Raw genomic sequence first — 140,069 nt, 5'->3', positions numbered from 1 at the left:
GTGGTGCACTCTCTCGCTGGCCTAGGAGCCTTTTGTGATGCTAGAGCCCGCATTCATCTGCCAGCCTGGCTGGTCTGTTCAGCACCTGCTTTCTCTTGTATGTGAGGAAAGAACACTCCAAAACCACCTGTAGTGTTCCTTGTTTCTAAGCAACTGAGCCATGTAAGGTGTGTAACTTTCTGTTCTGGGTAAGGCACATTCTGGGAAATCTGGGACAGTACTATGCTGGTGACTATTATTGCTCTGGCTGCATATTTTCTAGGGCAAGTGCTCTCAGTAGCTGACTTCCAGTCACAATTGCTACCATATTCCTGTTGTTTCTGGGCTTTCACTTAACATGATGGTCTTGTTTTGTCTGAAATGGAGTAGGAATAATTACTATTTCCATGAAACTATTCCCAAGGGGTCTTGCTAGACCAAGTCTTTCCAACCTGTGATCTCTCAGCTCTAAAGTAACTTAATGCCCCATATATAGATTCCACATAAAAAAAAAACTTATCTGGAAGAGTGTGGAGGAAAGATGGGATGGATCCACCTTGCTTTCTGGTGTCTCTTCACTTAAATCCTAGCTGCTTCCCCATTGCAGCTTGCTATTTTGGTTGGGGGATCATTCTGCTTTGTCTCTTGATGAGTGGGTTTCCATGGGCTTGGCTTGGCAAGGCACCTGACCTTTCCATGAAGGAAAGGTTAGCTGCAAGTTGGGTTTGGAACTGAGTGAATGGCTCGAGCTCAAGGAAGCTGTGCCTGAGCAGGGACTTGGTTTAAGGTCTCCAAAGTAGGACTGAAACATGGACTGCTCAGTCATGATTCTCACTGTGCTAGTGTGATTGGGTGATGTGTCTGATGGCCTTGGTTTCCTACCTTTCCAGTTCTTATTGTAGTATGCTCAATGCCTTGCAAAATTGAGCTGGGCAAATGTCCTGGCTTAGCAGAACAAGGGAAAACTGAAAACTCAGTTACTAAAGTAGTTACTAAATGAGGCTCTGGGTATAAAGAGCTGCTGATAGGGACTTTCTTGAAGACAAGCCTTGTTCCCACAGTACTGCTAAAATCATCCTTTTTCTGAAGATACCAGGTGTTTGGTTAGGAACTAATTTGCTCTGGGGTCCCTGTTATGAAGGGAAAGGTTCAGAGTACCTATGATATAAACTGTTCCTTGACTTTAGAGGCTTCTAGGATGTGGTGGGGCTTTTCATACCTGCAGTCAAGTGGAAGTGATCTGAAGCCAAGTTTATGAAAGGTGTTTTAGAGTGGAATAAGGGTAAGGTTCTCCTCTTCTAGCACTGCAGAGAATCAGTGGTGCATGCATGAAAGATGACAGTACCTTCGATCAAAAGATTAAGCAGTTGAAAGCATGAGAGAGTGGATGAAATAATGGATTCTATGACCTGGCTAAGTTTTTGTTTTGTTTTTGCTCTGGTCCCTTAATACTAAACTTAAGTTTCCTGAGTGGCAGCTCTTCTTCCACCAGCATTGCTTGGTGTAGCACAGGCTGCTGGGAATGGTTGTGCTAGCTGTACTTGCAAAAGATCTCCTTTCCTACTGACAGCATGGCTGAGTATAGCTGTAACACTGTTCACATGCATTGGCCTTAAGCTGCAAGCAGAAGGGCAAAGAGTTTAGTTGGGGGTAGGGAGGAAGGAAGGCATTGCAGTTGCACTTGCAACCGGTAACTCCCTAGATGTGACAGCATGGTACTAATTGGCTGCATCTGTCCTGGTGTTTGGTCTGACTTTGCGTTAGCATTAGCAATGCAGGAGGCGGGAACAGCAGTGCTCCAACAGTCATGTAAATTGTGTTACTCTTGGAATATTTTCAAGTTCAACACTTTACTGCTTGTAGGTACTTGGGAGGGCATTGCTGAGAAGGGCTTTTGACCTCTATCTTGTTCTTTGATGGGAACTCTGCTGCTAGTGCCTAGGTCAGGACAGGAGATAGCCCTGTGCAGAGAGGGTGCCTGTCTGTCTGCTGGTGGAGAAACCATCAGTGTATCTTGAGCACCAACCTCATCTGACAAGTTCTTGGCCTTGCTCCTTTCCCACTTCTGAGAGGGAACATTACTGATGGGGTCTTTTGATCCCTTCTGGCTTTGTGCTAATCTGACCTTCTGTGTGTTACAGGGCATTTGGCTTCATTCAGCTGCTTCTGTTTGAGCCTGACAAAGATCTTCCAGAGGTCCATCCTGACTTGATATCAAGACTCTGAGAGGCAAAGACCCCACTTCTCTGGCTAGCTCTAGGGATTAATACCTCTTAGAGGTATTTGCCATTGCAATCTGCCTCAAAACTGTGGCTGCTGCTTCTTGTCTTTGTCATTGTGCTGGAGAATGCTTACCTTTGCCACAAGGAAACACCAGATAGTTGATCACTGTGGAAATAAATCTTTTTCTAGAAAGTCAATGGATTGGATTCATTCTTTATTTCTTAGGAAATGATCTCATCCTGTTGTGTGAAGGAGTGGACCATGTGAGCACTTAGGCTTCTAGAAAGGAGTCTGCCTCATGTTCAGTCTACTTCTGGTCTCAAATGGTATCTGCATAAGTGTCAGTGAAGACTAGTAGCATGTTAAATATCTACCATCTTCACTTTAGGATCCTGTTCTTCATCCTGAAGGGCATGAGGAATAGAACACACCTGCTTCTCAGTCCATCCTAGAAATACAGACCTTGCTTCATTGATGGTTTATTGATGTCTTAGATGGGGAGGAAAGGGGCACCACCCACAGCTGAGGGCTGAAGAGCCATTGCAGGGGTTCCAATGAGTAATTAAACTCATCACCTCCCCCTGCCCCTAGGATGAGGACCACAGGAGTGGGTGGGGGTTGAGACAACAGCTCTGGCTGTTCTGTGTCTCAGCAGGAGCAATTGCTATCCTCTGCTCAGCTGGAGGCTGTGCCCAGTGAAGCAGTGTAGAGCTTTCCTAGTGAGCCCAGCAGCACTACATACACAGCTAGACTTCCAGCCCCTGCTGACATCCCTGCCTGCCTGCCAGGGGAAGAGCTGGCCTGAGTTTCTGATCACATAACTGCTACTTGGGTGCAGGAGAAGGGCTACCCTGACCCTCTCAGTTCATGACACTAATGACAGTCCATTGAGGCTGGCTCCTCTAGTGGCCAGGGTTTGTACTTTGCTACATTGCTCTGTGTGTGAGGAAAGCCATTTGCATTTCACTGATCTAATATTGGTGTAGCCTCAGCTGGAGTGGGAGATGCTTTTTCTAGACTTGGGTGGGATTTGCAGAGACCTCATGCTCCATCTAAATCCACTTTAAGCAAAAGGAGGTTATTTGACACAGGGTTTAGTGCACACACAGCTACATACATTGCATAGACTATAACTTGGAAAATACCTGCTTTAAGAGGCTTTTAATAGAGAATGAACAAAGAGGCCCAGAGCCATAAATGCTTAGGTCTCTAACTCTGAAGGAAGAGAAACTTTGGAGGCAACTTCCCTGATTCTTCTGACTTGGTTGTGAAGTTTGGTGAGAGCATCTGAATTAAGAAGTCTCATGCACCTTCTGTGTAGGTAATAAACAAAGGAGAAAGGGAGCATGCTGCTCCTGGGGCACCAGACTCAGCCCACTTCTACAGGAAGGACTGGGTGTGCTGACACACCTGGGGAAGCTGCTGTTGGGAGGAACTGCTGGACTGGAGATCCCAGTTTGTGCTTTGATGTGTGAGGGCATACATCAAGAACCCTAGAGCCACATTTGCATAAACTCCAGCTGAACATACTTGTGTTTGAAAGAACTATATTAACATATGCCACTAGATGGCCCCAGGAAGAAGCTTGTTCAAGCTGAGGCCCAAGTGATGCCAGGAGAGAGGAGCCTCCAAGCAGGCACCTGGTTTGCCTCTGCTGCAGAGCTGTCAGTGCCAGCTGGGTTGGTGGCTCCTGTGATCTCCTGGCTTTGGGGAAGGACTGAAGATAGTGCAGCCCAATTGCTGAAATGGAAGTGGTGGGAAAGAACAAGGGGAACACTGAGGGCTCCAGCACAGCCTTAACTTTCATAGCACCTTTGGATTTTCTTGTATGACTGGAGTGTGCTACAGGGCTCTGGAGAGCATGCAGGTGTGGTGCCTTACCAGATGAATGGTGTGAGCTGCCTGTGCTAGTGCACTACCCTATCTGAGCACCCATCTGTGAATGGGGTGGCTGCCTAGTGAATATGGACACATGTAGTCTGCTGTGTAGTCTGTGTAGAGGCTGTATCCAAGTGCCAGGATCCTCAACAGGTTGGAGAATTAGCTGAGTTTTCTTGGAGTCTTGGCTAATCCACAAGCAGTGCCTACATCCAAAAACAACTGGCAGCTGTTCCTGGGATGATGTTATGGCCATTGATATGTGCAGCCTTGTGATGGGCAAGCCCTGGTGCCTGTTGGCCTGAATGATGGGACCTGGGCTTGGGGCTGCTGCACAGGGGAGTGTTTTCTGGTTGGGATGCGGAATCAAGTACCCACTGCTGTGACTTCCTTCTGTTTAAAGGGATCTGGACAAAGCTGAAGGCAAGAAAGAAACCAAGCAGTGGCTGCACAGACCCAAGGTGGCAATAATGTCTGAGGAGATCAGAGCTATTGGCACCCAAGCTGACCTTTTGTGTACTGTGAGCTGTAGCCCAGTGCTCAGCAAGATGTCTTTTCCTTCTCCCTGTATGTGCTGTGCAGTGTGGGCTTAGGGGACCCTTAGAGGCTGATGGTCCACCTTGCAGGGGGACACTGCATATCTTGTGTCCTGGTTATAGTTATGCCTGTTGCTTCAGTTAAAAGTAGGATCCAAACTAGATATTTAGTTCCCAGTTTAACTCTATGCCATCTGGAGGGAAAAGTCATAGCTGCGCCTGTTTCTAATGGTGCAAATGGGCCCATCTGGGGGTTTGGATAGGAGCATAGAGCCCACAATGCGCTTTAGCGTCATGCTTCAAACCTCAGTCCAGGAACTGGGAAGGATGTGAAGCTGTGGATGGTTACAGCTGGACAGTGCTTCTCCCTGGGGTGCTGATGAGCTCCTGAGGAGGCTTTAGTGAATGGAGCTTCACTGATGGCTAAGAGATGGGAAAAATCACTAACCTGGGGAAGTGTAAAATGGTGAATGGGTCATCCCATGGAGCGCAGTGGTGAGCCTGGCCTGGTGGTCCTTTAAGAGGAGCTGGCTGCTGCATAAACCAATTAGGAGGTGAAGCATAGGCAGAGTGTGAGTTGTCTCCCGTTGTCACAAAGTCAGACTTCTGGGATGTGCTGATGCAGAAGTCTGTGCTAAAATGAGATCTCTGAGGCTTTGCAGTGCTGCAGGCAGGTATGAATACCATCCAGCTCAGAGAGTCTGGCCAGGCTGGGGGAGGTTTTGGGCAGACTCCCCTTGGGGCTGCTGAGGCTTCATCCACTGACTCAGACTTTCCTGTGGGCAGGGGAAGTACCTGTTCTCTGGCAGACGGGGAAGCTAAGTCCTGTTCTCTCTGATATGGACTTCTGTGCCTGAGGCACACAGCTCTGTTGTTCCAAGTCAAGTTTCATTCCTGAGGCTAAATGGAATTAATCCAAGGGTGGTTCCTCTGGTCTATTTTCTAGGTTTCCTCCCCTGTTTGGGATTAATAACACCAAGGGGTGTCAGCGTTAATTACTCATCAGGTTTTAAGGTGCTATGAAAACAGATTGTGCAACTTATTGTAATAGTCACCAAGATGTTGCTGCCTCATTTCTCCTAGAGGAGTGACCAATGTCAAAAGACAAGTCCATTGAATCGCTTTGCTTTTTGAAGGAGAGAGAAGCTGAGGCACTCAAAAGATGTTGAGCACTATCATCCCCAGTGATGCCAGCAGAAAATGATGGCGCACAGAGGGGAATAACTGCACCCCTAGTTTTATATATGAGTTAGTCAAAGGGAAAGGATGACGTCTTTTCCACGAGACCCCTTACTCAATAAAACATCAAACCTGCCTTCAGATGAAAACCTCAGGGCAAGCTACTGTTTTATATGTGGCCATTGGCTGTCTGTGGTAAAATCCCATGATAGAGCCCAGGCCTTTGAGGTGAGAAATATAGCTTTCCTCCTATGAAATTCATCCCTTTGCTTGAGTTGGTCTGACAGCTTCGTCAGTCTGGGGTAGCTCATCTAGATTTTAGTCACAGGGCAAATATCCCTTTTCCCATCTTGATACAACCAGTGGGCTGAAGTAATGCCAGTTAGAAAGAGAGGCCCTGGATAATCATAGATATGTTTGGTAAAACATGGCTCAGAAGGGGAAGGGTGAGCTGTACGTCCGCTTGAGATGCCTTGTCCTTTCTACAGGGATCCAGGAGATTCTCCCTAAAAAGCTTCATCTTGCCCTCCCCCCCATCATCAGTTCAGAGTTTTTCTCCCTAGCACAATTTCCAGAGAGCATCCTGAAAAACCTGCTTGCTGAATAAGCTTCCTCTATAATAGAAACTGAAAACTGATATTTAGCTGTTCTGAACTGAGGAATTCACTGAACCTGCAATGTGCTGGATTTTGCCTTTTTTTTTTTTTTTTTTTTTTTTGGTCAGTGAGGTTTAGTTCAATTTGAACCATAGCAAGTAGCTGCTGGTCCAATCTGTTCTTGCTGTTGTTCTGTTGACATGAAGGGAAATGTCTGCCTGACACCTGCTGAAGATCTCAGCCAGGATTTTTAACTGTGGGAGGAAGAATTTCTGGAAGGTGAAATGCAGAATAGAGCAGCAACAATTCCCAAGTGTTCAGAGCCAAGTTAAACCTGTTTTGTGGGGTGCAGGTCCTGGTTGGTACAGCACTTCAATGTTTGCTCCAACCACTCTTTTTGTGGGAGCAGGCAAGCGAACCTACCAACGCATCGCTGTGAGGATTTTACCTGCAGACTTCGTTAGCCTGATTGCTGTTGAGTTTATTAGGTGGCAGTGGTGGTAGGCTTGGATCCCTTGTGATCTAGTCGCTAAGGGGGATGTGTGCTTTGAATTTACACAACTAATTGCATGGTATGTCTTGAGGCTTTGGGTCTCTTGAACTTCAGGCCTTTTAGCAATATGGGGAATCGAGGAGTGTTGTGGCATGTGTGCTGGATGCAGGAGGGGAAGTGGGTATTCAGCGAGCCCTTTCGGACTGAGAATAACATAGATGTCTGTGCCTAGAGGAAACTGGGATGCTGTTTTGTTGCCTCAAATGGCTCCTTTTGGCCTTATGGTCTATGTCATTCCCACCCTATAGTACCAGAATGACAGCTACGGGCTCCAGCATCCAAGTCACTGCAGCCATGTTCACAGGAGTCCTTTGAAATATTGCCATCAGGGGATCTCTTGATAGGGCAGAAAAAATAAAATGACCTGTCACGCAGCAGGGTCTTTCGGCACAGCTACGTCTGTCTGTGCGGATGGGGCTGGTGCTTCTCGTTTGGCTCCCTGGGCGGGGGAGAGGAACGCTACGTACTGCCCAGCGTGGCTGTGCTGTGCCTGGGCTGGAACAAGGAATGCTGATCTCTGCCAGCTGTATTTCTGGTGCAGTGTGGTTACCTAGGCAGAGCTGTTCTCGGAGAACCGGGTAGCATTGGCTCTGCTGCTTCTGAAATAGCTCTGGGAGAAAAAGCTGCTCCCTTCCCATCCTGTTCTTGACTGGGGGTAACTTTACCTGGAGGGATCCTAACTGACAGGTCCCACCCATCTCTTTTCAGACTGCTCAGGGTGGGATGGAAACCCCATGCAATCCCATGTGTCCCTGGGCTCCCAAACCAAAGCTTGAGGTCAGAGCAGGGGAGGAATGGGTCTTGCTCTCCCCTTCTCCCCTTAAATGGGAGTAGAAGGCTGGTCCATGGGCTGGTTGTAAATCAGTATGCATGAGCAAGGCAATTTTCTGTGAGTGAAACCTGCCCTAACCAAGCCCTGGGGGAGGGAGGAGAACTGCAAGTGTCAAGGTGAGACAGAAGAGCAACAGAACGAGATTTAATTTCCTTCCCAATAATTTTCTCAAGCTGTGTAAACTTTCCTTATTTAAAATAAATACTCCCTGAAAACACATTCTGTGTCAGTGGCCCTGTGAAAACACCCCCAGTCACAACCCGTGCCTGTCCTTTGCTTGCAGCCTCAGCCCAAAGCCAGCGGTTTTACATTTTGCTCTATTAACTTGAGCTGTAAATTTCCTTGTGCAAAGTCTCCCAGGCTATGGAATGAATTTAAGTAAACAGGGCGTACAATAATAGACTTGTGTTAGGGCAGGTTTTTTGAGTGGCCTGTAATTCTTAGAGTAAGTTCTTCTAAATCTCTCCCTGTTATGATGGGGAACGTGTGAGCCTGTCCAGAAAGAGGAAGACGTTATAGAAAAGACCTCATTGGTAGCTATCTCTAGTGTCCTCTCAGAGCCAAAAAAAGATGATCCAGTGTTTGATAAGCAAAGAATTCAGGTGAAACAATTTCTTGCCTGGTGTTTCATCATGTTTGATTTGAGACTTCAAAGTTTTAGCTCGGTGCCAGAATTCGTGTGAGATAATTTTAAGGACCCTGAGTGTTCCCCTTGTCCTGGAAAACACTGAATATGGGCTTTAAAACCAGTTTTCAGAAGGGGTTGCAAGTTCTGTTCTTGAGAAGGCATCCAGGGTTGCTTGTTGCTTTAGAGACTATTGGGTTAGTTGCTTCTCATAATTATTCTCTGGGGAAAAAAAAAAACATGGCTGAGGAGTTTCTCCTATATAAAGGTGCTGGAAAACATTATTCTATTTCAGATGTGGGTGTCATTGCTTTGAGACTCCTGAAATTCTGCCTGCTCTGCATACAGAGGTGCTACATGTTTTCTGCTTTATGTCATTAAGGAAGCTGAAGGGGTTCTGGGGATGTTGAGCTGTTCAGTCTCCCTGCTGAGCCAGGAAAGCATCTCTACTAAGAATGCAACCTATTTATCTCAGATCATTTTCCAATCTTTAGCTAAAGACAGGCTTAAGATATACATGATCTAGAAGGCTGTGGGTGAAGAAAGACTGATACCACTTCACAAGCCAGGCAGTTTTTCTACCTGATGTTTCTACAGTGGATTGCTATCCTCCTCATGAACTTGCAGTCAAAATGCAGATATTTTGCACATCTGGTTGGCATCTTCTTGTAAAGGGTGCTTGGTCATTAGACAGAGTGGAAAAGAACTTTTTGCTTAATAGACAGCCCTTTCCTGAAAGAGAGTTGTAAGCAATACCTTGGCATAGAAGTCCTCAAATTGGGGTTTCTTTAGACTCCCTTGGGTTTGACTATGTTGTCTGGTTATCTAACCTTTCACCAGCTGCCTCTTGTAAAACTGCAGGCAAAGTGGTTCTGACTTCTGCTAAGCTGCAGGAAAAAAGCAAGAAAACATCTTAAGGCCCTGATCCAGAACTCACTAAAACCAATGGAAAACCTCTGAGAGTCCAGGGGATGTTGAATTGCTTCCAAACTGCAGAGAGCACTAGAGAGAGGCTGAGCTCAGCTTGTGTTAGATCTAGAAGCCAAGGGAAATTCTCAGCTCCTGGGAGTGGGGGGAAAAAAAGTCTTGTCAGAGTCTGCTTTGGTGCTGTACAGAGCGATTGCCCCAAAATGGTGGAATTTGGGATTTAGGGGGTGGAAGGAGGGCAAAGCCTAGTGTATTCGAAATGCTTGAGCATTTTATGAACTTGATGGTTATTCTTGATCTTTTGATATATCCTTTATTAGACAAAAGGAGAGTGAAAACCTTACACTGGCTGGTGCTTTGTGACTCCTGCTACTGACTTGGCTTTTGTTACAATACATCTATTGTTCCTCTGAAAAAGGTGTGTGGACCCAAAACTCCACCTTCCCCCCAGGAGGAGTATGATATTGCATCAGGGCTTAACTCTGGCGTTTTTGCAATAGCCAGCCCTTATATAGGTAGCCCCAAAGATACTGAGGAAGATTCTAATGGGGCTGAGTGGTCCTGGACCTGCAGATCTAATCACCAGTATAAGAACAAATCTGTCCATCTGAATGCAAAGTCTTTTAGATAAAATGAAGTGTTTGGTTTGGCATTTGGAGGCAGGGAGATGCCACAGATGGAAAACTGCCAGTTGGCCAATTATCAGCTACTGAATCATAATGTAAAAGTGTAGCATGAGCCTCTGTTTTTTCCCTTCCTGACAAACTTTACAACTTTATGCTTTTATTTTTTCAACCTCTCTGAGAGCAGGAGGGAATTCACATGGTTTTAGGCAAATCATGACTGACTCAGCCTAAGCCCAAGGGTAGAGTGGAGCAGGCTCGATGGATTAAGTGTCCTGGAACAACTGGATACACAGCTCTTTCTTGTTTTCTGGCTGTGAGGATTGTCCTTTTGATCAGACTGTCTTTCCTACTGCTTTCCAGGTTGTAAATCCAGATTAGTCGTGGCAGGGTGGCAAAGAATTAATGGAGTAAGAGGTTAAGCCTGGGAGCGTGAGCAGGGGAGCGAATACATCCTGGTGGCCAGGCAGAGAAGTGAGGACAGCTTACCTGAGGCCACCTGACTATGAGTTTATTGGCCTTTGAAAGGATAGGTAGCCTATGACCCTTGTGACAATCCATGTGGCTGTGTAATCTGACCTTAAATGTGTCTCCAACTGTCTGTATTAGTTACAGCTCTTCTTGCTTGACTACATCTGACTTTCAATGTCCTGAGTCTCGATATAAGACTCAGACTTGTATCCTGTAAGCAGGGGAGGGAAGGGGTGGTTTAGTCATTTGACAACTCATGTACATTTGACCTTCACTGCTTCCTGGCTGTGCTGCCTCGGTCATCCTTACCCTCAGGATCCCCTTGATAACTGGTGTTTCTGAGGGCCTCAGTCAGCTGTTGCTCTGCTCTTGCTGGGTGCTAATGGTCCCTACTGTATGCTGGCTTGCTTGCTTCTCTGGTCGTACAGCTGTCCAGGGAGCAGGGAGGCAACTGGGGTGTTTTATAGGCCTCTCCGAAACTGAAAGAGGAACCATTGCCAAGTGACTTGTCAGGTCTTCAGTGACTACGGGGAAGTAGGTGCCAACCTTAGCAGGAGAAGGCAAAGGCTTAAGACGCAAGGGACAAAGTATCCTATTTCCCAGTCAGCTGTGCCGAGGGAGTGTTGAGTGGCAAGCATGAAGGGCAGTGGTGTGCACAGGAATACTGCACCCCTTTGCCTGCCCTTGTTTATTTGTCACATTGAAAGCACTAGCTGCCACACTTGCATGTCTGACTGCTGAGCCAGTTAGGGTTTTATTTATGTTTTCCCCCAACAGTGGCTTCAAATACAACTGCTGGTAAAAAGTGATCCATGTCCACAGGTGATGCAATTGCAAAGGACGTGCTGGCCATGCACTAATGTTGGTTGCCTATTGCATGCCCAGGTCTGCTCTCTGAAAATACTATTTTAAAACTGTACATTAAAATAATAAACTTGCAACAGTTGGGCAGAATCCTGAACCTGGGTAGTTTGCTTCTTGATGCTATGTGAATTTACAGGTTTATTTACAATGACCTGACTTGCCTGGTTAATGTGGCTTATGATGAACACAGCTTCTTCTTGGTGCATGGCTTTTGACATCAGTAGTATTACACCAGGGGTGAAATTGGCCTTCCCTATATTGCTGCTGGTTGCAAGAATTTATCATCCACCTGTGCTCTGATTTACGTGAGTGTAAATCCCAAGCAACTCCATTAACATCAATAAAGCTGCTTGAATAGATCTCTATCTGAATTGTGTGCTGAAGACTTCTCATGTTGCTGCTAGCTATGCAGGTGCAGGGATGTGGCTGGGTTCAGCTGGGAAACATGATGCCATCCAAGTGTGTGTCCAGCATGCAAATACAGAAAATGCTGAGCTGGAGCCGCAGTGCTCATTTATAGGGATGCTATCAAACTTAAGAGGAGCTCTTTCTTTGCCATTTTAAAACAATTGAGGAGGCAGGAATTTCTGAAGGGCTCTCCCTGGTCACTAGGAGGGGAGCAGAACATCCTGGTCCTTCATGGAAGAAGGAAATAGAGGGAGGAAGATGGGTTGGTCCCAGAACATTTCCAAGGGATGTCAGAGTCAGGGATAAAAAAGTGTTTTCCTTATTCCTCATGTACCTCCTCCACCTTCACTGTTCCTACACCTTAAATAACTGTGTGAAGAGAAAGAACAGTAGTTCACTTTTCAGAAAATGTTTAGCATGTGTGTGTTTTCTGTGGCAGAAACTGTGGAAACAAGAAACAGGGACAAATGCTAAGGACATGGGGCGGAGCTGTGCCATCCTGCACTGTCATATATTTCAAGGAACAGAGAAATCAGTCGTTCTGGTTCAAGAGCAGATGAAAAATCACCTGGAAAAAAGACTTGCAGGAAGACAGGGTAATTTACCCCCTGCATAAAGTCATCTCCCAATGTATCTGAGCTGATGGCTATAAACCCAAAGCATTCAGGACTGATGGCTCTTCTGAACCAATTGTAATATTACTAGACACTGTCACCGGTAACACTTAGCTATACAGATTCTGTGCCTCGCTAACCTCTTTGTGACAACGATTTCTTGTCAGAGAGATTTTGGGATCTTTGGGTCTCTTGGCAATTTCAGAGATTTAAGGTACAAAGCAGTATTGATTGTGATTTTGCAGTGCAGAATGCAGCTCTACCAGCTATAATGGAATTACTCCTGACTTATATTAACAGAAACAGAAGGAATGGAAATGTAATTTTAAAGATTAGTGAATGCACTGGTTCATTTTTTGGAAGCATATGTTCATATTCTGGGGGCTTGGTTAATGTTTGGTATGTGCAGGGGAGAAGGAAAGAGAATCTTTGGCTCACTTACTGCTTTTTCTGCAGGAGAATAAGGTAGTTGGCTTCTTGTCCTGTAGGAAACTAATATTGTCTTTGGCTTGAACAAGATGTGTGCTTTCAGGTTATAACCTTCGAAGGCTGCAGTTCTTTAACGTTAAGAGGTGTCGGAATACTTCATTTTGGATCTGATACTCATCAAACTCCTGGGGCCCCTGGAGCAACTAGTGCAGTGGTTGTAGTAGTTCAGGTGCCTTGTGCTTATTTTTCATGAACAGGATTCCCACCTGGTCTGCATCTCCAGTGGCAGACCATAGCTGTAGGTCTCCCTCGGGTATTCTGGCTGTTTTTTCTGCAGGCTAATGCAAACTATCACAGGAAATGGAAAGTGGGCAGGAGTCTGGCGTACAGAGGGAAATGGAAGGCCTGACTAGAAACTTGCCTGTATCTATATTTGGTGTGGTAGTTTGGTGCTAAAGCCTTTTGTCTTGATGTTCTTGATTTGAGGAGAACATGTTGCAGATATCTTTCCTTTGGGATAGAGGGTAGATGGGCTTTTGTAGGAATGCCACCTTCAAGGTGGCATGAAGCAGGGGACCATTAAAATGAAGAATTCCTTTCTGGCCTTAGTACTCTTGTAGAATACACAGGTATTCTAAAAATAGCCTCCTTGTATTGACTGAAACAGGATGCCCCAGGCATTCGACTCTGTGCAGCTCCCCTCCTTCTTTCCCTGCTTTTGAAGTTGAATGCTTATGGATGTTTTTTAGCTTATCGTAAACCCATCACAAATGGCAGTACTCCACTATTCCAGGGCTGAGGGTTTTCTTTCTCAGCCTCCACCCATGCATGTACCTCTCAGGAAGAGATCACGTGAATTCCTCTGCCTGTCTCAGAGATGATTGTCACTTCTCCATACCTTAAAGCTCATGCTTAGCATTTATTTCACTGAGAAAATTTCCCACTTTCTTAAGGGCCTCAGACACTGGCTATGCCCTTGATCTCACTGGCTCCTTCCTTGTGACAGACTAGTTCTTGAGGCCTTTGGTCTCTCCACTAAACCCTTAAGCTTGTCCTAGGGGGCTGGATTGGCTTGTGACGACAATGATATTTATAGAAGTCTTGGTTTAAGTGTGTCTCTCTCCCAGAGATCACAGGGAGAAGAGATCTTGCTGTTGATACTTGCTGAGATTTAAACAGTTGTTCCACCACCACCATCAGCAGCTGTAGCTGCAGGTATCCCATGCTGAGCTCACTGTCTGTGAGACTGCTGTGAAGCAAGTCATGGGACAGATGTTGCTGTGAAATAACCCGACAAGAGGAAAGGGTGCTTAGGAAATGCAGCTCAGTCCACATTGTCGGCCCACAAGGAAGGGCTTGATGCAGAACCTAGCTGACACTATGGGTTGGGCAGTGATCTAGCTGGTGTCGCCACCAAGGAAATGTAGGTAGAATATTTGGCTGACTTGACTTCAACAGGTCTGTGCTGAAGTGTCTGGGTTGGATGTGCATGTAAGCTCTGAAAAAGCTCAAGCCACAGACTGCTGGAGGCTGGGAGAATGCACTGGGAAAGGTGTGTGGGCCCCAGTATACTCTCTCCAGGTGTGTGCCAATGTTGGAGGTAGGATGCTTGTCTAGATGGACCTCGGGTCTGACTGTTATACCTGGGCTTAGGGGAGCTGTTTCCTAGGCTATGTTTCAAGGAAGGGAACTGGCTTCTGCATAGGTGTGCACTTCAAAGTAGATTACAGCCAAGGTCTGCAGAGCTGTGGAGCCTATCACCTGGCTATGTATCCTGCTCCACAGGTGGAAGTTGAGTGGAAGCTGAGGCATGTGGTCTGACCACAAGCTGGAATGCGTTGTTGAAAAGGTTACACTCTCCCTAGTGTTTATCCACAAATCACAAGCTGGTGCCCAAGCAGAGTTCTTGGTCGTGTCTGAGCCAATACTCATTTGGAGAGTGAGCAGACAAAGAAAAGCACCCCCCGTAGACAGCAGGATCATGGCTTTGCATACTTCTAGAGCAAATTTTGCTGAACAAGCCACATGGATAATGGGTCACTTTCTCCCTGCCAAACACATTTCGCCTTAGCATAGATTAACTCTTTCATAGCTGCTGGATAGAAAGGGATGTATTGCCCTGGAGAGGTGAACTGGGTTTCCCCATAATTGACACCCTGATCCAAGACCCAAAGCATGGCAGCCTCAAGTCTCCAGGCTCTGTGCACACAAATGTAAGGAAGAGGGGATCTCCTTTGAATCCCCACTGCGCTTCCTAGTGTGCTTCTGCCGTGGGAACCTTTGAGGGAGAGAGATGGGCAGGAGAGAAGTGTAGTAGTACAAGGTGGCCTTCAGTGTGCTAACATATTACTAAAAGGTGCTTTGTGTCTCCTTGAGCCCTGGTGAATGCTCTTGGATTTGAGAGATGGATTAATTCAAATGACACTTGCATTTGATTTCCACTCAGTGAAAAAGGAAGAGCACTGCAGGGAGAAAGCTATTTACTTTAGGAAGAAATCTGTAAGGTTTCTTCAGAAACCTTACAGAGAAAGGAGTAGAGTAGAACAGGCAGGGAAAGGGTGAAGGTAGAGCTAGCGTGCAGGGTGTGACCTTTATGGAACAACAGCATTTCAGTCAGGTATCTTGCAGGGTCTGTGCATCCTTCCAGTGTCACAGCAGTGCAGGCTTGCAATGTCCCACAGATGTGTGGGATAACACCTCAGCAGTGGTGGATATGCTGGGGGCATAGACCCAAGTCTAGCCTAATTTCACTCTGCAAGCCCTTCTCTCTGCTTTTCCCAGTGGAGCAGAATCATGCTGAGATACGCAAGTGGTGACCCAGTCTGGGTCTGGAAACCATGCTACTACCCTGCATATGGGGCTGGGGCACCATGTAACTTGGGCACTGAAGAAAAGTGGTTTGCTAAAGCAAGTGCATAGCTTTGTGACCATCTGTGTTGCTTCAGGTGAGTATTTGTGGATTGCACGGGCTTAGATGGCTGTGCCAGACCCTGTTACTGTGTAAGTGTGCCTGCTGTTGCTGTAGAGATGGGTGTCTTTATCTTCACCTGAATTATGAATGCTGGAGCTCAATTTTCTCATCAGTTGAGAGACTGGTCTGTGGAGAAAGCAAATCTTGAAATCAGTGAAAGCAGTCTCTTGGCATTTAAATTGTCTAAAAATCAGCTGTAATCTCTGGAATGAGTTGAGGCAGCAGTGGAGAATCTGTCCCCTCCCCAGCTCTCTTGTCACGGGGAAGGAACTAAATTTAAACTGACCCATGAGTTGTCATTTCTCTCTTTCTGCTGCTGTTCTAGAGCATGGATAGTGAGATGGTGACTTAGAATAGCGCCTTACACCCTGAAGGAGCCCTCAGTCGGGTGATGTCCATGGCATAAGACTCCTTCAGTGCCCAGGGGAACAGCGAGGATTCTGACTTTTCATGAGTGCCATTTATGTACTTGCTCTTAACAATGAGACAAAACTCACAAATCTTCATGCTCGGCAACAGTTTGTCTTTCTAAGAACATTGCTCTCTAGGTCAGGCTCATAGATAACATCAGTGTCTATAGTTACGGGAAGAATGTATTTGGTGGATAGCATATGGCTAACAAGACAGATGAATAATAGCAATCCATGTAGACAGAGGTAATTAAAGTGACAGCCACACTGATGCATAGCTAAGTAAATAGATGGGACAATTTACTAATGAAATGAGTATAAATGGATATATGGATGTGCAAGATGGGAAAAATGTCAAAAATATGAATTTGGCATATTCCCAAAAGGCGCTCTAAGGACTGCTGTGCATGCCATGAAATAATGGTTAGTCAAAGGAGGCTTCATGTGCTAAATCATAAGGCTGTTACAGATTGCAAAGATCTTTTTCCTGTGGCTAGCTGAAGGCTTGATCTGTAAATGGGGTAAGGGAACTTTGCTTTGGGGAAAGATATTGCAGAATCTGAGGTGGTTCTACCTGAAGAAAGGAGTTTTTGCACTGGAGCTGTGCTGCTGATGTTTAAATAATGCTTGAATGGGGAGTCAACAGGGCATCTTCTGGTAGCAGTTTCATAGATGTAAATTCAGTCAGGGCAGATTCTGCATTTGGTTCCCTCTGGGTGGGCTCTAGAGCAGCTCTTTTGAAGAGAAGGGGAAATTCCCCACCTCCCTGAGCAGACAGAGAGTCAGAACCAGCTGCCTCGTCCCACTGTTGTGCTGGTGACTGTGGGCCAAAGAGTGAAGTACCTTCAAGACAAAGACATGTGTAAGCACTTTGCAGAAAAAACCTATGAAATGGGTCTCCTGTGTTTTGTTCCTACACAGCCTTAGTCACAGTGCTGGGTTCAGGGGGAGTTTGGGACTGTTAAAACTGGCCTAAAGTTGAAGTGGGAGGAGGCGGAGTGAGGACATCCGAACGGCCCAGTGATTCTGCTCCCTCTAAGTCCTATAAATGGATTGACGATGGAGGTGGAAGGATAGTCCTAAAGGTGGTGTAACCAGCTATTTAAGGGTGAGAATCTGATGTGCATCAGCCTTTCCAGACCCAGAGTAAGCTTAAAGGCTTAAAACTAGGTAAGCTTAAAACTGCTTTGCCTTTGAGGCCAGTGCAAGAATGGTTTAAGCTCACTGTTCCTGGTCAAATGAGAGTTTATTTTAGATCTTGGGTTATATGTAGCTTGTCTGATGACTAGCTTTCCTGCCTGGCGTTTTCTTCTTTAATCTATATGCAGAGAGATGTGAGGCCTTCTTGGATTTCTGATTTTTTTGGAAATGTCAGTCATCTTTGGAGCAGAATTTGAATGTCCAGCTCATGATCCTGCTAGTCAGCCCCAGAACTCTGTCACTCAGCAAAAGGCTTTTCAAACGCACATGTCAATCCTTTAGTGTATGTTTATCTTGTTCAAGCAATCTGATGCTATATCAATAGTTATCCCTGCCTTTGCAGCCTCTTATGCCCTACGTATGTGGCCAACCGATTGCACCTAGAGCAATTGTGCATATCCAGCCTTTTTAGGACAAAACCAGGAAAAAGCAGGATTGTGCCATTTTAAGTGGTGCTTGGGGTGATTTCTATGGCATAATGGAATAGACACACACTGCTATCTGCTAAGTAGCACTTAAACTTCATGTACTCAGGGTGGGGAAAAATGATCCTTTAATATTAGGTAATGCTCCTTTTCCAGAAATAGCTTATGGTGCATGTTTGGATGGTACACATTAGTCTTCATTAAACTCCTGTCCTGGAAATCGGTGAACAGAGGTGCAGAGAGGAGGTACTGAGAGTGGGAGGAGAAGGGGCAGCGTGTAACTCGGAGGCACAGCAGCACGCGTACCCTGTTCCTTTGCGCACTTCAGAGCGCGTTAAAAGCAGTGCCTGCTGGAACTGAACTGCAGCTTTATGAAGGGGTGAGACGGAGGAGGCAGGAGAAGTAGGCAATGTAACTTCCCCCGAGGCAGCATTTCTGCTTAGAGGCCTCTTTGTTTTGGTGTTCTCTTCCCTCCTCAAGAGATTGATTAATTTACAAAGGCGGTGAAGCTTTTGAAGACTGTAGTGCTACAAGCCACGTGTCACTCTGTCCTGCAGGAAAGGCAGATAAAACGAATAGCGTGGCAAATTGTTCTGAGGACGGAGACCTGCCTCGCAGTCTGCGTGGTCATCTGCATTTCCAGAAAGGGAAATGGGAACAGGTGTAAAGCACCCTCTGTTCCACGCAGCAGCAGAGCTTTCAAACAACTGCTTTTCCTCCATGTGGAGCTGGGTTGTATCGTATGGCACAGCAGGGTTGCTTTGGGTCCGTAGGTAGAGGGTCCGTAGTGCTATGTGACTGCATTCCCAGGTGCGTCCGTGTTGAGCCTTGGTCATGATGGTGTGTCTCTCAGCTATCCTAGGATCTCAGTTGTCAGATGACCATTAAATACTACAACTCAGAGTGAAGAATGAAGCAAGGGAGTCTCTTTCATGTTTCTCTGAGGAGGGAGTTATTGTCTCGATTACACACTGCTTCCACTGAGAAGAAATTGGGTATGGTGACTTCCCTAGGTCAGGAGCTCCTCTAGCCTCTGCTTAACCACTGCTCTGGAGAGTTTAGCCTGTCTTGGGTGTCTTCATTTAGATCGCAGCGCTCATCTGAGGTCTTGTACACATGGACAAATATTTAGAAGCATTTGTCTCCATCAGTTTTGCTTTATTTTAGTTCTTCCCTGGACCAGGATCTAGGTGTTCAACATGCCAGACAGGCTGAGTTCAGAGGTAAATATAATGTCAAGTTTTTTGGTTTCTTAAGGATTTTCCAATATAACTTTCACGCCAAAGAGTTGACCAAGCCCAGTTCTGTGTGCCTTGAAATATGTACCTCCCACATAGTATTTCTGCTATTGGTCAGTTAAAATAGTGTAGAGTGAACTTTTCCTGTTTTATGGTTCAAAGATGAAAACAAGTGGATCCTATACCTTGTTCTTCTCTAGAATATGCGACATCATTTGTCCTAAAGTGGCAGTCAGACTAAAGTTTTAGCAGGATTTTTCAACCCAGACCTTCTATTGCTAAAACTGAAAGACTGAATATAAGTGGTTAGAATGGTAGAAGACTCAAAACTTTTCCTACAGTAGCTGGATCTCCTGTGGGCCATATACTGCATTAGTGAACAATAATGCAATAGGATTTGCTTCCTTCCTCTTGGTGTCTTTCCCAAGATTCTGTTAATGCTGGAGTACAGAGTAAAATACATGATTGGAGGTAAGCATAAATAAGTATATATATAACGTATATACACACACACACACACACACACATATATGTATATATATATGTGCCAAAAGTAATACAAGGCTTGCTAACTGTCTGGGCATGGAATTTAGGAGTCCAATCCTTATGTAAGATGCAATGCAAGAAACCACTCAAATTACAAAACAGGCTGGCATGCACATGCTGCTTCACTAACTTAGCCAAAGTCTGCCTGCTGAATTGGCACAGGCTGCTTTGTTTTAGAGTACAGGCGGTAACAGCAGTGAATCTGTGGTTCTTATTCAAACTGTCCAAAAAGCACAGTTAAATCAAGATGCAAATTTTATCCTCAGTGGCTTGTTGTGCCCTGCGATGGATCTGATGCAAACAGTCTGTCCTGACCTTTTGCTCTTATTATTTTATCTTCCTGGTGCTGCTGAAGAGAGGAGTCTTTCTGTGCCAGGCATAGTAAAAACATGACCTATGCCCCAAATTTTATTGCTTTCATGTCAGAGCACAGTTAGTGTTTGCAGAGTTCTGATGCCCAAATAAATTAATGCTGGGTATTAAACTACTGTCAGCTGTGCTCTGCAATGAGAATGAAGTTGCTTATCCCTCTCTCCTTTTACACATGCTTATTTAGGTGCAATATGTTCCTGTAAAGAGAGGGGAACTCTCCTAGCATAAGACACCTCTGTAGAGGTCAAATTATACAGTGTGTAGTATTTCACCTCTGTGTCACACTGTGATCCTTTAGAACATTTTATTTCTAAAAGTCATGCCCTTACCTGAACTAAACGTGTTCCACGGCGATGTATTTTGTCTGTGTTTTGGGGCATGTTGCCTTCCCCAGAGAGCTCCCAATCCTGTTCGGTGGCGCATAGCTTGCCTGCTGTGGCAGACACTTGTCCCTAAGAGGCATTGCAGGGCCATAAATGATAATCCTTCCTTGGTGACATGCTGGGTTTTCCCATCGTGTGAGAAGCAGAGGAAGGGCTGAGATGTGGCTTGGGGAAAAAAGCAGCTGGGAGCGATGCAGAGGCTGGGGCTGGTGCCTGCAACCGAGCCGCTGTGCAATGGGTGCTGAGCTGGCAGATGGGGGGGGGGGTGGTGGAATGGGCTGCCTTGAGGATCCTTGCCAAAGTATCCCTGGGCTGTCCCAGGCACTGGGAAGAACCACTGGCTTTGGCTGGCTACAGCTGCACAGGCTTGTGCTGATCTGTAGTGGAATGGCCCAATCAGCCTGTCGGCTGCAGGTGCTGGGAGACTTGGTCAGTGTGAACAGAATGCTGTGCTCCGAGGAAAAGGGACTCTGAGGAAAGGCCTCAAATGTGCTTAAATTCTCTTTAGGGCTGTTAAGGTATATTGAAGGCTTTTTGCAAAAAACAGGGTTCAGGCGATATCCCGGCCTTTTTCCAGGCTGGTATAAACCCTTTCATGCCCAGATTGTGTTTCAGGTTGGAGGGAACGCTTTCTCGGGAGACTGCCGGGTTAAAATAGCAGCAGCAGTGCTGGCCCTGCAGCTCCCCTGGGAGGTGCCTGTGCGAGCTGTGGGTGGGTCCCCCGTCCCCCCCCCCCGTCCCCCCCCCCCCCCCCCCCCCGGCGCAGGAGGAACAACTGTTCCTGTGGTGACAGCTTCTAACTGTTTTATTGACTGAAATAGGGATGGGTTACTGCTGTGGAATTGCCAAGGCTTAGCAGAAGTCAAAAGTTTTATCTTCTGTTTAGCAAAAGAACTTGTGAACCTGTAATCTAAAACTCTTTTTGAAGCTGGTATTGTTGTAAAATGCAGAAAGCCCAGAAACGTGTATCCTTATGAGGCTACTTATATCGTGCTCTGTCGACCTTGAGATTCCTTCCTTGCTGGGGAGGGTGCGATGGTGTGAGATGATGTGGTGGCTTTGCAGTACTCCCCGCTGCTTTAGTGCTCTCCCGGGGGAGAAAAGGAATTTAGCTTGTTGTGTCCCATCCATCTCCAGCTGTTGAAATATACTCTTCTAGGTGATAAGAAAACATTGTTAAGACTTGAGGCCTCACTCTTTTTGCCAGGTATATCATGTCCATTTATCTTCCACAAAGCATTTCTGAGATTAATCTCCCAATGCATCTCTATAATGCCCATCAGGCCTTGCAAAACACCAGGTGTCTATAGGTTCAGTATTAGATGATGGAAAATACAGGAGTGCTCTGCACCTGAGTGGCTTCTAGAAACATGTACTTTTAGCAGTGGGGCTCATTGCTCCTGTTTTGCAAATAAGTCATTAATCATAAAGTAAGAGCTTTGCCTATAGGTAGCACTCATTTGGAAACTCCTCTGAACTCCAGCCTCGTTTATGTGGTGCTCTTGGTTCTTTTAATATTGCTGGCACAAAAATCTGCCTGGAAAGCAAACAAGCATTGATAAAGCACCCAAAATATGGGCACTGGTCACAGCTTCAGCCTATTTAGTTATGTGCTGGAACAAAAAGTGAAGAAATCTCTGTGCCATGACTCAACTGGTCATACTGCTCTGAAGAGGTATGGGTAAGATACAGCTAGGGAGCTGGGGACAGGTCCCATTTTCTAGGAACTATGCAAACAGTTTGAAGAACTTAGCAGATGGTACAGCTTACAACAAGATGGTGAAACTGAAGATCCTTTTGGCATTATGGGGAGCCCGAGCATTAAACTGTGTAGCTGTTAAGGAGCCTGTAGCATTGAACTTCTATCCCGCTGCGTTAGAAGATTAAAATCACATTTGAGGTCACAACAGCACCAACTCCTAGTTAATACACCATGTCCTCATGTTAGGTAATGGTCTGACCATGGGAGGAAGTAAAGCTCCTCCAGCCAGCTCACCTGTGCCAGTGCGCTGGTGGGAAGCAGTGATTCTCACTTTGCCTGAGTTTCCTCATATGTAGAGCACTTACAGCTCATTTAGAGGAATCAGGAGATATAATTAGTGTTTATGAAACACTTGGGGATTGTGTAAAACAATAAAAAATAGGAGTGGGTGCCAGAATGCTGACAATATTTGCACAATATCTGAAGGCTGCCTGAGTTGGACTTTATTGCAAGGAAATATGTGCGGATGCCAGGACTTAAGCAACTGTTAAATGTATCCTTCTGGCTCATCAGTGCCACACAAATCCTGTGAGAACACTCAATCCTCTGCGCTTAAAAATAATGTTCTTTCTGGTTCCAATCCAAAGCTTTCTGAAGTGGATGACCACTTCTTGTTGGCACTGCTGAGCTTCTGGGCTGGTTTTTGAGTGTTTGGCAAACACCTGCTTGTCTGGAAGAGGGATGACTGATTCCCAGGGAAGCAAAAATATCTGAAGATTTCAAAACCAGTTCAAGTTCACAGGCCTTTTCTCGCCTTTTTATCAACCTTCTGCTCTTCACTTTTCCCCCTTTTCCTTCTGGCATGCTTTACTTTTTTTTTAAGAAAGCAAAATCTTTAGGAGAAATGAGTACTGTAGTGTGTGGTGTAGTGGGAGTTTAAAGTCTCTGCTAAAACAAACTTTGAATGGCTTGCATTCAGCATGAAGACTTTTCCCCCCTTTAGATTGCACCTTTGATTATCTAGGTGACAGCTCCCTCCAAAGAATTTAAAGTGTGAATGGCAAAGGCTATTACTGCTCTTATTCAAAAGGTGAGATTAAAAGATACTCCAGGCCACAAACAAAATATGGGGGAGCTAATTCCTTCACATCAGGATCAGTCCTTGCATTCAACAATCCCACAGTATGATGGGGCACTTGCTGCCCCATAACCTTCAGTGCTAAACAGCGAAGACTGAGCTTGCCTTTGAGCCATTTACAGCACACTGGGGGAGGTGGGGAAGATCTCGGGCTCTTTGCAGGACACTTTCTGACTTCATTGCCAGCTGAGCCTCCTATTTTTTTAGACCTTTCTCCTGGCTTTCTGTGAGGACCAAAAGGCCCTTGCAACTGATAATTTTCTTTCTAGAAGACTCCCCCCCCCCCCCCCCCCAGCAGGGGCCTGTATTGCAGGACCACTTCTGCCTTTGGGAAGCTCTTCCTCCACGAAGAGTGGAATAAGGTGTTTTAGGATCCTCAGGGGAAACACAGCCAGGATGGACACATACCACTTGTTTCTTGTGCTTACACTGCCCAGAATTTCATCTTTTTTCACACTATTTCAGTGCTGGGAATTTGCTGCTGTGATCTGATACTTCGTTCTCTGCTTCATGTATTAATGGGTGGTTTATCAGTGACTCTCACTTCTTCCAGGGCAACTTCCATATGTATATTGGCAATCATCTAATGAAGCATGATCTGTGCCTATTAATAGTATTTACAGGGCCAAGAAATATCCTTTTCAGTCCTAGCACACCCCTGTGCAATTACTGGCAGGTCAACAGTAGAACATATGTCTTTCAAAAAAAATTCCCCAAGTGAAAGACAAGAGGTCTCTGCGCTCCTGAAAGTTAGACTTTCTGAGGCTTGTCAAAGGCCACAGGCTAAGTCAGGAAGGAAGAAAAGGGCTGGTGCTTGCAAATTCCTCTGGTCTTTGAGCTCATTCATGTGATTTAAGTGTAAGAATATGGTTTGGTTTAGCTAGAAGAGGGAGATTTATGACTTTTGTAGGAGATAGGCTATGCAGACAGATCTGAAAACCCTTTTGAATTTCAAACAAACATGTCGAACATAGCATGTTTTATTATCTTTTAATTGAATGGTGTCCTATGTCTCCCATTGACTGCAGGTGAATGCTTGGAATACTCGGTCTATTTTCAAGCTTTTGGGTTATGCTGATCGTGAGGGTAAATCATAAGGGACTTGCAATGAAACAAATTCATTCCTTCTCTACTTTTTGTAATACTCCTTAAGAATGAGGAAGCTCTCCCTTCCTGGAATTTCTAATGCCTTTAGATGTTTGATCAGATCCCATGCAAGACCAAGTGGTATGTTTTGGCTCTGCATTAGGTTTTGCTTTTCTTAAAGTTATTAGAAAAGCAAAATCAGGCAAGAAGTGGATTTCCTCACATACTGCTTATTGCTGAAACCCAAGTCCAGGTTTCCATTTTTAGTGAAAACAGAACTCATGTCTGTTTTCAAAAAAAAAAAAAAAAAAAAAAAAGAAGCTGGAGTAAGGCACCTCTTCCCGCTCTACAGTGTGGGTGAAAAGGTAAAGAACTTGAGAGAGGTGAGGCTTTAACATCATTTTTGATCAAATCCATTATTTATTTTCTTCATCTAGCTTAATGAAAATATCCTCAAAAGGGCTGCAGCCAGGCATAGATCCTCTGGGGAATTCAGAGCCCTCTGCTTCTTCCTGAAAGTTGGAGCTTCTGTAGGCAGGAATCTGTGAGGAATTGCAGCTGGGCATGTAATGGCAATGCAGGCTGGCAGGGGAAACTGGTAGACAGGGTTTAAATGGACTTGAACATTCTTGCACCCGTAGTTGGATCAGACTGTTAAAACCAAATGAGCCTTGAGCAGCAGCCAAAGCCTATTTCTAATATTGCACAGGGAAAGAAGCAAGGTTTAAGCAGAGCAGACTGAAGAACACTTATTGTTATATACAACAAGATCTGACATTGAAGAGGTGTTGGCTTAGCATCTGTCTCCTTTATCTTCTCTGGAAGCTCACTAACTTTAGTGGAAACAAGGGGCAGAGCAAGCTGGGTAACTCTGTCAAACCCCATAAAGCTCAGTGTGGCTGCAGCTCCATGCTGGAAATCAGATATTTGGGAATCTCACAGAAGGGAATTTGATTTGGGTTGCCCATGTACTGGATGAAGCTTTTAACCACTAGCTTTTAACTATGGTTCCAGTAACTACATTGTGTGGAAAGCTTAGCTCATGGGTATATGCTGGGATTTCAGGCCAGATCTTTTGGAGCACAGTCGTGCTCCTCTACCTGGTAGTTGGCTCTTGAATGGGTCTGAGCTGCCCATATGGAAGCTGCTCTGCTTCTGAAAATACCCTTGGAAGTATCTTCAGACGCATCACGGGGTGTATTGTGAGTTTGTGGCAGCTGAGCAGAATTTCTTTTGGATCACAGTGTTGGGCATGACTTGACTATTGAGATTTTAGCCCAAATCTCTTCCCAAATTGTGGGTAAAGCACTTCTTGTCTCAGTAAAACTCAGTGAAAAATCTGATTGCATGCCATTGGACTCCAGCTTAGTGTCATCAACTGAATCCACGTGTTTCCATGTCATGAACTGCTCCAAGGGCTTTGCTGGGTAGGGTTTCTGGGATGAGCAGTCAAATGCTAGGTTACCATACTGTAGATTAGACAACAGTTTTTCTCACTATTTCCACTCTTCCCCTCCCCATCCCTCTTTCCCCTGGGAAAAAAAAAAAAAAAAAGAAACATAATCCAATGGCTTTATAGCAGAAAATACATCATCCAAAATACCAAATGCAACTTTTTGCAGCTCATTCACTGAATGTAATGTTTTTCTTGCAAGGAGGGTGATGTAAATGGACACATGGCAGTTCTCTTTGCTTAGAAATGGCTTTAAGTCTGAGTTATTTGAAAAATCAAAATAGGGGATCTGAGCTGGTCCTTCCTGGAGCCGAGAGGAAAGGCCAGCCTTGGCCCTTCACACTTCTCTGTCAGAATTGATGTCTCGGAGTTTCTGGACTCCAGAATGCACCATGCAATTTGACAGTTATCGATTCCTCCAAGAGTTTGTAGCAAAGTTTTCAGGCTTTAAGGTGGCCATCTATGTTTGGCTTATCAAAAATCCCTTTCAATTTCAATTGGCTGAAGCTTTTATTTGATGTCTTAAAAGATGAGCATCTAGAACTGCTATCAAACAGGTTGCTGTCTTCCATTTTGCTAGGATAATTGTTTCAGCAATACCTATAGAGCTTTAAATCCTTTTAATCATACTTCACGTTCGCTGTATTTAACACACCAATAGCTAACCCTCACTGTATCTGCAATGAAAAGGATCTCCTCACCTATAACATGTTCATTATTATTTATTAGGCTAATGTCAGGAGTGTATTGGTATTTTAGAGATGCTACAAAAGCTCTCTCCCTGCAGGTCATGTTCTGATCTCCTGATTCGTATTAAGGAGCTTTTTGTTCCACTGAAATAAAAGGCTTAATTGCAAAAGAAGTTCTGCTTGGTGAGATTAGCAATTTTCTGTTCTGTGTTTGGAGCTGAGCTGAAAGCTCTTTCTTAAACAAAGATCACTTCAGGAGCTGGGTTCAAGAGCTGGGTTGGACAGAACTGAAGGAAGCTGGTAGTCTGGGCTAGTTACTAGTTTTCAGATACATGCCTAGACTGTTCTCTGGTTATTAAGATGGGGCAGAGGTAATGATACTAATGATACTATAAGTTGACTATTGCTATAATCTTGTGATAAGAGTAATGAGGTACCATGTGACTTTCTAGGTGGTTTGAGCAAAGTCAGAGCAATTCTTTTAGGGTTGCTTCCAAACAGCCACTGCAAAGATCTGAGTGGGGCTGCAGTTCAGCTTTGCCCCTGTGAGTCCCAAGCTGGGGGGGCTGAGGGGTCTCTTCCCTAATTTAGAGCAGCTGAGCTGTGAAAATGTAAACTGTGGGGGAGTGAGCTGGAGAAAAGAAGTGGTGAGGCTCTCTGTAATGCCAGTGATCAAAACTGGCTTCCAGTCAGGATACAGGTGAGGGGGAGCGCATCTCTGCCTGGAGAGGAGGAAGAGTTACCTCAGGTGGATGCGTGCTGTTCCCCATCTCTGAGTAGGTGCAGTCCTGTTAGTGATAATCTTTCATCACAGTTGGTAGCTTTATTTTTTTCTGATGGCTCAGCAAATGCTTCTGTGAGACTACAGTCCCACACTGAAGATCACTGGTACCCCCAGGGTGAGGCCAGAGGTTGTGCTCGAGCTATTGCAGCAACTGGCGTGGAGGCCTGGAGCAGGTGCTGTACTCTCTAAGCAAACATGGGGCATGATCTCAAAGATATATATGACTGCTTACTTGGAGACTTCCCCTGCTTGCAGTTTGTTAATTGATTCTCTGTTCCTTTCTGAAATGAAGAGCACTACATCAGGAAAGCAGTTGGCTCTGCCACTTGACCCAGAGGAATATTTCCATTAAGTCGCGGTAGCTTACTGCATATCTGTGTCCCTGGAGACCCGGAGGATCGCCTGCTTCCTTTGTCGGAGCCCATGATCCAGAGAACAAAGAGCTGCTTTGCTGAAACAAATGCAAGTAGCTGAACCAGGTGTGCATTGCTCTGTGCTGTACTTTGTCTCTATGTAGGAAGGAGGTTAACACAGAATGGGCTCTAGCCTGAAGAATTGTACCCGCACTGAGACATGAAGCAAAGATGCTAACATTGAGTGGGCTGAAATATGTTGATTTCCCTCTTGTTTGAGGTCATGGAAGTGAATTGGATTTCACAGGGCATGAATCAGCCCAGACACTGGCTTGTAGGAGCCAATAATGGCAAAGAGACACTTTCTGTTACGCGACTTTATTGGTAACTCTTCTTGCCTCTCTCAAGACTCCACACTGCCAGGGGAAATTCTAGATGCTCCCTGTTTATACCTGTTTTATTTAAGTGTTTCCTTTTGTTTTGAGCATCCTCTTTGAAGCTTGAAATGAAAATAGCTTGGATTTCTGCCTCTTAGCTTATTTTGAATAGGCGTGGTTGGGGAAAGATGTCCAAGATTGTAATCAATGGGCCAGACATCTCTATCTGGGAGGCTGCAGGACATGGGAACATGTCATGAGCAATGCTGCTGTGGGCAAGAGGAGGGGTGGATGTGACTTCCTTGGCATCCTCTGGTAAAGCTGCTCTTTGTCAGAGGTTTTGTTAGACAAAGCTGGAAATGGTAAATGTCAGCTTAGTTCAGATCACAGCTCAGGTCCTAGATGTTGCTCAGTTCTGATGAGTCTGTGTCTGCTTTCACTTGATGTGTGGCTCCCAGACCAGTGAGTGCATCCCGAGACCTGTGCTATGCATGGGTCAGAGGGAGAAGAAGAAATTGTGCTGCGGGGCCACAGTGTCACGCTGTCAACGTGGTATATTCAACCAGCTCCGAGGCTGTAGTGGACAACAGGAAGCTCTTACCCTTTAACAAGGAACTTGCAGAGCCTTAATAGGTGAATTTGCTCATGTGACTTTCTTTATTGGCAGCGCCTCAAAGAATTTTAATACCGGTTGTATGCTAGCCATCCTTTTAAAGGAAGTGTGTCCTGGTTGTATCTTTGCCATGCAGCCAGGCGATCTGCTGGCTTTCCAGGGTGGTGCATGTCTCAAGGGCTGTGATATTGGGGGTGTTACCTACAGTCCCAGCTCCAGGAGTCAGGAGAATCCCTGTTCTCCTTAAGGACTCTAAGCCTATGAATCACAGCATGGGGTGGGGACAACAGAGGAATATAGAAAAGCTGATAATTAAAGGCTGGGATGTTCAAAGAAGCCTCAAATAGCTGGGTATGTGCAGTGCACTGGTACTTGAAGCCCTTGGGCTATATTTGTGGGCACGCAGATTTCCTCTTTCACAGATGCCTTTTATTAGTAGAAACGGCCTTTTGTCACTAGGAGGTATTCATCCTGCAGGGAGTGCAATAGCCACAGAGGAGAACTGCCTCCACCAGCACGCAGCCTATGCTTGTAGTATAGACTGCAGTCAGGACAGTCGTATGGGCAAGAAGCCAAGTGGGTGGTGATATCGTGGAAGCAAGGTCTGAAGAGAGGCTGGGAGCAGGTCTGTTCTCAGTGCCCTTGCTAAAGGCCCGCCCCCCCCCCCCCCCCCAAATGTCCCAGTTTGGAACTCTTGTGTCACAGGACTTGAATTCCAAGCTTATGGCATCTGCTTTTCATCTCTCCCCTGCTCACCTGGGAAGTGTCTGCTGGCTGACTAGATGGAAGGTCTGTGGGTGAGTTCAGTGTGCCTGGGTGCCTGCCTGAGGCTCTGGGCTGGCTGGAAGGAAGGGTCTGGTCTGTTCCAGCATGGAGTGGAGAGAGAGGAAAACATTCCCTGTTCATGCCAGGAGCAAGTCTGGCAGATGGCTGTGAGCTGTCAGAGCTGCCACCTCCATGAGGTTCCTCAGGAGTGCCTGGGAAGGCCACAGAGCTCATTTGTTCCCAGTAACCCTCAACTCAGAGCTGACAACAAAGCTAAAGGATACCTCTCCTCCTCCTCTGGCTGGCCCCTTCTCCTGACACTCTTCACCAAGCTGCTTTGCAGCAGGACTTTGCAAACAGCAGTGCTAGAGTGGTCTTTGGCTTGCCACTGGCATACTAAAACGTTGTGTGAGATTCTGCTTGAGACACTTCCTGTGCTCAAGAGCTCGATCTGTATTCACCTTCTGCCCATGGATGCAGTGGGGATTTGTCTGAGGTCACGTAGCTGGTTTAATGGCAGAGGAGTCCCATCCTGGGCCTCCTGCCCCCCAGCCAGCCTCTGAGCAAGGGGACAGCATTCCTGCCAGGAGCTGGGAAACTGAGCTGCAAATAAGGGATCTCTTACTCCTCCTGCCCCTAGAGTTGCACTCAGTGGGCAAGGGCTTAAAGCAATGCCCTGGAGCATGTCCTCTCCTCCCTGCCTGCTTTCCACAGCTGGAACAGGCCCATTGAATGTGGCAGTTCCAGTGATGAGCAGGGCTGTCCAAACCTGGGCTGTTCCTGTGAAGCAAGGTTTCCCTGGGCACGTCCTCCTCTTCTTCTCCAACCTCTACCTAGTCAGAACTTGGGAACAAAGCACGTTTTCTGACATTTCCAGCCCTCTGCCTTGCACATGAACAAGCTTGCAGGAACCCATGTTCCTGGCAAGAGCTGAGAACTGGGTGGGACAGTGAGAACAGGCAGGAGACAGAGTGAAATCCATCCACAGAAAGAAACTTTCACTCTATCCTTTGCCCCAGGTGGGGATTCAGATCCAAGGAGCACATCCTTCATCAAAGTTTGGAAGAAATGCATAAAACTGGGAAATTTGAAAAGCAGTGAGAGTGTAGCCTCAGGCTCAGTTCTGTGCATAGGTGCTGTATAACTTGCATTACAGGTCTGCCTCTGCAAATTGTTCTCACTCCTGCTCCTCCTCACGTAAACTTACTGCTGGCTCATGCTGGAGAAGGTTCTTCTCCCACTCACATTACCCAGAAGCAAATGTGTGCTTGGATCTTGGACTTGCACCAAACTCCTGACCTGTCTGAAACATAAAGAGCCTGAATTTTTTCCACATTTTGGCTGTGACTCCTGCCCTGTCTTGTGCTCAGGTCGGATGGATCAAAGCTGATATGATCCAACTCCATCTATCGGCAGCTACAAATAACCAATTTCAGGCTAAATGTGGAGGATTTTTGGGATGCTGAGGTGTCACCAGGTAAAGAACTAGCTGACTGTGCACCTCAATGGAGATAGTTGCAGTTATTTCCATCTTTATTCTTGCTTTAGCTGGGGAGGGGCGAGGGTAAAAGGGGAGAGACAAAGAGACTAATTTTTTCCTGCCCTCAAAATAGTCAAACACAAGATATTCACTCCTTCCTCCAGCCTTGCTGGGTCAGAGTGTGAGATGAAGATGGGTGCAAATCCAAGTTTGGTTTATCCCTCACTGAGAGTCCGTTGCATTCAGGAGGAAGAGCAGGCTGCTTATGTCCCTAATGTTGGATCCAAAGCAAAGATGACCTCTTCTCCTTCCATGCTGGATTATAATTTCAGCTGCCGTCTCCTCACATGCTGGGGAAGATCCGAAGACATGCTCCAATCGGTAGTGAATAACTGATTGTAACCAGCAGCTCTGGGCCAGTAGCTGAGAATAATGACCTATAAGACCAGTAGAGAAGGCACTGTGCAAACCTGAGGGATATGGAATTTGCAAGAGCAAAAGGTGGTACAGCAGCACGGAGTCAAAATCTCCCTGGCCCTTATTAGATCAGCCAGGAATGAGGGTAACCGAAAGCAACCGGGATTTATTTCACTCTGCTGAGTGTCCTTAGTGAAAATAAGAGTGGCCCCTAACCAGATGGAGAGCAAGGCAGCTTTGCCTGGGGTGACTCCCTGTTTCTTCCCCACATTCCCACAACTTTGGCGTTAATGTGGTGGAGGGCAGAAGGGGTAAGAACAAATGACTTTGCCTCTTCTCCCAGTAAATCCCACCTGTCCAGAAGCAGCTCAAACTCCTTGGCTGACAGTGTGTAGTGGAAATCCTCCAAACCTCCTCCTCATTTGCATCCTCCCCTGCAAATGAAAAAATCATTTTAAATAAAAAAAGCCTTTCTTTCCCTGAGTGTGGGAGGGGGAGAGAGGTGAAAGGAGGTCACAGAAAACACCACTCTTTCAAAAAAAAAAAAAAAAAAAAAAAAAAAAAAAGTCCATACTGAAATCACTCAAAACGGAGTCCTGTTCCAATATAGAAATCCCACGACCATCCTTAATTTTGTCTCATCCTCTAAACAGAGGACATTGCAGGCTCTTTGCATAACTGTTTGTTCTATATTTCTCATGGGAAACCTAACAGATGACTAACCCTTCTAGCAAGGCTGGGAGGAACGTAACTGTGAATGCTCTGGTTAAGATGAAATTACATCAGTTGTACAGATAGTTGAAATTGTACCAGAGAGGGCATCCATCTCTCCCTGTGCATGTTTCTCTGGTGTTTCTAAATGTATTAGAGTGGATGATTTTGAGTTATCATGAAAACAAAGATATGTAGAAATTTAACACTTGAAGTTGTAGAGAGAAGTCTTGATTTGTGTATGCATGAAAAATCCATATCCAGGAGAGATTGTGCAGGATAGATTTTCTGTATGCTAACTCCTTCCTGCAAAGGCAGGGGTGTGTCTGATCTCCTAAGTGTAAATCTCAAGTCATGCACCAACAACAATGCAATTAGGTTTAGATTTAATCGCAGTGCTCTTCACGTTTAGTCTGGAGTTGCTCTGCCATGACTCTGGGGGAACCAAGATCTTCAGCCAGTGAAAGGGATCATTTAGAGTTCACTAGGGACCACATGCTGTTGATGCTATTGGAATTACACAGGTATTCAAAGGGAGGATATCTTTTCAGTCCTGTCTGCTGTGGAAATAGAGCAAGCCTTCACAATAAGCAAGAACAGGCAAGATTATGCATAGCACGACAAGCACTTTGTTGCTACTGTCCCTGGGAAAAAGGCCAAGTACCGGTAGGTCAGTACACAAGATGGTTAAAACTGAGCAACCCAAACACAGGTCACTACCTGAGAGTGGTAAAATGGTGTGAAGGGCTTTTGGGGATTTTAGGAAAGTATCCTTCCACACAGGAAGCAGGTCATCGGAGTCCTGCTGCCATTTTCCTGTCCAGGGCAAACAACTCTTTTTCTAATTGTGTGTTGTTTCATCTTATTGCATGTGCAAGTTGTGCTCTTAAGCTATCAGATCTGGCAGGCCTGCAGGGAGGCTTTCAGCACTGGCTCCCATCCCATGCCTTGCCCTTCAGCCAAGGCAGCACCCTTGCCTGGTCCCAGCATCTCTCGTGATACTGATCTGCTGGCACCCCACCCCTTCCCGGAGAGATGGTGACATGCTGTACGCGGAGGGAAAGGGGGATGATGCTCTGCACTGCTCCGTGCATGCAAAGGTGCACTGCCAGCCTGCAGCCTCACTCCGCCTCTCCTTGACGGGGATGTGATGCTCGAGACATGATCCCTGTTGTGACCAGCTCCAGCAGTATCTGATGAGCCTGAATGGCCACAGCCCGGGCTGACATCCCTGAAGAGGACAGCTTGTTTTGCCAGCGGTGGAGCTGGAAGGCTGGGGAGGGCCATGTGTGTGTCAGATGTGTGGGGCGAGATGGGAGTATGGCTGTTCAGGAAGGGATTGACACTAAGAGGTTTGGCTCCTAGATGGCTTTGGCAGGAAGCAGGTGGAAAAGCACTTTCTTCCATGTGGTGTGTAATAAGATGATGAAACTCACTGCAACAGGAGATGGTGAAGACCCAAACTGCAGGCTTGAAAAGAGATTGTGCATGCTCAGAGAGGAGAAATAGTGCTAATAAGCTCAATGGCCTAGGCACAGCCCTGTCTTGAGGTCCTAAAACAATAGACACTGTAGGTGCTGCCAATATCCTCGGGAAAACTCACTCTGTGTGACCTTCTGGCTACACTTTCTCCCCCAGCTGCAATTTGTGACCATTACTGGCAATGGGACCATGGTCTAGATGGTCTTTTAGAACAGTTAGGATGGCAGTTCTTGTGCTGTGTTAAAGTAGATTTAATTCATCCTGATGAGAAGTGGCCTGATTTTGGAGAGGTTGGGCATCTAGCTCCGCAGCCCCCCAGTCCTGGCGTCTCTTCCCAGGACCTCTGTGGAGCTGCCAGGTAATGTGGGGCCGCTTGGTTTTCTTTCGCCCCTTTGCTGCTCTGCCGCTCTTGCTGTACCTGGTACAACACGAAGCGCGGTGGGGGCCCCGCCCCCGGGGCGTATCGTAGGACCGGCTGGTGGCATTCAAGGGGCGAAGAAATCCCCTCCATCCCGCAAGCCTGCGGTGCAACGTGTCTTCTCTGGTCACTGCGACGGGGACCGCGCAGGGAGGGCCGGGCTGCAGGCGGTGGCGCCGGCCACGCGAGGGCAGTGGAAGGATGCGGATTTCGGCAGCGGGATGCTGCTCCCCGGCTGCAGCCTGCCCAAAGCCGCCAAGCGCTCCTTAGAGCAGGAAAAGATGGTTTGGGGGTTCCTTTCTTTCACAGGCTTGCTGTGCTTTGCTTGTTTTCCTTCAGTACATCACAAAGTCCTATTAAAATGCAGCAGAACAGGTCTTCAGGGGAGCAATAGTGGCTTTCTGCAGCCTGAGCAGTAGATATGAGAGCTTTAATTAAGGCAAAAGCTATACATAGCACACAGATTCAGAAGGGTCACTTTATCCTCTCCAGCTGCAGGATTTAGATGCATTCTGTTCTGCTTCTGAGGCTTCAGCTTCCATTTGGTTTCTCTTGAAATTTTTTCAAGCAATGAATTTGTGGTTTCTTGGACCAAATTGGTGATGGGGAGAGTTTTTCCCAAGAAGCTGCTGTTTTGCCTACAGAGAGAATGTATTATGGGAACAGGTCCTAATTCAACTAAGCTTCAGAGGAAATGCAGGAACTGTTTGAAATGTTTATTTTCCCCTTTCATTTAGACATTGTTTTCATTCTGACTCAATTTTGTTCTGACTTTTAGACTACACATTTAAGTTCAGTCTTGGAACATTTCAGAATTTCCATTCTGGAAGATATTTCAAGATTTTGACTTTTATTTTTCCCTTCAACCTGAAATCAGGAGGAAATGAAATCAACAGCCTGGCATCTTCTTTGGACACCAATTCCTATTTTCTGGTCTGTTCCTAACACTGGCTTTCTGATTTTGCAGTGCACTGAGCTGAGGTGATTTTGCTGTGCTGGAACCTGCTCCCAAGCAGTCTCCTGGCATTTAGTGCTGTGAGAAGGCTGAGGCAGGAGCTCCCAGATGTAGGGCCGAGTCTGCATTGAACGCTGATCCGTGGTTTCTGCCTGAGATTCACTGATGGGAAGTCTCTCAGGAATTACGATATTTGCGCTTATTTTTTTTCTTACAAAAAGCTGGTGAACTGGGGATGGAGTGGAGGATGTTACCCAGAGTTTGCAAGAACAGATGCAATGTTTTTGACCTCTGTGGGAAGTGCATTGAGAGCTGCACTGAAGTGGGGAATTCTCCAAGCCAGTGTACTGCCAGCAAAATAGATGTTTAGACCTTGCTAAAATGCAAAAGCCAGCATTGTGGTCCTAAAAGCCGGCATGGTCCCCAGCAGTTCTCCTCCTTCCCCTGCTGATGGCAGTGCTCTGACTCCTAACCCTGCTGCTTACGGCTGGAGAGATGGACTCTTCAGTCCACGTTCAGTCCAGCAGATAAATGACCTGAAAGCACCTGGGGATTCAGATATGGCCCAGTGTAAACCTTTAAAGGGCAGAAACTGCCCACATGATTATTTTAAAACTAGTGGTTTTCCATAAGCACCTGAGGCTGAGATCTGGGAGGTGCGTGAGCAGAGCTGAGCCTTCTGCAGTGCAGAACTGCTGTTTGTAACCCTGTGCTCACAGGCTCTTCCCTTCCTCGCTTCTCTGCAGTCAGTAAGGGCTTGGTCTTTGTATACAAATGGGTGAAGCTCTGCTGAGCTGGCTGGAGCAAACTTGGGATCTGGCCCAGGCTTTTCCCTTAATGATCTTGATCCTCAGCTGTTTCAGGTCAAACCTGCCCAAGACTAGCAAGTCACAGGAGAGCACTATGTCCTAAAGGAGAGGAAATTCTTGTAGTACATACTCATGTCTTTGTAGTGTGACTTGGGGAGGAAAGGAGAGAATGCTGCAGGAGAGAGAAATGACTTGACTTTATTGATTGTCTCAACCATTTGTCTTTAAATAACTGAAACCAGTTTACACAAATTAAAAAAAAATGGCATGGAGCTTCAAGAGAGGGTTCTTCAAGTTATTCAGCTTGCATAAAATGCAAAGGACAGGTACACTGTGAAAAAGATTTTTTTTCCCCAAAGTCTTGAATTTTCCTTTCCCAATTTGCTTAGGGTGATTTCTCTGTCTTTTTGATATAGCCATTTTCCAAATATTGTGACACTAAAGCAACCCTCCTTCCAATGAATTAACAGAAAAATGGGAGCCTCACTTTCAAAATAGTTTTCTTTTGGTGAACCTTGATGATTTAATACTAGTAAAGGATTTTTTTTTCTGTTGTCAAAACTTGAAGCTTTCTGTAAAGCAGCAAACAAGCAAATGGAAAAACTTAGTGCTGTGAGGTTTCAATCAAAACCTGCACCCCTTCAAAATCACAGGAGCTCTAGAGGCCATGAGAAAGAGGAAGGGCAAATCATCTGCCTTGGGTTTAAGCTGGTGGCTGGAATTGTTCAAAGAGCATGTGTGTGGGAATGTTTCTACTAGTAAATGAAGATATTCACTCATCAAAGAGAGAACCTGCTAAATGTGTGTTGCATAAAGGGGGAAATTGCAGGCATTCTTGGGGAAATCACAGCTTTGAGACTGCAGAATCAAGCCCATGTAGGGGGGAAATACTTTTAGGCCATCATGGGAGTCTCTCCAATGCATGAAAACAGGCTTGAATGAGTAATCAGTGCAATAGCAAGTCTCTAATGTTCCTGCACAAGGGGCTAAGGATGTGTTTTGTACTCCTTATGGACTGGGAATTTCTTCTCAGCACAGTATTCCAGTTGTACTGATAACAAAAACTTTGTCTGGCCATCAATTATTTATCTAGAGCCCCTAACACTTCTGGGAGGCTACATGTATGAGAAGAAGCAGTGTTTCAGCTGCTAATTGGATGGTCTAGTTTTGCTCTCTTGCGGGCTCAGGTGAACTTTCCATTGACCCTAAAACTGGTTTCCGTTGTCTCAAGGCTGGAACGGAACCCAGCGTGCTCAGGGCACGTGGGTTTGACCAGCCTCTGTGGCATGCACTCTGCAGGGTCGATCAGCTGTGGATGATCCTAGTCTTTTCAGGGGAAACTGGGGAAAAAGGGATGGAGGCAGATCCTAGTTCCACTGAAATTAGTGGCATTGCCTCCTGGTTCCCATGGGATCACCGAGGTTAATACTTTGGTGCAGTTACAGTTTTCTCCTTCCCATAATTCTTTTGATTCCCCCCTTTGTGAAAAGGAGGAGGTCTCCATAAAAGAGCAGTGTTGTGCAGCTCTTGTCTTTTGCAGTCTCTGCTTCAGGCCTTTGAGTCTGTGTTGTTCCCTCAGCCACCTGCACCATCCTGACACTCAGTTAAGGGTGGGTATTGACCTATCCTCCCTCTTGGAAATGGCAGTGTGCAGAAACTGAGATAGGACTTAAAATAGTCTCACTTTGCACACAAGACACCTAAAAGCCAGCCTGTCATGTACAGATGCAGCGATGCTGGAGATGGGCTTGTAGGGCTGGGAGCAGATCAGGGCTGTATGTTGTTGTGGTGCCGTAGAGTTGCCCTCTGTAGCCCTACAGCTATTTTATCACTGAAGTTTTCCTTCAGAAAACAAGAAAGGAAACCTTCCAGGTGGATTGCAGGACAGATAGATACAGGTTTTTGTGTGCATGCAGTGGTAGCAAAAGTGCTTGTTCCTCTATGCAGGACGTATGTGACACCCTATTGCACTAAGACAGCTGTATGTCCACTTGCACTGAACATTTTTCCCAACTTGGTGAACTAATGGAACTGAAACAGTGACAGCTGTCAGGCAAGTCTTAACATAGATCTGATCCATGTCCTCTGCCTCCCCTGTGGCCTCCCAGCTCTAATAGGGTTCCTTTTTTTAAAGTCTTTGGTGCTTGAGGGTTGCCTGGCCAGCCAAAAATCCAAGTGTCTAGAACTAGAGAGCAGCTTGCTAACGTGTTTCAGAGTAGATGAATAGAGTCCCTCTTTGCCTGTTCATTGCAAAAATATTCCCCTGCCTTCCTCGCCTTCATCTGTCCAGTAGCCCTAAGTGGCTTTCCAAATGTGTTTATCTGAAATTCTTTACATTTTTACCCTGTGTCCCATGCATGGGAAGCGGCTGGGCTCTCGGATGCACTGCACTGAAATCAGTGCTTAATGTACATCTGGTTGCTGGCCTGTTCCGGAGTTATCTGGAGGAGACGATCCTGTTGAAGGAAGAAGAGTACAGAAATCAGCCCAATGCCCTCAGTGAAAATGCAGGTGATAAATGTACCCCCATGATTACATTCCTCTTTTGTGTGTCTTGGCCTCACTAACTAATCCTTCCTAGGAAGAAGTTTAAGGAAGCAGGGAGCTGTAAATTACTGCTAGCCTCTTGGCTTAATTGGCTTGTGTGAGCTGGCTGGGAGGCCAGGTTAGGAATATACAAAATGTCTCTGTGTAAAAGAAGTCATTATCAGCAGGAGACGCAATGAAATCTGGGGTGTCAACCAGTTCGTGTCTTGTGGTTGGATCCTCTAGTGTCTAAGAAGGTGCAAACTCCATCTGAAGCATTTCCTGCCATTGAGGCATTCTTGATATTTCTCGCTCCCCTGTGGATTCTCCAGTGTCTAATAATAATACTAATAGGCTGCAATGTGAGCTCAACAATTTCTTTCAGTGTGGGCATTAATAGGTCTCTGGATACAGGAGAAGGCCCTATTTTCATAAAACTTATAGGAACTGAGACCTCTCCACCAATTTGGTTTGGAATTGGCCAACAAATCCAAAAGTTATTGGAGGCAGGGGCGATAAGTATGTTTGTTTATATTTTTTATATATATATCCCACGTGCAGACTGATTGCATGAACCTCATTTCTTAAGAGACCAAGCTTAAACCTCATGTTTGCCTCTCTATAGTAATATACTTGGTCATCAGTTATTACAGGTGGGTAAATAAAAGGAGATTTCCCCTTCTCCCCACTCCTCAGTTTTCCCACATTGTGTTCCCAGAAGGGTTGGGGCCTTCCCCAGAGATCAATTCGTGCTGTTCTCAGGGGGGTTTGCCTTGTCAAAGGATGCTGGCGTGTAGGTGCACATGTTGTGCTGGTATTATTTGCAGTGCAGTGAGAGTGAAACACATGATATAAAGAGAGAGTTTGCTCTGAACTTTCACAAATATAGTTTAGATTTGTCTGCTTTCTTTTGGAACTGTTAAAGGCATCTTATAACCCTGAGGAACAAAATACTGAAGCAATGCAAAATAGGAGTAACTGACATGAGAATTTTGAATATATTTAGTCCAGGAGGCCACTTTTATTGGTTTGGAAAGGATTATTCTTTTGGGGACTTTTTTTGGTGACATCTAAAAAAAAAGCTAGCAACCCTATTTCAGAATTTGAATCAATGAGTCAATATGCCTTCAATGCTCAATCAGTATGTGTGTGCACGCAAATTATCCCTTCACACATGCAACATTATGTATATGTTTTCCTCTCCCAGCATTCCAGCCTGCTTGGGTTGACCTTGTCTCTCTCAGTGATTTAGGTTTTAGAGAAGGAATGGGTAAGGATTTGCTTTGACATTTAAAGGCAATCCAGGTAATTGATAGCACTGGCAGCGTCCATCTCTCCCCCCATATATCTGCACAACAGTATCTATTTTTGACGTAGCTGACACGCCATTTCCTTTGGCAGCCCAAGGGCGGCTCATCTTTAAATTAAACTCGTCTCCGACCCTTCCAATCTGTGAGCTATACGGAGGCAGACACTGGTGGGGTATATCATCTGGAGACTGTGCAGGCATATTTGAGCAGGGTGATGTATTATCAAAAGGGCTCTGCGTTACTGCTAGCTGGAACCAAAACAAGCTCTAAAGTATTAACTAATGACATGGGAAGTCCCTTAGGTATCTAATCACCTTTAATGTTCAGATTTAGAAGACAACTTTAAAGGAAGAGAAAGAGATTAGCGGGTCAGGTCAGAGCACCCTTCCCCCCCCCCCCCCAATACAATTGGCTTTTTTAAAGTCCAAACCAGATTCATATTTCACCTCATCAGTAAATACACCATCAAAAACTGGGCCTTAGAGCTTGGATCTTGCAGCAAAACTTTGGTCAGGTTTGGAGGGGTTTGAATCTTTGGCTCATATCTGAACCAGCAGCAGGTTTCGGGGTCTGGAAGCCACGCTTTGCAAGGGTTTTGAGTTGAAGTTTGGTTCTGTCTAGCTATGGAAATAGGAATCCCCTGCAAAACTTCAGTTGCAGGTCTCAAAGTTTTCATGTACGTAGCCTGCCCAGTCTGAAATCTGTCGTGTTAATCCCTGCAGTATGTTTGCCCTGTGCCACTGTTCCCTACCTGTACAGAGGTGCTAAAGGACATGGTCGTGTCATAGGAAGTCTGCGTGGGGGGAAGGAAATACTGATTTTGCCTCCCAAGACTCAGGCCAGCGTGTGGCTTTCGGAACACTGGGTCTGTGGACTGGAGGGGGAAAAAAAAAGACTAAGAAAAGCAAAGCTGTTGCCAGTAAACTCAGTTTTCGGCACTGATGTGGACCCAGTTGTATTCTTTTGACCCTACAAAGTGGAGGGCAAAGGCTTCCAACCCCACACTTTACCCAGCAGACCAGTTCCTGCTTCTAACGCCAGTCTCTCTCCCAGCTTTGGAGGGGAGAGGGATTAGGTTTCAATTTCCACTTGGGGATGTTGCTGCTGTTAATATACCTCAGGAGAATGTCTGTGCACGAGGCCCAGGGAAGAGATCCCAGGGCTGCTACGCTGCACTGGCACACCGTCCTGGGGAAATACCAACTTAGTCAAGGAAAAGCAGCGTCCTGGCAGAGCTACGCAGCCCGTCCCTTGGACTTGGGTCCAGCTCAGGGATACTTACCCCAGTTGCACCAGGTTGTGGGTAATAAACCCAAACCCTGCAGGTTCGGTGTTGTGATCAGGGGGAACCTGCTGACAGAGGTGGTGTCGGGTTAGGCTGTCTGGGTGTGAGCATCGTGTCTAACGGGGCTGGGAGTGACCTTGAGAGGCTGCCGTGTTCAGCTTGCAGCTCCAGAGTGCTAAAACATACTGACCTGAAATATGTAGACTCCCCCCTGAACCCTGAAATGTCAAGAACCTGCAGCTTCTCTGCCCTCACTGGAGTGAGGGACCTTCACAGGTTGGTTCCAGTTTACTTAGTTACTCAACCTTGATTTCCAGGGAAACCAAACAAATTTTGACATCCCCAATTGCACTGAATTTTGCTGCAGTGTGGGCCTTCATGTTCTTCTGAGACCTTCTGGCAATTCTAGGAGAGACCTTAGCAGTAGCCACACACCTCAGCAGGTTTGGGTGTAAACATAAAACTTACAAGAATTAAAATGCCTTCAAAGCCTGAATTCCACTGATTTCTTTTTCTTCCAATAGAACTTCAGCAGCTAAGTCATGGACATGTTTTTTCAATTCTTGCTTTTTCAAGGGTGTCCTGTAATAGTGAATTCCCCAGTGTTCCTGGGAAATCGGTGAAACCTGGAGATGCTTAGCATCTAAGTCAGGTAGTCATAGGCCCCAAACAAAAAAAATTCTGGGTTAACATAAAATATCTGTTTTCTATCCCTTCTCCTCACTCTCTTCCCCCCTACCTCTAAAAACTGCTTAGGAATAAACCTGGTATCGTTGTCATGTCCTCGTATCCATTTCTGGTTTTCAGCCAACCTGTTCTTACCTAGTTTAATTTGTTAGTTATTTCTTGAGGACATAGTGAAAGTTAGGGTAATATTTCATGCCCCTGAAACGCAGAAGTTAAAGTAATATGGGAGCTGAGCCTCAGGCAAGAAGACAGCATGATGGAGAAAAAGAATACTGAAGCCCTTTACTATTTGTTTAAAACCAGAAATCCACAAAACTTCCCAACAAAATAAAACTCTGGAAATGTGTCCAAGGGTATGCATGCATTCTGAGACACTGATGACATCATAAGCCACTTGAGCTCCATTCTCATCTCATTTGTTATGATGTCACCTCTCCAGACAGATTTATAACTTTATAATTCATGGTTCCTAATCATTTATTCTTATTAGATAAATACACGCACTGGGGACTTTGACGTCACGATAAACTGCGCGAGTGAAGCCTGAGTGCTTTTGAATTGCGTCGCTGTGCTGAGTTAGTGTGCAGGCAGGAGGTTGGCAGCTTTCCCCACCTTTGCATGATTGCTCGCATTGATGCCAGCGGGTTGCTGCCCAAAACAAGAAACGGGAAGCACTCATGTTTACTTCTTCCTTTTGTCTCACTTCTACAGCATCAGTACTTTGGCAGTGGCATTACAGTGAGGGTCCTCCAGCGCTAAACGTAGTTTGTCCACCTGGAGGGCCTTTTCCAAGGAGTTACCAAAGTGCTTTTTAGAGCAGGAATCAAGCTTGGGAGCAGAGTGCCAGTCCCTTAGAGGAAAATGTCTACCAGCAACTCGCGTGGGCTAACAGCGGGAGATCGGAAGAAGGTGGTCTATGGTGGTCAGGACACAGCACCAGCCTGCTTAGAGCGATGTGCACCCAAGCTAGGAACAGACAGATGGGCAATAGTGTGTCCCACTGCCATCTGCCTCAGGGCTTGCCCAGTGTCTTGTGCCCATCTGTGTCCAAACCGAGGCTAAGAAAAAGGACATGTTATCCTTCCGATCTATCAGGTGGATACCTTAAATCACTTAAGCTTAAATGGGTAAGAATAGGTGGAAACTTCTGTATAGACATGGGTCAAAAAAATAACTGTTTTGGCAGGATCCCAGGGGGATTATGTGGGAGATAGCAGCATGGAAATTGGGTAGACATGCTGGGTCACTGACACTGAGCTGATCCATCTCCAGCTTGTGCTCCTTGTCCCTCTCTTGAGAGAGGAGGAGATGAACTAAGCCACTGAAAGCTAGTTGGCACGGCTGCTGCCTTCACGCTCGGCTGGAGCTCAGCCTACTTTCATGTTTCACTTTTGATTATTAAAGTCCAAATTGTAATGGGAGATGATTAGAGCAGCAGGAAGTGGACAGTGCCCACCTATGTGAAAGGCAGCCTAGAGCTCCATCAGTAAACCATGTGGGCAGCGGATCAGAGTGCCTTGCTGCCAGGGTTGCGGGCAGAGAGCCTCTATGGAGAAGGGAGGAACAGGCAGACGCCAAGTCTGTAGATGCTCTGAGGAAGGACTCTGGAAGGCAGTTTTTGAGCTACCCTTGCCAGTGACTCACTGGTGGTTGCTCTTCTTTGAGCATGATACTGTTTTGAAGTCTTGGAGCATAACCTAGGCAATGACGTGGTTCCAGCTCTGCCTTTGCCTTGGTGATAAGAGTCTAGAGAATACAAGGCTTTCTGGTGCGAAATTGTCAAATATTCTTGGGGTCTACTATTACTGGGGACATGTCTAGGAAGGATTTGTCTCCTGCTGCAGAAGTCAGCAGTGTGGGGAAAAACTGGCAGCTCCACCAGCTAGGGCTCTGAATGATGCTAAGTTAGCGTTAGTCCTTGAGCTCTTATTATAGGACCATAAAGCTCGTGTATTGCAAGCCGTTAGCCCAGCCCCAGGGATGTCAGCATTAGTCTCCTGAGAGCACTGTGAAAACCACACTGGTAATGGTACAACTATTCTCAGTGTTTGAAGAAGCACAAATATTTTCTGCCTCTTCATGCCAAAAACAACAAGGGCTTTTGAAGGCTATTTTCTACTGCCACCTCCCTGCTCTAGCTTAAGGCTTTGGCTCCTAAATAAGGCCTCCCTGCAGTATTACTGTGGTTCCTATCGCTCTCCTTTTTCTCTTTCATATCTGTTAACAAGCAGGATCCACCCAGAGCAGTGATTTGGGGGGTAACCAGTGCATTTTGCTTCTGTCATGTGTCTGGGCATGTATGCTCTGCTGAGCAATGCTGAAGAAGGGGGTGACAAGTGACCATTTGTTCTGCCTTGGTATATCTGCCTAGAGGCTTTAGACACTGAATGGAGGCATGTAAATCTCTTAGGCTCTCTGTACGATCAGTGCCAAGAGAGGAATATTCGTCAGGGAGCCATTTATCCCATCTCTTCCTTCCACTGGTGCTGGTGGAGGCCTGGCTCCTGTTCCGGTTGCCGGCAATTGGGTGGGATGGATTGAGGACAGGCTCTGTCTGGCTCTAGAGGATCCGGCACAAATATCCGGGTCCCCAGGCGATGCCTCAGCGTGCATGCAATGGCGAGTTCATGCTACAAACTTGGCACATCCACTTAGATGGATGAGACCCTGTGAGAATGCTGTAAGGTTCAGATAAAATCTGCAGTTCTCAGGGCAGGGTCTTTGTGCAATGGTGTTGAGGGTAAATGGAGTTTACCCACTTGGAACGTGAGCGACACACTGTTTATCCATTTCTCATCTACGCTATGCAATGGAAATAATTTCTTTTAATGTCCCATCTTGACGTCGGGAGAGAGGATGGTGTCACCCCCATCATGGATTCAAAAGCAGGTGCGTGCGGGTCACAGACGCGTTGCCATTCCCGTGGCATCAGACGGGCTCTGGACTTGTCAAGAAGATGGGGAAGGGGGCTCCCTTTTCACCCCGAATCTCTACAAGGGCACAGCTAAGGAGAGGTTTGAAAAGCACTGAGTTATGTTGTTGTGCACTGTGGAGAGAGCACACTCACTCGTGTTCTCTCTCTGCTGGCATCTTCTCTCATAATCATTCATCCTCTCTATAAACAGATTTCCTAGTAATGGTTTTCATTTTCTTTGAAGTGTCCCATTCATTCTGCTGCTCTGCCCATTCATGTGCTTGAGGTTCCTTGAAAGGAAGACAGACACAAACATCCAAAGTGCTTGAAATATGCTGGCAGCATGGGGGGAGGGCATGGACAGAGGCCCGTACCTTTTAAAATTTATCTATTTGGGGATACTTTCATCCTTGTTTCTTTTAACTGCACCTGAACAATTCTCATCTTTATTTCCATGATAGAGATCCTAATTTACTATGGCTTTTAAATTCACTCCCCTTCTCCTCCCAGATCTGCTCCTGATGCTTTAAACTATTATTAAATTGAAAGCATGTTCTGGAGGCCTATTTAATCCAGCCCCAAAGTTAAGCAGGTGCTGAAGTGCTTTGCTGATGGGGTGTGCTCCTGAATTGGAGCCTTAGAGACTGAAACCTGACTGACAGCTGGAGCTCTGCAACTGGGCTCATGTGACTATGAAGGAATATTTGGCTGTAAAAAATTAGGAATTATATCTATTCCCTGCAAGGGCAGGGAATTATAAGGAAAGGCTGGTTTTCTTTTTAGGGCCAACATAAGCCCTAATTGATGGCGAGTTTGTGTGCCATACGCTATAATGTTTCACCTGCGTCAGAATCCCTTTACACTTCAGGGTGCCTGGAAGCCTATCTAATTGCCCCAGTTCAAGGTCGAATCAGTGCAAATTCTTTTCTGCTTTGTCCTGATGTCCTTTGTCAGACTTCTGTGGCTCTATGGTCTCTGAATCTCATAGTGATTCTTCATATGAGCAATTTTCAGCAATCTCCATCCACTGCCCCAGTTGAGGGACCTTGCTCTCACCCCCGAGAGTGGTGCAAAACAAACCCATTTCACTTCAGGGTGATGGCTTGCGACTGTGTGCGCTTACGTCCTCATGGACTTGTGCAGGTGGAAGTGGAGACCTTGCAATTCTGATTAAAATTGGTTAGAAAGGTGCAGACTTCTCAAGGGACAACGTTTGGGCTTACAGGAGAAATTAGACCTCAGTCCATCTCACGTAGTGTTCTTTTGTGTGCGTGTTTATTGGTTAGCAGCCTGTCCTGCTTCCCTAGGTGACATGGCTTCTTTTGCTCTTGGGTAGCAACCCTGTGAGCATTTGCAAAAGCAAGTGCCCAAAGCAAGTTCTCAGCTGTCTTTTTTTCTCTTGACTTTTGGAATTTCAGTCCACATGTTCAAGATTACACACAGCATTTTGGACTGTATTTGTGGCCAGCTTTAGGGCCTGATTTTTCTTTAATTGTACAGTTATGGGCTGCGAGCTTGGTGTATGGGAGTGAGAATGAGTTTGCTGTTTCTCCACCAGATTTTTGCATTGGGTTGGTTTTTATGAGGACATGTTTGGCTTTGATTTCAGATTTATATGTTGTTCTGTTCTATCAGGCTCTATATAAATGGAAAACTGTGATTCTAACATTATGCCTAGTAACAATAATAATGAAGAACTGGAGGTTCATATTCATATGAACTGCAAGCCCCAATTCTCTTTCAACAGATGGTCTCTTCGTGGCTGCAGACCCGAGAGGACCCTCCATTTCAGGGGGTGGAAGGTTTGCGCCCTGCTGTATTGAGAGGTGGGGTTTGGACCCGATTTGGGTGAGGAACAGAATCAGGGGAAGGAGGGAGGAACAAGCCAGCCCCTAGCATACCACAAATGTGTTTTATATTGTAATATTAAATATTGGCTTATTCTGTGTTTTCTGTTAAAACAAGTCATAAAAGCACTACTTAAAGGGGACTCCATTCCTATATTTTATATATACCCACAGAGAACATGTGGAGCACAGATAATAGTGACCAACCTTCCCCCACCGCTTTGCTCCTTCTCCCGCCACGGACCCATTCATCTCCGTGATCTAATAAGAAAAAGAACAGAGCTGGTGTTAACACAGGAGCGGTGGTTAATCTATTTGGAAATGGATTTTCAGACCAGGCTTTTTTCTTTCTTTTTTTTTCTCTCTGAGAGGGGAAAGGGAAGGATGCTACCCAACTTTTTGGGGACAGGGCCCTAGCTCCAGCCTTGGTGCGAGGTACCAGCTGCCCTGTGCGGAGGGGAGGGAAGGGCTGGGAGCGGAGGAGGCCTCTGATGGATCCCCCTGCGAGCGGCCGGGTCTCGCTCCCCCTCGCCCAGCTGGTGAAGGTGCTCGGCGGAGAGAGGGAGGGTGTTGGGCGTGGGGTGGGATGTAACTGATAGCAGGGAAGAGCTGTCACAATAGCAGGATAGGAAACTGGCTATCCGGGACAGACCTAGCTTTAAAAGCCCCTAATCTGCCAGTCCATGTATTAAAGGGCTGATTTGAGGGGAGGACAAGGGGGGAGGGGGGGTTAAAGAGGAGGCCTGACTCCTGTTAGCTCCTGCTAATGAGGCAGTTGAGTAGCATTTAAAAGGGCTCCTGGCCTGGCATGAAATCTCACAAAGGAACCTCCTTATTTTAATGCACGCCACTGACTTTGCTTTACAAACACTTTTATAGCGGCCAGACACTTACAAATCGACCTTCAGTGATTCTTGAGTTAATACGAAGTCTTGGGGAACATTAATGCGCTATTAAAAAGCAAGTCGCTCAATAGATCTTTCCAGCCTCACAAACGCGCTCAGAGCTCTCGCGTACTCAACTCCGGGTATAAAAATGTAAAGTCGTTTAAGGCTGTTAATGGGGGGAGGGAGCCGATCCTGCATTCCTCGCCTGAGTCTCTCATTTAGGCTATTAACCTCTTGCTTGTGGGGTGTTTTGTTTTGTTTTTTCTTGTCTCAGTAAAGAGCAACGGATTTTTGCTTCAAGCGAACTTATTTGAAGCTTGAAGAAGGGCTTGTGTGTCGGGAAGTTTCTCCCCCTCCCAATGTCAGTTGGTCTAATAAAAAACCTCTCACCTCTCCCCACAGTCCTTGCCCCTCTAATTACCGAATAACGCGGGGAAAGAGTTTTAGGGCTCCCATCCTCGCGTCCGAGAAATTAGAGGAAATGGTATCAGCACGAGCTGGTCCTCTGCGAATGCGGGAGGGGGGAAGTCAGCTCTGCAAACAGTTTGGAAAATAAACCCCCCTCCAAAAAAAAAAAAAAAAAAAATCCGTGCATCAGAAGGGAAACGGTGTAAATTGACAAGTGGGATTAATGAAGGATGTGGAGAGTAAAGTAAATCGGCGCGGAATAACTCAACGGGACAGGAAGCGTGTGTGTGTGCATGTATAGACATACTTTTGTAGCGTGTGTATGTATATAATGTTTATAGCTTGCACCGGGTCTGTGGGGGGGAGAGGTGCTGGAGCCTGCGTCGGGGGAGCTGTCCCACGGAAAGGGAATGGGCCGGGGAACCAGGAGAAGAAAATAGACTGGAAAAAGGAATGCTGTGATGAGGATGGGCCACGGCCGAGCCGGCCCGGGGGGACGGTGCTGGGGGGGAGGCAGGCAGGGAGCCCCGCTTTCCCCTCGCTCCCGCGGCGGCTTCCCGGCGCACTCCCACCCTCGGCGTTTCTAACGATTAAATCTCGTTTCTCGTACATCTGCTCTCGGGCTTTTCCCCGTCTCGATGTCTCTTCCGCTGGGATAAACCGCGGCCCGCGCAGTAACCCGCGGTTGCTGCCGGAGGAGCCGGCGGGGGGAGCGGGCGGCGGCCCCGGGCTGCCCCGCTCCGGGCCCTGCGGCCGGGCGATGCGCGCCCGAAATCCCCAGCGCCTGGGGGGGAAATGGCGCAAAGCAGCCCGCTCGCACGGCCCAGATATCTCCTCTTCGCGCTGGGGCTCCGGTACGGCCGGGCTGGGGCAGGCAGGGTGGCCCCGCGGCCGGAGCCCGGCGCTCCTCTTTTGTCTCCTTTTCCTCCCGTTTTCCCACCGCGTTGCCCCGCGTCCCGGGCTCTCGCCTTTCCCCGGGCACCTCGGGGAACAAAGGAACGATTTAAAGTCGGCTCGGGGGGGACAAACCGCCCTCCGGCCCCGTCCTAATGACGGCTTTCATTGCCGTTGTGTTTGTGCAGCGCCTGCCGCGCCGATGCGCCCAGCGCCCGACCGCGGAGGCTCCGCGCCAGAGCGCCTGGCAGGGGCGGCCGCGAGGAGACAGGCAAATAAACAATGCTCTGCTTTATCTCCTCGCTTGCCTCTCTCCAGCTAAAACTTTTCCTGGGGCGGGGGGGGGGGGGGGGCTGGAACACACGAACAGCTGCTTAAAATCTAATATAGACAAATGGACATCTTGTATAACACTAAGTTCTGGTGGGCAACTCATTTATTCTGAAGCACTATTGCGAATAGTTTGGCAACGGTCTTCCTCCCTCCTGTACCTGGGAAGTAACCGCGGACTTCGCTGGGCAGAATTTGGGTCGGGTTTTGGGACGGAGAAGCCGCTCTGCCCATGAATACTCCCCAATCCCGGGTTGCCCTTGGTTCTCCTGCCCTGCGCAGCCAGCTCAGAGCCGGGGCTGCTCCCCGCCGTGCGTCGGCGGAAGGGGGAAACTGAGGAGAACACCAAAAAATTAGGCGTCGAGGAAAACCGTGCGAATAAAAGATGTAGCTAGTATTTGGGCAATTTAAGGCTGCTAAAAGCGACCTTAGAGGCTTTAACACTTGCAGTGGAAAGCAATTTTTGAAATACAAGGCTCTTGGGCTTTCCGCCTCCGCCCCAGGCTTGTATGTGTGTGCGTGTTAATATTAAACCAAAGAGAATAGCACGGCGGTATTTTTAGTTTCTAACCCTCTCCACGGAATTGGAGGCCGCCGTGGGGAGCTCTGCCGGGGCCCCGGTGCTCCCGCCTCCCCGGGTCCGTCGCGCCGCCGGGACGGGCTCGCACGGGCGAGGCGCTCCGCTGCCTGCTCGTTTGCGGACGGCGAATAAACGAGGCTCTGAATTTGTATAGCAGAGCCAACAGCACCTGGGCTAAGAGAAAACCTGTGTCCGCCCAACCTCGAGGAGAGCGCGGTCCCTTCTAGACGACAGGATTAAAGCATGTTGGAGTTCAGGGGGGAAAACAGCCAAACTCTAGCCCGAAAATAAAGACGTTACTTGTGGACGTGTGCGCCTGGGTGCTGTCACCCACCGGTGGTCCCTGTGCCTCTCTCCTGCTCTCCTCTCAAGGCAGAGAGGTTTGTTTCGGCTTTTCCGAGCAGGCAGCGCGGCCGTCCCCGGCCACGACTTCCCCTGCGCCCTTTGCGCTTTGTGCCCACCCTGGGCGAGACCCGCTTTGGGACTGGACAGGAGCCGGCACAGGAAAAAGGGAAAAGCTGCAATTGTTGGAGAGCTCATAGGGATACCAGCTTGCTCCACTTGAGCTGTTAGCCTCTCCTCTTCCGTTCCGCATTTATTTGTGGGAACGGAAATCCTATAGTTTGCTTTAAAATACAATTTAATTCGTTATGTGTACATATTTTTTCTGCCTCGTACCGAGGCGATCTGGCGAATTACAAGATAGGAAACAGCCCAGTACCCAGGATAAAGTTCTCCGTCTGCTCGGGGGTTTGTTTATCGTTTTCTGTTCCGCAGAAATCGCTTTCTCGGAGTCTTGCTGCGGCGGCAGCGAGCGCCTTGCAAACACCCCTCTGAGTTTTACCGCTCGGGAAAGGATGCGATCCGGGGAGTTCAAATGCAGTGGTTTTAGGCCGGTGTGCTTTATTATTGTTGTTGTTGTTTTTGCTGGCGTTTTGCAAAAACAGATTTGCCCCAGTTAGGAGGCAAGAACACGCAGCGTGATTAGAAAGCGCGGTCTTGGAGCGAGGGGAAAGCACGGCGGCGATCTCCGGGGAAGGTCTGGCGGTGTTAAGCCGCCGTTCCGCCCGATTGCAGGCGGCTGTGAAAATACCCTCAGTGAGACGGGCAGGGAAAGGGGCGAGAATAAAACCGCAGCCGATCTGCAGGAAAGCAAAGGGGGAATTAAGGGCCGCATGTGCCCGCCTGGCTGCCGCCGGGGACCGGGGCCGCGCAGCTCCGCGGGGCAGCGGGAGCGCAGCGTCCGCGACCGCGGGCGGGTCGGGCTTCGCCGCGTTTGCTCGAGATCCTTCCCGAAAAACTTAAACGCATCGTCGATCTCCCCGAAACGCGGAAAGCCCTGCCCCGGCGGTGGACACCATCCGCGGCGGGGGTGGCCGCGCCGCGCCGCGCTCCCTCGCCCCCGCGGGCAGCTGGAGCCTCCCCTGGGCCCCTCCGCGCCCGCGGAGCCCCGCGGCCGCCGGCGCCCGGCAGTGCGGCCGGGGCAGCGGGGCGGGCGGTGGCTTTCGGCGCTCCGAGGCAGGGAATAGAAATGTCTATGTTGAACCCGGCGGCTCTGCGCGGCCGGCGGAGGAGCCGGCTCGCCGCTCTCGCTTTAGGTACCGATTTAAGGCAGCTTTAAGCCCCCCCTTAGGCGAAGCCGCGCCCGTCAGCCCTCAGTTGCAGCTCCGCTGATATCCCGGGCTCGGAGCGCTCCTGGCCGGCGGCGCGGCGGGGGCAGAGGCGGCGGGCAGCGGGGCTCGCTTGCAGCCCGCGGAGGCCAACGCGCGTTCGTTACGCGACCTTAGCCGCGCCGGCCCCCCTGCGCGCCCCGCCGCCCGCCCTCCGCGGCGCTGGGACCGCACCAAGGCCGAGGTGCCAACGCGTTCGTGGAGGCCAAGGCGGCGGCGCGGCGCGGAGCCCCTCCGCGGGCGGCGGGACCTCCCGGGTGCGGTGGCGGCGCGGGGAAGGCGGCGGGGCGCGGAGCGGGGCGCGGGCGGCCGGGCCGGGCCGGGCCGGGCTCCCTGGCCCGCATCGCCAGCGGTGCCGTAGGAAACGCCTTGGGTTTCTTCACGGGCTCGTTTTCGCGCGGAAGGATTTTACTGCGTGCGTAAAGGATTTTGAAAAGCAGCGGTAAATATTTTCTCTGCTGGCAAGTTATTTATTGGCACGAAGAGAGGATTTTTTTTTCCCTCTTTATAAAGCTACATGTGGTGACCATATAGGATGAGAAATAACGTGGCCTTTCTGGTTTTGAAGAACTGCTAATGTCATTAAAGGTCTTCCTAACACGCCAGCTAGGAGTTCAAAAAGCCTCGCCTTTTATCCTGGACGTATATTTGGTTGTTTATAAAGTGCAGACTTCCTTATGCTCCAAGTGCATCAGAAGGATTTCGTAACTCTGTCGAAGGATCTGTTTTCAACTATATTCTTCTTTGGCAATTGGGCTGTTTAACTAGTGTCTTTCACACTTCTTTTCTGGCTGCTATTTTTATAGGTTCAACCACGAAAGAGGTTCCCGCACACAGAAGCAAACAAAGAATTTTCCCCTCCGCTTTGTATTACAGAAAATATCTGTGCCGGCCACTAATTGTCCATTAGTGCTAATAAGTGGCTAAAACAATATTAAAAGATAACCCGAGCAACCTGTCGTCTTTATTTTAATTTGACTTACTGAAGTCAGGAAGGTTTTGACGAAGACCTGACTAGACGTGTCTATGGAATCTGTGTACTAAACTTTTGGACTGTTGATTTTGAGGGTCACTTATCTAAGCTAAGTTCAAAGTGTCACCTGCTTTAATCCCCTTTCTGTCATGCTCGGAGAGACTCCACACAGCACACTCCGTTTCTCAGAGCGCCTGGAAAAAACTCTGTCTCGATTTTTTCTCCCCTCACATATAAACTAGAAATTTCTCCCCTCGATTCTAGCGACTCTTAGGAAAAACTCATTTGAATTCGATCATTAATATTTTCTGGGCATGCTCTTTTAGTGTGCTATTTGTAATATATTAGGATGAATTATATGTTTTTTAAAAGAAGAAGAAAAAAGGGAGAAAGAAAAATAAAAAAGAGAAAAAGGAGGCCTTTTCTATTAAGTAGAAACAAGAGGTTCAAATATAGAATGTATGAATTTGAAATCTAGTGTTTTCCTCTCTTAGATGCTGATGTCCTTAAAAAAAATTCACTTTACTGCTTCTGCAATTCAAATCCTTACGTAGAAACGTAAATTATCCATGGGGGTATTATTTTTAATTAAAATTCTCTTTCCTGAAGGGGTTGTTTTTAACTTCTCTTTGGTTTTCCAGAAGATTTTTCTTTTTCCTTTGATTTAACATTTTCATTAATTGGAGTATGCTTACAAGTCGTGTCTTGTAAGCAGAGAGGGTTGGTGTTTTTGAAACTTTGACAAAAAACAGTCCACTTGTTTTGTTTTGGGTGAATGGTTTTGGTGAAAATGCATAGTTCTGAAACAACTCAGAGGGAGTGGAAAGACTTGGAGCTCTTCAAACATGTCAATGAACACCGTTTAAAAAAAAAGCTCCCATGTTTTTTCGATGAGCTCTTGAATCTAGAGCTACATGCTCAGACTTTCAAGGGGCAAACCTAAATTTATGCATCTCCAGCCATATTTAGGACTCTAAATATAAATGGTGTCATTCACAAAAGCGCTGAACCCTCACAAATCTTGGTGAAGACAAGAAGGACCGCTCTTGTTCATCACCACAAAAATCGAGTCCCTTTTCTCTCACTGCCCAAATATGACTTCGGGAGCTTGGACTAACTGTTGAGTCCAGCTGCCTTTATCGTTTCCTCTTACAGAAGACCTGGAGAAGCAGGAAAGGTACTTCTGTGTTCAGTGAAATAAAGGGCTTGAAGCACTTGGTGAACTTCAAACGATTTGTGGGCAGTAAGGCTAACACACCTGCTTTATGTTCTGTGTGTAGATGGTCTGAAAGGAACCACCTTGGCCCTTCAGCCCTTTTCCCTGCCTTCGCAGGCAATCTTGTAACAGGCCCCGGACGGGTTCCCAGAACGTCTGTTCCGTAGCCACAAAATGCCTGTAGATGATGGCCTGGGATGGACATTGAGGGGCTGGTGGAGAGCACAACTGTCTGAGATGCAGCGGAGTACCCGAGGGTGAGAGCTGGGCACCTCGAGGGCTCAAGTCATTGCTGTATCTCGGGCTCGTCCATTTTGAACACACTCAGGTTTTTGTATTTTGGCTTGGTCTTTTGTCTTGGTGTTTTGTCTTTCAAAATTCTCCCTTCTTGTGATTTCAGGCTAAAGAGGCCAGAAAACTGCATGGAAATGAAATTTCTGTTAAAAATGGGAAAAGGTGTGAAAACTCACCTTCTTTCTTTATGCCCACTGGGATATTCTTTTGGTAGAGGAAAGAGGGATTTTTCTGTTAGTTGGAGCTGACAAATATCGATGTGACACGTGCCGTGATTTCTCATGGGCAATTCTAGGTTTTGTTGGGTTCTCTAGGACTACTGGGGTCCCAGTGCAACAGCTGAAGCTCCCCTGGCCTGTCTAGGTTCCTCTCTTTTCAGGTGGTTGATGTCACCTTTTTGATTGCCAAATTTCAGGTGGTGGATGCGTGTCCTGTGTCACACCCTCTAAAGAAGGTGAATAGGAATTGAGAGCACAGACAAAAGTGCTGGGGCAGGTACATCTGCGCAGATGTCCTAGTGGTTTAATTGACTACTAGTATTTTTTTTCCCCTGTAAGTAATTTCTGAATCAATCATTCTGCTATCAGCTAGCTCTAGAGATGGATGAGTAACACTAGCGAGATAAAAGAGTTGGGACTCCCTTCCCGTGATTTAGCTGCTTTTTGTTAACAGTGCTCTGAGTGCCGTTATTTCCCATAAAAGACATCTGGAAAACCATCAGCGTGTGGTGGAGAAAGTGGCTATTCTCTGCTTTGTACTCCCCTTTGATCCAATGTGGAGCACAATTCACTGCCTTTTGAGATCAATAGCTTCCATTCTGGAGCATTTTTCATTCTTGTATGCCCTGGGTGACTTGAACTACTTTTTTATAAAATATGAATGTGAACATTTTTTTGTCAAATGGGTTTATTTATAAATTTGCAACAGTGACATCAATGCCAGGAAGAGAACAGCATGGACCAGCTGTATGCTCCCTCTGAGTACAACCGACCGAATTGTTCTGCTGATTTTGTTTAGCTTTACCTTTGTAATACCACACAATTAAAGGTTCACAAAGTATGTGTGACCATGGTTGTGCTGATCAACCTGAAGGGGAATCAAAGCAGAGACCTCCAGACCCAGAAAGCATCAACTGCTCTAATTTGAGCTTAAGCTGCCTGTCTGGAGTAGTGATGAGATCAAAGCCCCTTTAGACTGGGCACAAAAAGATTCTTTGGGAGACTGGAATGAGAAGGTTTTTGTATGCACAAGGATGTAATAGAAATGCTAAACTCTGATTTGGTCACTTTGACTGAGAGTAGCCAGCCCGTGATTCATGGGCTGCATACAGCTCTCCAGTACTCCAGATGTGGCTCCTGTGCAGGACTTTGTCACACAGCTGACGGGAGGCAATGATGGGCTAAGGCTACCACCGGTAAGCCTGGTACGTCACTGCAGGAAGGGTTAGGGCTGATGGGGGTGGTGTTCTGTTGGGACCCGGTCTCACATTCAGCACAGCCTTGTTCAAGGGTGGATCCCTGGGATCTCATTCATTATGTCCCTCCAGTGAACTGCTCCCAGAGCCTTCCCCATTCCTGTGCTTTGATTCCTCTGTAGGGAGATGTTTGGATGGGTGAGAAAGACTGTACTGTGCCTTTCCTTATGTAAGTAGCTCTTGGATATATGAGAAGGCCTGACAGTACTGAGCAGGAACTCAAGTTAGTTGACTCAAATTCCAAGTTGACCTAAGATATATAAGTTCAGCGACTGGCTCAGTCATTGAGTTGATTGTCTGCTCGATATCTTTTCTCTCCAGCACTCAATTCTGTATTGTTCAACCTGGAAGGTTCTACTAATACGAACAGGATCAGGCACAAGTCTATGAAAAGCAAGGGGAGGCCATTATTTCACAGGAACTGAAAGTTGGACCCTAAATCTTCAGAAGAAAGCAGTGCCTAGAAACCAGCTGTCTAATATATCCACTGTGTTAAACTTGCAGCAGGGAAGGGAAAATGAAAATGTGTTTTGCAGTATAGTATTGCTTTGTGCCTCTAAAAAGGCTTCTAATTTTATGTTTTAAAGGCAAACATTACAGCTAATTGAAGAGCAGAGAAGAAAAATGGATCTCCTTTTCTAAGTGCCAATAAGACTGGGTTCTGGGCCAGTGGTTCTGTGAGAGGTCTCCATTTACTACCTGTCCTAAACCTCAGGTATTTTAGAAGGAAAATGCCTGCCATATATTAAAGAGAAAAGTCATTAAATGGATGTTAAAAAAAAAAAAAAAGACGACAGAGAAAACCCATATGACTGAATTTATGGCTTGCTTAAGAAGCGCAAGTTAGCACTGAGAAAACATGAATGAGAACAAGGGGGCATCCATGCAATGGAAAAGGCATTTACCACTCATTGCCTTCCCAGCGGTGACCTCAGAAGAGGTCCCCCAAGCTGGCAAAGCCACTGTCCCATCACTGCAATCCAGACCCTCCTCCTGCCTTTCACCCCAGACCCCCCTTGCTTGAATGGAAAAGCCCTTCTCCACCTCACCGGGAGTTGGGTTAGGCCCTGTGCCCAGAGTGTCGCTCAATTTTTATTGCTACGGTGAATGCGCCCATTTGCCTCTGGAGGAAATGGGGCTGAGCTTGAGCAGTCCTGAGCCAGCAGGAAATACAAGGCTTTGTGGGCATCCATGCAGGAGCCAAGTTAAATGTGCAAGAGGCAAAGTGAATGCTCTCAGGGAGAGCAGATTCAGAGCAGGGCTCAGGTTTGGGTAGGAGGATGCAGGAAGAAGGGAATGTGGAATTTTAGCCAGGGCCTTGATGGTAGGAGAGTTGTTCAAAGCGTTTGGCATAGCACCAGCAATCAGGCTGGCAACCTGTCTCAGGGCTGCAGGTAATTTATGAGATCTGTCAGCAAGAAGAGAGTTGTCCTATTCATCCAGGCTTGTGTTGTCCCAGAAGTATGGGAAGAACTAGGAGCAAGGGGGTTCCCTCTAACACAATGAGTGAAAATTAGAGATGGGCAAGCAGCAGGCAGAGACTGTGGGTTTGGCATTGCTGTGAGCTCCTGTTGAACTTCAGACTTTTCTTTCAGACATCCAGGAGCTTTCTGGGATCCCCCAGATGGTCTCAGTGAGGCTGGTGAAGTAGGAACAATCTCCTTCTCTCACTACTGCCCTTATCCCAGGCTCTTGGAAACACTGATTTCTTTTCAAATGTTTTGAACAGAAGAAAAGAGCTAGAAATCACATCTCAGAGGGCATCTGTTCTTAGCCCTTCTCGTTCCTGTCTCTTGTTTCAGCAACGAGGCGTTGCGGGCCCTGGGACCAGCCTCATAGACAGGCTGGACCATGACATGGGGTGGCAACTCTTCCCAGTTTTGCATGCAGTCTTATAGGGACCCACATACTTGGTCTTATGGAAGATGCTGTGTGGTGCTGTTGCTCCTTGCCAACTTCTGTCCACTGTCCTATGTCCCAGTATACAAATCATCACAGTATTTAGGTGCTTTTTTTGGGGGGAGAGAGAAATTAGAAAATACCTGTGTGGAACAGTGACTCCCGTTCCATACTATGGGTAGCAACAGTTTAATGAAATTTATTTTGTTTTGTTTTTCCTGTTTTTGCTTTCTTCTTTTTGGCCGCAGAGTGAATAGGTTCAGCTGCCTGTTCCAGTGTAGAATTAACCCTGCAAGGGGACAGCAGAAGAACCGGGTTTTGTGTCAGATAGCTACTGAACTGATTCTCTGCGTGACTGCCTTATTGCTGGGCCCCACGTGGTCCTGTTCCTCTCTGTGCCTTTAGACCGGCTGTGCATGACCAAGCCAAGTGAGGCTGCTTCCAACACATTCTTTAACTGGGTTGCCAAAGGCCTATGGAGGGGAAAGTGAGAGACCTGCTCAGCGAGAATCCTGCTGTAAACCTGCATGGATAAGCAAATGGCTTGGGAGAAAGAAGATCTGTTCTCAGCTCAGCTACTAATATGCCATGTGGCCTTGGGCACCTCACCCAATCTTTCTGTGCCTGTTTTGCCCCCATCCTTCTGCCTTGTGAATGTCTGAGAGGGCAGGACTGGCCTCTCCCATGTGTAGGATGCTTCACACGGTGGTGCCCTGTCGTGGTGTGGCCTCTGGACTCTATCACAGCCCTACTACTATTAATAATCCAGAGGATTAGAAAGATAAGCCAGTTGCAGCAAGACTCAGGCTTGTCAGTGCTGTCCACTGACTTGTGGTATCTTATAGGTGGGGGAACTGTTTCTGTCTGTTTATTTACAGTCTATAACTTTGAAAATGGTCTAATAGCTGCTCAGGTTTTATTTCTTTGCAAACCCCTCGGCGTAGGAGACATCTGTGCTGACAGAATTATCTTTTTCTTTTTTTCCCTTCCTTACAATGGTGCCTTTAACAAGAGCTGTTTTTTAATTGGTAGCTCCGATGTATCCCTTCCCCTCAGCTTGGGGGAGATGTCTGACAAGTTGTATATAAGTAATATAGGGGCAGACTGAATACATGTATTTCATCTGCAAAGCATGGCATGTCAGATATTTAATCTATATTTCATGTTGCTGAAGCACAATATTTTATTTATACACCGGCAAAGCACAATAAAACCTGGCCCTTTTCCACGTGCTTGGCTCCAATGCGTGATTTCAGCTCAGGGTGGGGGTCACTCGGCAGCTCAGGTGCTCTGGTCCTGCTGGATGCGCCAGCCTGCCCTCGGGTCCCGTGTGCTCCAGCGGGGCTCGGTTCTGGCCACGCAGGCAGGTCCTCTCCCCTGCTCGGCAGGCCCCGGGGTCTGACTCCGCGTGTCGGTCCCGGGCAGGTTTGGCCACATAGGTGGGCTGTAGGACTCCCTGGGGTCACGGCAAGGTGAAAGTTGTTTATTCCATGGAAGAGGATCTAATCGAAGCAATTCGGAGCCGGTCGGAGCTGGGAGCGTGTGCTTCTGCAGCGCAGAGCGTGCTGGTGTGGCATGGGGCTTGCTGGAAAGGTGGAAGCTGGCGGGAGGGAGAGCCGGCTGCTGGCTGCCCTCCCTCTAGGGGCACCCTTCCTTGTTTGATGAAAATCCTATGTGGATTTTGCCCCCTGCTCTATACAAGAGTTTTATTTCATATATCAGGTCATGATCTCCCTCTTGCAGATGGGGAAAATGAGGCACACAGAAGTGAAGGATAGAGACAAGATTTTTGAGGGCCGACCCTGCTGCTCCGTCTGCTAGGCTGAGTGGTCCGTGTCGTTGTGCATCAGTGTAGCATGCAAAGGCAAGTGGTGCTCAGGGCTGATGCTTGCACAGCTCCTGCCATGCAGGCACAGCTCCTCATGGGAGGCCTGCGTGTCCCAAGGATGTTTAGGGAATTAAGTCAAGTAGAGAGCTGCTGTCCTTGAGAAAGGAGGATTTATGGGATCATCCAGTTCCTTCCAGCTACTGGATCTGACTTAGCCCTACCCAGCTGCCAAACTGTAACTGAAACACACATATCTCTTTCTTTTCTCTCTCCTGCTGTTTTATTTCAGCACAAGGGGGACTTAACAGAGACGCTGTGTGGGGGGTGGAAGGGATGAGGTTTATGTACGTGACAGAAATTACCTGTGAGTGACATGGCCAGAGTGGGCTTGAGGCTTTTCAGTGCTGCAGGACAAGCTAAACGAGCCAACCAAGCCAGAGAGGCTGGGGCAAGGCCGCTTGTGGAAAAAGTGGGGAGAAGTAGTTGGGAAAGAGTCTACGGGAACTTGGCTTGCTGCTCCTGTTGCTGCTGGAGGATTTGTAATTTTCCTGCTGGAGGAACTTTTCACCTTGACGTGGTAGCTCTTTGCCCTCTGCAGTAGCAGCCAGCCTGGCTCCCCGTGGCTCTGGCACACACTGTAGCTCATCGATTGCCCCGGTGGTCTGCTGCCAAGGCACCTGCTAATTTGCATGTGCCTGAAGTCAGCCCTCTGCATTGCACTTGATGCCTGGGTTTCTGCATCCTCTAGCCTTCCCTTGCCCAGTAGTCTTCCCTGCTACGCCAGTAAGATCTCAGCTCCTGGTGATGCTGTGACTCTCCGAACCCTTCCAGTCCTACTGTAAAAGGTGTTATCCCAAGCTCCTGGAGCAATGACAGCCTGATGACTTGTGGGCACTGCCTGATAAGCAGAGACTACCATCAGCAAGAGCAATGATGGACCAACCTACCAGGGTGTAAGGGTCCTCTCTTCCAGGTGACCTTAGCTGTACTAGGAGATCTGAAAAGCCTGGCTAAAAAGGCAAGCCCTCATATTCATTCCATGAGTAGCAAAACTGAAGAAACCTGGCTAACAAACAATACATATTCTCAAAGCAGGATTTTATGGTGTCTGGTCTAACAAACTTCTTCCTGCATGTATAGCATTTCTGATGATGCTCTTACGTCTGGGTTCTCTGGTATCCCGTAGTGTGGCTGAAGTCTTATGGCTGTCTCAGTGCGGGCACTGACTGATTTTTTCTCCTTCCGTGGAGCACAGGAACTTTGTTTCTATGAGAGTGTTACTACTCTGTCAAACATGGTAGAAATGGGGCAAAATGTTTGACAACTGTGGGAAGGAGACTAAAAGAAACAAGTGAAGTAACAAAAAGGCCAGTGTATGTGGAGCTGACCTTTCCTTAGGGAAAGAGGCCAAGCTTTAGGGTGAGCTGTTCTACAGAGCATCGGATTTTAGGCAGAGGCTTATTGATGAGCAAGATAAAGGCTTCTCTTTCTTACTCTCAAATGCCCAGCACTTTAGAGACCAATTTTTGGCACCTCTCTGCCCCCCCTGCACCTGACTCGTCCTCACCCCATGGATTCCAGCCTCTCCCTCCTTTCTCCCCAGCATTTTCAGGCTGTTGCCCCTCTTCCCCTCAGCTTTGGCAGTGCTGGCACGAGCTGATAAGCTCAGGGCTTCCCCGTGCAGCACACACTGACACCCAGCCTGGCTGGCAAGCCAGCTCTGCAGGCGCTGCGGCTGCAGGGAAGCGTGGCTCTCCATCCAGAAACACGAGTGGAAGAGATGGTCCCCCCCCCACACCCCATTTGGAGCCATGTGGGACTCTTGTGACAAGAGAAGGGTCTGCATGAGGGGGGAGGCACTGGGGTTTTCATGCTGGAATTTGGGAAAGTTCTCCCCACCCTGCTCCTCCTGAGTAGTTGGTCAGAAATGTTTATCAAGGGCTAGAAAGGAAACCTGTGTGTTTAACATCCCAGACCAGAAAGCCAGAAAAAATCTTGCTGAAACCACAGGGTCAGCCTGGCAGATTTGCAGCACTAATTTACTGGTGACTTAAATAAATAGAGGCAGATTTTCACTCCTCCCCTCTCCTCCTCCTCTGCCATCCCACAGTCTGCTCCATTTCTGGCAGCTGGTGTGTCCATGAGGTGAGGGAGCTGCGTTTCATATCAGATCACTTGGGCTCCATTTCTGGCTTTGCTGAAGATCTACTGGGCAGCTGAGCACGGATCGCTTCCTCTCCTCATTTCCTTCAGCCACAGAGCCTGCAAGCTTTGCTAGCCGTGCGTTGCCTGCTCCTGGATGCCTGTCTGCTGCCAGGTACGGGGAGGCGGGGGGGTGTCTTCCTGGATGGTCTCTCAAACGGGTATTGTAAAGTAGTGGTAATGTCTTCTGGCGACTACCTTTTCTTTCCGCTCCTTCCTGAGGAAGAGGGGACTGAAGACTTAGTCTCCTCATCAGGTTGCTGAGTTAACTGTCCCCATCCACACTCTCAGCCTGCGGTTGATGCCAAGAACGCTGCTTGGCTCTGACCCCGTTTCCTTTCTGGTGACGTTAATTCACTTGACCTTGTGTTTGCTGATCTTACGTTCCCTTGCAGCTGACAGGCGGGTGTGAGGCAGGCAGGAGTCCCTGGAAAGGAAGGACATGTGGTCCTCCAGACCCGTTATTACCAGGCTGGCAGGAAATAAGTGCTGTGCTCCGGAGCAGGAACAACAGCAGGCTGATGAGGACCCATCCTTCAGATGGAAATTTCAAAATGGGAGGCCTGACGCCATACTCCCCTTTGCAATGCTGAAGAGCTGCATCGTGTGTGTGGATACCGGGACTGCTGGGAATTCATGTTTTAGCCTCACACGGGGATAACTAGGTCAATGCTGGTGGCATAATCTGAGCTGCCAGCCAGGCAGTGGCAGGTGTGACCTGTGGTGGTCAAAACTTCTGCCAGATGGCTTTGGTCTCCCTTTGCGAAGGGCCCCCATGGCTTTGTTTGACAAGTATTTAAGCAATGCCTGTTTTCCCTTGAAAGGGGAGCAAATCTAATGAATGCAGCTCTATGTGAATTAGTAGACATGTTGCATGCTACATGGTGCCGTAGGGTCCTGCGGGAATGGATCAGTCCGTATGGGTTTGTTTGAATGGAGAACAGCGTTCTTGCTTTCAATGGAAAGAGTCAGCCCACGGTGTCTAGGGAAGCTCCCCTGCATGGGAGAAGGTCTGTGGGTGTTGGACTACAGCACTGGCTTCTGCGAGAAGGTGATTTTGCTGCCTGGGCTTATGATGCCTCTCTATCTCTGAGACATTTGTCTTTGCAAGAATTGTAGCTCTGAACTCAGAATATGCTAGCAATCCAATGTAATCTCCTTGAAACCCAAACAAAAATGACCTGTGGCTTTGAGGAGAGAAAAATTCAGGCTTTCCAGATAAGCAACCAGTAGAAAAGAGGAACATCTTTGCTCTCCTTTTGTGTTCTCTTTCATTTCTTTTCTTTCCCTGACTCTTGAAACACAGCCTCTTCTGCCCTGGAAGGTGCCGTAGCTAAGCTCACTTTCCCAATTCTGAATCTCAAGAATGTGAGAAACCTTAGTTGATTTTTTCAAGCAGAGTGAACGGGTGTCAGGGCCATCTGCTCTCCAGGTCATTGTAAGAATTTGCACTGTAAAGCTTTGCCATGTGTTCTCTGTAGATTACATACACCTTTGGCTGCGCTCTTGTTGTTAGCTGCTCATTATTGGTTGGTTTGAAAAGCTTTCCTTATAAAGACCCTGTGTCCCAACCACACGTGTTGTATCAGTGGTTTTATAATGACCCATTTGGAATTATTTAGCTGGGGAACCTTGCAGTTTTTCCTTTCAATGTGTCCTTATACGATGCCCAACTCCTACAGTTAGTCTATGAATGTACCCACACTATTAGATCCACTTGTTTATAATAGCAACCAAATGTCTTCAAATATTCAAGCCTCCTTTTATTTTTTACAGCATTGGCAATAAGCCTTTACATGTTAACTCTTGGCCTCTCTGGGTAACCTCTTATTTAAAAGCAACTTAATTGACTTTACCAGGCCTTGGCTATTTTTCATTTCTTCCTAGAGGACTCATTACTGGAGATGGATGTTTATAAACTAGATCTGGATCTCTCTCTCTCTCACACACACACATACACACACAGTCTCTCACACACACATTCTTTTACCCCTTTCTGACTGTTTATGTTAGCAGGCCATAATCATATTCATGGCTTCACATAGCTTGCTAAGATATTGCTGTGGTGATTCACTTTAAAAAGAAACAGTTAAATAGTAAGTGCTCAAAGGGAAAGGGAAAATGTTAAAAGAATCAGGTGTTTAGGGATTTCTATGCCAATTAAATGGTCAGAATTAGAATAGAGATTGGATTCCTTGATACAGATAGGTTTTATACTGGTATAATTCATTTTTTAATGTGTGATGTAGAACAGGTGTAATGCAATGGTAAACTGGGCCCTGTGCTTTTTTTCCCCTTCTTTGCCTTTTGGAAGTGATGCTATCATTGCTATTTGGAAAAAAAAGTGAGGAGAATGGTAGTAGATTTTAATGAAGCCACAGTCCTTGGCATAATAGATCCTCAAAAGCTAAGTGTGCAGCTACCTGTAAAAGCTTAAGGCATAAGTATTTTGTACATATAAGCCTGTCTATCTCTGTATGCAGGATACATACTTTGGCCCACAGCCTTTGCTTGAATATATAATACACCATATCCTCAGCCCGTCTTGTGTTGCTCTAGGTTTCATGGTGTCAGTGGATCTAGCCTGGCTGCCATCAGTTGAACACCTGGTGTAATGCAGTCACGTGTTGTCCCTGTTTGAGCCTAAATTCACTGACCTGTTCTGCCAAAGGGGATCTGAACACCCGATGCACTTGTTTGGTATCTAAGCTCTGCTAGTAGCACGTGGGCAACCACTAGGAAAGCCCACTCTGCTTCTTGCTTTGCCTCTGTTTATACCCCCTGAAATGGCATCAGAGGGGAGAGGGGAGAAACACCCATTAGGCCATCTTGTTCATACTTTTTCCTGTTTCCACTTTGTACCCGATCAGTCCATTTTTTGTTCACTAGCTGCTGTCTCACTTTAAATATCCAGTTAATGGAGAGTCACAACGCTTCCCACTGTTCTCATCCCAGCAGAGCTTGTTGGAAGGATTTTCCTGCTTATTCATCTTAAATTTGCCTGTGCTTCATTTTACCTTTGTTTTTCCTCTCCATCCTGGGGCTTGTTTGCTGCTTAGTTCTTTTCGACATCGCAGGAAGGAGCAATGGGCCGTGTGCTCACAGTCAGCATCTTCACCCCCTCTCTCCTATGGAAAATGACCCAAGTCTCAGGCCATTTTAACGGGATCCCCTTCCCCTGAAGGCAAACAAGAGCATTTTCTCTGCACCCTGCCATCTTTATACTCATCCTCACAGACTCGTCATGGTGAAAGGTGAGCTTTCAAGCCCTAGATGATCAGCCTTGGCAACCGGGTTGACTTTTCTTCTCAGTTTGCATGCTCCTGTCACGTCTACTGGAGTCCAGCCTCCTCTGTATCATTATCACAAGCTGTGCACAATCCAGATCTAACAGACCTATACGGTGATACATGGTGGAAGCACAGAGGACTCCAATGAAGGCTTCTCTGTTAGCCACAGGTAGCAGCTGATGATTCCTCCCCTCAAAATTGCAGGTCCTTCCTGCCCTTTTCATCATGAACCTGTCATCTTGTTCTTCCCAAACTCCTCCCTGTGACTTTTTTTGGTGGTTGTCCAGCAGCAGAGTGCAAGAGAGGAACCACAGCCTGCATCTCTCTTGTATCCCACTTTTCTGTGAGCGGTGCTCCTAGCGCAGTGTCTGCCTGTCCTGGCATTATTCCTTCCTATAAATTTAAGACTAACTTTCTACCCCATGTTCTCTGTGGGACTAATAATTTATTTTAATGGATTTTGGATAAAACCACGGTTGAAGAATATGGATTTTAGATAACCCTCCAACCACCTTTCCCTGGATTAAATTCTCACACATTATTTTGTGCTCTTTCTCCATCCTTTTCTTTCCACTTTTTGTTCCTTTTCCCCTCTTTTTAATCTTCTCTCACTGTTCACAGCTTCCCTTAGCATCTGCTGATTTTATTAACTGGTTTTGTAATCCATTTATAGGGTCATTAATGAAAATATTGAATAAGACCAGACCTAACAAAAGATCCTTGGGCTACTCTTCAAGATACCAGATACCTCCCACAAGTCTCATACTTGGCTTACTGCCTTTTCTGGCAGGTTTAAATCCACATAGCAATGTTCATCTTATTATTATTATTGTTATTACTATTGGCATTAGGTGGTAATGAAAAATCCAAGCCAAAACCTAGGTTTTGTGATGATAAGCTTGGCACACACATGCTTTAATTACTTATTAGAAAACAGCAGAGTCTCAGTGTGGTGGGGGTCCTGGTTTTGTCTGAGCACTACATGAAGAAGAGACCGTTGCTGGTCCCAGGGTGGTTACAGTATGAAAAAAAATTGAATAAATGAAGGATGAGAAAGGTGACAGTGAGATCAAGGGCATTGCCAAAGGCTTTGCCCTCTGACAGTAGCCATGCAATAGTCCACACTGCCTGTCAGTCAGGTAGCACTTGTCTGCATCTGCTTGACTTTACCTTCCCCGTTAAACTGTACAAGCACTGAATACTTCATGACCAACCCAAATGGGGCACATTTTTGGAAGTTCTTCTGCTCCCCAAGCTTGCCATTTTTGTAAAAAGTAAAAGCAAGTATCTTGAGAAAAAAAAGATACAAACCAGTCTGTGAGTCTTCTGGACTACTGCTGCTCAGCAGACAGTCTGAATGCCTGACATAAAACATAAGCAGAGGTGTTTCTGTTGACCCATCATCACTTTGCATCCGTGCTTCTTTCTGCTGATCTGCTATTTGGACTAATATCCAAGCTGATTTTAAAATTTGTAAATAGGTCTTGAGTTCCTACTCAAATGAATGAGCTGAATAGGTGAGCACAGCGTGCAGTAGATGGTAGCACAAAGCCACAGGTAATCCGGAGGGAACAGAGGGAGAACGCAGCAAAATACCTGATGAAAAGGATTCTAGTGGGTGACCTGTAGGAAATGTGGGTGATGAATTTCCAGAGCTGGGAATTTCCAGGACTAATATACCCAATTCCAGACCAAAATCGCACCTTTCAAGTTTTAAACACTAGAGATAATACAGATTAATGTCTGTGTGTGCAAAGTGTGTATCGGCAGTGCAGAGATGTTTGTGTTTCTCCGTATGTCCACACTCGCATGTTAAGTGCTTGGACACACGCTCACACATGGAGACTCCTGCACGCTCCAGGTTTCAGGCCTTCAGTTTTGTTTTGGGAGACCAACCCCGGTGCACGTGCTGCGTAGGAGATACTTTCATACAGTCTCCTTTCCAGGTGCTTTGTGCACAACGTGTATGCGTATAACAGAACCTGCCTGTGACTAAGGGGAAAACAAAATCTTTTTGTTACTTTGCAACTGTGTTTGAGCAGCTTTCAGGACTCCCAGCCTAGCAGTGCTCCTTGCAGACCCCTAAGTCCAGGCAAAAAATAAACAGAAAGGGTTAGCGCTTTTTTGTGGTGGGGGGGCTGGAGGGGAGGGGGAGGGAAGAGAAGGAGATGTTTCTGTTGAAAAGAAGAAATGTCTGACCACGTTAGTTTTACTGACCTGGAGAAACCCTACAGACTAAGAACCGGCACTACCCCCCAAGCGCATACACAGAGTCCTTCACCGCCACCCACCCCCACTCCAGCCCGGAGACCTTCAGCAATCCGGTAGAAGGTGTGACTTCAAACTTGGTGCTAGGGATAAAGAGAAGGGAAGCCGGAATGTAAGCCCTTGTGTGATGTGATTATTCCCAGAAATACCTCGACATATCCCTGCTGTCCCGGCACGGCTGCCAGAGGTCCCGCGGAGCTAAGGTGCTGCCCGCGGGCTGCAGAGACACCGCGATACCTTATCGGGGAGAGGCACTGGGTCCCCTCGTAGTTACAAGCGGAAATAGGGCCGGCAGCCAGCTGAGCCTGCTGCCAGGGGAAGCGCGGCGCCCGGCATCCATGCGACCGCCGCCGAGCCCCTGCCCCAGCGCTGCCGCCGAGGTAACGGGGCTCGCCCGGCCCGGGGCGGGGAGCCGGGGCGGGGGCCGGCCCCGACGGGGCGGGCAGGCGTGGGGGGCGCCCCGCCGGCTGCCCTCGGCAGGGCTGGGGGGCGTCTGGGCCCCCCGTTTTGGGTGCCCTGGCTGGAGCCGTGCGGGCGTTTGGCGGCGGTTTCGGGGCCGCGCTGCGAGCTCCGCCCGGGTCTGTGCGGACCGGGAGGGGAAGCGGGGTAGATCCGGGATCGCCCCTGCCTCCGTCGGGGTTTGGATGCGAAAGTGGCTAAAGATGCCCTGCGAAAACTCCTCCACTCGCTTCCCGAATGCCGCATCATTCCTTTATTCACCTTAAGCGATGCCCGGTTCTCCAGCTCTGGTGCCACATGTCAAGGGAGAAAAACAATACTCTTGTTTTTTCTTTCTTTCTTTTTTTTTTAATTTAAATGACTTCATTTACAGGGGAGGTGGAAGTGGGAGAGGGCTAATGTGTAACAGGTGTTTCGATTTCATGTTACTCTTTGAAAAGCAAATCTCGCCGTTTGGACCCCGTATTCGCCCTTGGTTGGCGAAGAAAGTAATCATAGGAATTGTTTAGGAGTTCATCAAAGAGAAACCCACCCCCTTTCCCCGCCTCCCTTTTCCTGCGCCCTCGGTGGGATCCGGCACCTCCTGACTGTAGATGGTGCAAAGCTTGGGGTTTATTTATTTAATTTTTGGGGATCTGTTTTGTTTTCTAAGATGCTATTTCGTGGTGTGCATTAGCAGCTTGACACGAAGGGGAAAGGGGCTGGCTGAGGCAAAAAGGGACGGTGCGGGCAGAGGGAAAAGCTGTCCCTCGAAGCCGAGGCAGGGAGATAGAAGCGCCGGGAGGGGACAGGCGGCGGCAGGTCCGCGGGCGCGGAGGGGGCTGTCCCGGCCGGACCTGCGCGTCCCTCCGCACCTCGCTGCCCGCCGCGGCTCGAGGCCGCGCAGCCTCCGCCGTCGCGGGGGGGAAGGAGAAGCGAGACCCCAGACCCGAGACCCAGCCGCGGCCGATTTCTGCCCCGGCAGCAAATGTATTTGGGAAACTGCTAGGCGAGCGGCGGGCAGCTCTCCCAGGGCTCTTCTCGGGAGCTGCATTTGCTGCTGCGCATATCCAAGAAGTAGCTCAACATAAATATATATTTCTTTCCCGTTTCCGCCTCCCTCCCACCTCGAAAATAATGAAAACCATTATTCACATAGACCGCGGCCCGGCCGCTCGGTCCTCTCCGGCGGGCAGCGAGCAGGGGAGGTGCGAAATGCGCCTGGGTGAGGTCTGCGCAGGCCAAATGTGCGCAGGTTTACGCAGGTTTACGCAGGTGTAAACGTAAGGGAGCTGCAGCCCCCGACGAGGCGAGCTCGCAAGGGAAAAAAGTGCGGGGAAGTGGCTAAAAATAAAAGACAATTTCTCCCACTTTAGTAAATGTATCGCCTTGCGGAATAATTGCGGTTCTACGAATATAGAATTGCCAGTAATCGACGGTGTTTCCCCACCCGTTCACAAATTCATAAATCCTCGATTGCAGTAGCTGGATTGTTGTACAGGGAAAAATAATACCTTGCACGGTGCTGTGGGGGTAACTGCAGTGACCGGAACACTAGTACCGGAATAGCAGCGCGACGGTAACGACACCGTCACGGTGGGATTTTCTGTGCTGGTTTTAGGTCAGAGTTTTGGAAGCGCCTCAAATGTATCGAGTATCTTGTAACTTCTGAGTGCCACAAGCGTCAGGATAAAATGGATTCAGGATCCTAAATGAGGTCTACTCTTAAAAACAGAAGTTAACCGAATTTCTGGCAATTCAAGAGCTCGATCCTGCAAACGGTTTCACGAGTTATTTTGATTTCTTGCGAAGCCCGTGGCTGGAAGTGTCTGTGCACAAAATTAGTTATAAAATCGGGCACTTTTTTCTCCTGCCTGATCTCGGTTTTAGGTGTTTGTGTACAAGCTCCTCGCCGTAATTGCCGTGCAGAGGTCCAAGGGACCGGTATCTTTCTGGAGCCGTGGGCAATTTCCTCCCACCGCTTTTTGCTCTCCGAGGCTGCTGCGTCCTGCAGCAAGCCTGGGTGATTTGCCCGGGCAGTCTCGATACTCGACACGAAGTTCAAGGAGCGAGATGGCCCATTCCTCCTCCGGCCTCAAAGTGCGGTTCAGAGCTTTGATTTGTGCGCCCGTGGCTGGGAGAGGGGAGGGCGGGGGGCTCCCTGAACGCCTGTAGCTAACGCTGCTTTGCAAGCGGCAGGGAGGAAATCAGAAACGAAACGTCTTCCCTCCAGCCTGGAGAAAAGTCCTGTGGAGGCTCCCCAGACACTCGTCCCGCCGGGATCCCTCCCGGGCGAAGGGGCACTCGGGTTTTCTCCGGCAAGTGCGTTGCAAGAGCTCCCAGGCGCGGGAGACGGTCGCGTTTTCAGCTGTGGGGAAAGGAAAAGGAAAAGTGCTTTCTGTCCGCAAAACAGGGAATTCGCGTCTTTTTCCAAAGGGGGAAAAAAAGATGCTTTTGCTCTTGCGTTGTAATTCATCACTCGAAAGGCTCTGAATTCGTAGCCATGGGGATGATCGTTTCTAATGCGGAGCACTAACAAGCAGCCTTGCCTGGCCCGAGCCCGCTTCCAGCTCCTTCTCCCGACAGCCCATCCCCAGGAAACAGCTCGTGGCTGCAAAGAAAATGAGGGCACTGGGTGCCTCGCTAATATTCCACGCAAAGCGGCTTATCTCTCCCCCCCCCCCCCCCCGAAAACGAGAGTTCAGTGATTATTTCTCTAATTCCCACCAAGCAGCCCCCAAAACATTACATGAAACCCAAACCAGCGCACCAAGGCAACCTTTAAACCTCGGTTTGCTAAGAAATCACGAGTGACTTCGGACACGAGTTTGCGGATTTCCAGCTTTTGCCTGTTTAGGAGCAATTCCTTTCTCTCTCACCGGACACCCCCAGCCACCCGGGCATTGCTGCCCCTCCGAAGGGGTCCCGGCTTGCCGTGGGGGGGAAACGGGGGTGATTTCAAGAGCCGACGTGCGCCGCCCGAGCAGCAGACGCCATAAAACGAGACGACTGTAAGAAAGTTGTCGGGAGGGATGTAAGAACCACAAACACTTTTTTTTCGTAACTGTACAATGTGGAAACTCTTAAAGGGCGCTATCTGCAGACATCTTGCAATCACTGGTCTTCCTTGTCATCTGAAGGAGAAAGGGGAAAATATATTAAGTGAACACACACTTTAAAATTACTTTTACATTTTAAACATGCTGGCAAAGGGAACTGTCTGATAAACTCTTGCCCAGATTTCCTTTTTTTCTGGGGTAAATTGTTTCAAGTTGTTACACAAATATCTCCCTCCTCTTCCCCCTCCTCTATTTCACTTCAAACGAAAACAAACCCCGGCAGCCCCGCAAACATCCCGAGTCTCTGCGACGGATCGAGCCGTCTCCTGACGGGTTTGCAGGGCCGATCCGGCAGCCTCCAAGCGGGTGCAAATAGGCACCTGAGCCGCGCCGACTCGTGCGAAGGGGAGGAGGAGAAAAATCAGTGTGATGATCCGCTCTGAGCACGGAGTTAGGGGAAACTCCTGGTAACGAGCCCCTGCAGCGGGGGCCCTGGAGCCGGGTGCCCGCAGCGCTGGCCGGGCCGTCGCCGCGCCGCTCCCGCGAGCGAGCGGTGCAGCAAATCCCCCCTCTCCCAACGAGTTCCCCCCCCACCCCCGACCCGGCTCCGGCCGGAGCTCGCTGCCGTCTGTAAGGCCGCCAGCAAGGAAGAGCTCGAGCAGGGGGAGGTTTGGCCCCCGAACAAGCAGGTTATGCCCAGCGCAGCTCTCCCACCGTGCGGATGCGCTCGGTGGCTTTTCAAAAGGCGTTTTCCAGGATGCGAGAACCGCGTTAAGGGAAAGGGAGGGCCTGGGCATTTCTTTGCGCTTCGTTTCGTTTATCCAGGGCCTTTTATCACCCGTTGCCCCCAAATCGAGGAAGGGACAGAGAAGGGGTCTGCGCTGCCCGGCCGGGGAGATGCTCAGCCCCTGGCGGAGGGGGAGCCGGGAGGAGGGAGGCGGCGGCGGTGCGGGCTCCTGGGCGCCGGGGGAAGGTCGGGGCCGGGGGGCTGCCGGGCCCCGCTCCCCGCCGCCCCGGGGCTTCGGGGGGCGGTGGGTTGGGACAGGTCCGGGTGTAAAAACATGTGGCGGAATCGGGCCCTGCTTTGCCAGGGGGGCCTGGGGGGTCTCCTGCCATTTCGCCCGCGCTGCCAGCGGCTTCAAACGGCGTCCATCGCACAACCTGGCGGGGGTGGGAGGGGGGCTTTCTTTCTTTCTTTCTTTCTTTCTTTTTTTCCCCCCCCCAAGTCTCTTTCAAGCTGAATTTATGTTTGTGTGATGAAATGCCCCTCTGTGTTTAACATTCCCAATGATCATTTGTTTCCTTAGCTCCATTACTCCTTTATGAGAGCGCCTTTCGCCCGGGCATGTTTAATCATAACCGCTTACGCAATATTTTCTTTGGGATAGATTCACTCAGCCTTATTACATATCAATTATTTCCTTACAACTTCGTTCCACACCAGCTGCTTTGTTATCTGGGCCTGCCACCCCCTACCCCCCCGGTGTGTGATGGGAAGGGAGGGAGACGTTTGTTTTTCCTAGGATAAAATACGGCTAATAATAATGCGGAGTAAGTGGGAAAGGGGGGAGAGGGGGGTGAAGCCGCGCAGCCGGCCTGGCTGTGTGCGCAGTGTGGCCGCGGATGCTCCGCGGTGCCGGTGTTTGTGCGGGGGGTCCTCGTCCCTGCGAGAAGCGCCTTGGGGCAGAGGAAGGGCGGACAAGACCCCTGCGGGTCGGAGCACCCTTCCTCGCCCCGCGGGCTCCCTCCCCTGGGGGGCGGTTTGGGGTCCCCCCCCGCCCTACCCTGGGCCCCTTTTCCTGCCTTTGCGCAAGGCTCTGGGGCCCCGCGCTTCGCCTTGCGCCCTATTTTGGACCCGTTCCACCCTTTCTGCGCCTCCCAGGCTCCGTGTTGGCACAGAGGAGAGATTTGCTGCTTTAGAGGTCCCAGGAGGGTCTTTATCCACCCATCCTCCCGCTGTCTCCTCCGACCGTCCTCCAGCCACCAGCCTGCAAAGGACATTTCGAGTCCATTCGAGCTTAACCCCCCCCGACCGCGGGCTTTGTAATAATTTCAGTGCAAGTTTTATCGTGATTTTTACATCGTAAATACGCTGCAAGACTTGGCTTCTCTCTTGCTCCTCTTTCCGATGCCTGGAGCCGGCCGGCTCCGGGGGACGCGCAGGCCCCGCGGCCCCGGGCGTCGCCGCTGTCCCGGCCCGGGGGACAGGCCGGGGGACAGGCCGGGCCGGGGGCTCTGCCGCCCCCCTCTCCAAGGGCTGGCTCGGCACCTCCAGCTCCCGGAGGGCTTTTCTTTCCGCCCCGGTCCCGGCTGGCGAGGGCAGGAAAGCCGAGGGAGGGAAGGGAGAGGCGGCTGCGCCCAGCCGCGGCGCTCGCCCACCTGCCCACGCACACGCGTGGCCGGGAGGCAGCCCGGGGCTCCCCTGCCCTCCTCTGCCCCCGGCCCCACGCGAACATTTGCGGCGCCCTGCCGGGTTTGCTTCTGCAGAGAGTCACGCGGCAGCAAAGGAGGGTTTCGGCTTAATTTTTCTTTTAACTGCTCTCCGGGCCGAATCCTGCTGGGGATTTGCCCCGCTCTTCCGCGGGGCTGGAAATGCAGCGGGGGCCGAGCAGGGTCCCCGGCGATGCCGCCGCCGCCTCGCTGCTCCCGGGCGGGCTCTGCCTCCGCGCCCGGCGGCTTCTCCGCGCCGCCTTTCACCCTCCCTGCCGCAAAACCCGAGCGGCTTCGCGTCCAGGCTATGGAGGCTGCAGCGCAGCCCAAATTGCTCTTCTTTTTTGTGCCCCTCTCCTCCTCATATATATGTGTGTGTATATATATATGAAATATATATATGCGCGCGCACATACATTGTCGGTGATTTGGGGAGTTAATTTTGACTGTCCTGGCTTTGGCGAGATGCTCGCTCCATCATCTTTACGCGAGCACACGTATATGTGAACAGATGACTTGGCACCGGTGAAAAACACTTAAAATAATGTCTCTGCCTCCGGCTAGGCCTGTGTAAATATTTCACTCTCCCACATGCCCATCTAGCTTTTCCTGATGCTGCGTTACTTGATCACAAATACATACTTTGCGAGAGTGTGTGTATACAGAGAGCCGCTTTGATCTCCGCGCAGAAATACCCCCCCTCTCATTTGGAGGGGCTGCTGCCCCGAGAACAAAAGCAGAGAATAAAAGTGGTCAAATAACACATTTTCAAATGGGAAGCGTGTGTCGGCTTCCTCGAGTGGTTCTGGCACTTAGTGGGGAAAAAAACAAACTTTATTGAACATATAAATTTCAACTTAGTTACCGCTAACAGTTGCCTTATAAAAGGGGTCCGTACAACCCACGTCAATTTTTCTTTTTCCTGGAGTGCCCAGGCGCGTTTCCCAAGGCAGCCGGTCTCCTGGCAGAGCGGCCTGCGAGGAGCGGGGCTGGCTGCGGGATTTGCAGGGGCAGAGGTTTATTTTTCAGCCCTCGCTGGCTGCCTCCCCTGGATTATTTTACTGCGGCGGATTTAAGCCCGCTACTTATTTGCGATTCTCTGGCAGGGCTTTCCGCCAGCGCTCCCTGCTCTGCGCTTTCTCCCTTCGCCGCGTCTCGGGGTGGTGAAATCACAGGGTATGAGGGAAATGTGTAAATTATAGGGTTTATTAAAACGCCGGCGAGCGCGGCTCTCCGGGCGGAACAGATGCAAGACGGCTCGAAGTCAGCCGTCCTGACGAACTGCAGAGCACGAAGGCAGGGGAATCATTAGGGGGGCCTTTCCCGCAGGGGGGAGGAAGCGGGATCGTGGGGTGGGGGGGGGGGAGCTCTGCCGAGAGAGGGGGGCACAGGCTGCCCTGCAGCGGGGGCAACCGCTGCCACAGCCGGCAGCGCTGGGCTCGCCTCCAAAGGCCACTCCGGGCTGCCGAAGGCTGAAGCCGGGCTCTCTCCGCTTGGAGACAGCCATAAAAAGCGGGGTCCCAAGAGCAGGGAGCAGCCGGCGGGTTTCCTTGGGCATCACCGAAGGGATTTTCCCCGGAGATCCAGAGCAGGGCCCTGGCCGTGCAGCCCCGCTCCTGCCTGCGCGATGCCCCGGTCCCTCCCGGCGCTCCGGAGCTCTCCCCCTTCTCTCCCCCCGCCCCGCCACAGACACGGCCTTGCGGGCGATGATTTATTTAGGCTAAGGCGTAATTCTCAGTTTATAGTTTGGCTTCGCCGATACTAACCTCAGCGGCTGTTATGTTAATCTTGGGGATGATGAAGGAACTTTCTGCGGCAGGAGGAAGCTCTCGGGGTTTAGGCACAGACTCCCTCTCCCCTTTCCCCCTCTTTGCAGGGAAGGAGGCAAACCGGCAGGAAACGGGCCCGGGACGCGGAGCCGCGACGGGCACTTGGCATTTGGGAATCCAGAGCGGGGGAGAAAAAAAAACTGCGGAGCGAGGCCGCTTTCTTCCGACACGGGCACCCGTGGGCTCCGTGCCGCCCTCCCCGCCGGGGCCCACGCGGGGCCGCGGCGCCCGTGGCTGCTGCGCCCGCCGGGCCGGGCCTGGGGCCCCACGGAGCCGGGGAGAGCGGAGCCCCGCTGGGAGCTGAGGCAGGGGAGAGGCGGACGGCGCAGGAGAGGGCTCGTGGAAGGGGCTGCCGAGGGATGTTGCGGGGAGCTCTCCAGCTTTTCCTCTTCTCAAGCGGAGCCCGGGTGTTCTCCTGTTTTAGGCAGGCTTAAGATACACCGTAGACCAAGCGCACTGCTGTGTGCGTGCGGGGGGGGCTGTTGTCATCGTGCAGAAGATGAGAAAAACGATCGCTTCTGCTCGGGTGGCAGGAGCCGGGGGTTGGCCCATGCCTGGCTGCCCAGGACAGTGCTCCGGTCGGTGCCGTCACACTTATCATCACCCTTCTCGTCACCGCTTCTCCACAGCAAGACCCTCAATTTAATGGCAAGATTGTCTTGAAGGCCCCTTCTCAGCCATGAGTAATTTCACACCCTTCTGTGCCGGAGGCCACGATGTTGCTATAGCAACATTTGCTTCCTTAGAAATAGCACCCATTACTATCTTAGCTGCCTAGTTTATACAATTCAGTATATGGCTACAAGGGTAAAAAGCATGTGGTAAGCCAGGCAACCCTGCACAGGCTCCTGGAAAGTCCTCTGCAGATCCCAAATGATCCAAAGTAAATAGTTTATGCATTGCTGGGTATGTCACGCTTTAAGTCCTTCGAAGCGTTTCATCAGCCGTGCCTTATTGCAGCAAGGGGGGTGTAGCCTCTGAGTTGCAGAAAATCGTACAAAATTGCATGTGGAGGGATCTTTCAACTCTCTTAGTCCTGTGACGTCAAATGCTACCATGAAAGATCTTGTAATGGGAATTCTGGAGAGCAAATATTTAATGTAACTGAGCCTTTTCAGGCCATTCTTGTTTCAACATTTCGTGGAGCTGACGAAGTCTTTATTCATTTGTTCCTGTCCGTTTAGAAGGTGTCAGATCTTAGCAGAGTAGCATAAAGGAGATACACAAAATGTTAGCAGAGGAAAGCATTATTTATTAATCCCTTTGAGCACTCCTGAAGCATTTGAGGTAGCTAATACCTCGTGATAAAAACAGTAATTGAGAAGCCCATTTGGTTATTTATTTGACTCTCATCTTGAAGATCCCAGTCTGGAGATCTCAACCTGCACCGTTATGTTTATTTATCACAATGTGTCTATCATCTATTCCTCGGTCAGTGAATCAGCTGCACATCTCTCTCTCAATCCTTCCTTGTTTTGCGGTATTGGTTGTCAGTCTTGAGTTTTTTCTCATGGCCTAAAAGCTCATCTAAAAGCTCATCCACTACTCTTCCTCCTTTCTTTCCCAGGTGGTACGCCCGTTTAAAAGGATGAAAAGGAATAAGAAGTGATGCTTACATACCGCTGGAAAAAAGTCCTTTCTGGGAATGGAAGAGGAGACAGGTCTGGGTAGCAGAGACTGAAAGAGCAGCTCAGTTTTGGGTATTAGGGTTGTAGAGGGGCTGAGAGTGAGTACTGGGAAAGGGAAAGGAGGGCACATCAGTGGGGAACAGAAGGAGAGAGTCTCTTTGAAAAGCTCTTATTCCTCCTCTTGGGAAATCCTTGCTCTAGATAGATGCAAGAACTGGTGACAACTTAATTTTCTCATTTGTTGAAGTTTCCTAGCTAAAATGCCTTTGAAAGACAAGCAGATTTGCAAATAAAGGACTGTCAAAAGCAGTTCCTCGGTTCAGATTTCTGTCTTTTTGGAAATAGGAAGAGGAGTCAAAAGAGGCTGGCTGCTGAACGGAAATGTGCCTAATGCTACGTGGAGAGAGCTTATGCGCTCAACAGTTGTGTTCTAAGTGCATATAGGGGTCTTTTGTGCTGTTTGATATTTCAGCAAAAGCTTAAGAGGAAATGAGGCAAACCTGTCTGCATTTCCACTGCGAATCCTGCAGTGTGCGTGCTAGAAGTATTTCCCTCTTGTCCCTTGGTCTTTGTGGCTATTTTTACATCGCCTTAGACCATGATCCTGGATTCTTTGATTGTTACTTCTGGGGTGCCATTATTATTCCTGGTAGGGTTTGCTTCACATATTTCACTGCTGGATCTTTTTTTTTTTTTATGACTTTTGAGACATCAAGGTTGCTTCTTCTCTTTTGCCACTGGCTCATGCTCAGAGGATGGGGATCTTTGCGTAAATGTCTACACATTGTCTCTGTACTTATCTCAACCACATGTAAATCTTTCAGTGCTTTACTGGTTTCTCAAAGGCACACAGTGCGGTGAGTGCAACACTCGTTCCTCTGTGTGGAGGACCAGGGGAACGGGTTCATGTGTTTGGAAACACTGGGACAGCTGGCCAGGCAGCAGCTATCAAGTGTGAGGCTGACTGGCTGAATGGAGGCCTACAGGCGGGTACAGCAGAAGTACTGGGCTGTGAAGATGGGAGAAGGCAGGTGTCAAGTGGTGGCTCTCAGCTACACAGGGAGCTCATGTTATTCCATGAGCTAACGCCCAGGCCAGTCACCTCCTAGTACTGAGCTTAGATGTTGCCCAACTAGCGAACTAAACAAAGCAAAGGTGCTAGGTGAAGAGTCTCTGGTTAAAATTGTCCTGTTAGAGCTTTAGCTGTACTCTTAGGAAGTGTAGGCAGTATTTCTGACTGATGTAACAGGGCTTTCAAGAAAAGGGTGCAAAAGGCTAGCTGTGTACAGGAGGTGATGATAAAAGAGGCATTATTCAATGGGAGGCGGATCCTGCCTTGCTACAGAGCAGATCTGAGGTTCTGTTGCTAAAGTCAAGTGGCTTGGACGGTTGCCTATGTTTTATACCAGCTCTTCTACTTCAGTGCGCTGCTCCTCATGCTGCAGATGCATCCATCAGATACTGACTCTATTTCCGCTCCTGTGCCAGCTTAGCCCATCCATGTCACATTCCAGAAGACAGAATAAGTCACATACGTAGTCACTGTTTCTCTCTTGCACTCTGTCCACTTTTGAAGTTATTGCATTTTGATCACCCTCCCGCCAAGTCCACTTATGCTGCAATGGTCTATGGGTTCAACGTGTCTTAGCAGCAAGTCTGTTGTCACAACAATTTTTTTTACCTCCAGTTGTCTCTGCCTCAGTAGCTTTTGCAAAACTATGTTTCTTGCCTGATTATGATGGTCTCTGAAGGACATGCAGTTTGCTATTCAAGAGCAAAGACAGTGTAACAGCTGATATATGAACCAGATACTGGATGCAAGTGCTGTGATTGCAAGCATGTATATGCCTATACGGGTATTCACCATATCCTTTCTGCCTAAAAATGGCTTTGTTCATCATAACTGTCCCTCTGGAAGCTAGCAATACATCCTCCTTCTGTTTACTGCTATGGCTTCAGTTCCGCTTACAGCCACTTGGGCCTTGACATGTTTTTTTAAATGCAAAGATAGAAAAGTCTGAAGGATTTTATTGTGTCATACAGGGAGGATGGCCTGAGATGGGAATCCTAGAATTCCAGACCAGGGATCAGAGGAGGTGGAAATGCAGCAAAACTGAAGCAGACTATTGTGGGGAGGGATTGCTGCAGTGAGATAGCAGCGCAGGTGGTACTGGCTTTTCCATTTGCAAGGAAGAGCAAGGACGTGGGAAGGAAAGAGGTGTACAAGCCCTCTGTGGAAGAGCAGAGGCTGAAAGGAGGCCCCAGCATGAATTCTTCCATTCCCACTAACCTAGAGCATTTTCTCTATTCTGTATAGAATGTGATACTCTCTTAGGAGTGACCTCGCTGACCTCCCACCTTCTGATAGGATGGCAAGTAAGTGAGTGCAAAATAAATGGCACCAAATAGACCTTTTCAAAGAGAACAAGGGAAATAAATCAGGTTATTCTGGTGCTGCATTGACAGCATGTCAAAACAACTCCCCAAAGCGTGAAACTTGGCTGGGGAATGGTAATTCCACTGCCATGATACTTATATGCCAGATGTATGGCTTATCATCATGTCTCTCTGTTTGTCTACCTGTCTGCCTACCTGACGTTACTATAGTACCAATTCTTTAAGCACACACAAGCTACTTAGGATCCTAACTCCAGTTCTGGAGCAATAAGTGGGATCTAATTGTATGAGATTACTCAGGGAGGAAAGTCTGCTAGGAGGTAATAGCTGGTGACTTAACATAGCAAAATAATCTGTTAGTCAACATTGTATTAGATTAACGGTTATGTTATACTGCAGAATTTCTGTGGTCTTGATGAGACAGATAGATGTAAAGGCAAGTGGATGATATCGGAGCTTAATGGGTGCTGCAAACTCAAACTGCTCCTGGCTGGTGTGCCAGGCTAATATTATCCACTACCCTTCCACCTTCCTAAAGAGCAGTGACAAACAGATCTAGAGCCTGTACTGCCAGAAAACACATTGCACCGTATTCTGCTGAGACCAAGCCTTCATAACGCACACAGAAAATCACTTGCTCGATAATTCCACCAGGAAACTGAGAAATGAAATTCAAACACGATGAACTCCTCCAAAGCCCTCAGCACTGATCTGCACTGATCAGTAAGAGCTGATGAACGAGGCGTAAGGAATAAGGCTAGGGAGTTCCACACCCACTCCTATGTAGTTCTCTGGACACACATCGCTTAACGTGCTGTGTACAGGAGTCTTTGAGAGGGGATGTATTTGTGGATTTCATGCCTGTGAACTTCATGGTTACCCCAGTAAGTGCAAAATAAAGAAGGCTTAGAAAAGCTGATGAAGTTGGTCAGTATACTGGAACATTCCCATAGATTTCTATAAGTTCAGACAAACTGTAGAAAATAATATTCCCTAGTAATTTCTAAAGGTGATGTCTGAGCTCACTTCCAGTAATGCAGCTGCTGTAAATTTGTACTAATTAGCAATAGTCCGAGTAATTTGGGGAATAGTTAATGTTTTGGCATTTGTACACTTGTTTGTTTTTCTCCTCAGAGGACTGGGGTGAAGTGTATCTGTGCTGCATACTGGAGCTGGCAGCCAGGAGCGGGTACTTGTGCGCAGTATTTTGAGGAGCTCTCTCCCGCCAGTTTTAGACCAGATTTCCCCGCCATAGCAGAGGGCTTATGTAGAAGTGTAGCCCAGGACATGGCCAGAAACTTATCACACAGACCCGTTGATCCCAAGCAAGTCTCATGGCTTAGTATGACCAATTCTGCCCCTCAGGTTTTCCATGTTTCTTGAGGCAGTCTTCAAGCTGTCTGTGCACTGCCTAGGATGGGAAGCATTAAGGTCTCTAAGGGAGCTTGGAGTGCTATGAACAAAATCACTGTTTTTTGTGAAAGGTAGATGAGATATGAGTAGCAGAAGCACCCAGATGATGCAGATGTGCTGTAACCACAGCGGGTGAAGATCCTCAGGGAGAGGTCTCACCTGTAAAGTAGTCCTTATCCACAGGCCCTGTGGACCAGCACTTCTGCCTGGGCTGAAATTCAGCAATTTAGGACTGAGTCCCCGTCCAGGATGTCTCTCTGACTCTGTTAACTCCCACTCTTAGAACAGCCAGGGCAACAGCAGCATCTATCCTACTCTCTCTCCACTGGTCTGTTGCTGTGTGGAGGCCTTAATGATATAACCAGGAATGAAATATGTACTGAAATAGGTACCTTGTGTCACACAGTCCGTCGGAAGCATCATGTTGTACCACTTCATGCCCTGTTTGTTTTCATGGGATCTGCACTTAACACAAGTGGACCTGTCCCTATCACCTGCTCTGCAGGAGTGATGGAGATCTGGCCAAGGCCAGGTGGCCACTGTGCAAAGCTCGTCACACATATTCACCAGGGCTAAGGAATCTAAAGGTTAGACAGTTTAAGCTGGTTGTCTGGGCTTCCTCTGTCAGCAGTGAGGAGATACCAGGACAGGTAGGGGAAACTGTTGTGGACGTATCCTAGGACTAGACAGAACACCCATGCCAATCTCTCGCTCTTGACTAGGGATAGACCTTGGGATAACCAGCATGGGCCGCATGCCTGAACAGCGGGCAGTCATGTTCCCGAGATGAGTCCCCTCTGCAGCAGGGCAGCAAAATGAGGGGCATGAAGGATTGAAGAGTCCCATGCAATTGGTTAGCAGCAAGACAGGAGCAGACCCCGGGTTTCATAATTTCGCAGTCCCAGGACTTCCATCTTTTTTATTATCCTAATATCCCCTATCACTTTGGTTTATATGCATCACACTTCAAATAAAAGGAAGGAGAGATGTCACACATGACTATACAGTGCGTGTAATTGCCTTGTATTTTGATGTCAGACCCCTGCTACTGAAAGATAAGAGAAGGTGACAGAGCGTGAGAAGGGACCACCTGCGTCATCGAGTGCAGGCGCCCACAATTACAGGTGACACCATGTAATAGCCACTTAACCCAGAGGGGTCCCCAGAACATCCACTGCATACACTGCAGGCCATAAAACACTTCCCAACACCCTATAACAAATTTAAGACTGTTAGTACAAAAGACCAAAAGCCACAAAAACTCCAACATGCTGGAGGGATCAAGGGCATTGCCAGTGTCCCAGGTCTCGACAGTAGCAGGGAAATTGTTAGGTGAAAATGTCCAGATGATCTTAGGAAGTGGACGATGGCCCACCCTACAGAGGAAGGCAAGAAAACCTTACCAGTCCCTGCCAAATCTGACTCGAGGGGAAATTCTTTCCTGAATAGAGGCCAAAACCCAAAGTAATTGCACATGTACTCTTTAAAAATGGATTTTATTTAGGAGAAACACATTGTCATCATCATCCTGTAAACTGCGCCAAATGTGTGCTAAAGACTTCCCATAGAAGTAGAAATTGAAAGTCTATTGTTTTTTGCAGAAATGCTGCAGTGAGTTAGGTACCTCCATCCCAGCACAACTTGACTGGTGTGAGATGGAGATCTCTGTAGATACCCCAAGTACCTTGGGGTAAGAGGTGTTACTCTCTGGAGCTGCTTTTCTCTTGCCAGGATCCCCAGGCAGCTATCGTTTATTAGACTTGTGGCTCATAATCAATCTCAGTCTTTGGAAAGTAAGACAAAGATTTTGGGAAAGTTTAGTCAAAACCACGGCCTAAGGAGCCTTGCCCAGGGTTGGTACATCTGTCCTGGCTGATTCTGCATAGTGCAGCTACTCTCTACCTCCGGCAAAATTCACTCCAATGCACAGGGCTTGTAAAAGTCCTAAGTACCACTTAAATCCACCTAACGGATATTGAAGAACTTGTTCTCAAGGCAAATTTACTTCTGTTTCCAGTAATCCCAAGCCAGTTTCACTCCTTTCCTTCTCTGTTCCCTTTGATTTGATTTTCTGCTCTTGGGGATGGCAGCAGTTGTAGTGGGGGTTACCTGGGCTGCAGTTTGACCATATCTGTAGAAGTAGATGGATTTTAGACCATTCCCCGGTAAGACTGCCCCAAATGAGAGGGCTGCTGAATCTCCAACCTTTCCTAGGTAGCCAGCTATACACTCTGAGCAGAGTCAAGAGTGGGGCTGGGAAGAAATGAACAGATGCTCACTTGTTGTCTTATATCTTTTAGTAAAGCTGTGTAATGCTCAAGTCCCCTGCTTCCACAGTGGATGAGCCCCCCCAGGGGATCTCAAAGCACGTGCTCTATCCAAGCCCTGAGGACTAAGTAGTGACATTATGAAAGAGACCAGGCTACTCCGCCATTTTATGGATGGGACCCCAGGGGTTAAAAAAATGGCCCAAAATTGCACCAAATTAATGGTCAGTCCTGGACTTTCCATGCTCTTTTGCCCAGTGTCTTAGACACTGAGAAGCTCTTTCTATCGGGTCGGGGGATCTGGGCTGACCTGACCAGGCTGTGGCCACAGCTCGTTGGCGTGCTGCCCTGAGACCGCCTGGGAGCCTGGGACGGCAAGTGCTGCCGGCCTTGAGACGCACGGTGTAATAAGGACACTTATGCACTAGGGACTGCACAGACACCATCAAACTAGTTCAGAAGCTACCAAATAGGATGAGCAACAGTTGTTATGCTCAGAGTTCAAGAAAGCCCATCCTACTGAAATTGAAGTGGATACCTAACTCTCTTGATCTTGTCCCATAATCGTGTCCTTGTTGTGATAATCCGTACAGGGAACCAAGATTTCCAGCTCCATGGATGCTGCAGAGCCCTCCCTGGTGCAGCCAAGGGAGAGCAAGCCAGAGCAGCGGAGGAGGGACCACAGCTAGGGACTTCCACAGACTGAGGTTGTAGCTGTACCACCGCAGTGTTTGTCATCAGTGAACCTGTCCTCCCTGGTCTGCCCCAGGGGCCTGCCCTTGGTTTTGACTGTACTAAGGAGCCTGTTTGGGAACAGGAGAGAGGCTGGTGACTCACCGGCAGCCTGGACAGTGGTTGCTACTGGTAATTCAACAGTGTGCTGCTCCCCTGAAATCTGGTGGCAGAAAACGTCTGGCAGGGTGCTGTGAGCAGCAGTGGTGTTTTTGGCATGCCTGTCAGTGCTTATCTGAGACAGGGCAACCGGTCGAAATAGAGATGTGTGTTCATGGTTCCTCCTGGCTCTGGATCTGTTCCCATTTGTCATCCGGGTCCTGCCTCCCGCTGAATTCACTCTCAGGAAGCTCAGGCTGATTTCTGAGCACGTTGGATTTTCTGGCACTTGGTTTTGACGGCAGCAGGTAGCTCTGTCGCAGCTTCCATTCTCACACCCGGTGAAAGCCAGCAGCAGTGTGGTCCTTGCTCCGCGCTGGGGCAGGGCCAGGCCAGGCTGCTCCCGTGAAAGGTGAAGGCTGCAGTGGCAGCTGGCCCAGGTGGCAAATCCCCTGCCCAAGCAAAGGACCGTGGGTGCTGGCTTTTCCCATGTGAACTCAACCAGTTGCAAGAAGTAAAATGACAAGATTTAACGACAGTTAACCCATCAAAGGTGATGAAGAGCCAAGCATAGCTGAGAGAGGGTGAGTGTCTATTTTTTTAATAGGAAGATGTTATACATACATATATATATATATGGAAGGAGCAGGTTAAAAGCAGAAGTCAGTGTTAAGTAAAAGCTTGCATGAAAGTAATAAAAATAGACCAGGTCGGACTAGGTGGGGAGAAGAGGAGGTTGCACTATTTCCATTAAAAATGACATTTAAACGGAGGTTGAACTTGAAACTTCGGCAGGACCGTGTACATCGCCTTCGGGGACTGCTCCTGCACAGCAGCGGCTGCACAGCTTTTCCTCCCGAGAATCCCTTGCTAATTTTTGTACCACTCTTGGGGCTGGGGAAAGTTCACTGAGAAGAGGGATTGCGGGATATTTTCCAAAAGCTTCGTGTTGGAACCAGCTCCTACAGACAAACCGGGCTCTCCTTTTGGAGACTTGATTTGGGAACGAGCTGATGGGCTTCTGTCCATTCCTCTTTGTGAAAGCATTTAAAGGCATGCTCCAATGCCAAAAAACCAGACCGCCCGCCTTCTTGCTCTCCACGGTTTATTCTTTTCGCTGGACGTTTTTCAGCGGTGATACCGGTTTTACTCAAACCGGGGGGCCCTCCTGCGGGCCGGGGGCCGGGGCAGAGCCCCGTCCTCCCCGGAGCGCCCCGCACACACGGGGCGGCTGCGCTGGGCTGTAACCCCAAACCAGCCGGGCCGGGCTGGGAGCTCGTCGGTCATTAATAAGCCCGGAGAGGAGGTTCAAGCTGGTCTGGCCAGAACAGGCCTCGCCGAGCAAGAAGCCCTGAGCCAGTCGCCGGGGTCAGGCTAACGCTGACACTGGGGCCTTTGATTGTGGTTGATTCATGTGCGTTCGCCACTGGTAGGTCAGATGGGCCATTAATTCCCCCTTCCCCTTCCCCCTTCCCCAGGAATATAGATTAAAATGCAGAGAAATAAGTTGAGCGGCAACTTCCCGGCCCTCTTCAAGGCTTGCGATCTGAGCTGGCTGCGAGGGCTGGGTGTTAAGAAATAAATGTTTCCGAAGCGCTTTGGGGTTTTGTGGTAGCTAAAATGCCCAGGAGGAGAAACGGCTCAGCTGATGCGTGCGAGAGAGCCGGGCTCGGTCTGCGATAGCGGCCGAGGGCGCCGTGTCCGCCGGGCCTCGCTGGGCGGGGGGGGCCGGGGGGGCCGGGGGGGCCGGGGGTGGCAGCCTGGGCATGGCGGCGGGTGCCTGCGGCAAACCGGGCAGAAGCGGTGAAAATGCTGCCGCAGGCGGGCGGCTCCGAGACGATCCTGCCGGATTTCAGGGAGAAGCCGTGGGAGGAAAAAGGGTGATCTCGGCTCGCTGTTCCCTGGTTCCCCCCCAATCTCCCCAGCCTCGCCGTGTGCCTGAGCCCGCCCCGGCCTCTGCTGCGCCCGGGCTGGAGCTGGTGAGAGGCGATGGGGACAGGAGGCAGCAAAGCGCTGGGAACGGGACTTGGAGGGCAACCGATCTGGGCTCGTTCCCTACATGAAGCGAGGGGGGAAAAGGCTCGGAGGGGACCGGGTGGCAATGAGCAGAAATTAGCTGGGAGCATCTGGAAGCGAAAGGGCCCGCGGAGGGAAAGCACCCCCCCCCCCCCCCCGGTGCGGCGGGGCCCCGGCGAAGACACCCGCTTCGGCGGCTGAAAATAGCGTAGGCCGGCACCCAGGCTGGGGAGGCTGTCGTGGGCAAATGACCAATTAGGGAATCTTTGTCAGATTTGGGAAAGCCGAGATAAGTCTCTTTTATCAGCCTATAAAAATACCACTTTCACTTATCTGGAGCTACCTACGCCGCACAGCTGCGTGAGCCGGGAGGAGGGGAGAGGAGCCGCTCCGCAGACAGAGGAGGAGTTACGGGACGCTTTTGACAGCGAGGGTTTTTGGAAATTCGTTTTCAGCCTGTGCAGAGCGAGCCTTCTCCTTCCCCCTCGCCCCCGGAGCAAACCGCGGGCCCCGAGGCCTCCGCGGCTCCCCCCGCTGCCGCCGCCCCGCGCCCGGCTCTTCCCCCGCGGCCGGAGGCAGCGGCGCGTCCCCGCTCCTTCCGCACCGGCGCGGAGCAGGGCACAGCGCTTCACTTCCCTGCTCCCTTCGCCGCGCCCTGGCCGAGCTGGAGCTGGGGAGGAGCAGAGGAGTCGCCGGGCAGGGCGGAGGTGCGGGATGGGGCGGGGGGGGGGCGGATCAGTGCTGTGCCGCACGTTAGCGGAGGCCGCGGCCGGCTGCGGGGGTGCGCACATTTACGCGGACCGTCCCTACCTTCGCAATCGTGCAGGAATTGGCTGGGTGCCACTTGTGCACGCACCTTTCCGCGTGTGTGTGGGAATATTCAGACGCGCACACACGTCCTCCCCTGCAGCCGCGCCCACGCGTGCGGCATCCGTGCAAGCTCCGCACTGGGTGCGTCTCTGCGGGAATAGCCACACGCGAACAGCATCAGGACGGGGAGAGAGTGCTAACATGCACTCCTACTGCGGGAAAACGTGCCGCGCTTTATTTTCTCTGTGTTTTCCAGTCTGTTTGGGCTGTAGGAAACGATCAGATACAGCTTGGAGGGGAAAAAGTAAAAATCAGACAATCAAAACCAAACCAAGCCAGTCCACCACAAGGTTTTCTAGGCGCTTTTTGGTATATATATATATATATATTTTTTTTTTTTTTTCTGGAGGGAGAAGTGTTGGTGGGTCCCGCTGAGGAGCCGCCGGGCCGAGCGAGCAAAGCCGCCCGGGCCGGAGCATGCCCCGGGGCGGGGGGGACAGGGGAATTTCTGTCGCACCGTTTCTCTTTCGAGGAAAAAATACCGTCGCCCTCCGGGGCTGGGGAAGGGGACGTGTCCGCGGCGCCGGGCCAAGCGGGACCGCGGAGCGTGGGGTGCCCACGCGGTGCCTCGGGAAGGGCAGCACGTGGATCCGGCCTCTCCCACGGGGCCGGTACCTTTTGCACAGATTTGCTGGAAGAGCTTCGAAATTCTTTTCCAAATATAGCCCCGGAGGCCCGTCTGCCTCCCCGCCTGCCTCCCTCCGTGTGCCCTTCGCCACTATAAATCGCAGGCTCTTGGCGCAGGCGAGGGGAGACGCGCGGGCAGCAGCGTGGCGATAACCGCAAATCCCCCGTCCGCAGCCGAGCGGTGCCCGGGGCCAGGCCGGCAGCCGGGGCGGAGAACTCAGCCCTGCCCAGCGGGCTGGTTGTCCCTGCGCCCCTTCCACCAAAATCACGCGTGAAAGCCTCTGGCCCCCCCGCGCGCCTCCCCGTGCCCCCTCCGCGGCCGGTGGCTGCGCGGGGCTGAGCGGGCGCCGCTGCACCCTCCCGCCCTGAGGGGGCTCAAGCCCAAGGGGCAAGGGGGGGATTTCTCGCCGGAGGGGTATGTGGAGTCACTCCGGTTTGGAGGGCCAGGGCGGATCGCGGAGGACAGGGCCGGCGCCCGCGCACGGTGCTGCGCGCTTCGCCGCGGCGCGTCGTGAGTTTGCGGGTTCTCTGCAGCGAGTCCGGGGGGCTGCGGGGACGGTCAGGCACTGCGTTAGCCAGAAATTCACGCGTGGCCCCTCCGAGGCAACCCGCCTCCCTCGGCCTCTTCTGAAATGGGAAGAGAACTTTGCTCTCTTTTATTTATTTATTTATTTTTTCTGTCCCCGTGTTTGGCATCGCGGAGCCCTCTCTCCCTCGGTGCCATCTCCCGTCCCGCTGCCGGAGGAAGGGGGAGGTTCACGGGCTGCTCTGTCACTGCGGCAGCGCGGAGGGTGAAGAATTTCGCGTTTTAACTCTCCGGCCTAACCAAAAAAATCTGGAAAATTACACCCGGAACGCCTTGGAGTGCCCTGCTGGGTGGGTGGTAAGGAGCCGTGCTCTGCGGCGACCACGGTTTCGGTCGGCACATCATCCCGCCCGTCCGGCCGGGGCTGCATAGAGCAAAGCGGGCGGTACCGCTTCGCTGGTAGCCGCGCTGCGAGCATTGCCTATAGGTGCTGCACCCCCCCCCCCCCCGGGCACAGTATACATCCAGATGCAGGGCTGTATACAGAGGCGAGACAGGCGGCCAAGCTGGCGTTTCAGCCTGTCGCGGGGGGATACGGCTGGGGGAAGGTCAGTGTTTCTGCCTAATTCCCGTGATTTTCGGAGAAAATACTGCCCCGCAATATCGACGTCCAGCGCTTGCCGCTTCCACAGAGGGGAAGGGGAGCGCGGAGGCCGCGCACCCCCCTCGGCGGGGCCGGGCTGGCCGGGCCCCCCCCGGGGCGGCCCCGGTGCCCCCAGCCGCCGCCGCAGCCTCGGCGGCCCCGCGCAGCGCCGAGCACCGGCGCCCGAGCAGCGGCCCCGCAGCCGGGGGTGCCCCGCTCCTCAGCCAGCCCTTTCCCGGGGCGCCGTCAAAGACCGTTTCTTTTAGCCATTTTTGTCCCGATTTCCCCCCCCTTTTCCTTATGAAAGGCTTCTCCTGGGTTCTTCCTCCCCCATCACGTTTTTATAATGAGATCAAGGACAAGCTTGTTAAGTGCGTTGTGATGGTGGGTCGCTAATTTTTTCTTTTTTTTCCTTCCCCCAAATGCTCTTCGGGGTAATGCTAAAAATTTTGCAGTTTTCCCGGTGCAATTAAGAGAGAGGGAGATCTTGATTGCTTCTGCTCGCTCTGATGGCTTCGGAGGTGGGCGGGGGCCGGGCGGGAATTGATTTTAGATTTCTCTTTTATGTTGGGTCTGGTTTCTGGTGATTAAATTTCTCTCTTATGTGGACTGGACCTACGGATAACTGATTAATAACATGCCACTTGGCGCCAACACGGGGTCTCGAGGCCTTTAATCGGCAAGATGCACAGGAGAACAGAGGGAAAACACAGAGCAGGACAAACTCCACCAGCTATTTCAGCCTGCTGTTCTCTGCGGATTTTTTTTTTCATCTATTGAGTATTTCCTGCTAAACTCGTAAACTTTATTTGATTTACAGCTATTTCATGAACCTGCTTAAACTAACATGTGTTCCGTCTTGTCCAACTGAATCATAAAAAACAATCTTGGACCCAAACGAGATTTTTTTTTTAAGAAACGACTTATTAATGACAGAAAATAGGCATCGTCTTGAGCAGCAGCTACTCCGGCCTGCGGAGCGGGGAAGGTCGCGGCTTCTGCGCCCAGAAGCCGGGGCGGCAGCGGGGCTCGGCTCTGCCAGGCAGCGCTGCCGAGAGAGGCTTTTGCGCGGAGATTTGCGCGCTCTTTTCGCCTAAAATAGCCGTTCTTTGGAGACGAACGATTTCCAGGCACACACTGCCAAAAATGTACCCATTAAGGCATAAAAACTCAACCCCTCTGCTCACAGCCCTACCCACGCGCGGAGACACGCACCCGCGCAGGTAAAACACGTACATCCCTCTCCGAAAACCAGACGCGCACGTAGGCAGCAGAAACGCTTGGCGCACGTGAAAAACAGCTATAAACCTACGGCGACATATAGGTGGACGCACACACGGGCATGTACAAAATAAGCCTCACCAAACCGAGTGCCGACACGCGCATTTATTTGCACCCAAATTCTCGGCCCGCCTCGGTGCGGGAAAGCCCCGCGGCACGGCTGCCTGCGCGGGCGCCGGGCACCTCGACACGACGGGCAGCCTGCAGCCGAGGCGCTTTGTTTGCGCGGGTCGTCGGTGCTTCCCGCACCCCGGGCTGCCCCTGCCCGTCTGCAGCGCGCTTCCCTTGCGGCCGTGCCCGCGGGCGCTCTGCCTCCGCGGCCGCGCAGCGCAGCCAGGGCCCCTGGGCAGCGGCGTTTCCCAGACCTCACCCACCCCTCGCACAAAGGCGCTCTCTGGGGGGGCGGAAAGACCCTTTTTTTCCTTCTCTCCCCCTCCTTTCTTTTTAAAATGCAATTAGTATTTGCTGAAAACAACATCAACAAAAAATCTTAGAAGTTGTTTGCATAGTATATCTGTATTTTAACCGTGAGGACAAAAGGGTTTTTTTTTTTTGATGCTTTTGCACAAACCCGCGCTACTCTTCATTTCTATCTGCTGTCCGTACTCTGGGGCTGGGAGCGGGGCTGGCTGAGCTCTCGGCGCCCGAAATTTGTGGGTATCCTGTTAATGTAAAGGACACGGTCATAGCAGATCGGACAGGCTTGGCTGCGCTTTGGCTCTGCGTTATTCAGGGCAGCGGAAAGAAAGGGAACGGGGGCAAGGAAAGGGGCGAAAACGGGAAAAGGAAGGAAGGGGGGAAGATTGATTGGGAAGGAGGAAAGAGAAAGAAAAATTAGTTGGAAAGAAAGGGAGGACGAAAGGAAGCGGCGGGGATGACGGAGCGGTGCAGTGACCTCCGCTGTTCCCCGCCCGCGCTAAGTGCTTGTCTCCGCGAAGCAGCCGCACCGCGAGCGGGACGAGGGGCCGGTCCTGCCCCGGTGGTGGCAAAGGAGGGGGAAGAAAAATTACAGGTGTCGCTTGGGCGGCGTTTTTCAGCGCCTGATTCCAACCGTTTGGGTTTGGGTCCTTCTCCCAGCCCCAGCTCCCCCTTTCAAGGTCATTGCAAGATCACTTTCAGCAAAGACACAGGGCACTGAAGACTTTCCCCCTCTTGCCCCTTCAGCTTTCTTCCCAGGGCGGGAGGGAAGGCCTTATCTGCTTTTCTGTTCTCCTTCGGCCCGAGATAAAGCCCTGATTGACACCCTGTTTGGCAATAGCAGATTAGCGTTTCTATTCTGGCATCAATAACGGGCCTTTCTCCCGCGGGAGCATCAGGCATTGATCGGCGCGGGGAGGGGAATCCTATCGGGACCCTGAAACCAGCACGAAAATCGCTCCTGGAAGGGGAAAAACGCGAAGTGCAGCCTAATTTCGGGCTCTCCGGGTCGCTCCCTGCTGCATTTCATCCCCGGGGGATGCTGTGTTGGGGGCAGAGAGAGGAGGGAAAAATAGGTGCCTCTTGCTCCGGGGACGGTGCTCGCCTGGCGCTGGTGGGGATCCCCCTTGCTCCCCTCCCTGGGGCCATCTGGGACCCCCCGGCGACAAAAAGGGACCCCAGGACCCCCACGGGCTAGACCCGGAGCCCGCGGCCCTCGGAGGGGCAGAGCTGCGCGGCCGGGAGCGGCGGCCCCACGGGCCACGCGTGGGAGAGCGCCGGGCTCCGCGGCCGCTCTACGCATGTGCGCAGCCGCCGTGAAAGACAGCACTGTGCCTGCACAAAGCGGGGCTTTGCAGCCCGCCTGCGTTCGCCCGCCTGTTTATTTTTCATTTTCGTCACTATTTTAAAGCCTCGAGTTCGCCTGGGAAATTAATGGGCTGAAGGGGGAAAAAACGCTTTTTAATTGTAAGCTTTTTTTTTTAAGTAACAAGAAGGACGGGAGAAAGGACCCGAAACCACAAACTTTAAAAGAAAAGTGCTGTTCACCTGCAATTAAAAAAATAAAATTAAATTAGAAGTTCGAGCCAGGTATCTAGCCCCGAAGGGTCTTTTGATCATACGAATTCTAGACTACGAACATAGTTTTGCAATGGAAAGACTGAGACTGCACGAACTGCACTGGCGTTGCTTTGACACAAACATCACTCTGATAAACCCTCAAATCGATGCAGTGAGTCACTGCCCCGGCAATTTAGAAAAGTGAATGGACCAAAATGCTTCCAGGGATGATGAGTATTTTAAATGCTTGTTTTCTCCCAGGTGCGTATTTTACCGAAGCGGTATGCGACCAACAAGAAAGAGTTAGAAATAAAAGGCGAACTGCTCAGAGAGGATGAGAGGGCAAGTAAATTGTCTAAAAATGGAAGGAAAGCGAAAAAAAAATACTAGAATACTCCTGCTATGGGGGTCGGAAAGAGCTACAGTCTCTGCAAGAAATGGCAGTTAGAAAGCCAAAAATGCCAAAGTGTTTCTTTCTTATGAACTCCCAGCCGGGCAGATGCGCGCTGCCCTCTCTCCGTGCAATGCTGTTTTTAGGAGCAGCGGGCTGCGGGCGAAAAGCAAACGCATTTCGGTTTCGTAAAGACGCAGCAAGGAGTGATTTTTACAGGGTCTGAGTGTGTTGTGTGTGTGGGGGTGAATTCGTGCGAGGCACTGTTTCTTACTGCTGACATCTCGACCCCACTCCACGCCAGCACCCTTGCGACCCCCCATCCCAGGGTAAAACTGGGATGCAAAAATACCGAGGGCGACCGCCACCCTCCCAAGTTTGCAGGGGGTCTCCAGCCACGCAGCCCCCCAAAGCAGGGGCTTGGCGCTGCCTGCGGCCCCCGGGCAGGGCGGCCGGCCCGGGCTGCCGGGGCCTGATCCTGCGCTCAGCAAGCGGCGAGGAGCTGGGGACAGGCAACGAGCCGGGGGGACGCGTGGGGCGCTTCCACGGCTCAGGACCCCCCCTCCCAGATAGATCCCCCCCCCCCCCCAGCCCTATAGGTAGGTGCCCGAGGTGGCTGCAGGTCTGCCGACCCCGAGAGGCGGCTGCGCACGGAGAGCGGGCCGAGGCCGGCCGCAGCCGCGGTGCTCACCCGCTCATGCGCCCGCACCCGCGCTTCGGGTGCGCACAGCCGCGGAGCTGGACACCCAGCCTAAAACCTGCACAGGAGAATGTAAATATTCACGCCTGTGTTTAATCGATGGGGCATAGCTGGCACGCACTCGCATAAAGGCTGTTGTGCATAACGATTTAATTATCTGCAGATATCCCCACATACATTATTTGTGATGTGTGTGTGTGACTGTGTATATACACCCGCATATAAACAGACATGCATGTTCACACACACCTATACGCCTTTATACTCACGCATGTGTTACATATTCAGTCTGCGTATATAAAATACGCGTAAACGCTTCAGCAAGGAAAAGACATCGTGAGTATATGTATATTTGTAAACTGTGCGTGTGTGTGCACCCGCACTCATATATATGTGCATGCATACTCATACACATTCATATAAATATGTATATATGCACATGTATAGTATCGCCCGTGTTGCGTGGATTTTACCCACACTGGGCTGTGTTTGCCGGCCCAAAATCCGAACGACCAGCAGCGTCCGGCCCGTTTAAGCAGGGCGGTTTGGGGCTCCAGCTAAAGGCGGAAGGCGGATGGTTCCCAGCCCAGGCTCGGAGCAGGCTGGCTGGTCCGGAGCTGGGCAGGGGTGATGGCAGTGCCCCCCGTCCCCGCTGCCTGGGGCCCGGGGAGGTGACAGGGCACAGCTGGGGGGATCCGGCGTGCGGAAGACACTTATTTTTCATTTTGGGATAAGCCTGCAGGGCTTATTCTGCTTAACCAGCGCCAGCACCTCTGGGCAGTAAATGCCAGCCTGGCTCCCCGCAGGCGGAGGGAAAAGGCGTTGCAAAGTGCAGCGAGTCTCCTCGCGCCGTCAGTGGATTTTCCCCGCATCCCGGTTATTTTTGAGCAGGGGCCGAGCCCCCGCGGGGGGCACCAGCCGCCGGGGTTGCTGCCCGTCCTCCCCGACGCCGCTTTCCTCGGGGCTGCGGCTTTTCGGCAGGGCCTGGCGTTCGGAGGAGGGGGCAGGCAGCGCAGCCGGGTTTATCTGCAGTGCTGGGAATGGAGCTGGGAGCAGCCTGGGGAAAAAGGGGTGAAAGCCAGGGAAATGCACACCGGAGAGGCGCCGCGGGGAGGGCAGGCGGCGCCGAGGCCCCTTTCGGCCGGAGCAGGGCTGGGGGTCCCTGGCTGTGCGCACTTACCATCTCGGCAGTGTCCAGATCCTGCAGCAACTTCTCGCTCTTCCTTAGGTGTTGCTCTCGATTTTCTCTCTCCCTCCTCCTCCTCCTCCTCTTCCTCCTCCTCCTCTCTGCTGCTGTTGGAGGAAGCAACGTTTTAGCATCTTTTGCGGGAGCTTTGTGCGGCCGCGCCGCGAGGGCACCGCAAAATCCCTGCAGGTTAAGGGAGCGGGTGGGAGAGGAACGGGAAGCGCGGGGCGAGGCGCCGGGCGCTCCTCTGCAGGCGCTCGCCGGAGCTGGAGGCACTGGGCTTTTTTTTTCCCCTTGTCAATTTGATTTGGCAAATAATCGCCTCGATTTGCTACTTTTTTTTTTTAATCAGAGCAAATAATTGCTTCCCGAAGTACACTTGAATCTGTGCAAATAACCAGGTTATCATTAGCTATATATAGCCCGGCGTGCTAGCTTCCAAGAGGCGCCTGAACATTCATTTGACAAGTTTCCTGTTCACTCTAATAGCATATTAAAAAAAAAATTAAGCTGGATAGTGCCAATACCGCTGGATTAATTGGGCTGATCTTGGTGAACCAGGAGCTTTTCTACTCATTTCCCCCCTTTTTTTATTCCAAGAAAGAGCAAGGCTTTCCTGAAATTTCCAGTGGCTCTACGCCTTCTTGTGTGATACAGATTCACATATAATATACACTCCTTCACGCGCACATATATATACATATATATGCATGCTTTGTGTATCTTAGTGTGTGAATACATGTGCGTATCTATATGTACACACTCATACACGCACATACACACACACATACATATATATAAGCGCGCACACACGAATACAGCCAGCCTCGCAGTATTTTGCATTGCACTGTATGATTTCTTTGCAAAAAAAAGCAGGAATCTCAGTGATAGGGCTGTAAAAGAGGAGAATAATACAAATTAACCTTCCATTACTGCTGCAGTCAACCATGACAGAATAGGCCAGTTGCGTGGTTGGTGACGTCTCCGTGTCCTATAGGAGCAAAGCTCGTGAGATAGCAGCTATCGCCTTGAACTCTATTTTATTGGAGTATGGCTGGTAATAAACAGTAATATTTAATTTGTCTGAGACCACAAATCGGTTTCTAGCTGGAAGGCTCCTTCGCCTTGGCATATACAGTCCTAGAGAGCCTGGACTTGGGGTCCTTCTCCCAGCTTTTTTCTTTCTCCTTATTCACCCCCCCAACCTGCAGACGGAAATAAATTCGATTTATTTGCATCGTTTCCAGCTTGTCTTCAAGGTGTTTGCGAGCTAGTTTGGAGCTGAAGAGGTGAGTGCTTCCTCCGCAGCAGCAGGGCTTCCCGAGGCAGCGGGCAGCAGCCGCGGTTCCCGGGCGCTGGGGCAACTTGGCGACCTCCACTTTTGCCTTTCTTTCTGGCGCGGGGAGGGAAGTTGGCGGTCTGTGCCGCTCAGCCGGGTGCAGCCTTTTTCCTCCGCGCTTCTGCTTGTGGTGGTGGTTGTTATTATTTCGACCTGTGCTTTCGAACCCCCCCCCCCGGGCGAGCCGAGCAGCAGCGGGGCGAGGTCCCCCGAGCGCACGTGCGGGCGCTGCGCGGCAGCGGGCAGCCGCCGCGCTCCTTCCCCCGCGGCCGGGCGCCTGGCTGGGGAAGCCGGGGCAGGACGAGCCCTGCGGGCCGCTGCTTCCCCGCTCCGCGCCCTCCGGGGCTGCAGCGGGCGGCGGGAAGGGCTCGGGCAAGGTGCGCGCTGCGCCGAGGCCGCGGCCCGGGCTGCCCTCCGCCTGCGCGGGGGGAGCGGAGCGCGCTTTGCTCGCTCGTTTGTTTGTGCTTGGAAGGGCTCCGCGTCTCGTTTCCCTCGAAAAATAATGAAATATGGGGCAAGCTTTGTTCTGTTTGTTTAAGCAGCATTCTCTGGCTTCTTCTCCGTGGTTACAAGTGCAGCGATTTTATTGTTATTATTTGCAACCGTTTACTGTTCCCTGCGTCTTCCCGAGTAGCTGCGGCACTGGCGTGCACATGAGGAGGGTTTAGGAGGTGCCAGGCTACACCCCCCCACGCCCCCCCACCCCCCCAAACACACTCACCCGCACGGATGTTTCGCCCAAGTGTTTTCTCCTCACCGCCAACTTTCAGAGGGCTCCGGCGTCACCGCGCCGGGCTCTGCCCTGCCAGGGCGCGCAGCAATAGCCGATTTGCTGAAACTTCCGCGAAAAGCGAAAGAAATGACCGAGAGGCAGAAAAGGGAGAAGGGATGGGGGGGAGGGCAAGAGGGGAGTGGGGGGGAGAGGAGGAGGGTGGGCAGAGGAGATCTAAACCATGCCATTTATTCCAAGTCTTATCAAAAATCCGCCTCGCCAATCTGGTTCTCTTCAGACTGCAGAATGCGACAGGGAGGCTGTTTACCCTGCGCTGACCTATTCAACTTTACCCTCAAAATAATACATTAAAAAGAGAGCGAGAGGCAGAGAAGGAAGATGCAGATAAACCCACATCCCCGCTCCTCGCTGACGGCTTGATTATTTGAATGTAGCAGCGGCTCGGAGCTTTGTATATCTTTGCTCTCGCCGGGGAATGGGGCGAGCGTTCCCGCTGGCTGGCGGCAGAGGTGGCGGCCGGGCTCGGGGCGGGGGGAGAAGCGGCCCGAGGGGCGAGGAAGAGGATGGAGCGGGGCTGGGGCACGGCTGAAGGACCCCGGTCGCTCTGCTGTTGCAGCAGCAGCCCCGAGCACCCGCGCCAGGTCGGCCTTCGCCGCGGCTCGGTCCCACGCCGCCGCGCTGCACCTTTTTGCAGGTTACACCGAGGAGCTGAGTCGCTCTGCACCGGGGACCTCCCCCCCCCCGCCCAAGGCCTCCGGGAGCACCAGCAAGCACAGTCTGGGTTAAACACACCTCCAGGCTGCCTGCGAGCGCTGGGGGGGCCGTGCGTGGTGTGAGGTGGGGGAAGCCAGCGGTTTATTTAAAGGTGGCGTGCGGGAGGGGGGGAATATTCCCAGGCGCTGAATTTTCTCTTTGGTTGGGAGAAATAGATGGAAGAGGGAGGGAGCGGGAAGGAGCGGGGGGGGGGGGAGGGTTGCTGGTGAGTTTGATGATGGTCTTTGTGCCTCGTTCTTGTTTGCCGGCCAGAAAAATACGCTGGAAAAGGAGGTTCGGGGGGGCGGAGGGGGAGGCAGGGCCGTGCGAGGGGGAGTCTCTGCGGAGCAGGATCCCAGCCGGTTGGGCAGCGGGTCGCGGCACTCGGCGAGCGGAGCCGGACGAGCCCACGACAGCGCAGCGCGCTCCGCTCCGCACCGCTCCGCACCGCTCCGCGCAGCCCCGGCGGCAGCGCCCCGCTGCAAACCTGCGCGCAGCAGCGGCTGCTGCCAGCCCGCCCGAAACTTTATTATTATTTTTTTAAGGGAGTGCTGTTTTCTTTTTCCTCTTTCCTCCCCTCTCTCTCCCTCTATCCTTTTTTTTTTCTTTTTTTTTTTTCGGAGGGGGGGAGTAGGAAGAGCGGGGTGGGGAAAACTGTATCTTCCAGATCAGGCTGAGAAGGGGGTGGGGGTGGGGGCTTTATCTTGGTCTCAGGATCCTTTCTAGTGCGTCTGACAACCTGGAAGTGTTTGGAGAGAGCAGGAGAGAGAGAGAGACAGAGAGCGGAGCAGGCAAGCAGGCTTGCATTGGATAGATTTTTTTCTTCCAGGCTGGGTTTTCACATGCTGATCTGCAAATAAATAAATAAAAGGAAATATGCACACGCGAAGCCTGATCCCATTGTAATTTCCAGTGCAAAGGGGGAAAATATACACATACATATATATATGGAGATGCATTGATTGCATGGAATTCAACGAGCAAGGTAACAGCTCTTCCATTGCCATGTATGTCCGTCGGTGTCTGTAGTGTGTGTGCGTGTGTGTGACCGAGGAGAGCGAAAGTGGCTGGCTGCGGTCATTGTTAGACACATATTGTCTCCGCCGAGCAGCGGCAAGGCCTCGGGAGCAGCGGGGGAAGCGGGGCGCCGGGGGCGGCTCTGCGCAGCTCCCCGAGCTCCCGCGGCTCGGCGCGGGGCTGGGGGCCGGGGGCGTGCGGGGCGACCCAGGCACAGGCTGCAACAAAAGCAGAGGGCCTTTTTTTTTTTCTTTTTTTCCCCCCTTGCAATCCCACTTGGTGCTACTTTAGCAGCGCAAGATGCATTTTTCATACAGCCACCGCGGCCTGGTTCTGTCAAGCTCCATTTCTTCTCAGAAGCTCTTTAAAGGGGAAAAAATTAGAAGCCACGGATCGCCAATTGCTCTTAGTTGTTGGGTTATTTTTTTGCCCTCCCCATCCCTTTTTTTTTTTAATCTGCTTAATTATGTCTCGCCCCGCCGAGATGCGGAGCGCGTCTCGGAAGCTCGCTGGAGACAGTCTCCCCTGCGCTGCCATATCTGGGTGCCTCTTTGTTTTAATAAACGTCCCTCTTCCCGCACCCTCCCCCTAACTTTGCCCGCTCAGGGTGAATAATAGATCCGAGCTGCAGGGAAATCGATTAAAAATGGATAGCCAGCACTTCCGAAGCTGTGCGTGTGTGTTTGTGGGGGGGTAAATAAAAACAACAGCCTGGGAAAAGAGGAGGGGGGGGAGAAGAGGAAGCCTCCGGTGGTCTCGGGGTGGCTGCATGTGCGACCCCCGCGCCCGCGGGCTCTGCGCGGCGGCGGCCCCGGCCCTTCCCCGAGCCGCGGGGCCGGAGCGGGCAGCCGGGCCCTCGCTTCCGACGACCTTTAGCTGCGGAGGTGCGGAGCCGGTGTCCCTTCGCTTTTTGTCCTTTTCGATTATATACACGTATCTGTGTATCTTGTCCACCACTCCCAGGGAAGATGGTTTTCTTCCCCCTCCTTTCCGCTCTCGGTTTTTCCTCTGCATTTAAAGGAGAATTGCCTTTTTTTTTTTTTTAAGGAATGGCTTTTAAATGTTGTTGCAAGGATAAGGGAGAACTCATTTCAGAACATTCCCAAGTGCTTAAAAACAATATTGTCTCCATATGTCTGGCCTTTCAAAAATGAATCTCCTTTTAAACATGCAAGAGAGATTTTTTTTTAAAGCTAGTAAAACTCTAAACTGCTTAAGAACAAAAAACCTAACAGATAATTCAATTGTTTTTATCGTATTTTGTTGTTTGGAAACTTTTACTATTCCTGCTAGGCTAAAAAGCTTGTAAAACTGCATTAAAATAGTGTCTTCAAAACTCACTGTTGTTACTTGCATTAGAGGGAAGCCCCACGCTGTATTTTGCAGCTCATTTTCTCGGCTAGTGCAGTTTTACGCTAATGTTATGGCTCAGTTCACTTCAGCCCCAGTGCAAACCACGCTCACCAGCCCGTGCTGCACGTTACCTTGCACAATATCTCGACCGACTGATTTATTTGCACTTTTTTTTGATCGTCTCGTCCATCCAACGCCGCTTTACATGCAACTTCCAGCTGTCTGCGGGGAGGGGGAGAGCAAAAGCTCTCTGGCAGAAATGTCGCATTTCGCGGGGTGCAAGTCGCCAGGGAGAAGTTTAATTTTCTCTGAAAATGAGGTTATATAATCTGCACCACGTGCTTGAAACTGGGAGGTGAAAGTTCCCACCTCCCTCGGAGGAAGGGGGATGTTTTAAGGCACCTCGGCTGCGGCGAGCCCGGTCTCGGCCCGCGGCTCTGGAGGCGGCCGGAGCTGCGGGGAGGCTGCGCCGCCCGCCCTGGACGCGGCGCCCAGCGAAGTCAGTTGTGTGATGAGTTGCTCGGTCCGCGACCAGGCTGCCCCGGCCCAGCACCCCCCGTCCTGCCGGGCAGAGCTCGCTCCCGGCTTCCCGGGAGGGCAGCCGCAATGTGCTGTTTACCTTTTGCAAAAGATGCATTTAATAATACCGCCTGCCCTCCCCCCTCCCCCACACCGAGTCCTATCATCCCTCGCGGGCTGCGATAATAAATAAAAGTCTTTATTTCTCCCTCACCAAAAGTTAAAGGGCCTCGTTCCCTCCCCAGGCAGCTGGAAGTGAGTTGCGGGCGGGGAGGGGGGGGGTGTCGGACAGGCTCCTCAGCGGCCGCGTCCAGCGCGCCTTCCCTCTCCGTGCGTGTGTATCTATATTTTATTAAGCGTCAGCTCTGACTTATGTGTCTCTTATCTCTGCTCTCTCCCCGACGTGCGCCGGCAGCGGGGGATCCGGCGGAGGAAGCTCGGAACATGGCGGAGAGCGAGGAAGGCTTCGGGGTCGCGGCCGCGCCGGCCGACGCGGAGCCCCAGGAGCTGCAGGCGGAAGCCAAGCAGGACCCTGCGCAGCTGGGGGCCGCCAGCAAGGCCCCCACCTCGCCGCAGGCAGCCTTCACCCAGCAGGTAAGGACCTCTTTCTGCCCCCCTCGCTCTGTTTTCCCTCCTCTGGGTTTTTTTTTCCCCCAATATCTGCTCAGCAGCGTCTCCGTTGCTGCTATGGGCAGGGGTGAGTCATCTTAGGCCCCACGGGACTGAAAACTTACCCGTTTATCACAGCCGTAGTCCTGTTCCTGCTTTAATATCGCCCGCGGTGGTGTTCACCCCGGTACACGTTGCATGCGAGTGTATCGGGGTGCGTGGAAACGCCCGCACCCAACATACCGGAGACGGGGGCACGTTTCCACGGCGAGACACGCTCACATGGGCAAACGCAGGCGTCCGCGCGGCTGTGCACGACCGCGCACGCACAACCGCAGTCGCCTATACATATACATACATATATATACATATATATATATTTGCCTCCACCATTATGGACGCCCGCGCGTGTCTGTGTAACATGTAAATGTGTACGCCCGGGCGTACGCATGCACACGCAAACATTTACAAAGCCGCTCGCACGTACAGCCCCACACAGCTCCGCACACGCGGAGCGGCCCGACCGCAGCAACGCGCCGGGGTCACGCGTGGGCACCTCCGCACAGGCCCGGGCACACGGCCCCCACGCGCGCGGCGGGGCCCGGCGGCTCTCCCAGCCCCCCGGGGTGGGTGTCTTCCCCGGTTTCCAGCCGAATAGTCGTTCCCTGGCCCCGCGGTGTTGCGTGTTGTTCGGGGACACGCGTGGGCTCCCACGCCGCAGCCTCCGGCCGCGCCTGGCAGCCGACCCCGCCGCTGCGGTCGCGGCGCTCGGCAGCTCGGAGCAGCCCCGGCAGCGGCGCGGGAGCAGAGCGCGGCTTCTCCACGGCCGCGGAGCGGGGCCCGCGGGGGAGGCCTCCGCGGAGAGCCCCGCTGCTTTCCGCGCAGGTGAATATTCGGGAGGAAAATCCAGCCCGGGTGTCGGGGGCCCCGCGGGTGTCCGTGTCGGGGCGGGGAGGCGCAGCGCGTGTCGGTGCTTTCACGCGCGGCGTGGGCCTGCAGCCGAGCCGGGGCAGCCGCGATGCATTTCGGAGGGGGGTTTAGCTCGGCGTTTGGTCCGGGGCTGCGGGGGGAAACGTGCGTTGCGCTTTGCGGGAGCTGCGCGGGGAGGTTTCGAGGAAGGGAGGCGCTGGCTGCGCTGCTGTCGGGACTGTGTCGCGACAGGGCTCCCCCGGCACCATAATCGCCGAGACGGTCCCGCTAGGAGATCAGCCGCTTCTGGGGTGCGGGCTGGGGGGTTGATAAAATTACCGTACGTGGGCAGCGGCTATCACCTCTGGTAACGCGTGTGCGTGGGACCTATTTGCCCCTGCAGAAGCAGGCGGGTCGGCGGGTGTAAATCATCCATCGGAGGGGTGTAAATCTCCTGCAGCTGCCTCCCGAGCCCAGCTGAGGATCCGGCCCGGGGCAGAGCAGTATTCCTCCCGGCGGCGGGCCGGGCTGGGGACCGTGGGGGCTGGAGCTGGCCCCGGCCCCGGCCCCGGCCCTGGCCCTGCCGGGTGGCCCCTGCCCCTCCGCTCCCAAGGAGCACCGAGGCCCTCGGGATCCTGCATCAGAGCCCCCTCGGCTCGGCATCGGCGGCTGCGGCCTGAAATCCCCTTCGCTACCCGGCGTTGCACAGCCTCGGTGATAGCAGCGCGTTTTCTCCGGGAGTCGCCGGGGCCGCTCGCCCGGCTGCGGCCGGGCTCTGCGGGGAGCTCGGCGCTGATGTTTCGCCTTCCTCCCGCGCAGGGCATGGAGGGGATAAAGGTGTTTCTGCACGAGCGGGAGCTGTGGCTCAAGTTCCACGAAGTGGGGACCGAGATGATCATCACGAAGGCTGGGAGGTAAGAGACGGGCCGGCGCGGAGCCTCCTCTTCCCGGGAGGAAGGCGGCCCACGCGCTCCGCGTCCCCCTTTGTGTCTGTGTCTGGATCCGTCCCCGTTCCTGCGGGTGCTCGTGGGGCGGATTTCACGTGCGTGCGCAGCGCGGTGCGCACTGGTGCCTGGGGACACGCGTGGGGGGCCGCAAGTGCGCGCCCGCTGCCGTGGGGGAGCCGCGGTGTCGCCGCAGCCGCGCACGGGGCGCAAACGCGGGCTCCGTCCCCAGCCCCGCGGCGCAGCTCTGCTCGCGGCCTCCGTGCGCGCTCGCCCGCGGCTCCCTCCGCGGGTGGCTCTGCGCTGCGGAGCGGGGGGAGCCCTCCCTGCGCGGGTACGGTGGGAAGAAACTGTTTCTTCTGGCTTCTTTCTTAACCAGAACGGTTGGATCGTTAATCCCAATTTCAGGCCGCTGGAAGCTTTCCAGGCAAGCGCTGGTCGCGGCCACTTGGCCAAAAGCTGACATTGTCTAGAGCAGTTCGCCGGGCGATTTCGTTATTATCACTTTTAATTAAAGGAGCAGCTCTGTCCTGTTGCAATTTTTTAAAATTTCCCCTCTCTCTAGAGTTGTCTTGCTTATTATGTGCACATTGAGGCGAATATATCCAGAACGCCCACGCTACCCCCATTAAAAGTATATGCGGTCCTAAGCTACTGTTTATATACTGATAATATAGCTCGTTAGACACATAGATAGATGTAGCCCCAAATAAATAGCATGCGTATCTAACTGTGTCCAGACACACTTTTCTATATGTGTGTTTTTGTCTGCGTGGGTGTGTAGAAAAATATACAGGCTTGCAAATCCAGCTTTACCGGGACTGTGTGTAATCGATTCCATGACCGGCTTAGTAAACGTGATCCATAGATATTTATATATGAAGGCACACTCTTTTGAGTGCATTTGAGGCGATTTAACAGGATCCTTAATACCAATGTGTTGGAGGACTGTTAAACAGAAGAGTGTCTAAGTCAGCGAGACCCAGCGAAACAGTCTCTCAAGTCCCATCAGTAAACGCGGGGCAACGCGAGCGAGGCTCTTCTCGTTGCGATTTTTAAATTAAACAACCTACGTGCCGCTACCCAAGGGCTCGTCAGGGGAAAGGGAGAAAAATTTCCACGCACAGAAATAATAACAGCTTTACATTGCAAGGGCACAATAAGCAATGCAGAGCCAAACTTTCATTTTGCTCTGTCATCTGGCATTCGCTGTGGTCTTCCAAAATTTGCCTGAAGAGGGAGGGAAAAAAAATAGAGCTGGTTGTATGAAGTTTTGTAAATAGTTGTGTTTCGCGGCTCGCCTTCCCTTTGAACGCGTCTGCTGCTGAAAAGAGCGATTTTAAAGGAGGGTATTGCATAAAAGGGGACGCGACATAAACAGAAGCGCTGGAGAGGCACTGGGGAAAGCTGCCTGCGCGGAGGGAACCCACGAAGCTCGGCGTCCCGCCGCAAGCCCCGCACCCCGGGAGCCCCGCGGCCGGCGCCGGGTCTGCGCGCTGGCTCCGCTCGGGGAGCGGCGGCGGGAGAAAAGCCGGGTTTAGGGAAAGGGCGTGAAGGGAGACATGAAACACCTTGCAGCAAATCCACACGGATATTGCAGTGGATAGAAACCTCATCCGGACAGCAGTAAAGTAGCCGCTTACAGTGCAGTGTCAATGGGGAAGAGTGCACGCGTTTCGCCAGGCTGGATACGAGGTAGTTTTACTTATTTATGTAATTCCTTATGTTTATTGTTGGAGAGGTCCGAGTTCTTGTTCTTGCTGGTCAGGTGTTTTCGATATAGTTACAGATCATTGCTCAGGTGGGATTTGATTTCTTCCTCAAAATTCTAGAGCTAGCCCCCGTGCTTTGTTCATTACTGGCTGCCCCCCCCCCCCCCCCCATCCCCAGCTTTTTACATCCGAATTAAAAAAAAAAAGAAAAGCCATATCGCAGAGATAAGAGACCAAGCCTTTCAGGAGAGTGCAGTATTTTTAGAGGTGAAGGGTTTTTGTTCATGCGTTTCTTAAGTCAAGGGATACATTTTCATCTGCTTTATTTTTAAATATTTGGAAAGCTCAAACTAAAATAACATCAGTGTTTTAAGTCACTGACTTGCAGTAATGGAAAATATTTCGAAAAGCCTCTGTCTTCTGTGTGTATTTGAGTGTTTCCAAGTATTTGTCAGGTGTGTTTGCTGATGTCTGTACGCGCGTTCATCTGCGCGCACAGATTGGCTGCAACAGCTGGGTGCGTGTATTATTGCCTCTATCTACACACGGAATCGTTGATACGCGTGGAAGGGTTTTGTTTAAAAAATATATTTTAAATATATCTATATTTTTCCCCTTTTTTGGCATATATCCCCTACTGCTCCAGTGGTTTAGGTGCACAGGAATGTTACTTATTCCCAAAAGTTCTCATGACCACACTTGTTGAAACAAGGGAGAATCCAAGTACTGGCGAAATAAATAATAAAACCATATGAACAGATAAGGAGACACACAAGTAAGCAAACAAACTCGCCAGTCCTCTAACTATGATTCTCCCTTGATAAATCGCCTGTTTTGCCTCAGATAGGACCCAGAGCAAGGGAGCGGTACCCCACGGCCACCAACCCAACCCCAAGCAGTCCCAGCGGCACCGCTAAGGGAAAGCGGGGTGTGCGCCGCTGCACTTCTGTTTAATGAGCCCCTCTTCTCCTCCTTGCAGAGACGCACACACGGCCATCTTCGGAAAAAATCTCTGTATTTGTATTTACGTACTTTATATCTTATTTTTTTAATAGGCGTATGTTCCCCAGTTACAAAGTGAAGGTCACTGGACTTAATCCAAAAACGAAGTACATACTGTTGATGGATATTGTACCAGCGGATGACCACAGATACAAATTCGCAGATAATAAATGGTATGCACGCATGGGGGAAAGGCTGGGAGAGGAGCTTTGGACCGGGCTTTCTCGGCTGGCCAAATCTAGGCAAAAAATAGGTTGAAAGCCACTCTTGAATCGGCGGCTCATCCTCTTCCTCGGCTGCGGAGGGAGAGATGTTAGGCGAAGGCAGAGAGGCTTCACCTGAGTATCCCAAGATGGTTCCCGGCTGCCAGGCAGATTCCTCGGGCGAGAAACACACAGAAAGGAAGGAGAAAAATCTATTGTGATTAGCTAACGATAACTATAATCCTGTTTGACGATGAGATTATTGGCTATTGTGGACCCAACAGTTTAATTATATCGCCGGGGAAGAAAAAGTTTAGGGATTGCTGCGCAGTCCTTTCTCTGCTCCTGGCTTGATCGCAGTAATTAGGAGGCGGGAGGAGGGGGTTAAGCGGGGAAACGGCGAGAGCGATCTCCGACGGGAAATGTGCCAAAGATCTCGATGAACTCTGCGAGCAGAGTTGGTGTTTGTAAACGTGGTCTTGTCCCAAAGCGTGACGGGACCAGCAGCACTGCGCTGCCCTGCAGACATAGGGCACGCGGCGACGTGGGGGACTGTGAGTGGAGCAGGACGGGTAGCGCCGGGGCCGGGGACACCCAGCTGGAGGGGGGCGCACGGAGAGGCGGAGGCCGTGGAAGGGCTGGAGGGACCGGGGGGCGGGAGAAGGGGTGCCGGGGGTGCAGCGCTGTGCTGGGGGGGCCGGGCGGCTGCCCGCGGCCAGCTCAGCGCCCGCGTGTCCCTTGCGCAGGTCGGTGACGGGGAAGGCAGAGCCGGCCATGCCCGGCCGCCTCTACGTCCACCCCGACTCCCCCGCCACCGGCGCCCACTGGATGAGGCAGCTGGTTTCCTTCCAGAAACTCAAGCTCACCAACAACCACCTCGACCCCTTCGGACATGTAAGTACCCGGGCGGGAAGGGGCGATGCGCGGCGCTTGCAGCCCCCGGGGGGGCGAGTGGCCGCAGGGAGCCGGCCCTGCACTCGGCGCTGCGTGGGAAGGGGCAGGGGGTTCCCAAACCTCGGGGCTGGGTTGGTTTTGGGGGAGAACCCCAGGAAATCGGGCAAACCCAGCGGGAGCCGCGGGAGCGGCGTGCAGAGGCGCGGGGAGCCGCGCAGCGCCGAGCACCGCGCCCGCGGAGGGCAGCGCGGAGCCCGCAGCGGCCCTGCCTGCCCGGCCCACGCGTGTCCGCGGCCTCTCCCAGGCGCGAGGGAGCCTCGCGCAGTTTCGGGGCTCGCCTCGCACCCACGCGCGGCCTTGTCGCCGGTAGAGCCCCCCCCGCCCTGCCGCCCCCTCGGGACGCGTTTCGCCCCGGACTGCAGCGCTTGCAGCGCCGCCGAGGTCGCGGCAGTGACCCCCCCCCGCGAAAACGTGTTGCCTCTGTGGGGTGGTGTTTTCTTCCCTTCGAGGGTGGGATGAACCTCTTCTCCTGCCCCCTCCCCCCAAAACTGCCCCCCAAAAAGGAAGAACAAACCTTGAAAATGGGCTGTTTCAGAGCAATGCCCGAGAGGTGATTAGAGGAGCCAAACCTGTAGTTTGGAAGCGGGCGAAACGTGCCAGGCTAAATCGGCTGTTTAGCTACCTGGTTTTAACCTCACGGGGAGTCTCACAGCTTTAAAACCTGCTCGCTGCCTCAGTGAATTTGTCTAAGTTCACCAGACAAAATCAATCGGGCATAATTATTCGAGGAAATAAGATCTAAAACCATGTGCATCCCTCAATCAAAAAAAAAAAAACCTCAAATAATTAAAAGATGATAAAATAATGAAATCCCACTAGAGCTTCCTGGACATAAAAAGACCTTTGCAAGACCCATGGGGCCGCGAAAGCTTGTGTGAGCTCTGCAGCCAGAAGCAGCCCTCCTTCGAAGGTCTCCAAAGATGCATGTTTCTCTGAGCGAATACATACATGCGTGTATGTATAACATATATAGTTACTTAAGCGGCTATGCGTATCCAGATCTCCCCTTTCCAAGAGCAGATTTTCCTCCAGTCTCATTTCAACACTTCAGTTTCATTGTTTTCCAAGTTTTATGTTTTTTTCTCCTCCTTTTTCAAGGATAAATCTCGTGCTATTAAATCCCTGCCCACGCGGTCGCTAAGAGCCGATGGGGCTAAGGGGGGACAGCTAGGGCCAGCACCCCCCGGGGCCGCTCGCCCTGCGAGGGGCCAGAGGAGCCCCCCCGCGCACCCCGGGGGCTGAGCACCCTTTCCCAGCCCTCCTTTCCGGCTCGGGGCTTTGGATCTGCCCGCGGGCTTGGGAAAAGCGGTTTGCAGCCTCTGCTTTCCAGGGATCGGGACATTCCCCAGTCCACCAGGAAATGGGAGGGGAAAGCGGAGCCTCCGCCGCAAACTCGGCCGGGGCAACTTTCCCATCCCGAAGCGCTTTTTTGCGGCGGGGGGGAGCAGGGGAGCCTGCTAGGAGCCGGCCTGGGGGAAGGGGCCAGCCGGGCCCCCGCTGGGAGCAGGCGGCTCTCGGGAAAAGGCTCTTTAAACAAACCTAAGGCGCTGTGAGACAATAGGGACTTCAGAGGAGGAACTGCACCAGTAGTCTCTCAATTAGAGTCGCCGTAATGAAATTAAAAGCCATTAGATCGTTCACCGTTGATGTCTACGACTTACCGGGATGTCAAAGCAATTTGCCTAAACCCCCGCGATGGCAGGGGCCTGCGAGCCCCGCCGGCTGCCCGGGCCCGGGAGGGCGCAGCGCCGGCGGGACAGGCTGCGTCTCGCTGTCGCCAAGGTCTAGCAGTCATTATCAGCGCGCAGCGGCCCCCCCGCTCCGGCCACCATCACCGCCACCTTCCCCGGAGATTACCCCGAGCTCGGGACGGAGGAGGGATGGCGTTTTATCTCGAAAAGCAGCGCTTCTCGTCCTCCCCCCCCCCCCCAACCTTTGCGGGTGGCTGGAGGGACAAAATCCCTCTGTCTCCTTCCCCCCCCCCCCCCACCCCTTTTTGCCTGTTTGGCCATTTTGGGGGCCTGAGGTGCCCGGGGGAGCCCTGGAGGGCTAGTGAGCAGCCTGGGGAGGTGGAGGGTCCCCACGGGGGGCAGCCGCGGGGGTGGCGGCGTCTGCGGGGCAGCAGCGCGTCGCGCTGGGCCGCCAGGCAAGGAGCCACCTTTGCTTCGCGGCGACAAAGGCAGGGAGAGCTGCTGCTGGGCCCCCGAGCACTGCCCGGCAAGGGAGGGTCTGCTGCTCTTGGAAACGTGTCCCCCCGCCCCAGCACCTATGACAGCTCTCCTGGGGGAGCCCTAAAGAGGGGGAAGCTTTTTTGCGGGAGCAGCGCTGGGCTCCCGGCCTCTTCCTCCTCCTCCTCCTCCTCCTCCTCCTCGCGTCTCTTCGCCGGGCCGGGATGCGGGGCAGGGGCGCCGCGCTGTGACCCCTCCATTCCCACGGGATGTCCTTTCCTTCCCCCGTCCCCAGATCATCCTGAACTCCATGCACAAATACCAGCCCCGGCTCCACATCGTGAAAGCGGACGAGAACAACGGCTTCGGGTCCAAGAACACCGCCTTTTGCACCCACGTCTTCCCGGAGACTGCCTTCATCGCCGTCACCTCCTACCAAAACCACAAGGTAAGGGGCTGGGCCGGCCTTTGCACCGACAGGTCACGTTTCCTCTCCTCCTCTGCTAGCACAACTTCTTTTGAGGTGCTTGGCACCCCTTTTCCTTTCCTTTCCTTTCCTTTCCTTTCCTTTCCTTTCCTTTCCTTTCTTTTCCTTTCTTTTCCTTTCTTTTCCTTTCTTTTCCTTTCTTTCTTTTCCTTTCTTTTCCTTTCTTTTCCTTTCTTTTCCTTTCTTTTCCTTTCCTTGTCCCCTGGCCACACGCCCTCCCCGTCTCTCGGGTTTTGTCCCGTCCCCTCTGTTATTCCTGGCGACTCAGACAAAGCGCCTAAAGACGGGGCTTAGCGGGAGCCAAGGGGGGGGCGAGTTCAACAGGATGGTTTGCTCGGAGAGGAGACGACCAACCAAGGAAGCTGGCTTTATCGTCCTTCCCCCCACCGGTCAAAGGCTGCTTGTAATCTGGCGGAGGAGAAGGGAGCCCCAGCGCTCCCCTCCGCAGCCGGGGCCCTGATAACCCAGTCTGGCTGCGCCGAGCGCTTTTGTCTGGGCACCGGCTCCTCTCGGCACGTCCTGCGGGAAGCGGGCCGGGAGCCGCGGGGCTGGCGGCGGGAGCTGGAAGGAAGGGCGGCGCTGCGCCTGCAGCCTGTCAGAGCCTGCCCCAGCGAAGCAACGCAGCAACAGCAAAAAGAAAACACCCCCAAAGCGAGGTTTTTTTCCGCGCAGGCGGGGGGTGCAGACACGCGTGGGCTCCCACGCCGCGGGGCGGGCCGGGGGTGGCGGCGCTGCCGGGGCGGGGGGGGCAGCTCGCTGCTGCTCGCCCCCTTTCCACGCGAAGGTACTTAGGGGCTGCACCCGGCGATGGCATTTACCACCCGCCCATCTCCCTGAAGTGGGTTTTCAGACCTTTGGAATTAGATAAATCCCTTCCCTAATCGTTTAGAAATCAGGGCTTTTGATTGTACTTACGGCAGGTAGGATGGCTCTACTGAGCTTCAAAGAGTGAAATCAGGCGCTTAATTTCAAACGGAGAAAGGTCATTTAACACTCCGGATGAATCCTGGATGCTTTCCTGGAGATGTAACTGGGAAGCTCCTAAACCTTCATGAAATGGTTCCGTTTCCCTCGCCCATCAGCTGGCAAGGGAGACCCAGGCAGCAGAGGTAGCCTGGAGAAGAAAGTATTTCACCGTAACTAAGGAGAAAAGAAAATACTTCCCTGCCCTTTAAAATAGGAGCTGTTGGCACGACCAGGACAAGCAAACCGAATCCAAATTGAGTCCTCGCCAAATTATGCCTTAAATTATAACCCCACTGTGGATGCTATAAAATCGAGTTTAACTTCTGCTTGATGGATTTGGAGAAAGAATATAATATTAATAGAACTGAGAGTTAATAAAACAGGACACACTGCTTGCTTTAAATGTATTTCCCTCTGAGAAAACAGACCTGAATTTAACTGTTTTCCTTTGAAGAAAAATGGGGCTATTTTGCAAAGAAAAGAAATCATGCAAATAAAACAAAGGAAAGCAAAACCATGTAAGTACAGTAGTTTGGGAAAACTGCCATATTAGGAGGAGCAGGGATATTTGATTGTAAATCAACAACATCTGGTTGATAAGGAATGACATCTGCGTCTCCATCTCTGTCAAAGCGTACGCACTGACAAATGCACGAATCCCTACGGACACACGCAGGCTCGCATCCCAACAGACACATGCACACGCGCTCAGGCACCACTACATATTTTACACACACCCCTACACATGTTGCACACACTCGCAGCCCTCTGCCCCGATACACACACTCTGTTTTTTTGCATTTGGGGGAACAAATAAAGAGTGGCTGTAACCCCCAGATAAAGACCCAATTGAGAAAGATAGAGCTGTAAAAATAAACCAGGGAATGATCTACCCTAAATGGCATCTCCCTCCAGGGAAGGGAATAAAATTTGTAGCTTGCCCCAGTGCAGTTGAGGAAAAATAACCAGGCTGAGGCTGTGCACAGCCGATGCCGTTCCAGGTGCTGGGTGGGCAGACGGGGTAACCTCGCTCAGCCGAGTCAAGGCGCAAGTGTGGTCTTTTCCACAGGCAGAAACCGAGCTCAGCTTTCACAGCTGAGACGTTGTTTGTGCAAAACATATTTTCATGGCGCAACGCAGAACATATTTCCAGTTGTCATAAATCAGTGCAGTCGCACCAGTCTATGTCTGTCTGTACCTAGCTCCCTGAGCTTGGTCTGTCCGTCCATCCCCACAGCTCTTCGTCCATGTGCTACCTATGCATTCCCATTTACTGCCTTTTTTCTTTCACTTCCACCTATCACCTGTAGAACACCCTTCATGTAAACCCTCCTATCCGCACAATCACACACAGTTTTTATACACCTACATATTTTATACACCCGTATGCATACACACAAACGAGTACATGTGTGCATGTGCTTCAGGTTTCAAGAACCATGTTGTAAGTGAATAAAATTACAGTATTAATTGTATGACTCGCCGTAGCTGAATTTGAGTCTGTGCTTACACAGCTTATAGAAAGACCTGACTGATTTCGGATCAGTCCATTTATTTCAATAGCACAGCTGCAATCCCAATATAGGGTTTGTGCTTATTTCCCCTGATATTTTAGACAGCCTGAAAAGATATTTAAGCACTCTGGGATCTCCCCTTCTCCACCCCTACTCCCCTAAAGGAGGGTTAAGCCACGAAGAAAGCGTCTGTAAAGTTTTCAGTGCAGTTGTCAGCAGCTCAGTGGACCGCCTACCCCCCCTTGTAGTCCCGAGAAAACACCCCAGAAATATTGAGGTGTTAAAATAGGTCACATGCACATTTCATTTCCTTGCCATTTACACAATGGGTGCTTGCAATCAGATTCATTCCCAAATATTACCTTCCCCTGCAGTTAAGTACCATTTTGCTACGGCTTAAATCATTGTGTTACTAGCTTGTATTTATTAGGTACTAGCTCTCTGCTTAGGACCAGGAAATGAACCCTAATAGACAGAAATAATTAAGGTTCTGCCCTCATGAGGGTTCTTTCAAAAGCAAGAATTCACAACAATTATTCTCATTAATTTTTACAACCTACTTTCCCCGTTAGCTAGACTTCAGCTTTATATTGGTTTTCCCCCCTCAGGATATCCGGTTTTATGCTGATTTTTTTCTAAGTTATTTAACAGTCTTGGTAGCCCAAATTCTTTTAAAGGAAACGTTAGTCCTAACCAGAACGCTATATGCACCCAGAAGTGTTACATGCCCGGCAGTGATGAGAGAAGGGCCTAGCTGACCCATTCCTAGATAGCCAGTGTCCATAGAGAAACATGCTTGGGGGGCTTTCCGAATATGTATATTGCCCCCTGCATTCCACCCTCCAAAAGATCCCTGTACTAAGAAAGCACTGTTAAGATGGCCAAGTTAAGACCGCTGACGTTGCGATCTGCCAATGTTTGGAAAAGTGTCCGTGCTGCTTTCCCATCCCTGCAGTGTGGCCTTTGGTTGCACGAGGAACATGTGATTCCTCACTCTGGGTGTTTGGGGAGCAGTGCTCAGCAGAAAAGGCCTTCTGCTTAGAGGCATTGCGCAGGGTTATTTAGGCTTAGCTGCTGCCAGGGGTGGGCAGATCCTTCATCTCAGGAGGTGTTGCTTTGAGAGCTTAGTTCTTGACTTCAGTTGCAGGTAGAGGCATCCGTTGCTTCGGTACGGTCGAGGTCACAAACGTGGTGGCCCGACTGGTGTCCCACAGGAATGGCTCAGGGGCAGAGACTGGACCCGATCCAGTCCTCCAAAGCTGCACTGAACTGCTTTACCCCCCCCCCCCCCCCCCCCGCCCATCCCGTGCGTCATTCTCACCGTGCCTTCCCACCTCTGCAGCAAGAAGCAGCAGCCTTTGCCGCTGGAGGCTGGTTCGTCCCCGAGGCGGGGTGCCCCAAGCACCGAATGAGGCAGGACTGCCTGGGCTGAAGTGGCGCGTGACAGCGCAGCTTCTCTTCATTGCTAGGATTTCTGGCTCTTGCACAGTCCTCGGCTGCTCTGGGACCACAGTACCTGGCAGTACAGTGAGCTCTTCTCTTCTTACCAGCCCTCGACAGAGGCTCTATAGATCTTTGCTGTCAAACATTTAGTCCCTTTCCAGACTTTGGTGGGAAAGTGCTTCCTTCAAGAGGCCTAGTGTCCTTCACAGTGCTGTCTCTGAGCCACTCCTGCCTCCCTTCTCTCCTGTTCTCCTCAGTCTTGTCTCTGTCTCCCTGACAGCCCCGGGATAGGGTGCTCAGCCCGTTCATGGAGTGCCTCGGCCCATGTTGGCCCTAGAGCCCGGCACCCTCCTCAGGCTCTGCCCAGATTCCCTATCTCTTCAGGGGTTTGCTCTGGTCTTGCTCCTTCTAATCTCCTGACCCACCTTCTCCCATTTCTCCCCCCTCTCCCGCCCTCAGCACTGTGTAAGGTCTGTGTCTTCTTGCCCTCAGTCCTTGTCTCCCAGTTCAGCCAACAGCCTCTTCATTGAGCCCCTCTGTCTCACACCAGTAACTCTGACCGGCCGCTGGCTCTCAGTCCCTCCCGTTTCCTTCACTGGCTTCTAGGTTCAGCATCTTCTACCTTCCTGCCAGCAGCCCCCCTTCCCCCGGCCTTTACCTCAGGCTCTTAGTCCCAGCTCCTCCTCCGGCTGGTCTATTTGGCCCGGCTGGTGGAGTCAGCCTCAGCAGGCGCCTTGTCCTCACCTATTGCTTTCCTTCCCACTGCTCTGGTTTGGCTTCCTCCTCCAGGCTGACTCGGTTTCCACTTGGGGTATGCGAGAACTAGAAGAAAAAGGCTCTGTACTTCCAAGTCCAGCCTACCAGTTACTCCCAGAAAAGCTGGCTGCAGCAATGATAGGGAAACTCCTGGCCTATCTCTGTCATGCTGAGCAAGGCCATGGTCACCTGCAGGGCACAGACAACATGTATCCCCGCAGCTCTGCGAGTCCCAGCTGGGCTCACCCAGGTTGGAATCACTGCAACCTCAACATCGCTAAAGAGGGTGACCTTAATCATGCTTTTTCTTTTTTTTTCTTTTTTTCTTTCTTTTTTTCTTCTTCAGGCTTTTAACTTTTCAGAGAGGGGCAGATGGTCACCAGACAAGATTACAGAAACAAAGGCCCCCTCCTTGCAAAAAATGAAGATCCACTTCCAAAATAACTGGCCTTTAAGACAGTTGTGAAAAGGTCTCTTAGAGTGTTTGAGGGGGTCAAAATAGTGTACTTTCCCTTAGCTGTAGTGCTCTAAAAATGTGGGATCAGTTTGGCTGATAGTAAAATAAATAAATAATAAGTGAGCCTGGGGCAGACGCCTGGTGTAGAACATTTCAGCCCTAAAAAAGTTTAGTAAAGTTATAAGCAATTGAAAAAAAAATCTTATTATAGCAAGTGTTTGACAAACATAACATGAAGTGGTAATTTTGATCCTGGACATTATGATATATGTAAGCTTATAGACACACATACCCATATATGTGGGTTCCCAACATGGCTGTGTAAAAACGTAAAGAAAGTGCATTTCCTTGAATGAACTAGATGAAAAACTAAATTTTATCACATTGGGTTTAAAGATGCCTTTGGAAATGTCTCAGCAGAACTGCTTTGTGGTCAGTTAGCCCAGAGAAAGGAGCGCAGAGGAGCTGCGCTGAGATTTCATTGGGAACTGTCGCTTCCCATTAAAGTGAAGATGAACCCATAGGTCAGACAAGAAGTGAAAAGTCTAAGTCTGTAAGGCTTCATTCTGGAAAACTCCCATCTTACAAGGGTCTGCATCAGCTTTAAAAATCAGTGTTCAGAAGCTAACTTTGCCATCAGTTTCTTTCAGTTTCAAAGAAATAAAGCCCTACAGTTTTATTGAATCTATGCTGTATAATTTAGCCCTGGGCATTCTGTCTTAACGACCTTGCAGGACGTGTTTTTTTAATTATTATTATTTTTAATGATGTAATTGTCATTTGACTTTCTGACAGATTTTTCTTCTCCCTCCCTCCCCCCGCAATGAGTTACAGTCAATTAAACTGAGTTTTGCTATGGCAAAGTTGATCCAGAAAAAGGTAAATTCCACCCGTTCGTTTGCTTTTCCATCTCTGAAATAGTTTGCAAGTCAGACAAAAACCAGCCAAACAAAATATTTTCCCTTGGCTGTTTTCTAAAGCAGAGATTCACCAACTTTCTCTCTTTACTTTTTTATTACGTACTTTTTGTTAAGTCCAGCTTGGACTCTCCCGGCTCTGTGCCAGGGCTGATGCCATGAGTGGCACAAGAACCTCTGCTAGGGAAACTTTGATCCGAAAGCTCCTGGTGAAATCCATCTGAAACACACCAAAGAGCTGAGACCTACTTTAAGACCTACTGTAGTCATTGGTTTCCAGACACCTTCAATGTATCAGATCCCTAATTTTAAGGCAGCTGAAGTCGGTTGTGCTTGGTTTAGGGCTTTCTGCTACCAACACATTAGTCAATAATGTTGTTTGTTAGAGTGTTCCCAATGAAAGTTAAGAGACTTCTCTACTCGTAAAGCAAAGTGTTTGCAAGCTCAAGGTCCCAAATGATATTTTGTCTGACATTTTGTGGGTGATTAAAGGCTTAATTCATCCCGCCTCCAACAAGGCATTTAGCTGAGGTACTCAGGTTAGGGAGCTGGTTGTTGACGGCTCCCTCTTTGGTGAATGAAGGGAGGTGGGGACCTCTGAAGGGAATCCTACCCACCTCAGAGCCGAGGGACCCTCTGGCAGTTCCCATCTCCCTCCATTGATTCTAGCAGGAATGCCGGGGACTGGGGTCCTGTTGCAGGCACCTTGGTTAAAACGTCAACGGTTAGGCTGAGATGAATCCAGGCCTTTGTACGTTTGTATTTTGATGCCAATACTCACTCACTGAAGGACTTCTCTTATGCAAGCAAATACTGCCATTGAGTTCGGCAAGTAAGGACAACTCATACATTTAGTGTGTTTCAGAATGCAAGTTAAATAGAGCAAACATTCAAAATATTGAATAATACCTATTATTCCTGGTATTAGTGCCACTACCTTTCTGGCAGAAACTGATAGACAGTTTTTCTCTTTGCAAAATACACAGCTGGTTGTCTAATTATTTCGTGTTTTTAATTATAAAATATGTCTCTATTTTACTGCTAGAGAACAGCTCAAATGGCAAATTGAACCAAATAGATTGTTCACCCTTCTCTTTGAAATCTGAAATGCAGGGCAAAAAAACCCCAGTGATGTTTTTATGTACTAAATTAGGTTCTAGTTTAATGGGAATGCCCGTGAGGACAAGGGTCTGGGTGATGGGGTCTCTGTGTGAGATTTGGGGCTAAATTAGGCAAAAAAAGAGCAAATAAACCAGTGGCCTTTGTGAAAAACAAAAGAAACAAGCAGAGAAGTTATAAGACAAGAAAACAGCAAAATAATCTGGTAGTGCAGGTACTTGGAGGATTTTGATGTTGACACTAGCAGAGCCAGAATTTTCTCTTTGAATTTTGGCAAAGAGGTGGGTCCAGTTGTGTGTGCTTAACTTGGTGAACCCGAGCCTCTCTCTGTTCTCCTGCCGTTAGTCTTGAGCTCTTTCCTTCCTGTTGGCCCAGTTTCAGTAGGAAGGAAGGATAGTGTCTCCCCATAAAACGCAGTGAGTTTGTAAAGTCCTCTAATGGCATATATGGGGTTGTATCCCTTCCTGGGCAAGTGGAAGTGGTTCTCCTGATTCCTGGCTGAGTACTCTGATTGCTAGGCAGTCATGGAGGAAGGGAGGAAAGGGAACTGCTCCCTCTTCTGCTTGAATTTTCAAAGAAAGCTGAAGGGTGGTAAGGGACCTTCTACAGAGGCTAATTCTCTCCTCTCGCTCCAAGGCTGTGGTTCCCTATTTGGTAAAGATTTGTTTCATATCAGAGCGGGCTCAGGGCTGTGTTTCCGTTGAACGAGCCAAGGCACACAACAGAGAGCTCGTGCTGGCTTTGCACTGCCGTGCCAGCTCTGGAGGAGCAGCTGGTGTGAGACCAGCACTCAGGGCAGTGCAGATAGATCGCACCTGATCTGGTTTAAGTCCTGCCATATAAAGCCATTGAAGTCTTTGCAACAAATTTGGAAACAGCGGAGTGAGTTTGTATGAGATCAGCACCTGAAGCAGTGTGTCTGGGGATGGTCCCGGTCCACAGGTGGGAGCCCCCAAATCACGTTTGCTTAAACATCAAACCCTGGCTTGAGAAAACCTACTCACCCAAATCCTCAGGAGAGATACGTAGAGGAAAAGACTGCACTCCTTTGAGCATTGCTTTGGGTAGGTTCTCTACACCAGCTACTTTAACTGTTTAATTTAGACACTGCAAGAGCACCAAAGCTGGGTGTCTGAGGGGAGTATTCATCCCAGCAAACTTCAGGCACCAAGGGTAGCTAACCAGGTAAGAAAGCTAGTACCCCTTAATTCCTTCTGGAGTTAATAGAGAAAGAAAAATTACTCCAGGGCATGATGGTTAGACCTGGAATTTCCCTCAGTATGCCATGTGCAGTTATTAGAGATGCAGTGCCTACAGGTATGGAGTCAGCTGGGGAAGCAGGTCACATGCAGAGCACCTGGAATAAATGTAGATGGTCTGAAATATAGAAAGGGCAAGCCTTACCAATCCGAGTTAAAGGATCTGAAGTCTGAGCTGCAAGGCTTGGGTCACAGTTGTGCACTGATGAGAAAATGCCTGTTGGTGTTGGATTTGTTCAGACAACACCACCTTCATCACTGATCCTGTGGTTAGTGTCACCCTTTCTGTCATAAGAGCAAAAAAAAAAGTGAGTAACTAAGAAAGCAGCTTTCCTCTGGTGAGGTTTTATTTTTGTTTTTTTTGTTTTTTTGGTTTTTTTTGGTGGTACAGTCACTCCTCTTAGTTATGGGACAAATCTGGGAGAAGTGAAAGGTTGATGATAGGAGATATTTTTCCAGTGAGGAGAGCTAGAGGAAGGCCCAGCTGGGATGCTCGATGGCTGAGCTGAAGGATGGCCTGAGTTCCTGAAAGCTCTTCCCCCCTCAATCCACAACTGTTGACTTGGTTTTAATAAACAGTATCCTCACTCTTCCAGGCCTTGTCTTGGACTTACGATGAACCCGTTCCATTTCCTCCCTTTCAGATCACCCAGTTAAAGATTGAGAACAACCCCTTCGCGAAAGGTTTCCGCGGCAGTGACGACATGGAGCTCCACAGGATGTCCAGGATGCAGAGGTAACATGTGCCTCTGTTGTGGGAAACCATCTGGGGCCACCAGAACCGCCTGAGTTTTGCTTTGTATGCCACTTGTGGCTTGAGCTAAGCGAGAACTTGGTGGGGGTCCCATCTCTGACATCTGCTTGTGCATTTTATGTTAAACTGTTGAAATATCATCAGGATGTGGGGCCAAAATCCAGGCCTTTCTACTTGAAGTGAATGCCTTAGCTGCTGGGATACAGATGCAGGATCTTACTTGTGGGTTGTCCTTTTGGCCTCAGAAACCTTCTATGTCTTTCTCACGTGTCCCCATCCAGAACGACCTCTAGCTTCTTGCTAACCAGAGCTCTCTGCTGCTTCATGTGGGTTTAAGCCTCTTTAAAGCGACAAGAGACTTGGACTAGCTCTGGCAACTGCTGGTCACTAGGCAATTAGAGAAGAGCTGCTGGGTATCTTTTCCCCAAGTGGCAGTGCTTTAAAGACAAAGCAGTTAGGCTCATATTTGGTGAAAGGCCTTGTTCTGCGAGCAGGTCTCCCTCTGGAGACCTTGGTGCTATGTTGTGTTGGTTTCTGGCTCTCGGAGGGTGTTTGGCAGGGGAGGAGTGCCTGCCAGGTCAGTTCTGGATGTGCACAGAGCGGTTTCAGATCAACAAAGGAAGGTATTAGAAAATGTTGGGATCTCCAGGGCCAGTTGGCTGAAGAGGACTTTTTGGATCTTAGTTTTGGATTTAAGCATTTAAGCTGAAACTTAAGCCTAAATCCTGTTTAAAGTCCTTTTCTAAATGTCAGGTCCTGCCAGTAACTAGCTTCATGCCTTTTACTTAATTTGGAACAATATCCATGCATCAAGTTACTTCCCAGTGTAAATGTTTTGCAGGAAAAGTGTCATATCCATGATTATACCCAAGACAGACATAGATGCTCAATATAGCATTTTCCATTCAGGAGGGCAGGAGTGACTCAGATCCCGTGTTCTCTGAGACCAGTGGAGCTTGCTCTTGATGGAGAACTATAGGGACCTGTATTTTGACCTTCTGTTTTAAGGCCTCTCTCTGACTGTCCAAGGAGCCAGAATCTGATAGCTCCACACTGTAAGTGGTCATTGCAGTCCTGAACTCATGTCAGTACAGATGCAGAAGTCTCTTCTAGTTGCCTTATTTGGTGACCTGAATACAGCTCTCCATAGCCATGCAAAGTGCACTGGCAGGCAACAAATAAAGCCTGTAATCCTGCAAACGCTTATATCCGTAACCTTACTCAAATGGGCAAATGTACTCCTATGTACAAAAGCTTTCAGGCTCATGCCCAGAAAAGCCAAAGAATAGAGATATATGTAACACTTACTCTTCTCATTCTAAATCATCTCTGTGGCCTTCTGAATGTGCCCTGTGTTCCCTGCCTGCCTACCCTTTCCAGTGACTGCACAGATCCTGGCATAATAAGTCAGTCTCTCTCTCTCTCTCTTTGGGAGGGGGTGCACTACCACTTGAAATAGCTTTTTTTTCTATGCCAGGCCCCTAACCTCTACTGGGACTTGAATAATGATGTCCCCACACATTTTTGCTATTAAACCACCCTTTCATTATGGTCAATGGAAAGACTTGAACGTTTACATTCATCACAGGGCTTTTGGAGGGGGAGGGAGGAGGTAAAACATTGAAGACTATTAGTAGCGTTTCATGCCATACGGATAGCATGGCACCTAGCCATGCTGAGCTTGTGCTAAAAATTGCTTGGCATTTTTATGCAGGCCTGCGGTCATAGTTGATGATACAGTGAACAGAAACACTTGGAATATATAAATACACACACTCAGAACTGAAGTGGCTGAAAGGGTTAAAACACACAGAGTTGACTTTGCAGGATAATTTCTGATGCTTGCTTCCTAAATAACTTATCCTCTGTACAGATAATACAGAAATTACTCTGTACCTTTACAAAGATGTAATTTTTAAGGGAGAGCAGGATATGGTTATTATATTAAAATAAAGACCCATTCAGGGCTGGAAGTATTAGTGAAATATGCTCCCACCTTTGTGGGTTTTTTATATATATATTTATGAATATATACTCTCTCTCTATAAAAATATATGAAAACATATATAAAATAAACCATATATATATAAAAAATAAATTATATATATATAATAAAGAACCATTCAGGTTTGAGTATATTAGAGAAGTATGACCCACCTTTTTGGTTTTATACATGTTTCATATATAAATATATATTAAAATATAATTATAACTTCTCTATATAAATGTGGATGTCTCTGTGCACCTATATAGTGAAGTTGTTCTCCTAATGATGGACCCATTCCCTAGCTGACATATATTGGTATTTCTAGCCTGACTTCAGTGGAATGATATCTATTTATGCCCTCGGAGAACCTGGCTGGATATATTTTTAGTGCGGTTGCTTCACCGTAGAAAAAAGGTATCTGGAAAGAATATGCTTTTAAAAAAACAGTGCACAGCATTTTGTACCGGAAACTGGTGACCTAACACTCATCAGGTCACTGATCATCTCATTAGGGATTGCAGCCATAGAAGGAATGAATTTACCATGCTGAGGAAAGCCTAGGCACCTTTATGTTTCCTTTATTCAAAGCTCAAATGTTTCTTAATTCTGTGTGTGGGATTATTGCAGAGGCATATTTCATACTCGATAGCAGACCTAGGAGAAGCAAACCCCAGCAGACAGGGCTGAGAGGTGGCACTGACCCAGCTGGGCACAAGAGCTGCTTGGTGGTTCCTTGTTTTCAGGAAAGCTGCCCCCATCCATGATCAAAACATGAACCACCCCAACACACCCACCCACACCTCGGAGCAGCCTCAGGGGCCTGACCGCAGGTGAAGACGACTTCCAGCACTAACCCTTCAGGTCTTGATGTGTTCACCAGCGCCTGGATCGAGTGGGAGTAGACGCATGGTGGCTGAAGATGCCATCTGCAAGTAACATCTGCAGGCTGAGCTGGGTATCCAGGCTGCTCTGTACAAAGTGGAGAGTGATGGGCACTTTTGGCACGCAAAACTGCTTTTCTTTGAGAAAGCAGTTCATCACACCTGTTCTAGGGTGGGGAGAGTAACCCCCTGTCTATCTGTCTCACTTGCAGAAGAGGTCTGAATGATTTGCTTAAATAGATGACTAGCTTTCATACAGCTAAAATTAGATAAGATAAATTCCATCCGAAGCAAAAGAATTCTCACCTGGCCTGCTCTGGTGGTCTCTTTGTACCTTTAGGCTGCCACAGGATCCCAGCATGGGAGGGAAACCAGTGTGTTGGGTCCAAAATTATTCCACTCAGCTCAAGCCAGGTCCTGCCATGGGGTGCAGTAGAAGTAGGCTTAGGTGACTGTGGAGTCTTGGCCTGATGATTCGTTTGCTGAACACCTACTCTTTGGCAAATGGTAGGGACTGAGGGAAAGAAGACAACTTTCAGAGCCAACGGCAAGCTAAGAGCTAGGTCTTGGGTGCCTTGTTGAGAACATTTCCCTCCATCTCTGCGTGCCTCTGTGTGCTCCAGCCAAGCGAGAGCAGCACATTAGCCCAAATATCCTCTGGGGGCACGAGCTTTGCAGGGTGCATGTGGATGTGTTTGCAAGTATGTCCTTTTCTCCTTTGCAAGGCTCTGTTGGTTGATTTGGTTTGTTTTCTCCTCCAGTTTCTCAGAGGAAAAGTTAATGGATCTGTCCAGGTAGAAAATTTCATTCAGGAGTGTTATTAAGCCTTTCAGCAGCAGATGATTTCATCCCAAAAGAATAGACACACTCCAGAAGGATCCAAACACCAGTGAACACAGGCCTCTGATACATGTTCATCCTCCATTCCTTTGCAAGGTTCATGGGACCCCTTGAGCAGTTTCTTTGACAGGATGTGTGCTCTTGGAGAACACGCTTTTTTAAGTTTTCAGGTTTCCAAGCATGAGATCAAGTTTGTTATTTCTCTGATTGAAAAAAGGAACACATGTTAGAGGAAAATGTGTATAGGGGTCTGAGTTATACTGCATCTGTATCCTGCGGTCTAGCTGAAACTGAAAAACATAAATCAGGTAAAAATTAAGTAGCTGTGATGATGGAAATTTTAGGCAGAATGTTCTTCTCAGATCTCTTGCCCCACTGTCTTGTAAGAATTCCTTTCGTCTCTGCATAGGACTTTGGTCTGTGCCAAGGGAGATGTGGTGTGAAGAACAAGAGCAGAATACTCGGGAGAAATCCAGAGGGTGAAGTTTATGTGGAGAGATGATGAGTTCTGCATTGCAGATGCCGGTGTAGGACTTTGCCCTTAGAATTCCCCATGCATGACAGTCAAAGGAGTCATATTAATGCAACATAGCTATTGAGTGATTTGGGGGAGTTGCATGCAAGTCACACCTTTTACTTTTTTATTTGTGACTGGCAAAAGACAGCAGGGGAGAAGTGTTTGTGGGTCTGGGTCTAGAGAACTGTGAAAGAGCAATTCTGTCAAACGACTTTACTAATTTTTGCTGATCAACTGTAGCTCCCATTGGCTTCATCTGTTATTATGGGTGCTGAAGAGCTTCTGAAAAATCAGGCCCTAGTTATTGTTCATTCAAATTAATGCAATTAATCCTTGAAGCTCCATATTGGGAAAGCTCCTGAGTGGGAGGATAATTACAAGAAAGAGTGGCTCTTAGCTCCTTTAATGGGTATTTTGGGCGTTTTCAAAGTGCCACAAAAATCCAGAATGATGCACTCCACAGAAGAAGAGCAGCGGTGTTGGTTTGACATTATGTATATGTTTTCTCTGTCAAAGATCATAAGCCATAGTTGGCTGTCTTTGGCATTAATCCACAGCAGTCTTCCTGGCTTCAGCGGAATTATTCCAAATTTTTGCCAGCGTAACTGAGAACAGAATCTGGGCCAGACCCAAGGGATATAAAGTCAGTACCATGATTCAGAACTGGCATAATGGAGAAGATGGTGTATGCTTGGGTGCCAGTAAAACAAATGGCTCAGACTCCCCAGGGTCATCTACTCTGGCATGGTGACATACTGCTGGGCAGATAGACCTATTCTGCTTAACTCAAGCAGGTCTCAGTCCACTGCAAATGACCTTGCTCTCATTGCATCTTTTCATCCATTTTCATTTCCCATGTTCTGTCATTGAAATTTCCCAAGAGCCACAAGCTGTCTGAAACATTTTCAATGTGAGACTTCGAGTTGCAACATCTGCTGGAGCGATGATGCTTTCCTCCAGCAGACTGGTCCCTGAGGAAAGTTTTCTGGTCAACATCCCAGTGGAAACTGCAGGCTTGAACTGCATTCTATAGATTTTAATGGAATTCAGATGAAATCCAAAATAGAGCTCTCTGGATTTCACTGGAGGGTATCCACAGCTCTTTAGAAGCAAGAGAGTCAGCTCGGGGAATGCAGGTTAGCTGCGATTTCCTCCGTTGCCTCTGCTTGTGGGGGATCTGTCCAGCAGCAACCGATCTGCAGAAGTTCTGCCCAGCATCAGTGCAGATTGATGCTGCTCCTGTTGGACCACATCCATTTTCTGTCTCCTCTCGTATTTGTCTCACTCCAAACACAGGCAACAGTACACGTCTGCAGGAATCTGCTTTTTACCTGCCTGATGATGATAGGTCTAGATCTTCAGCAGTTTCACTGCTGGTTCTTGGATTCATTGTAATGGTCATTGTAATGCGCTGTTCACAGAAGTCATGGGAGCCCCACCACTACTGGACCCCTTCGCATGCTGGCAAGAAGGTCAGGACATTTAATAGGCTGGACTAATATGCTGCTGTGAACTGTCTCCTGTATTTCTCAGTGGACATTTTGACTTCTTTTCCTAGACGTTCAGTCTAGAGCATTATTTTCTGTGGGGTTGGCCTGCAGTCCCCACGCAGAGAGAGCTTATATTTGATATGAGGTAAGACTGAAGGAAGTACTCAGTAGTTTCTCTCCCACCAAGTCCTCTCATGCTGTAGATTGTCCAGTTAAGCCTCTTCAGACATTCTCCTGAGAGTGGTTCTTTTTTATTACAATCAGCTGGAAAGAAGCTGAAATGAATGCACATTGACAATTGACAATTGTTTTCTGGTTTATTTTATTTTCCTGGGAGATGGTATATTTATTCCAATCACTTTTTTTCCTCTTCTTCTTCCTATATCTTTTCTGGCTGACTTCCATTTCTTTCCCACTCCCTAGTCTCAGCAGGAAGGACAACAAGTGGCGGCCTGGGAAATATAAAATCAGTTGCCTTTGAGTCATGTTTGCACATCTGGAATTAGGGTCTGATTCTGCACCAGAGTATCCATGGGTGCTGAGTGGATGGAGGGGACAGGACTGAAAGGATAGCAAGCATATATCCTATCTGTTTATATGTGGTGACTGACCAGGGAGGAGTTAAAAATCTCATGATATTTTGGAAAGAGTGGAGGGAAATTGCTGTGTTTGACCACTTTACCCATCTCTGACTGATATACCTTAGTTCAGATTTCAAAAGATTAGGAATTACCATCGTGAACAAGATCTAGACAGTGCCCAGCTTAGGTGCTTCAAAGGATGCTATGAGATCACGGCAGCAGCTAACTACGGGGAAATCCTCTTCCACATCATGCCTCATCTTGGCTTCAGAAAGACATTGATTTGATCCTCGGGGCCTGACATTTAATAGCTCTTCTGAAGTTTTGTTGCCATGAGCTCCAGAAATTCTGGAGATCCTTGATGTAAACCGCTTTGTTGCAAAAGTATCAGCAGCACCTTCTAAAACCATTTGCTTAGGGCCAGTAGGGAGTGGATCTTTCACCCCAAAGACTGGTTATAACCTATGGACCCTTTGAAGAGATTTTTAACAAGGTTATTGTCTCCAGGCTGCATGTACTATGCATTGGCTTGTACATTAGGAAACTTCAAGTCTGCATGTAAAAAAAGTTGAAAATTACTCCTTACAATGTAGTGGTAAGCAAGAAAGCAGACTAGATGCTGTTCTGTGAAGACCTAGATTTACTTTTTTCCACAAACTTTTATTATTTTGCAAGGCCTATGATGTTTCCAGCGCTGAGATTACAAAACTTTCTTGAACTCTCTCCTTTGAGTCCCTTGGTAGATATAAATTTGTGGCATAAGTGGTCTGATAGAGCCATGAAAAATGATCTTATAGAGCTCCACAGTCTGTCATGTGACTGCATCATTTTTCTGGGAAGGGAGAACATGTCACGAGCCATAACAATGGGACTGAGTTTGCTCTTTCCACCTGCTAGATGTCTGATTCCAGTGAAAGTGCTCAGGAAATGCAGGAAGGAGTCACTTGTAAGGCCTTCTTTGTAGGATTAGGGCTATATGATGAACTCTAAAGAGGAGTGTGTGTACTACTAGGGAGCAGCCATGCAGATGCTGGTGTCCAAACCTATGGGTTTGGGAAAAATCTAACTAAATGGACATTCAGACTTGAGTCAATACTTCCAGACTGAGTCATTTCACTGCGGAGTTGAGCTGCATCCCAACTCGTCTGGTTCTCCCAGATTTTTTTCCCCAAACATTATTTTTTTTTCCTGCTCCCAAACAAGACAGCTTGTGGCTTTTCTCTGGTGCAAGGACTCTGGGTTCCTGGTGGGACCCCAGCATCTGACCAATGTAAGGTGACCTGTAGCACCGTCTTGTATTCTCAGTCTCCTGCTGGCAGACTCTCTTGGTCTCCACACAGTAGGACACCGTGGTATCAGGCTCATCTCTCCAAGAGATCATTCCTGGAGCTGTGACAGGTGATTTCCCTCCACCTGGTCTCTCGTGTCACTCATGCAGGTGGATGGGTCATAGAGAGGGACATGTAGGCTTTCTGCCTCCCTTTCTGCCTTGCTCCTACAGCCTTTCCCTTCTCTTTGGCTCCTGTCAAATTCAGAGAGGCACGTTGTCCAGATGATGAGGGAGCCTCCCCAGATCCACGGTTCAGTTACAAATCTGTCACAAGCTTCCTACATGGCACAGCACAAGTTACTTTGCCTACTTTGGCCTCAGCTGTCCATCTTTCAAATGGGAAGCAAAGTAGCATTCTTTTTTCGTTGCCCTTCAGCTATCTCGTCTGCTTCTGCTGGGACCATGGTGGTGCAGAGATTGTACAGCACCTTGCACAACGTAATTCCCCTCTTCCTCGGCATCCCTCTCTGCTATTGTAATGCGCAAACTACGGAAACCAATTATTCATCATTAGCCCTGCAGCAGACTTTAAATAGACCAGTGACAGCTTCCTGCCTTGTAAATTCTTTCTCTAACCAACTTTTTTCCCTAATTTTACAATTTTTAATGCAAAAAAAAAAAAATAGTGGTCCGTTTACACCCCCATATTAAACTGTAACTTGCATTCTGGTCCAGCAACAGCAGTCTCTTCCTTGCTGTGCAGACAACTGCCTATATTGCCAGTGTAAGTCAGGCTTTAATGCTTTTTTCCCCTGTCCACTTCACTGCAATTTTTTGCAAAGCAAAAGTTCTGGACACAACAATAATTTTGTGTCAGTGATGAACCAAATCTTTCATTCCATTAAACTCTGGCCCAGGATTACGATCAGCTATTTTGGGAATAGTGACTTTTAGGCATTGGGGAAAAAAATCACATACATTTTTAAAGACCAAAGGACAATCTAAAATGGTAGCTGTGCGCAAAACATATTAAGTGTGCTCAGGAAAATATATAAATTTTTCAAAATGAGCGTTGCTTTAGAAATTAATAAAGAAATGTCTTTGCTAGAACTCAGTCCCCATAAGGAAGAGAAAGGTAGAAATACAGAGAAAACTGCTTTTTTGTGTAGAAAAATAACAAACTGAAGGAAAGAGAATTTTTAGGTATTTAGTTAGAAAATAGTTTAGTTCCCCTCCCAAAATAGTTGATTTTTGGCAAAAATAATACCCCAAATGCTTTGACTGAAACAGAAAAATATTTCAGTTGGAGAGAAGTCACTGTGATGCCTTCAGGGGACTGCAGTTTGGAAACCTGATGTTCCTATTCCATCTCTAGAGTGGCTCCCTGCTGCAGTCGCATCTCCTGTGGAGCACCACAGCCCTCTCCTACGACCGTGAAGGGTGTCATTTCCACTGGGAAATGCAGTCTGTGGGAACGTGGTCCGTGGCGCACAATGAGTCTGGGATCCTGACTCCACCTATGCTGGCATTTCAGGATGAAAATGTTGCAGTTTCAGGCTTATGGCTCATTTACAGAAAGCAGAAACCTTCTTACTTTTTTGTCAAGGAAAACATAATCATGTTAGATTCATCCCTCTCAACTGCTGTAACAAAGAAAGTGCTGATTTAGGTGAGAGGTATCCAGGATGGGGGTTGCTTCTCATCATAGTGCTTTGCACAGTGAGACTCTGAGGCTGATTGGGCTCCTGGTGAGCTGCTGTGATAAATTACTATATGAAACTCCCACGCAGATCTAATCCCATGTGGGAATGGGGTGAGGATGACCCACTCCTAAAGAGACAGCCAATCCTTCAGCCCCCAGGAATGGGGACAAATCATGATAGCATCTCTAGATTCTCCAAAAGAGCCACCAGTGATGGTGGATAGTATGGCACCATGCTATGGTATGTTCCTCCTCTTCCACTGCAGCTTTTAGGCACCCCCTCGATAAAAATGAGGCTCTGTCTTTTTTGGAAGAGGTGCGTTGGAGCTGAGGAAGAAGGAATCAGCCAATACATTTGGTACTCTGATTAGGAAGGAGAGCAAAAGGCAAGGTCCCTCTGTCATCTCTCTGCAGTCCATACCCTTGAAAGGGGAATGTGGTGGGAATGCGGTTTCAGTGTGTCATGTTGGTACCGTTTCCATGAGGATCCATGCATGAAGGTAGAGTACAGGAGAAGGCAGGTCAAAAACATGGTCTGGCAGGGTTGGGAGATCCCTTAGAACCTAGGAGGTTTGAAGGTTGTGGCCCTTTACCTTTTCAAAAAGCCACAGAAACTGCCCTTCAACAGGTGCTCCTGGGACAGAAACTCTACTGTTGGGTGTCCACAGATGTCTGTGTGTCCTCCCTGGAGCCCACTACATACCCTGGCATCTGTTGGTGCATTGTGTATCGGGAGGGACAAGTCTCTGCTTCCACCCCAAATCTGTTCTCTTTTGTTCTTCACGCACAGCCTGGAGTTCAATTCTGGGAACAAGTTGTGCAGTCAGCCATCCCAAGTGGGTGGAAAGCCATGCTCCTGCTGTCCCCGTGAGGACGAGCAGTTGGCTTCCAGGGGAAGAAGCCCCACCTTTGGAATAGGTTCTGCTTGTCAAGCCACTGCTGCCCAGGATTTGGAAAGCTTTTGGGGCACAATGAGAGACACATTTGGTGTTGAGTTCCTGGGTGAGTTTCCCCTCCAAAACAGCTTGGTTGCTAATGTTTCTGGCAGCCACCACAGGGGTGGTTTGGATGAAAGCTCCCTGCTGTGAGTAGGTTTATATAATTGGTATTATTACATTTTGTAAATAAATTCTGAGTTGCTACTGTGACAGGTCCTCTCCAAGGAGCCTAATCAGACAGGATTCAGGGCTTCCTCCTGCATGTGTGTAGGGCCAGGCAAGTCAGTTCAAGGCAAGGTTTGAGGATCTGTTCTTGCTCCAGCATACAAGCCTTGATCAGGTTAGTAAGGTAGCTGAAAGGCAGCTTGGTCCAGTGGTTTTAACTTCAAAGAAGAAAGCCTATGTTGTGATCTGGGTTCTGGTTCTTGGCTGCTCTGAGCCAGGTACCTCACGGCACTTCACCAAGGTGCTGTGGTGCTACCTGCTCTTAATGCGTCTTACAAAGTCTTTGGGTTCAGCGAGAGCCCTGTTGACTCAGGCAGCACAGGAGGAGACTCTCGTCTCCTCTGGGGCCTGTGTGTTACTGGGTGGAAGACCCAGAACTCAGCCTCAGTTTTGCTTCCTGCAGAGCAGGAATAATCTTGTCCAGCCACATTGCTGATGTGTTCGAGAAGTGTATCCGAAAAGCACAGCAGGGTCTTGTAGGAGAGGAGACGTCTAGCCAGTGTTGGCAAAGCGCCCCTGCTTCGAACCAGTTTTCAGAGCAAGGGAGCAAACTAGACTTTCCACCCGTGCTCACCCTCCTGGTCCAGCTCCGTGGAGGCAGGCAGCTCTGGCGTGCATGAGGTCCTGGTGATTTATTTATTTCTCTTCTCCGAGCGCTTTGGAATGGTGCTTGTTCTCTGGTGTCGAGATCCCTATCTGAGGACAGCCAGGCTGTCAAAGGCTGGGGAAAAGGAATGGGGACAGCTACCATAGGGGGAAAAAGTAAACCTAAATATTTAATTCATGTCCAAATCAGCTTGGTTCCCTGTTAGCAACTTGGCAGAAACAAGTTTTTTTTGTTTTGTTTTGTTTTTTACACATGCACACATGCGCATATACAATATGAATAGTATATAACTTATAAAAACTATCATGAAATGTAAGTATAAATGTTTTATACATCTCTGTAACTACATATGTCTATTCTATGTATGTGTATAAAATAGCTGTCATGGTGGAAGAGGCAGAAGTCTAAAGAGAAAGATAGTTAAAGGAAAGCAAAATAAGAGACAGCATTGTACCGATGAAGCGTGACAGGGCTGCAGTCTCCTGGGCGGATGGCTCTATTTCCCTGAAAGTCTAAACCAATACCATGACACTAATGTGCTGCTTTCATTTATTAATTCACCAATCTGTTTGTTAATTAATTGCTTTTCTGCCTTCTTCTTTCAGTAAAGAGTACCCGGTCGTTCCCAGGAGCACAGTGAGACAAAAAGTGTCCTCGAATCACAGCCCGTTCAGTGGCGAGACCAGGGTCCTTTCTGCCTCCTCCAACCTGGGGTCTCAGTATCAGTGCGAGAACGGGGTGTCGAGCACCTCCCAGGACCTGCTGCCCCCTGCCAACCCGTACCCGATCTCCCAGGAGCACAGCCAGATCTACCACTGCACCAAGAGAAAAGGTCAGGCCTCGGTGGCTCCCTGCTCTGCTCCCGCGACACGGCTTTCCCGTTCCGAACACGATTGCTGGCGTTACTTTGTGTGGTTTTCCCTTGCCCGCAGGCTTGACTGCACCAGCCTGCTTTATGGTGACACCGTTTAAGATGAGGGCTGTGCTCTGGAAGTAGGCAGCTCCCCTGAGCTAGGTGTAAAACTGGTTTCACTGGTATTAGCTTAAACCACTTTTCTTCTGCTGGGCTGGGAGTGAGCTGTGCGGAGGGGTGGCAGTACCTTTTACCCAAGTTGAATCCACATTCAGGGAGATAACTGGTGCCAGAGATAAAGATGACTTGTCTGTCTCTGTAGCCCCTCACACAGTGTTAATCTGCAAGTGTAGATATAGATTTTGCATGGTTTTTGACTACGAATCTTACAGATGCGAGGTATTTGTCCAAATATAGAAAGCAATTTCATTTAAATGCTTGGTCTAGGGAATGGGGCACAGGATTGAAAATCATGCTAGCCGTGTTCATTCCCCTCTGGTGCGAGTGACCTGCTTTGGCAGAGCTCGAGGGCTGAAACTGAGAGCGTTGTACTCTAACTGATCAGTGGTTCCTGGCACGACGAGTCCCACGGTATCGGCGGGATAACTGCACTCAGGAAGGAGGGAACAGCTTGCAGTTTCTCCCTTCTTCTCTCAAAGCAGTGGGAGTTCCCAGATGCACAAACGTTTATAGGAGTGGAATAGAAAAAGCCTCAGATCACCCCCACCTCAGACACCCAGAAGAAAATAGGGAATTTGCGGGGCAGAGTGCAACTTTATGGGGCAAGAAGGAGAACTTGCGGCCCACCACTGTTCCCTTTTCTCAGGATTTAGACTACATGTTGCATGGGAAATGATTAACAGGAATCGGCCTGCACCATGGCATTGGGATGCACCAAGAGCTGCTAAAGCCCCAGTAGCTTCTCCTTCCAGCAGACCCCTTCCTGCTTCCCCACTCAGCCCTATCAGTCAGCTTTCTGGTATTATTTTTAGTCATGTAACCCCTGGGGTGCTGTGATGTGCAGTGTAGACACACAATACAAGGCAGCGGGTGGTGGGGAGTGTTGGCAGTCCCGTGCAGATGAGGCAGGAGGGCTACAGGAAATGTGAGTCTCTTGCATCTCTGGTGAATCCTCTGAACGCTGTTTCATTGCAGTGCGTATATACACATACAGAGTCATAAAAAAAAATTTGAGAAATCTTAATATTTTCCTGATGTGAAACTGAATCAAACAGTGGAAAAGAGGCATTGTTTTCTAACCAGTTGGCTGGATCCCTTGCACTCATATAGGATGTACCAAAGCTGTGACTGGAAATTGTGATGCTAGACTTGAGCTAGCTCCAATGTTGGGAATTAGGAGCAGCAGTAGCCTCCCATAGTGTCCTGTAAGATTGAAGGTGGGTTGTGCGTGAACGTGGGTGTGAACCACAGGGACACAGCTGGAGTGCCACAAAGCCTCACTGTTAGTGATGGGAAAGCAGGTCACGTTCACCCTTGGCGTCCCTCTGCCCGAGATCCGGCCTCGGTGCTCCTTTGCCCTGGGAGCTGAGCTTTCACCGGTCCTCTTCCCCTTTGCAAAAACTAAACAAAACAAGCTAGTCCGAATGCCAATAAACCCTCTGGACAATCTGCGGCTGCTGTGTGTCCCCGCACCGCAGGGCAATTCATCATTTGCCTCCACATTGTAAAGCGATAAGGAATCAACAGAGGTTTCCTTCCAGTTTTGGGATTCCCGCTAAGTGGTGTCTCCATGGGTGGTTTCCCTCAATCCCCCAATTATCTCACTTCCTCTTATTGTCACAGAAGAGACGACTATCTGCCCTGTAATAAGCTCCCCAGCCCCTTTTGGCCTGCATGGCCCTCGCAAAAGTGCGGGATACTGGCAGAGAGAGTCCTTGTCTGTACCGCTGATGGCCCCTCATTATCTCCACGATGGCTTGAGTGGCACAAGCAGTTAAGGGCCTTTTATCAAAGCCGCCAAATGCTTTAATCAAAGAGAAGCAGTGTCCTGTCCGATACCACCGACTTCTTCCGCAAAGCTGTACGTCTCGGGAGCCTGAGTCGCTGCTTTCCTTGTTGTGCTTTTCCCCCTCCCCATGCATCTAGTAAATCAAAAACAGTCACCAGGGCTTAAAGAAAAGAAACACAAAGTTAATGGGAAACAGAGAGCCAACATAAGCTGCCAAACAGCTCTTTGCAAAGTGAAATTAATTAAAAGTAACTAGAGATGAGCAGTTAGGTTCAGATAAATCAGAACATGATCCAAGGTTTCATCTCAAACTCAGACTGAGCATGGCACTTTCTTCTAGCACTGAACAAGAATCTTTATTAGGGAAAATAATCTTACCCATAACATTCCTCTTTTTCCTCCTCTTTTCCAGTCTTTCCTTTTTTCAGTGAAATATTAAGCTTTTCCTCACACCTCTACCACTTTCCTACTTTAACCTTTTTCTGCATAATTTCTAACCAGCCACACAATCTAACAAAAAAAAAAAAAAGAAAGAAAATAACAATGTGTTCACTCTTGATACATATCTGACCTTTTCCTGGCTTGGAAATTTGATTAATTTCCTTGGATCACTGGCTCCCCAAACATATTGACTCCTCTTCAGCCAGTTTAGGATTTGCCTCAAGTGGATTATTTCCTTTCTGCAAGGCTGTGGGTATGGACAAGTGCTCGCAGGGGCAGAGGGCAATTCAGCTGGGTTCCAGACGGGTACTTTCTGTAACAAATACCTCCACTGATTTCTATGATAGACTCTCAAATACTGCTTCTTCCAGCTGTGACATCTCATAGCATTTCCCTCCATTACTTTTAATCAGGAGGGAAAGTCTCGGTTAAGCTTGGTTAAGAAGAGATCTGTATTCTAGCAACTGAAAGGCACCTCATTCAACCTCTTCTATTTTTTTGGTGGCTCAAGACAAAGATATAGCTTTGTGGGTGACTGTTGTTCTTAGCTGTCAAGTCAAGATGGATTTGCTCTAGAGATCTGATATGGGCGTTACATTATGGGTGAGCAGCAGGGCTGTGAGGGGATGTTATCTCTGAAGGCTCCTCTGTGCTTCAGGGAGCAGCTGATCCTCTTCTGGGTAAAGAAGGAAGGGCATGTCCCAGAGGCCCAAATCTGGGAATTCCTGGTGCCTGGGCAGGACTCTGAGGATGCAGCATTGGGAATAACCCCAGTGTGGTATAATGGGGATTGCTGCTCCTGGCACCCTCTGAACATGTCGTAGGCTGCGGAATGGCAGTCCTCAAGGGCGTGAATCATCCAATACCGTATCCCAGCTCCATGTAGAGATTGCTTATGGCATTTCATAGAGACTGGTCTTGAAAGGATGGATTAACTCCAAAACTGTATCCTACCAAGTGGCCTCAGTTCTTGATATGGATTTTTAGGCTATGGTAAAATTCAGTTAGTCTTGCCTTTTTTCTTTTTGTTCTCCACCTCTCCATCTCTCACCTCTGTGTTCTGAGAAGCCCAAAAGGACTTTCCAGCAGACAGCTTGCTTTCTGTCTTTCATTTTAGCCCCATTTCCCAATTACAACACCAGGACTTGTTTTCCCTTGTGTTATCCTCTCTCTCAGGCTTCCCATGAACTAAAAAGTCGTCCCTCTAAACCTCTGCTCCCTCCCAGCCTTACACAATCTCAACCACTTGGCAGATTTCTGGGATGCTTGTGATGCTGAACCGGAGGCGACTGGAACAGTCTCCCTCGGGACATTATAAAAGTTGTCATGTGGGCACTCTGAGGGAGAAGAGGGAACGTGGCAAAATCCACCGGCTCCAACCGGTGAGGACCGTATCCTTGAGCCACTTAGCTTGCACATGACCCTGTCCAGGGGGAAGAATGTATCTTTCAGCTCCTTCCTGCTTTACTGAGGTTGGTGGCGATACAGCAATGCCTTTCCCCTTTCTCTTCAAGAACAGGCACTGTTAGGGGGCACAGACCTCTTCATTTTCTGAGCTGATTTCTCCCTATCCTACCTAGCTTTTCTTTGACTTGGAGAAGCTGTAGCCCAGGGCTGAAAAGAAGTCAGATACCCTCCGTATGATGTCTCCTTGGAGGCTTTGCTGCTCGTCCTGCCAGCATTAGGAGATCCAGTGAGGTGTCCATGGCTTGAGCTACACTGCAGCCGGAGGTGTGTCTGCAGCTTGGTAGATGCAGCTGAGAAAGGCTGGAGCCCAGAGCAAGGTTGTTGCCGCAGCACTGAAAATGAAGCAGAACCTGCCTGCAAGATGGGGAGCTGATGTGCACTCAGCTCTGTGCTGCACAGCCACATTGCTTGTGGGGCTGCAGTTTCAGCAGCTTCATACAGGCATCCTACTCTCCCGTCGGGAGGTGCCTCCTGCTCCTCTGCAGGCACTGCTGGCAACTCGCTGTCTCTGTAAGAGACTCCAGTTTTTGGTGTTGGATGTGTCTGCCTCTCAACCATTTCTGTCACATTCCCCTGCAATGCAGCCATACTGCAAACCTTACAATTGCTAGCTTAACTGGCACAGCCGTAACGCATCTTAGGTTTCACATGCTAGGAAGCAGGTCTTGTTTACTTTTTAGGGAAGCACATTTTGATAAGATCAGCCCTTTTCTTTTCTTCGACAGCCCTTGCCAGCTTTGCACATGGCGATTGGCTATTCAGACTCATGCTAGATTCACGTAAGAAGCTACATTGGGTAAGGCAGCAATGTTAACGATAACCACCCATTGTGTCTCCCTCACAATGTCAAGATGAACGTACTGTTATGCCTTTGAAGTGTGGGCAAGTTTTAAAAAGCAAAACAATTGGGTCCCATTCTTCATTGTCTTTGGTCCTGCGGAGCTGATTGTCACAAACTGGAAAGCGCTCTCCTAATTTTTACTGGGGAAGAGGCGGGCCCAGCATACCCTGCAGTCCAGAGATTTTACATGTTTGCATTTCACTCTGGATGGACCTGATCTTGGAATTGGGAAAATTCCATTTAAAAAGCCATTTGTGTGGTATTTACAATGCAGCTGAAAGCAGTAAGTACTGGAAATCTTGGAACAGCTTATGCTCTCGCTCAAGCTCCTTCATTAGATAGATCATCAAGTTCCCTGTGAGGGAGTCAGTTTCCACCCCATTCTGCAGGCTCCGTTTTCCTTGGACGTACTTCGGAGCAGCTTCTCCCAGGTGCTGGCTCCCGCCTCCTGCTTGGCAGAACCTTTTGCTTTTTGAGGTTTGCACAGTACGGAGGGGCTGGTCACAGGAGCTGATCACCACCCTTTGCTTCCAACAATAGCAACAGAAGTGGAGAATGGTGAGCATCTCCCAGGACTGTCAGCATCTCCTGGAGGTGTCCAGCACCTCTTAGGGCTCAGCGCCAAGAGAAAAAAAAGACAATGAAATGCTATCGGGGAACCAACATCAAGAAATAAACCCAGAGCAGACCAGACAATTCTCTGCTACGTCCATCTTATGCTGAGGAGGTGAGAAGACTTTCAGGAAGAGGACTGTGGCCTTGGGATGCACTATCCAGGCTCCAGGGAAGGTGAGGATGACTCTAAACTGCACAAAACGGAAATGTCTCCGAAAGGGCCTTTTTTCCAGTAAGGCAATGCAAGAGAGCTCCGTCCGACTTGTTCCTTTTGCCATTCACTTGCCTGAAGATGTTCCCTGCCCACTTCCAGGTCTGCCCTGTGCACTGTGGGAATGAAGTTCACCTGCTCCACTCTGGCTCCAGTCTCTGAGAAGGGTCAAGGGGAAATGCCAGCTTGGACTAGGGAGTCTGGACCAGTGTAAATTCACCAGCTGGGGGTCTCTGGTCTGCTTTATCCTGTCTAGCTTTGAGACGGACCGTTCTCTTCTCTCTTGAGAACTTCTTGAGGTTACACAGATGGAAAAAGCGTGAGGGAAAGGGGTCAGAAGGTAGGCAGGAAGAGGTAGGGTGAGCTGTAATCCTTCATTAGCCGCTGTGTTCCCTTTGGAGGTGGGTGCGGTGTCTTTAAATCTCTTACAGTCTGGACTGGCAGTGCCCTTCCCGTATATGACATCAGTAAGCCTGGATCTAGGAGGCCAGTAGAGCAATCACTGGAGTTTACAGAAGAAAAGGCACCTATAAGGTTTCCACTGAAATGCAGGTTGTTTTTGTTTTTCTTTCTTCACCTGTGATTAATTCTGGAAGAGGATCTGTAACTCACTGCAGCTCTACCTGGCTGCGCTGTGGCAGGGAGCAAAACCTGTGGACTAAATGGAAAAATCCGCAGCCGCAGGTTGTAAGTCAGGCACATTTTTGCACAATGGAAAAACAGAGTTTGACTGTTTTGTGTTGTATATTTAAAAAAATAAAAATAAAATAAACAGTCAAACCCCAAGCCAATGACTTCTAATGCCAGCAGAGTAATGTGGTTTAATGCTGAAAACTTTATTAGCAGAACAATGCTTCATTTTACAAGACAATGTTTTTCCACCCTCGTATTCTTCTAACTCAGTGGTCGGTTAGGGATCCAAAACCTTTAAGCTGTCTGTAAAAAGCTAGAGCTCGGGCTTTTATTCCAGATGTGCCTCCTGTTACAGATCCATGTTCAGGAACGAACTTAAACTGCTGCTTCCAACTCACTGTCTTTCGGGGAACTACATCTTTTCCACGGCCCCGGTAGAACATGAACCTGATTGGGCCTCAGGAGTGCGATACACTTTTATGTCTAGTTACTTACCATTTCAGCTATTTTTAAGATCTGATTACATTGCTTGGTTCCCCTGTCCTACTCTCAGCCCATATTTAAGAGAAGGCAGAGGTGCAAGACAACCACTGATTATCTGAAAGGTTCTGTACTGCTGGGACCAGGGAGCCAGGTTTTGTGTTTGTCAGGAAGAAAGTGTTTAATGGGACTGCAGTTCTCCAGCTGAATTTACAGGCAGCTGCTCTTACAGATAAGGTCAGAGGACCCCGAGGGGAAAGTCCCCACAGTGGGTATCTCAGTGCCAGAAGACCTGACGTTTTCCTGGGGTCGTCAGGCCAAGAAGACTAACGACAGCAGTTGCTCCAGCTGTACGTGCTGCACTCAGCAGGCACGCGAGTGGGAGCGATGGGTTATTTTACAAGCAGAGTGGGTGCACCTTTCAGGGGAAAGGGCATGGCTGTTTACAGCAATAGGGGTACGTGCGTGTTTACAAGAAACAAGAAGTGCCCGCGCTGCCCATCAGCACCTCCTGGAAGCTGGCACTTGTAGTTGGACCAGCACCACAAAAACACCTGTGTTTCTTGAAAGTGCTTTTTGTGGGGCAGATGGTTTTAGTTCTGTTAGCGGAGCTGTTTCTTTTTCTTTATATTTTGGGGATGAAAAATGTTGTGATGACTCAAAACATATTAATTAAAACAACTGAAAAGGGATATTACTTGCAATATTCCTTCAGATTTTAGCATTGTTGAAAGGGTGCTGGGCTTTCTGTCCCAAAAGGGCTTTAATTAAAGTGGGATTTTTTTTCTGCCTGGACCCGGATTTCTGTTCTTGAAGCAGCAGCAAAGCTAATCTGGGCCAGAACAAGTTCCCCTTCCCTTGCCTGACTGTCCTTAAAATCTCTTGGTGAAGTGCTTGTCCCTGGGAACTCTACCATCCATTCCAGCAGAACTGGATTTCATTTGATGACCCTGTGAATGAATAAATAAGTGCATATTCATTTATTCATTTTGTTTCACTCTGGAGAGTTCACCTAAATTGTTTATCTCCTTCTCTTGTTGGCTTCGGCTCGGCGAGGGATGCTGCAGGAAACAGAGAGCTCTGCAAGCTGAGCCTTGCTGTTTCTAGCTGTGAGATTTACTTTTCTTTTTCGTTACACTTGGCTTCAGCATGCAGCACGAAGCCTTGAGTGAATTTATGTGCCCAGCTGCCTTGGCACAACTAAAGACAGGGGCTGTAAAACTCCAGATCTGAATATCTTAACTCTGCCATCACTGATGCCGTCCCAGGGTGATTTTTATTGCAATCTCCATTTTGTGTCATTTGTCGTGGAAGTATATCATTATACAGGCCTTTAATTAACAGCATCAGCTCTGAGGCTCTCAGTTATGGGAGGGGAGCTCTGTTAGGCGCAGTGTATCTGCAGGCAGGAGATACTCTTCTGATGAAAATGCTGGCAGCCCAAAGGAGGCAAGGAACTTGGTGGTGTGATGGCTTGTGTGGGGATTCACCACGAAAGCTAACTCCCTTCAGCAGCTTTTAGCCTCGCTTTTCCTCCCAGCACTCCTAGCTAATCCCCTCCCTCCCCAGTTCAGCAGACAGGGTCAAATGCTCTGCTTTGTTGCAGCAGGATCAATTCAGACCACTTCCAAGGAGTGGGTCTGGATTTACGCTGATGTGACTGAGAGGAGTCTCTGCATCAGCTCCGTGCAGGCTGTGGCCTTGGTAAAATGAAGATAATACTGACAGATGGCAGAGCGGGAGGTTCAGCTGAGGGCACAGTATTGTTATTTGCTACCAGGATTTTTCTCTCAGCAGATGAGGAATGTTCCACCACCGAGCATCCCTACAAGAAGCCCTACATGGAAACTTCTCCGGCAGAAGAGGACCCTTTCTACAGGTCCAGTTACCCCCAGCAGCAGGGACTGAACACTTCATACAGGACTGAATCAGCTCAACGCCAAGCATGTATGTACGCCAGCTCGGCTCCCCCCACAGACCCCGTGCCCAGCCTAGAAGACATCAGCTGTAACACGTGGCCGAGCGTGCCCTCCTACAGCAGTTGCACAGTGTCTGCCATGCAGCCGATGGACAGGTTACCCTACCAGCATTTCTCTGCCCACTTCACCTCCGGACCGCTGATGCCTCGTCTCGGCAGTGTGGCCAACCATACCTCCCCCCAGATAGGAGACACCCACAGCATGTTCCAACACCAAACCTCGGTTTCTCACCAGCCCATCGTGCGGCAGTGTGGACCTCAGACCGGCATCCAGTCCCCCGCCAGCAGCTTGCAGCCGGCAGAGTTCCTGTATTCCCACGGAGTGCCTCGAACCCTTTCGCCCCACCAGTACCACTCGGTGCACGGTGTGGGCATGGTGCCAGAGTGGAGCGAGAACAGCTAACGAGGCAGTAAGGAAAGTGCAAGAGGATCAGCCATGAAAAGTTGAGAAAAGAGAAAAAAGGAAAAGGAAAAATACCCAGTCAGTAATAAAACAAGAGTGTTTTGCAAGACTCCTCTATCTGAATGTTCACCGGTAGCACTCGAGGGAGACAGACACTGATCTTGTCGTCTGTTTGAAATCACAGATGAAATAGTTCATTGGCCTCGTCGTGACTTGCTCCCCTTTTCTTTTGTCTCGAAAGAAAATCAGCAGATCAACACACTTCTCCCCTGACACATTTCCCGCAGAATTTGTGTTGCTGCCACGAAACCCCCATGTCCTCGTTTCCCCCCGCCCTCCTGCTCTTTTTGTTTTCAAAGGGACACGAAACTCCTGCTGCCTTTCTCAACAGAGTCAGAGTGCTTGAATGAAAACAACGAGGATGTTACTTTTTTGTGGTGTTGATGTTGACAATGTTATATAATAAATAATAATATATATTTTTTTTCTTTCAATTTTCTCAGAAAGACACCGACCCTTTTCAGCAAGGCTTAAAGGGGTGGATTTTGGAGTGGTGGTTTCTTTTATTTTTTAGTAGTACTATTGTTGTTACTTTTCAACGGAAAGAGGTATTATGAACCCACAAATGAGAAAACTTAGGTACCTACCTCGACCAGATGTTGTACCATGAGTGAAATTGCTCACCGCGGTGTGCTATGTTTCGTTATAAATGCCACGCATGCCCCAAAATGCATCTCGGAAGGAACCAGCCCAGTAAACGCATCTGCTTTCCAATTTGTGTGCTGTAATTCTCTCATTCGTCTTTCCTTCATGTCCCTCTGCCCCTCTCTTCCATCAGCTGTCTCAGGTGCAAGCTTGGAGTATCTTTCAAACTCGTCTCCTGCCGAATTCGTACCGGCATGAGGACAGCGGGGCTGCGAGCCAGCTGCAAACGGGAAGAGAGGGAGGGAAGAGGAGATGCAGACAGCAAAGGGAAAAACAGCATTCTTAAAAATGACGATGCCGCTTGTTTGTAATCCTCAGCTTTTGTTTTATTGGTCTTTATTTTTTCCTCCTCTCAAAAAAGGAAAAAAAGAAAAAAAGGGATACTCTTCTGGTGTGTTAAGCGAGACATTTAGCAAATGTGTTTAAACAGAGCAGAAAACGATTGTGAGAGAATGGGAGTGGGGGAAGCAAGAAGAGAAGAAAAAGCAAAAGTGTGTAAGTAAAAATGTCTGCTGCAGGAATCTTCAGATGTAAAATTTACTGGTACTATTTATTTATACATGGGAGTTCAAGTAAGTAACAATATGTCATAGAGCCAACAAAGCAGCTGATTCAGAGGGGTTTAAATTTTATTGATACTGAAGTTTGCTTTCTTGTCTTCTTTTTTTCCCTCTCTAAACTGTGCACACTTTCTCTATATAATTTACATATATTTTTAATTAAAAGTAATTCTAATTAATGAAAGAGGTATACCTGTGTGTCAGCAAATGAGAATGTGGGTGTGAATGCGTGGGAATGCTGGTATGTGTGTGGGAGGGATTATAGACAGATATCCAAAGCCATGTAGCTAAGGAAAAAAAAAAAATCCCTACCTAGCTACGCTTTCCTATTCTTGTGTGCCAATTTATGTCTAATAAATACCACATGCTCTGAAGTGCAAGGGACCTGCCCACCTTTTTTTTGGTTTGCCTTTGTTTTAAATAGTTCTTTCTGCTCAATGCCTGTAAGTTTGATTTTTATTTATCTCCAGTGGATGTCCACCATCACAACGAGGGAAGCTGTTAGGAAGTGATGGGCTGAGCCTGAGCCTGCTGTGTCTGGGGCTGCGTGTTTCTCAGCTACAAACCTGCCCCTGCCCAAAGAAGCCACGGGCACAGTGGCCCGAGGCAGTGTGGAGGTGCTGTAAGCCCAGGTCCACCAAGTCTTCCCCACCCAAATCGGGACACGGAGGGAGATTCACTCTCAGGCTCATTTCAGATAGTATCATTTTGCTGCCTTTCCCGCTGAGGTAGGCTCAGGAGATACCTTGGGAATCCAGGTAGGTGCTGGGGTGGCACGAGGAAGCCTTCGCGGAGGCGGAGCTGGCCCAGCTCCTCGTGCAAGTGAGGTCTGCAGGGGTGATCCTGGGGGGTGGCACCCTTGGCATGTGGGTAGTGTGGGACATGTCCAAGCCTCAGCGAAGGACAACAGGAGCACCCACGCTTTGCAGATCTAAAAAGAGATGGAAACTTGGTGCCGGAAAAATAAACAGATTGCCTGCAAGTGGGCTGCAGCAGAGGCATGACCAATGGCGGCTGGCAGACCCCTCCAGATGGCTGTATGACCATCCCTAGGAGCAGGTCAGCCAGGTGGTGGGACTGGCCAAGGAAGCATGTTCAGCCCAGCCCACCCCATGAGCAGCAACTCAGCTGACTGCAGAGCTGCACTGTGAACTTGTGGCCAGCCTCCTTAGCTGGCCTCCCG

The 140,069-nt window shown here is 49.4% G+C and overlaps 1 protein-coding gene and 1 long non-coding RNA gene across 3 annotated transcripts; one reads left to right on the top strand and one right to left on the bottom strand.

The window, feature by feature from the left end:
* Nucleotides 1–91,749: 91,749 nt before the first annotated feature.
* On the bottom strand, nt 91,750–95,458 carry LOC112994692 (uncharacterized). Its single transcript, XR_003261999.2, has 3 exons — nt 94,866–95,458; nt 92,800–92,912; nt 91,750–92,676 (listed from the first exon to the last, which is right to left on the bottom strand). It is a non-coding gene; the product is annotated as an uncharacterized LOC112994692 (long non-coding RNA).
* Nucleotides 93,882–139,070, top strand: TBX5 (T-box transcription factor 5). 2 transcript variants are annotated; one of them, XM_026119219.2, is made up of 9 exons: nt 93,882–94,094; nt 98,935–99,113; nt 100,857–100,951; nt 103,749–103,868; nt 104,645–104,792; nt 107,316–107,468; nt 116,583–116,674; nt 128,336–128,562; nt 137,038–139,070. In XM_026119219.2, exons 2-9 carry the CDS (start codon nt 98,964–98,966, stop codon nt 137,619–137,621), a joined length of 1,569 nt encoding a protein of 522 aa, XP_025975004.1. In that variant the 5' UTR covers nt 93,882–94,094; nt 98,935–98,963; the 3' UTR covers nt 137,622–139,070. The 2 variants fall into 2 exon arrangements, with proteins under 2 accessions (XP_025975004.1, XP_025975003.1); XM_026119218.2 differs by lacking the exon at nt 93,882–94,094 and adding an exon at nt 96,346–96,615.
* Nucleotides 139,071–140,069: the final 999 nt, after the last annotated feature.

The sequence above is a fragment of the Dromaius novaehollandiae genome, chromosome 17 (assembly GCF_036370855.1).
Source record: "Dromaius novaehollandiae isolate bDroNov1 chromosome 17, bDroNov1.hap1, whole genome shotgun sequence".
NCBI classification, from domain to species: domain Eukaryota; kingdom Metazoa; phylum Chordata; class Aves; order Casuariiformes; family Dromaiidae; genus Dromaius; species Dromaius novaehollandiae.
This window is presented reverse-complemented; position numbering and strand designations above follow the sequence as displayed.

What these genes read in the sequence shown, in the direction of transcription:
- TBX5 (XM_026119218.2), top strand. An exon ending in ATCATCACGAAGGCTGGGAG is followed by an intron (nt 100,952 to 103,748) that starts GTAAGAGACGGG and finishes TTTTTTTAATAG; the next exon opens with GCGTATGTTCCCCAGTTACA. An exon ending in ACCTCGACCCCTTCGGACAT is followed by an intron (nt 104,793 to 107,315) that starts GTAAGTACCCGG and finishes CCCCGTCCCCAG; the next exon opens with ATCATCCTGAACTCCATGCA.